Source organism: Diospyros lotus, chromosome 11, assembly GCF_014633365.1.
Source record: "Diospyros lotus cultivar Yz01 chromosome 11, ASM1463336v1, whole genome shotgun sequence".
Classification (NCBI taxonomy): domain Eukaryota; kingdom Viridiplantae; phylum Streptophyta; class Magnoliopsida; order Ericales; family Ebenaceae; genus Diospyros; species Diospyros lotus.
In genome coordinates, this window is record NC_068348.1 from 18,524,193 (window position 1) to 18,665,747 (window position 141,555).

General features: G+C 36.9%; 4 protein-coding genes across 11 annotated transcripts; 2 read left to right on the top strand and 2 right to left on the bottom strand.

Annotated features, from left to right (window-relative positions):
- Positions 1-266: 266 nt before the first annotated feature.
- LOC127812687 (phosphatidylserine decarboxylase proenzyme 1, mitochondrial) lies at positions 267-53,646 on the top strand. Of its 4 annotated transcripts, XM_052353192.1 has the most exons (13): positions 267-492; positions 1,254-1,342; positions 17,257-17,310; positions 17,453-17,518; positions 24,164-24,224; positions 24,432-24,541; positions 24,649-24,902; positions 34,960-35,066; positions 36,013-36,060; positions 37,884-37,951; positions 51,898-51,975; positions 52,922-53,044; positions 53,266-53,646. In XM_052353192.1, exons 1-13 carry the CDS (start codon positions 324-326, stop codon positions 53,413-53,415), a joined length of 1,377 nt encoding a protein of 458 aa, XP_052209152.1. In that variant the 5' UTR covers positions 267-323; the 3' UTR covers positions 53,416-53,646. The 4 variants fall into 4 exon arrangements, with proteins under 4 accessions (XP_052209152.1, XP_052209153.1, XP_052209154.1 ...); XM_052353193.1 differs by lacking the exon at positions 36,013-36,060; XM_052353194.1 differs by lacking the exon at positions 1,254-1,342.
- A 992-nt stretch (positions 53,647-54,638) lies between these two features.
- On the top strand, positions 54,639-62,018 carry LOC127812689 (formyltetrahydrofolate deformylase 1, mitochondrial). Of its 5 annotated transcripts, none has more exons than XR_008025992.1 (9): positions 54,642-55,000; positions 55,096-55,208; positions 56,410-56,560; positions 56,698-56,771; positions 56,857-57,016; positions 57,213-57,311; positions 57,405-57,491; positions 57,668-57,831; positions 58,763-58,911. XR_008025992.1 is itself a non-coding variant. In XM_052353198.1 (9 exons), exons 1-8 carry the CDS (start codon positions 54,851-54,853, stop codon positions 58,907-58,909), a joined length of 981 nt encoding a protein of 326 aa, XP_052209158.1. In that variant the 5' UTR covers positions 54,645-54,850; the 3' UTR covers positions 58,910-58,940; positions 60,762-62,018. The 5 variants fall into 5 exon arrangements, 3 of the variants coding, with proteins under 3 accessions (XP_052209159.1, XP_052209158.1, XP_052209157.1); XM_052353198.1 differs by lacking the exon at positions 57,668-57,831 and adding an exon at positions 60,762-62,018 and having other exon boundaries at positions 54,645-55,000; positions 58,763-58,940; XM_052353197.1 differs by lacking the exon at positions 57,668-57,831 and adding an exon at positions 59,304-59,540 and having other exon boundaries at positions 54,645-55,000; positions 58,763-58,940.
- On the bottom strand, positions 59,795-62,332 carry LOC127812688 (VAN3-binding protein-like). The gene is made up of 6 exons (XM_052353196.1): positions 62,066-62,332; positions 61,483-61,861; positions 60,879-61,067; positions 60,473-60,522; positions 60,322-60,379; positions 59,795-60,201 (listed from the first exon to the last, which is right to left on the bottom strand). The coding sequence occupies exons 1-6, from the start codon at positions 62,330-62,332 to the stop codon at positions 59,933-59,935; spliced, it is 1,212 nt and encodes a 403-aa protein (XP_052209156.1). The 3' UTR covers positions 59,795-59,932.
- A 39,826-nt stretch (positions 62,333-102,158) lies between these two features.
- LOC127813042 (peroxisomal acyl-coenzyme A oxidase 1) lies at positions 102,159-120,927 on the bottom strand. Its single transcript, XM_052353735.1, has 15 exons — positions 120,762-120,927; positions 120,479-120,629; positions 118,468-118,576; positions 118,283-118,344; positions 117,872-118,081; positions 114,080-114,167; positions 113,785-113,947; positions 111,269-111,467; positions 109,131-109,328; positions 106,793-106,924; positions 104,444-104,564; positions 104,071-104,181; positions 103,092-103,161; positions 102,776-102,959; positions 102,159-102,677 (listed from the first exon to the last, which is right to left on the bottom strand). The coding sequence occupies exons 2-15, from the start codon at positions 120,614-120,616 to the stop codon at positions 102,468-102,470; spliced, it is 1,995 nt and encodes a 664-aa protein (XP_052209695.1). The 5' UTR covers positions 120,617-120,629; positions 120,762-120,927; the 3' UTR covers positions 102,159-102,467.
- Between the last annotated feature and the right edge of the window lie 20,628 nt (positions 120,928-141,555).

The window sequence follows — 141,555 nt, forward strand, 5'->3', positions numbered from 1 at the left end:
CGAGACTCACTGTCTTAGGTGAATGATATTTTAGATATTTTAATTACATTATATAATTTAAGATATAAATCATGATGTATCAATAATATTTTTTCTCCCATATTAATAATGTTAACATTTGTAAGATGATAATAATATAGAGAAAATAAGTTTAGATTTATAAAATAGAGGAGATTGCTCATTATTTGAAAATATTAAAAATATATATATTTTTAAAGGTCAAAAGTGTAATTTACGTTTATGATGACAGTAATCTGCTAGTTGATTCAAACAAACTCCGAACCCTAAACCCCAGCGACTTCCCTCTCGAGTGGTAGTGGAAGATGAAATTTAAGGCGTCGCAGAGACTCTCTCTAGTTGTTAATGTCAACCGCACGAGCTGCAATCATCTCCATCAGCGACGTCCTTACTTCAGTTCGTTTCTTCGGAAGCTACAAATCACTCCAGCTCGAGCTTCCTTCAATGGCGGAAGAAGTGGCAGCAACTCTGAAGGTCATCTCAACTAATATGCATTAACTTTCTTTTATTGTTTATTTTCTTTTGGCTATCCAGGAAAATGACTTTCAGGAAAGGGGAAGGAGTTTAACATGCAAATCTATAATTATCATAACCTGGACCAGAGAAATCTGTGCCAAACTGAAAAGGGAAAAAACATTAGTGTTACACGATACAGTGGGAACTGGGAAGGAAAATATTTCTATTCGTTTGATTTTTTGTTTCTTAAATTTATCGCTAGCCAAATAGACTAGCCAATTTTCTTGTACTTTAGTTTTCCTATGCAGTTGCAAATATTTCAGTGAGTTACATAGGAAAATTGTTGAATTTTGGTTAAAACTTGAAATATTGGACTATTTATAGACAACAAGGGTGGTACTGTCCAAATTTGACAGCAAATTTAGCATGAGATTGTCAAGGCCTCAATCCCACTAGGGGTCAGCTCCATGATATAGCTCTCTAATATATTTTGTCTAGGATGCATATTTTATGGTTCGGCGATTTTAATATTGGCTGTTGCGCTATCTAACATGTCCGTCCAGTTTATTTGGGTTTGCATTAGTTGTATCAAGGAGGAATACCTTCAGAATAGAAGTATTGAGGAGATGATTCAATCACCTAGACTGTTGGGAAAAAATTTCCTCTGTCAGAATGCAACATCAGAGGGGGTGGGGGTGGATGAGTCTTCTATAGGTTTGCTTTCTCCATCATGCGCTAAAATAATTACAGTTATCTTGATGTTATCATGTGTATTGCAGGTAATTCATTTTTGGTTCCTGGTGCAACTGTGGCAACTATAGTTATGCTGGGTGTTCTTCATGCCCGTCGTCTTTATAGTGACAGGAAGGTTGGTGTGGACTAAGCAGATAACCAAGACTTGTAGTATATATCATACAGTGTTCAATGGGTATCATGGCTGGATCTGGATGGCACTTTGCTCTTAAACAGAAAAACAAAAATAAGAGTTTTTTCTTTGGTTTGCTAGTTTTCTTTTTTTTTTTTTTTTTGCGAATACTAGTTAAGACATACAACTCACTAACAACAATTACTACACATCAAAGAACTGCTCCTTATTTTTGCTTATCTGAAAAAAAAGGAAAAGAAAAGAAACACATGTTACATTTAATAGATGCACTTAGATTGTGCATATCACTGGGTGCCTTTGTGGGAGATTATGTTCAGAGACAATTGATAATGGTGGTGTCAGGACCCTTACGGTAGTTAGGGGTGTATAGAGTGGTTGTAACAAGAAGAGGGAGGAATAACAAGATGTTAGTTGCTACAGTTAGAAGTTAGTTGATACGGTTAGTAGGTTGTAATGCTATAACAGTAAGGGCCACGGGAATTAGACAGGTTGAAGGTTGTTGTACAATGAATCACCTGTGAAGAGGGCCTATATTGGGGCTTTCCCCCTCAATAATAGCATCGATGAATATTTTGATGAAATTCCAGCTCATCTCTCACCCAATTTCCCTATAATCTTTCTCCCTTTCTCAATTCTCTTCCTCTCGTTCTTTCTTCATTCCTTAAAATCAAACCCTAATTCTCCGCATCAAGGAGAATTCCCTTGTCAGGATTGAGACCTTGACAATTGGTATAAGAGCTTGAGACTTGGACTAGGGTGATTTCGTTCAAGGCAATGGCGGACGACACCCAGTCAAAGCAGATGGAGCTTTAAATCTAGCAAGTTAGCGCAACAATGGTGGATGTCCAAGGAAAGATGGCGGCAGTTGACAAAGTGGTTGAATGGAGAATTGAGCAAGCATTGGATCGCCAGCTTGGTCATGTAACGACGAGCATGAAGGAGGAGTTTTCCGGCCAAATTTGGGAAGTAAAAGATTAGGTCTTCGACCAAATTCGGGGGGTCCAGGATCAAGTTTCTGATCAATTCTAGGAAATGAGGGATCAAATACAGAGCTTCATGCTTTGTGAAATTATCGGCTGGATTTTCGCCAAGAGAGCATTAGGAGCCGATTTTGTCCAGGCCTAGAATGGGACCAAGAACTGCGAAAATAGCGAAATTGGAGGTGGAAACACCGACGGCGGGGGAACTTGGAACCAATTGAGTCAGACGAAATGGATTAGCAACACCAAGTTAATCTACAGAAATCGCGGGTGGGGAGATGGAGACACTGGTGGCAGAGGAAGTCGGCCATGGGAGAGTTGGCCAAAGGTTAGTGGGGCCATTGGTCTCGTATCCGTCCCAATTTTCTATGCCCAAACTGGATGTGACAATGTTTGAGAGATAGAACCTGTGGTAGTGGGTTCGGAGGTGTGAAAAATTGTTCACCCTCTATCAAACACTGGATGAGCAGAAGATAACATCGGCAGCAACCTACCTGAATGACGTTGCCGACTCTTGGTTCCAAGATTGGTATGAGTCACAAGAGGGCAACAACTGGTCGTGATTTGTGGAGGATTTCTGTATAAGATTTGGAGATTGGAACTTGGCGGATGTTGTGGAGGAATTTAACAAGATGAAACAGGTTGGAACAATGTAGCAATACCAAGAAAGATTTGAAGAACTCAAGCCGGTAATGTGCACATTGAATTCGGGATCTAGTGAAGCCTATTTCGTGTCAAGTTTCATAAGTGGGCTAAGTGACGAGTTGAGGCCAGTAGTGAAGATGCAACAACTGAGAATGGTCAAGGAGGCAACAGAAGGAGCTAGGCTGCAAGAACTATTGGTGGAGGCACTAATGAGGAAGCATAAACTTTCCTTTCGGGGTAACCCGATGATTTTTAGTCGGGGAGGGCTCAAGGAAACAATGAAGGTAGGCCTAGTGGGGAAAAACAACATGGTGCTTGTGGCTGGGGGTAATCAGCTGTTGGGAGGCAGACCAAGAACCATGGAGTAGCGAAGGTAGGCTGGTTTATGCTTTAAATGTGGAGAAAGATATTTACCGGGCCATCAATGCCGGAAACAATTGTTGATGCTGGAAAGAGAAGAAGAAATGCTAACGGTTGAGGAAGTGGTAGAGGAGGATGAAGTGTTGGAGGTGGATGAAGTGTTGGAGGTTGAAGAAGGAAATGAGGAGATTTCCCTACATGCGTTGAGGGGTTTGGTGAACAACAAAACAATTAAAGTAGAAGGGAAGGCGCATAATCATAGGTTGATGATTTTGATCTATAGCGGAAGCACTCATAGCTTCCTAGATGAGAAGACAACAAAGAGATTGGGATGCACAGCCACTAACGTACAACCATTGACAGTCACAGTGGCGAATGGGGAAAAGATGGTGAGCAAATTGGCTTGCATAAATTTCTGTTGGGAAATGCAGGGTGAATCATTCTTGGTAGGCTTGAGGTTCTTGAAGTTGGGAGGATGCGATGTGGTATTAGGAGTTAATTGGATGCGGATGATTAGTTATATCAGCTTTGATTTTAATAAGCTGGAGGTGACTATTACCAAGGATGGAAGGGCAGTGACTTTGAGTGGGAGTTTGGTAAGTGGGACAAGCAAACTCATTACGAGAAAGATGTTGGGAAAGCTGTTGAAAACAAGGATCCATCAGGTGGCACACTGTTTTCATTACAAGCCATGGAGGAGGAGAAAGTATCAGTGTAAGAGGGTCAGTTATCAGTGACAGTGAGCAGTCCGAGTCAACCATTATGGCAAGTACATGGATCTGACTCTTTACATAATTTGTTGGAAGAATTTAAGGATCTCTTTGTAGAACCCTCATCCTTACCTCCTGAACGTGCATTTGACCATGCTATACCTCTCAAACCTAATTCTGAACCTGTTAATGTCCGTTCTTATAGACATCGACCCAAACAAAAGATTGAAATTGAAAACCTTGTTAAAGACATGTTGCAGTAGTCCATTATTCAGCCTAACCGCAGCTCATTCGCATCTCCTGTCCTTCTCGTTAAAAAGAAAGATGGTTCGTGGCGTTTTTGTATTGATTACTGCCAATTGAATTCATTCACCATCAAAGACAAATTTCCTATACCTATAAAAGACCTCCTAGATGAACTCAAACATACAACTGTCTTTTCAAAATTAGACTTGCGAGCTGGTTATCACCAAATTCGTATGAAACCCGAAGACATTCACAAAATTGCATTTTGGACACACCATGGGCATTATGAGTTCAATTTTATGCCTTTTGGTTTAACAAATGCCCTTGCCACTTTCCAATCCTTAATGAACTAGATCTTTGAGCCTTGTCTCTGCAAATTTATTCTGGTTTTTTTTGATGACATACTCATTTACAACCTGACATTTGTCCAACATCTTAGCCATCTCAGGACTGCATTTGAGATTCGTAGGTTTAACCAACTTTATGTAAAGAAGTCGAAATGTGCTTTTGCCCAATAGCAAGTGGAATATTTGGGTCACATTATTTCTGCTCAAGGGATGAGTACGGATCCTAACAAGATGGTAGCCATGCAGAATTGGCCCAAACCTACTTTGGTTAAGGCGGTGCGCGGGTTCTTGGGGTTGACGAGTTATTATCGACGCTTTGTGCGCAATTATGGGATCATGAGTAGGCCACCAACGCAGTTGTTAAAAAAAAGATATTTTTTAATGGAATGCACAGGTGAAGTAGGCGTTTTAGCAATCGTAGAAAGCTATGAGTGAGGTGTTGGTTTTGGCCTCACCTGATTTTAGTCAACCCTTCGTATTGGAAACAGATGTGAGCAGGGTGGGGGTTGGAGTTGTTTTGATGCAAGGGGGCAGACCTATAGCCTTCCTAAGTCAGGCTTTGGGGCCAAAACATGCCAGATTAAGTATCTATGACAATGAGTTGCTAGTTGTTTTGATAACACTTGAGAAATGGCAACATTACGTAGAAGGTGGGTCTTTTATCATCCGCACTGACCATGAGAGCTTGAAGTTCCTTTTACAGCAAAAGCTACAGACTTAGCTACAACGGAAGGGTATCAGTAAGTTGATGGGGCTTGATTATACTATCCAATATAGAAGGGGTAAAGAAAATGTAACTGCATATGCACTTTCCCGTTGTTTTGAGGAGGGTTCCATGGTAGCCATAACTACTATTATTCCGGATTGGATGCAAGAGGTGACGGAGAGTTACTTGTTAGCTCAATGGACTAAGTTGTTGCAGGAATAGTTACTGCTTGACCCATATAGTAAGTTAGGGTATTTCATTTCAGGGGGGTTGATGAGATTCCATGGGTGGATTGTGATTGGGGAAGTCCAACATTCTCCAAGCTTTACATGGCTCACTAGTGTGAGGACACTTGGGAATTTGGAGCACCTACCACAAGGTCAAGCAACTGTTCTTTTGGCTTGGCCTTAAGTGGATAGTACATGACTATGTGCTGTCTTGTGATGTGTGTCAAAGATATAAGCATGAATCAATAGCAACCCTAGGATTGTTGCAGCCCCTGGAGCGTCTAGAATAGGCTTGGAGTTGTTTGTCTATGAATTTTGTAGGAGGGCTATTGTGATCGAAAGGTAGAAATTATGTGTTGGTGGTTGTGGACCGCTTTACTAAATTTGCCCATTTTATAGGCCTCTCCCATCCGCTTACGACTCAAGAAGTAGCTTGGATATTTTTGGACCAGATTATCAGTTTGCACGGGGTGCTAAGGACTATTGTTTCGGATATGGACAAGATTTTTTCTAGTCTCATGTGGCAAGAATTGTTTAAGTCCTTGGGAGTTTGCTTACACATGTCCACTGCCTCCCATCCGAAAATGGATGGTTAAACGGAAAGGGTAAATAAATGTCTTGAAAGTTACTTGCGCTGTCTTTGTCTAGCCCATCCTCGTTGGTGGCACCGGTGGCTTTCCTTTTACCACATTGCCCTTAAGATGTCCCCATTTCAGGCTTTATATGGCTACCAACCTTCTTATTTGCCTGCCACTATGTCCTCTTCGTTTGTAGCTTCAGTGGATGACTTCTTGCAATATCAGTAGGAGGTACCACAAATTCTTCGGAGGGAGTTGGTTGCTGCGCAACATAGGATGAAGCAATTTGCAGATCATCGACACAATGAGTGGGAGTTTTTTGTTGGAGATTTGGTTTACTTGAAGCTAAGGCATGCTCACCAGCAGACCCTCACTAATTGTCTAGTTTCCAAGTTGAGCCCTAAGTGATTCTGGCCTTTTCAGATTATAGCCAAGTTCGGATTAGTGGCCTACAAGTTATAGCTCCCACCTAATTCTCATATTCTCCCGGTTTTTCATGTCTCACTGCTTAATAAATCTATTGGGGCGCAACAAGTTTCCTCTACATTGCCCGACTTTGATTTTGACTCTATTCTTCAGTCAGAACCCACTTTCATCCTTGATAAGAGAGTCATCTTCAGACATGGCACCCTTATTACCTAGGTGTTAATGTAGTGGACGCATCTCCACCCTTACCATAACACGTGGGAGTACCTTCTTGACTTGTTGCAACAATTTTTGCAAACTGCCAGGCTGCTTTCACTTTTTTGAGGACAAGAAAGTTCTGGACCGAGGGGTATTGTCAGGACCCTTATGGTAGTTAGGGGCGTATAGAGTGGTTGTAACAAGAAGAGGGGGGAATAACAAGATGTTAGTTGATACGATTAGAAGGTTGTAATGCCATAACAGTAAGGGCCACGGGAGTTAGACGGTTGAAGGTTGTTGTACAATGAATCACCTATGAGGATGGGCTGATAATTGGGGCTTTCCCTTTCAATAAGAGCATCGATAAATATTTTGATGAAATTCTAGCTCATCTCTCACTCAATTTCCCTCTAATCTTTCTTTCTCAATTCTTTCCCTCTCGTTCTTTCTTCCTTCCTTAAAATCAAACCCTAATTCTCCTCATCAAGGAGAATTCCCTTATCAGGATTGAGACCCTAATAGGTGTAAACTCTAAAAGCTTGACATGTAATTGACACATTTGTGGATTAGCTGGCATTCCTCATTTATGATAATCAAACTGATTGTTACAGGCACTTTGTTTGCTACCATAACAACATGCCAAGCCTTAATCCCACAAGGCGAAGTCAATTGCATGAATTCTAGTTTGCCTGTCTGTTCTATATGTGCTCATATCTTTTTATAAGGCCCTTATATCACATATGGAAGCATAGTTTTCAAAGGTGCAAGGTGCATTGAGGTGCAAATTAGTTCTTGGGGCCTTGGCGCAAGGTGCAAGGTGATGTGCAAGTCTCAGGCCCACAAGGTGCATGCTTATTCAAAATGCTTATAAAATACTTATACACTATTCTTTTCAATATGTATAAGGAGGTAGATGCAAACACATAAAATCATAAATAACAACCAACCAACCCTATAATATCAACTAATGGTATTGCCAAAAAAACAATTAGTTTCTTCTAATTACAAAAGCGATTAGAGGACAGAAAAAATTATAGTAGAACATAGTGCAAAAAACAATTATAGGAAAACAATTAGTTTTTTCTAATTTCTTTTGTAATTAGAAGAAAGAAAAAAAAAAAAATTACAGTAGAACACACTACACAAAAAGTTACACAAAAACAATTAGTTTATTTTAAATTGCAAAAGAAATTAGAAGAGAGAAAAAAAATAGTAGATCACACAACGAAAACATTTGTTTCTTAGTAATTAGTTTCTTCTAAATTGCAATATAAATTAGAAGAAAGGAAAAAAATAGAGTAGAACATATAACGAAAAACAATTATAGCATAAAATTTGTTTCTTCTAAATTGGGAAAAAATTACAAGAAAAAAACAAAAATGAAGTAGAACATATACATGAGTAGTTCTCTAGCAAGTGAACATTACTGCCAAAGGATCTTGGTTAGTGGGAGATCCAATAGACCTTTAGCTTACATAACTAGATTTGCCGTTACTAATATACAAGAATACGCAATCAAATCAACAAGAAATTAGATTTATTGACCAATAGACAAGAAATAGAGTTTTAACACACTTATATATGCAAGGAATGGGCCTCAGGCGTGTTGAATCTTGTGACTTGTAGGAGGCTTGCGCCTTGTGTGCCTAGGTAGGGCCTCAAGCATGGTGCAACACCTTAGTGGTGATGAGGTGTGTAGAGCTGCGCCTTTGTGTAGCTTGCGCCTAGATGTGCCTTTGACAACTATGTCTAAGAGTTTCCCACCTAAATTTTCTCTGCCTTTCTCTGATCTCTTTTTTAAAGTTTGTTCTATTCCATCCACTCTCCTCACATTAGCCTCTATTGGTCTTCATTTTATCTTTAATAACGATTACTTTGATCTTATGACATAGTGTAGAAAGCGATTTAAACTAGTTTCACGTCAAAATTGAAGACGAAATTGCTTCCTATGCTGCGTCAGTTGGTATCAAAGCAAGCAAGCTCGCCCAGAAATGAATAAGTTTAGAAATCATAAACCAAACCACATGAGACAACAAGATTTATCTTGGTTTAGATCATTGGATGGAATGATCCTACATCCAGCCTTAAAACCCCTTTAGAGCAGTCTTCCTTTGATTATAATGAATCAGTACAAGCCTTAGACACACGAGTACAATCTTGATCTCACGAGATTACAAAGAACTACCACTTTTTTAGCCTTTCCTCTCATAACGGAATGCACTCATCTAATCATGCGCACAAACGACTAACCCCTGCCCTCTTATTTATAGACATAAGGGCGGACTAATCTATACAATTATCGGGTTAGTTATTACCGATTTTACCCCCCCAATACATTATTACTATTGGAAGATAATCGCCTAAGTAAAACAACTGCTTTACACCTTGATTAACTTCACTGACTCCTAGGGCTTACTCGAGGCAAACTAGATAACACTATTTGAAGTGGAATGTGATGCTAGTGGAGTAGGGATAGGGGCAGTCCTATCCCAAGAGAAGAGGCTTATAGCATATTTCAGCGAGAAGTTGAGTGAAGCACGACGTAAGTGGAGCACATATGACAAGGAATTCTATTCTGTCATTCGAGCTTTGAAAATGTGGGAGCATTATCTGGTTGGAAGAGAATTTGTTCTATACTTGGATCATGAAGCTTTGAAGTACTTGAATAGCTAAAAGAGAATCAACAGTGATATGCACGCCAAGTGGTCTCAGTTTTTGTAGAAATTCCCTTTTAAACTGAAGCACAAGTTGAGAGTGCAGAACAAAGTTGCGGATGCTTTAAGCAGACGAGCAAACTTATTGTTGACAATGAGCACATAAGTTATGGGTTTTGAACAATTGAAGGAGTTGTATGATATAGATGAGGATTTCCAAGTTCTTTGGGGGAAGTGCAATAGCAATGAACCTGCAGATGATTTTCACATCCATGAGGGGTACTTGGTGAAAGGAAATTAGCTTTGCATACCTCGTTCCTCTCTAAGGGAAAAGCTGATTCGAGACTTAATAGAGGAGGTCTAGCTGGTCATCTTGGTCGTGATAAAACCGTTGCTGCGGTTAGTGATCATTTTTATTGGCCACAATTATGGAGGGATGTAACTAGATTTGTGCAAAGGTGCTACATATGCCAAACTGCTAAGGGACAGTTGCAGAATACAGGGTTTACATGCCTTTACCTATTCCTGAAGCTATTTGGGAGGATCTATCGATGGATTTTGTGTTGGGTTTACCGCGAACACAATGAGATATGGACTCTGTTTTGTTGTTGATAGGTTGTCAAAGATGGCTCAATTCATCTCTTGCAAGAACACTGCTGATGCGTATGGTATTGCTAAGTTATTCTTCAAAGAAGTAGTCTGTTTACATGGAGTACCAAAGACCATCACTTTAGATAGAGACACAAAGTTCCTCAGCCATTTCTGGAGAACTTTATGGAAGATGTTCGATTCATCATTAAATTTTAGCAGTACGACCCTATCTCAAATAGATGGACAGACTGAAGCAATGAACAGAACTCTAGGCAACCTCATTCGAAGCATCTGTGGTGACAGGCCCAAACAATGGGATTTAGCACTGGGGCAGGCAGAATTTGCTTACAATAGTGCTATTCACAGTGCTACAGGACAATCGCCATTTTCAATCGTGTATCAGAAGACACTGCAATAGGCTTTGGATCTAATCAAGCTGCCAAAGGATCTAGGAGTCAATTTAGCTGCTCAGAATATGAAGGAGAAGCTGCAACAAGCTAACTCTTAAGTACAAATTGCTGGAATTGTGCTAATCTAGCCTTGATCCTAGAATATTCTAGGATCAGTGTTCTATGTAAATATCATGTAAATATAGAAAGATAATAATGGTAGAATGTTTACAATTATTTCTTTCCTTCTTTGCTAGTAATCCTCTCCTTAAAAGAGGATGTTGTACACAATTATTTTGCATCAATGAAGACGTTTCTGGGTCTGATTTCTAAGTTGGTATCAGAGCCAAATCAAATCACAGCCATACACTATGAAAAAACCCTAGGCTGCTCTGTCAGTCATCTGGAATCACCAAGCTGCCAGCGCCTCTCCGACAGCAACCCTTAGTTGCCACCAACCTCAGATTTGTCGGCCTCTCTCCATCGGCAACTCTCAGTCTCCATCCCCAAACAACACCATTGCCGGCGACTGCGTTCCTAGACGCTGCTGGCTGCTCGCGATTCCTGTGCTGCCGCTCGCGATCCTTGTGCTGCCTTCTCCCAGCGTCGTCTCCTTCCAGCATTGCTATCTCCACCTCCCAGCGCTGCTGTCGCTGCCTCCCAGAGTCGTTGCTGCCTTGTCCCAGTGTTGTCTCCTTCCAGCGCTGCTATCTTCCACCTCCCAGCACTGCTGTCGCTGCCTCCTAGAAGTAGCTGCTACCCTTACACCAACGGCTTCTTCCCTGATCATATCAAGCAGTTTAATCTTTCTTAGCCATGTCCGAAGTTACCTCTGAAATCTCTGTCGTTGCTGTCCCAACAAAAATGCCAGCAACCCAGCCAACCCATTCTATCCAAATCACTACTATCCGCTCAAATGGTGATAACTTTCTTCGTTTGTCTCAATCAGTTTGGATGTATATCCGTGGGCAAGGGAAAATTGGCTATCTTACCAGGGACAAGAAGGAACCTGCAACGGATGACCCATCCCATTCTATTTGGGATGCTGAAAACTCCACGGTAATGACATGGCTAGTCAATTCCATGGATGAAGATGTCAGTTCCAATTATATGTGCTATCCTACTGCAAAGGAATTGTGGAACAATGTCAATCAGATGTACTCTGACCTGGGGAATCAATCTCAGGTTTTTGAATTAACTCTGAAACTGGGAGAGATTCGACAAGGAGATAATTCTGTCATTAAGTACTTTCATTCTTTGAAGCGATTGTGGCAAGATCTTGATCTCTTCAACACATGAGTGGAAATCTATAGATGATTGCAACCACCACAAGAAACTAGTTGAAGATCTATATTTACAAGTTTTTGGCTGGCCTTAATATCGAGTTTGATGAAGTGCGAGGAAGGATCATTGGCCAGTCTCCTCTTCCGCCTATTGGTGACGTACTTGCTGAAGTTAGAAGAGAGGAAAGCCGAAGGAGTGTCATGCTAGGAAAAAAGGCCACTGGTGAGTCACTTGAAAATTCTGCCCTAATTATTGATTCTACTGCCTACAAGGCTGCAAATTACCAGCGTCAAAGCAATGAGCGACCTCAGGTCTGGTGTGACCATTGTAACAAGCCACGCCATACTCGTGAAACTTGTTGGAAAATTCATGGCAAACTTGCTAATTGGAAGAGCAGTAAGCAAGGAGACAAGAGCCACCGTGGGGTCCCTACTGCTAATGTGGTCGATACCAGTCCCTTCAGCAAAGAGCAAATTGATCAACTTTTGTAGCTGTTAAAATCCAATTCCTCATCTGGTATTCTTAGTGTTTCCTTGGCGCACACAGGTAGAAAACCTAACGCCCTTTCTTGTCTTCATTTCTCTCCATGGGTTATAGTATAGATTCCGGAGCCTCTGATCATATGACTAGTTCTTCTCATTTTTTTAATACCTATACTCCTTGCTCTGGAAATGAAAAAATCAGAATTGCCGATGGTAGTTTTTCACCTATTGCCGGTAAAGGACTTATTAAACTGACTGCGAATATTCATCTCACTTCTGTCCTTCATGTTCCTAACTTAGCCTGCAATCTTTTGTCGGTTAGTAAACTATGCAAAGATTCTAATTGTCGTGCTACTTTCTTTGACTCCCATTGTGAATTTCAGGACCAGAGTTTGGGGACGATGATTGGGCATGCTAGGATGATTGACGGTCTTTACTACTTTGATGATATCTTTGTTGGTAATAAAAAAGTTCAGGGCTTTAGTAGTATTAGTTCAGTTCTTATTCCAGATACAATTATGCTATGGCATCTTAGACTAAGCCATCATAGTTTTGCCTATTTGAAACGTTTATTTCCTGAATTGTTTAAAGGAATGGATTATTCACTTTTTCAATGTGACAGTTGTATCTTGGCAAAAAATCATCGTTCTACATATTTACCGAAACCCTACCAAGCATCCAAACCTTTTTATATAATTCATAGTGATGTTTGGGGTCCATCTAAAATTTCTACTCTCTTTGGAAAACGGTGGTATGTTACCTTTATTGATGATCATACACGTCTGTGTTGGGTTTATTTGATGCACAAAAAATCTGAAGTGGAATACTTATTCAAAAATTTTTACACTATGGTTGAAAATCAATTTCAAACCAAAATTAATATTTTACACTATGATAATCGCACTGAATATTTTAATGAGCACTTGGGGGATTTTTTGAAAGCTAAAGGTATTCACCATACATCTACTTGTCGAAATACTCCTCAACAGAATGGCATTGCTGAACGTAAAAATAGGCATTTACTCGAAGTCGCACGTGCCATAATGTTTTCTATGCATATTCCAAAATATTTGTGGGGTGAAGTTGTTTTGACAGCCTCCTATTTGATAAACAAGATGCCCACTAAAGTGTTAAAGTATAAAACCCCTCTAGAGTGCCTAAAAGAAGTTTTTCCCAACACGGTTACATTCGGATCTTCCTATCAAAGTTTTTGGGTGTACTGTGTATGTTCATATCCTTAATCAATTTCGTTCCAAACTTGACCCTAGGGCTATCAAATGTGTTTTTTTGGGTCATGCCTCACATAAAAAAGGCTATAAGTGTTATGATCCTCACATCAAAAAAATCCATATTAGTATGGATGTTTCGTTTTTCGAAAAAAACAACCTTATTTTACCCAAAATTCTCTTCAGGGGGAGACACATGAAGTTGACGATAATTTTTGGGATGTTTCTATCCCACTCCCAAATGCAATTTGCCCTACTCAAGAACCACATGTTTCTAATAATGGTCACTTAGGAGATTTTGGTTCTTTGGTGCCAAGTGAAGGGGTTTCTCATGCAGGGAGAGAAGTACTGCAAATCGATCATCATGATTTGAATTCTGAGCTTCAGGTTTATACTAGGCAGAGATTTCATCAAAGGAACAAAGACGTGAATGTCAACTCTGCACAAACCCAGTTTGAAAACCCGAGCAATGGCACTGTAAGTTCAAGAAATCCTACATCAATGTCTAGTTTGCTTCCTTCAATTGTACCCAATAGTTCCCCAGTTGATTCTTCAAATATTAACAATTGTTCTCCTACTATTCCTGATCTTGATATTCCTATAGCAATTAGGAAAGTTGTCAGAAGTTGCACACAACATCCTATTGCCAAATATCTCTCTTACCATAGACTATCAAAAAATCATAAAGCTTTCACATCTAGGATTTCACACTTGTTTGTTTCAAGGAATATACAGGAAGCGTTGAATGATTCGAATTGGAAATTAGCAGTCACAGAAGAGATGAATGCTCTAAGGCGAAGTGGCACTTGGGAGATAGTCTACCTGCCTAAAGGCAAGAAAATAGTAGGATGTAAGTGGGTATTTACAATAAAGTGTAAGGCTGGTGGGAGTGTTGATAGGTACAAAGCCAGACTAGTGGCTAAAGGCTTCACCCAAACTTATGGGATTGACTATTAGGAGACCTTTGCTTCTGTTGCTAAAATAAACTCTATCAGAGTCTTGTTGTCTCTTGCAGTAAATTTAGATTGGCCTCTACACCAGGTTGATGTTAAAAATGCGTTTCTTAATGGTGACCTTGAAGAGGAAGTCTTCATGAGTTTGCCTCCAGGATTTGAAAAGAAATTTGGGAGCGACAAAGTATGTAGACTAAAGAAATCCCTGTACGGTCTCAAACAGTCACCGAAAGCATGGTTTGAACACTTTGGAAAGGCAATTACCAGTTATGGCTTCCTTCAGAGTCAGACAGATCACACTATATTTTATAAACACTCAAAAGATGGTAAAGTTGCAATTTTAATTGTTTATGTTGATGACAATATTTTAATTGGTGATGATGAGACAGAGTTAGCAGCCGTCAAGAAGAAACTTGTGAAGGAGTTCCAAATTAAAGACTTGGGAATTCTAAAATACTTTCTTGGAATTGAGTTTGCAAGATCCAAAGAAGGTATTTTTGTCAATTAGAGAAAATATGTACTTGATCTTATTGGAGAGACAGGTTTACTCGGTTGCAGGGTGTTGGAGACTCCCATTGAGCCTAATGTGAAACTACAGGCTGCTAAAGCTGAAGAAGTGAAGAACAAGGAACAATATCAAAGACTTGTGGGCAAGTTAATTTATTTGTCTCAAACTCGGCTTGATATTGCTTTTGCAGTTAGTATGGCAAGTTAATTTATGCACTCACCAGGGCCAGAGCATTTCGAGGTGGTCTACAGAATTCTAAGATATCTAAAAGGGACACCTGGCAAAGGGCTAATGTTCAAGAAACATGGTCACCTGCAAGTTGAAATCTACACTGATGCAGATTGGGCATGAAGTATTGATGATAAAAGATTTACTTCAGGCTATTGTTCTTTTGTTGGGGGAAACTTAGTCACCTGACGAAGTAAAAAACAAAATGTGGTGGCTAGAAGTAGTGCAGAAGCAGAGTTTAGAGCTGTTGCCCATGGAATTTGTGAGAGAATGTGGATCAAACGAATACTTGAAGAGCTAAAGTTTTCTCACTCTGTACCTATAAAAGTCTATTGTGACAACAATGCTGCTATTTCTATAGCTCATAATCCAGTATTACATGACCGTACAAAACATATAGAGGTGGACAAACATTTCATTAAGGAGAAGATCAATGCTGGAATAATATGCATGCCATACCTTCTAACAATAGAACAAATTGCTGATGTTCTAATTAAGGGTCTACACAAGAAGCAATTTGATAAACTTATTGGCAAGCTGGCTATGGAAGACATTTACAAACCAGCTTGAGGGGGAGTGCTGGAATTGTGCTGATCTAGCCTTGATCCTAGAATATTCTAGGATCAGTGTTCTATGTAAATAACATGTAAATATAGAAAGATAATAATGGTAGGATGCTTACAATTATTTCTTTCCTTCTTTGCTAGTAATCCTCTCCTTAAAAGAGGATGTTGTACACAATTATTTTGCATCAATGAAGAGATTTCTGGGTCTGATTTCTAAGTCAAACAAGCTGCTGATCGACATTGTAAAGAGGAGTTGTTTTCAGTCGGAGATGATGTGTTGGTGTTTCTGCGAAAGGAGAGATTTCTAGCAGGCACTTAACAGCAAGTTACAGCTGAAGAAATATGGTCCTTACAAGATTTTGAAGAAGATCAATGACAATGCTTGTGTAGTAGATTTGCTAGACTCGATGGGTATATCCAAGACGTTCAACGTTGCAGATCTTTATACCTATCATTCCTCAGACGAATCCTACCCTAATCTTCTTGACAACTCAAGGTCGAGTTTTTTTTCAAGTGGAGGGGACTGACGTGGAACATCCAGTCCATAAGAGTCTGAAAGAAGCCAGATGAGCCTTTCGATTTTCTACTGCAATTAGAATGCCTTTCAGTTTTCCTATTGCAATTAGGATTTCCTGTTTTCGTACTGCAATTAGGATTTCCTACTGCAGTTAGGATTTCAGTTTTAGTTTTCTGCTTCAATTAGAATTTCAGTTTTCTACTTTAGTTAGGATTTGACTTTGTTTTTCTCTTCTTGATTCAGCTAGGAATTCCTTTCCTGGTGAATTAAGGTTTAGGATTAGACTATAAATATTCTTGTTCTAAGTATTAGAAAGCAGCTTTAGAATAATATCAGATTTCTTTTCTTAAATTCGATTTCGTCTTCAGTTTCGACATGAAATTGGTTTAAATTGCTTCCTACACTGCATCATCTTATTACAAATAACCTCATTTTTAATTTTATCTTTCCTGTATGCCTTGTACATCCATTGTAACAACATATTTGTTATACTTATATTTTGCACCTATTAGTGCTTTATTGTCCAACATTTAGTGCCATATTACAAAGTTGGTCTTATAGTTATCTTATAAAATTTGCCTTTTAGTTTTAACGCTATCTGTTTAGCATAATCTTACTATAAAAATCGGGGCACTTCTTAATTTTAACCATCCTGTCTTAGTTCTATGGGTAATTTCTTTTTTTGGATGATTGATCCAATATATTTCATCGATCTTTTATTGGGTTAACTTGATTTTCAAATTTCATCATAACATCACCCACATTTGTATTTTTACTAAATTTACATTTCATATATTTATTTTTCAATTTGCTTAACTTAAATCTCTAGAATTTAAAGTATTCCTCCATATCTGAAGCTTAATATTCAAGCTTTCTTTCATCTCATCCACCAAGGCAGTGTCATGTAAATAGCATACATCAAGCACCCTTGCTTGGATATATCTAGTGAGTGCATCCATTAGTAGGGAACATAAAAAAGGTTTAATGCTGATCCTTGATGTAAGAGACATTGTTCAATATTAATTTTTTTTTATTATCTTCAGTTGTTGAATGTCTTTTTGCTTTCTGGTGTCAGCTTGAAGAGGCAAGGGAGAAAGGCATTGAAATTGAGTTTCAACCCGATTTTAAGGTAATATTTCCATTTTCTAGATTATATTTCCTATATCTGCTGCAGTTTTACTTATTTATAAATAATTTGCTTGGCTACACGTGCATGCACATACACATGGAAATGAGCTAATTTACCTGTTCTTGTGACATTGTCAACTTAGGCTGCATTCTTGAGATTGCTACCACTGCGTGCCATTTCCAGATTTTGGGGTTTCTTGACTGATGTGGTGAGTTCTTTAGTTCTTCAAGAAGCAATTAATAGCTGAGATTTCCTATTTATTTAGGGGTCTTGCTGATATCCTCTTCTGTCATTTACACATAAACTGTGTTCCATGTAACATTATGCTTTAACATAATTTGGTAAACTACTTTAAATTCAGTCCTCTCCTATGACAAGGTAATGATAAATCTTGAAACAGCTATCTTCTCATTCAGAAACTAGAATATCTATTCTTTGTACTGTTGTGGAACTTAATCTGAGAATACAAGTGTTTATAGGATACAACTTTAGGATAAACAATTTTCAAATAGATATGTTCTTATCCTTCTGCATTTCCTAGTAAAAAAAAGGTCAAATCACTTCTCACATGAAGACCTATGTTTAGAATCTTATGAACTCTGAGATTGTGCATATTTTTGTTGGAGGTGAAAGCATGGGGTAGCATCTGGAAATCAATTTAAGTTTATGACGTTCTTTGTTTACAGTTTATATTAATTGATGGGAGAGTACTCTCACATTGAGAAACTCACACTTTGGGATGAGTTGAACATCAAGACAACTCCTCTTGGCCTCCACCCCTCGTTTTTTTTTTCCAACACACACACACACACACACACTATTATGAGTGCTACAAAAGCCAAGCCAGCAAAGCAGCCGATCCATGTGTACTAGAGGCGTCCTAAAACAAAGGACTAGTTTCCTTGAAGGACTTGTTTCCTTATCTGGTTGATTTGTTGTTATTTGGTTATTTCCTAAAACTAAATAAGTTAGTTTCCTATTAGTTGGTTCTCCTTATTTGGGTATTTCCTAAAACTAAATAGGAATAGTTAGTTTCCTATTTAGTTTAGTCTCCTTATTGGGTTTGTTTCCTAAATTTGTTGTGTTAGGGTTATTAAAAATACATGTCAAACTCCGGATCTGGCAAGAGAGTTTCTCCTTTGGAACCAAGGAGAATTAGGGAGAGAATTGAGGAAGGATTGAGAGAGAACGTGAAGGTGAGGCGGGAATAGAATTTCTGTTTGTATTCATAGATGCTTTCTCTTTGAGCAGGATCAGATTTATATACTGATCCTCTTGTGGTAATTGGCGCTTGAATTCAAAATGAACATAACTGCCTACTTCTAGGTTATTACAGTAAGGTCCCTACTAATTATGCAACATACAATTATCCCCCCCTTGTCCTTATACTTGCGGGCACATGACAATTCCCCCCCCCCCCCCCCCATTCAAATATTTCTTGTCCGCAAGAAATCTAGAGTAACCCAACTGCCTTGGGAAGTTGCTTGAGGAAGTTGGGTAGATACTCCCAGGTATTGTTCTCTGGGTGTAGGTTTGAACAACTGACTAGTACCTGTACCTATGTAATCGGAACCCCTTGCTTGTGGATGACCTTTTTGTTCATTGTGGCTATTCGGCCTCTTGGTTGGTTGGCTCAATCATAGGTGGTAAGGTGGAGCTAGTTGGGCTGTTGCTTGTTGACTTCTTGAGGAGGGACACGTGGAAGACAGGATGTATGTGGGAACCCTCAGGAAGCTAGAGTTTGTAGGTTGCTTTTCCTATCCGATCAACAATAGTATAAGGCCCGTAGAACTTAGGGCTGAGTTTGGTCACCTGTGCTTGAGAGAGCCTTCAAGTGGACTTGTTTTAACTTCAAATATACTGTGTCTCTAATTGTGAATTCCCTCTCACTTCTCTTCTTATCTACAAATTGTTTCATCTTATTTTGGGCATTGGCCAACTCCTTCTTTAGGGTAGTCAATACCTGTTTCCTTTGTTGGAAATAAGAGTCCACAGTTGCCACTGATGTCAATCCTCCCAAGGTTGGTAAAAGTGGTGGTTTATAATTGTATAGGGTCTTGAACGGAGTCATCTTCAGGGCATTGTGATGGCATGAATTATGCCACCATTAGGCTAGCGGTAGCCTTTTGTGCCATCCGGTAGGATGCATGAAACATGGGCAACAGAGATATATCTCTCAACATTGGTTAACTCGCTTCGTTTACCTTCTATTTCTGTATGATAGGCAGAGGACGTGGAGTTGAGTGCCCAATGATTGCATTAGATCCTTCCACAACAGACTTGTGAAGACTTTATCTTAGTCTGATACAATCAACTATGGAAGCCCATGTAGTTTTCCCACCTAATCTAGAAACACTCTAGCCACTTCTTGGGCGGTAAAAGGGTGAGCCAAGCTTATGAAATGAGCGTACTTGGTGAATTTGTCTGCTACCACCAAGATAAAATCACGGCCTTCAGACCTCAGCAGCCCCTCCGCAAAATCCATGGTGATGTTAGTCCAAGCTTGTTCTAGTATTGGTAATCGTTGTAGTAGGCCTGGAGGGGGTATAGTTTCATGCTTACATCTTTTACAGATGTCACATGCCATGATGTATTCTTTCACCGTTTTCTTCAACTGTGGCCAATAAAAGAGCTACTTGATCCGTTGGTAGGTATTCTGTATGCCTGAATGGCCCCTGATTGTGGAGCCATGTAGTGAATAAAGTATTTTCTCCCTCGGTATGTTACAGTCTCCGATTATCAATATCCTTTTATACCTAAGTAAGCTGTTTGCGAATGTATACCCTTGTACGCTAGTAGGGTCTATGATTAATTGTTCCATCAACTTCTTAGTCCACTCCCCTTTCTCATAACTAGAAGTAACCTCTTGATACCAATTTGGAACAATGGAGGTGATGGCTACTGATGTTTCCACCTCAAAAACAGTGGGAGAGGATGTCTGCAGCCTTGTTCTCTTGCCCTTTTTTGTACTAGATCACATAGTTGAACCCAATCAATTTTGACATCCCTTTCTTTTGCAAGTGAGTATGCAATTTCTATTGTAACAGGAACTTCAAACCCTCATGGTCTATCTTATTAAATAAATTGCCCCCACTTTTAGATAGTGCCTCCCTTTTTCAACTGCAATAAGAATCGCCAACAACTCCTTGTTGTATACACTAAGGCCAAGGTGTTTGGGGGCCAATACTTGGTTGATGAAGGCCCCTTCCTACCATCCTACATTGGTACTGCACCCACCCCATTGTTGCTTGCATCCGTCTCCAATACAAATGGTTTGTTGAAATTCGACAGAGTTAGGGTGGGCACCTCATTCATAGTCTTATTCAGTAACCCAAATGCCTCCTCTGTCTTATCATTCCAACGAAATCCATCATTCTTTAGTACTTTTGTTAGTGGCTTACTGATTATTCCTTAGTTTCTCATAAATCTTCTGTAATACCTTGTGAGTCCCAAGAATCCCTTAAGGCCCTGATAGTAGTAGGTCTGGGCTAAGATGTTATTGTTGCTACTTTCCTAGGATTTGTGCTTACTCCAACACTAGATATTATGTGTCCCAGGTACTCAACATGTTGAGTACCTATGCGAATGCACACTTTAATTTCTTGATGTACGACTGGTTGAGCCTAAGGACTTGGAATGTGGTTCGTAGATGGTTTAGGTGTTGTGAAAAAGAAGGGCTATAGATCAGGATGTCATTAAAGAATACAAGGATGAACTTGTGTAGGTATGGTTTAAAGATTTGGTTCATTAAAGCTTGAAAGATTGTTGGGGCATTGGTGAGACCGAAGGGCATTACCATGAATTCATAATGCCCTTGATGGGTTCGGAAAGTGGTTTTGTGTATGTCACTAGGGTTCATACGAATTTGATGGTACTTGAATTGTAAGTCTATTTTGGTAAACACTTTGGCTCCTTTTAGTTCATCCAATAGGTCCTCAATGATGGGTATGAGAAACTTGTTTTTGATTGTGAGTGAAGTGAGTTGACAATAATCGACACAAAAACGTCAATTACCATCTTTTTTTTTTTAATAAGAAGTACAAGAGAGGCATAAGGATTGGAGTTGGGCTTGATAATGAACCTTTTTAGTATGTCCCTGATCATTTTTTCTATCTCAGCTTTTTGTTTTGGAGGGTAACGGTAGGATTGTATGTTTATGGGTTTAGTGTTTGGTTTGAGATTAATTGTGTGGTTTAGTGGTCTCTCAGGGGGTAGAGCATTGGGTTCCACAAACAAGTCTTGAAACTCAACTAGATGTGAATCAAGAGAATCAAGTTCTTGTACCTTCCATAGAGTTTGGGGCTAGTCATTAGTGGCTAGCATCAGTTCTCCTCCCAATTCCGGTTCCTCCATTTGTTCCATTGCGTGGATTGAAAATAATTGTGCCACATGCAATAACTTGCCTTGGAAGATCTTTTGCAACTTCTTTCCTGTTATCATCTTACACAACCCTGCTCTGTCTCGGCACTGCCCGTTAATGTCATTCTCTTGCCCTTCTTTTCAAATGTTACCTCCATCTTATTGAAATCAAAGCAAATTGGGCTCACATTTTTCATCCAATCAACTCCCAGAACCATGTCACATCCCCCAAGCTTTAGCAAATGTAGGTCTGCTTCTAACTCCTCCCCCTGCATTTGCCAACATAACCCCACACAACCTGACTTACTAATCACCTTCTAGCCATTAGCCACTGTCATTGAAAGAAAGGTGGTGGGTACCTATAGGTTACATTTCAACTTCATTGCAGTGCCCTCGTTTAGGAAATTGTGGGTACTCCCATTATTTATAAGTATCATCAGTTTGTTATCCCGAGCTCTGCCCTCCACCTTGATGATTTTACTGTTTTTAAGCTCCCTTTGTGCGTGTAGTGATATCTCCACCATCTTTTCTTCTTTAATTTCCACATGATTGGCATCCTCCTCTTCCTTTGACCCTACTTCTTCTTCCCCTTCCAACAGAAGCAACTATCTCCTGCATTGGTGCCTCGGTTAGTACTTATCTCTATTGCGGAAACAGAGGCCAGCTTGCCTCCTCTATTCTCAGAGCCTCCCTGTTGAGAGTTGAGTAGGGGTAACAATTGCCATCCCCTTGTTTCCTAGATTGATCTTATTGCTCTCCTTGCTGACCCCCTTGTTTCCTTGCTGGGGTGAGCCTAAGTGTGTCATTCTTCCCAACCATTTCTGTTTCTTCATGAGAGCCTCCATCGTCAATTCTTGTAACTTAGCATATTTGGCTGCTTGCTTAATAGTCTTAGGTTGGAACATCTTAATCGTTGGGTGAAGTTCTTTGCTCAAGCCACTGATAAAGCTTGAGATGCAGTATCCCTCCATAAGTGTGGGGTTTAAGATTAGCATGAGAGACTTAAGCTCTTCAACTTTCAAATGATACATCAGCACAAACCCCTCCTGCTTATGCTTGTTAAACTCCTCCACAACATGTAACTTATTTCGATCTCTAAAACTTCCGCATAAGTCCTCCACAAACTCCAACCATGAACAACTCTCTTTCACCTTACTCCGCCCTTGAAACCAGACATCCCCGACATCATTAAGATAAGCAACGACTAAGGTGACCTTCTATTGTCTGGGTATGTTGTAGATGCTGAACATACGCTCACAGCACCTAACCCACCATCTTGGGTTTTGGTTGTCAAATAAAGGAATCTCCATCTTTGGCATAGGGAATCTTGTCTAATAAAGAACAACTGGAGCCCCCTTGCCGTCTCTCCATGTTATTCTCTCTTACCACTGGGGGTTCTACCTCAAACTCTGACAATCCCTCGGATTGGTGGTTCACTCCATGCCTTGGAAGTATTGGCTCAAATCTCTCTCGAGGTGGAAATTCAAGAGAGAGCCTTACCAGTATCTGGTTGGTAAACATTACCATAAATTATTGCATTTGATCTTGTACTTGTTGGTCTTGTTCGCGCATTTGGTCTTGCAACTACTAGTGTTGATCATGGCTCTCCTTGTGCCATCTTTCCATTGCCCCTTCTATGCTTCTCTCTGTCACTGAATCCATCGACGTTTCCAGCGTTCCCATCTGAATCAGCATCTTTGTCATTGCCGCTGTAACTTGTTGCAATTGCGATTCCATATGTTTCATTCTCGTTCCATCGGCCATGGCGATCATAAACTGCTGCCCTGAATCGTGCTCTGATACCAATTTGTTAGACTCTAGATCTGACAAGAGAGTTTCTCCTCTTGAACCAAGGAGAATTAGGGAGAGAATTGAGGAAGGATTGAGAGAGAAAGTGAAAGTGAGGCGGGAATAGAATTTTTGTTTGTATTCATAGATGCTTTCTCTTTGAGTGGGATCAGATTTATATACTGATCCTCTACTGTTAATTGGCACCTGAATTCAAAATGAACATAACCACCTACTTCTAGGTTATTACTGTAAGGTCTCTACTAATTATGCAACATACAATTATCTCCCCCTTGCCCTTATACTTGCGGGCACATGGCAATACCATCTAGTTCATTAAAGTTTGGTAAGCAATAATAATTATTTTCCAGCATTTGGTGCAAGAGATCGTGGGGTTCTCTCTAATGAGCCCTAAGTTTCACCATAGGTAGGAAGGGGAGAAGAACTAACAAGGCATCTCCTTCTTGCAAGTAAATAGCTACTGCCCTTGGACTCGATCCCTTAACACACGCACACCCCTCCTCCCATTGTATGATCACTGATGTTTTGATTTTATGGTTCAGCTTGTATTCATTACATCTTTGTGTTTTTTTCTTTTTCCTTTTCCTTTTTTTTGCCTTTAGGAAAATCAATAATTCTTATGGAGTTACCTGCTGAAGATTTTTGTTATGGTGTTAATTGTCACTTGCTGGAAAATATCTTTCAGGATCTTCCAGTCTGGCTCCGTCCGCATGCCTATAGAGCCTGGGCTCGTGCATTTCATTCAAGTAAGTTCTTTTTCAATTTAACGTTGATCCTTGAGCTGGTTGTTGGGATTTATGTATTATACTTGAATTCAAGTTATTTGGAATTTAACATTTATATAGTGGGTGATATAAAGCTAGAAAGAATAAAAATCATTGCTGTTACTATTAAGGCTCTTTCTAAGATATAAAGGAGAAAGTTACTATAGTTGGAATATTTTTGTATTCCAGATTTAGAGGAAGCAGCCAGACCTTTGGGTGAATATGCATCTTTAAGGGAGTTCTTTGTACGCTCCTTGAAAGAAGGTTCGAGACCAATTGACTATGACCCATGTTGTCTGGTAACTGGTAACCAACTTCTTGTCATCTTCTTGGCTCAGTTTCTATCTCACTTAATATGTTGCTGACACTTGGATAATACATTGTAACCATACTGTCCCGACTATAGATCAGTCCTGTGGATGGCACAATTTTAAGAGTTGGAGAGCTGAAAGAAGCAGGTGCCATGATTGAGCAGGTTAAAGGTTTTTCCTACTCTGTATCTTCTCTTCTTGGGGCAAGATCATTGCTTCCTTTCATAACTGAGGTGGATGAGCAACAAAAGAGGGGTGGACAAGAAAAAACTCCAAGAGATGAGAATAAGAAATCATGGTGGAGAGTTGCTCTGGCTTCTCCAAAAGTTCGGCAGCCATCACAAGCATGGTAGTTGGCTTTGTGCATGACAATCTCTATGCATTCATCACTCATATTTCTTTTGAAATTTTTGTGCATAACACTATGGAATGTTGCTTGTTTACAGAAAAAGTTCATATTATTATAAACAAGTTTTTCTATTTACCAAGTTCATATTATTATAGAAGTTCATATCTCTTTTGCAATTTTTTGTGCATAACATACTATATTTATTTTTTGTGATTGTGTTTGTTCTATCTCATAATTTATTACAGAAAACTCTTATCGTTCCTAGTCTGCCTTATTTTGCTTGGAAGTAGTTAACTTTTGTAAGCATGGAGCAGTTAGGATACATTTAACATACAGAGCACAAGTTCCCTCTAAGCAGTGGTTCACTGTTTTTATATATGTTTTCTTTGAAAAAACGAAAGATGGTTGGTTCAATTGAGAAACAAAAGGAGAAAGCTTGGAACTTCAGATTTGTAAAGTCTCACAAGCATAGCAAGTGAAAGTTGAAAACACATTTCAATTTCCAGTTAAAAAGAGATCAGAAAACCTAATATGAACTGGGAAAACATTGAGTAACTTCTTGATTACATTATCATGGATAGTGTAAGTATTTGCTTATCATAAAAGAATATATATATATATATATGTCATTTATGTGGTGCTCAAAATGTTGAAGTTTCTTTATTGGTTATGTCATGGAAATAGAGTTGTAATTGGCGGGAAATTTAGTTAGGCAGTTGTTGCCTATTTCAAATACATGGACTATTTGAATTTTGGGCAGCCATTTGGCACCTTTTCTGAGCCTGGATCAGTATAAATAGTAATTGATCCTGCTGCTTTAGACATTCAGAATTGCATTGATCAATTTCTCCTGCCTAATTCTCTTTCTCTATCTCTATCCTTCCTCTCATCCCCTTGTTTTCTCCCTCCTTCAATTCTCCCTGTTACAAAAGGAGAATTCCCCATTGTCAGATCCAACATTGACAATTTTGGTATTAGAGCACTATCTTGGGCGATGATTTCAACACTCTAAACGATGGCTGATGGCACTCGCATGAAACAAATGGAGGTGCAATTGCAGCGCGTCGCTGCGGGGGTAGCAGACATGCAGGTTAGGATGGGGAATTTGGAGTCGACGTGGAATCGGTGGTAGAAAGAAGAATTGATGGGGCTATGGAGAGGTGGCTCGAGAAGAGCCGTGAACAGAACAATCAGTTGAGGGATTGGATGCAACAGTCCATGCGGATGTTCATGAGCCATAACTAGGTAAGACGCTCCCCTGAATTTCCCCCCAGGGAGAGATTGGATTCAATCTTACCAGGGCAAGGTCTTGCCCACCAGATAGAGGAATCCTCAGAATTCGAGGTCGATCCAATAGTTGTAGGAGAGAATATGATGGAGAGGAGGCAAGGAGTTCATGTTGTTCATAATCATCCTGGCTTCCCAATGCTAAAATTAGAAATTCCCCTACTTGATGGCCTGAACCCAAGGGGGTGGGTGTGTTGGTGTGAGCGAATGCTTAGTGTATATAATATACCTAAACAACAATGGGTTACTCTTGCTGTTGCCTATCTCAACGATGCTAGGGATGCATGGTTCTAGGGATGGACAGGAGCTAAGGAGAATTGCCGTTGGGTTGAATTTGTGGAGGATTTGTGTGAACGATTCGGGGATCGGAATATGATGGATATTGTGGAGGAGTTTAATAAACTAAAGTAGGAGGGGACAGTCCAATTATATCAACTGAGGTTTGAAGAACTCAATTCACTCATGTTGATTTTAAACCTACACCTAACGGAAGGGTACTTTGTCTCTAGCTTCGTAAGCAGTTTAAGCGAAGAGTTGAGACCCACCGTGAAGATTTTACAACCTAAGACTATAAAACAAGCAACCAAATGTGCAAGATTGTAGGAATTGTCAGTAGAGGCTTTGATGAAAAAACATAGATGGTAGATGAAAGGAATGAATTCTGGGGTCACTCAACAAGATAAACAGGGGATTTAACAAAAAGGGTGGAAGGAATACCCAAGGTATGAAGGGGATAAGCAACTCGACCGCTATCATCCCTACCCCAGTAACCAATGGGAGAATCATGGAACAAAGGAGGTAGGCAGGCTTGTGTTTCAGGTGTGGGGACAAGTATGCTCCGGGGCATTAATGTTGGAGACAACTTCTATTAAATGGAAGGAGAAGAAGAGGCAGAGGGAACGGATGAAGGGGTTATTATTTTGGCAGAATCGGAAGGGGATGAGAATGTGGAGATTTCACTCCATGCTCTGAGGGGATTAACCAACAACAAGATCATTGAGGTAGAAGGGAAGGTTTAGGATTGCCGACTTATGGTTCTAATTGACAGTGGAAGCACTCATAACTTCCTAGACGAGAGTGCTGCCAAGAAGTTGAATTGTGAATTAATGGGAACCCAACCACTATTGGTTATAGTAGCACATGGCTACAAGGTGATGTGTAAATCGGAATGTGTAGCGTTCTGCTGGGAGATGTGTTGTAGGTTTGCATCGAGTGTAGCCTAGAAGAAATCAGTGAAGTCAATTTTATTCAAGCGGTAGAATTGGTTAAGTTAGGTTATGTATAACAGTAGCTTATGTATGAGGGGTATAATAGGAAATGTGCAATCTTTTATATTCCTTGTAATATCTGCCCAAAGCCCTCATGTGGTAAATATAACCCTCATGCTGTAAATATAGAATGAATATCCACATCATGATGCCATAAGGGCTCATACATAATCCTATAGCTCGGGCTAATAGTACAAATGTACATCAGCAGAAATAAAAATACAAAAGAATAGATCCGACAATGTGTGTGCGTCTCCACAGAGCATCCTATATCAAATCAGAATCCAAAATGGGTCTGACATCATATCGGAGGATTTGCTAGACCAGTATCAAAGAGGATCCTCTTAAAAGTGGGAAACAATGAGGGTGAGTCTTGGGGACTCGTAAATATAAGGTGTGTTATGCCCACTAGGAGAGCATGCAATAAAATGTGCGAAAGGACATCGTGAATACAATAGCATAGTAATATCATGGATGACAAGTATATGTAAGGTGTACATAGATTGAAAAATCCAAGGCTCAAAGGAGAAAACATAGTTAGCGGTATGGTAAACCTTTCAACCGCCTATAAGTCTGCTCGACTATCCTTCTCCACTAGGCCCTATTTTTATGCAGAAAACATGATACAGGGAAATTAGGTACCTAGGGGCGACCCCCATAAGTTGCTCACCTAACCACCTAAACTCCCCATACCCTTTGATTTTGTATGACGTGTGTGCAGCAAAGTTGAGGACCAACTAGTAGAAACCGGCCTAGCGCCTATATATATATATACATGCAATACATAATATAATACTTGTGTGACACCATAATGCCTCACCTGATAGTAGTGCTGAAACATAATATCCATGTCAGTACCATGATCTTCTCCTACTGTGAACACTAGGGAGTCTACTAGTATGTCCCTCTAAGATGCGAATGATACCCTACTTATGCACATCTTAGAATTTATCTGTCACCATACTTGGTGCCTAAAATGCACCACATTTTTTCAACAATTCGCATAATCCAAGAATAAGCAACATTCAGGGTATTGTATTATAATCACCATGCATGTGTCTCTCCTAGTAGGATGAAAATGTTTCATGCATTCAGAACCATTTGTATATTTTTCAAGAAATCACATGTAAAGATCATTTATAAGTTATGCACAAAGCAGTATATACGTGAAAGAATATAAGTTAAACATAACATAGCCTTTCTACTCGTCTGAAAAGGAGTAACTCAAGTTTGAGCCTGGGGAGGAGGCTAAGCAAAATCCTAAGAATCTGACCCTACAAAGAATAGAATAAGGGGTCACCATTGGATAATCAAAATAGCGGCGTAATGAAAAAGCCCCAAAAGTTCCAACCACTACCTAGCACCCCCAGTGCTAACACTGAACTTGGCGTCATAGAATTCGTCAGGCTTTGCCATCGACTACGTCATCATGCTTGCCATACGTGCTATGTGTAGGTGCACATTAGGGCTTATGTACCTACTCATAGGCTGCAATATAAATATATATATGTGTGTATATATATAACCATGTGGAATTGTATATATATATATCGATATACCTACAGTGTCCCCTACACTGATATACTTCTATATATATATATACATATACTTAGTTTATTTATCATCTTAAATCATCCTTTTGATTATATATATTAATATATATATATATATATATATATAAACTAGATTTCTTTTGTATATTAAATATGCTAAATCTTCGCAAATATTTTTTTATGAGTTTATTGGAGAAATTATTCCAAAACATAGAAATTAATCAATTAAAGGAGTTAAGAAAAACAACAGTGTTAGCCTCATAATAGAATGAATCCATCACGAGTCAAGATTTTAGGTACACTCAAGTCGTCATCATAGGCTAGCCCAGAACACGCCTCGGGGTTAATCTAGCTCGGTCCCACGAGTTAAGCCTAGAGAACTTTCCCTTAGACCCTTGACCAATTAGGTGATTCATGAGTCACTTGCTAATTCAAGAAGGCCTAAAATGACCCCTACTTGACTTAAAACTGATATCCTAAGTTAGGATCAACTAAGCTGGACATGTTTGGGAAACTCGGGACTGTTGGAAAGATGGGTTAAAGTCAACGATTAGGGTCAAATGTGTTAATAGACTTAGGTTCTAGGCTGACCCAAGGGGTGCCGCAACTGGGCTAGACCTAGCCCAAACACATTGGGTTAGCCCACGAACTAGTTGGGCCTCGCCAACTTGGGCCAACTAGCAACCTAGTCACCACCAGCCCAAAACAGCCACCACTAAGCCCAAACCAGCCACCATTTTGCCAAAACAACCACCACTGAACAAAGCTTGCCACCACTAGCAATCGCTGATGATGGCGACCACCTGCTAGCCAGTGATCTCAATGATCAGATCCAATGATTAAAAATGCCAAGCCAAGGGGGTCAATATACACAACATGGACCAGATCTAATGGCCGAATTTCCTTAGATTTGGCCTTTAAGTTTTCAGCCAAGCGGAGTGTGCATTGCCAGTTAGCACTAGCCACTGCGACTGGTGGTTTCCGGTGATCAGAAGCAACCACTCGACACTCTTACCTCCAACGTCCAACATATCTAAAAACCAGTCGAATTTGACGGCCAGATCTTTGTAGATATAGGTTAAACTTTCTAGCTAAAAACCCCAAATGCGTGTACATACATATATATATCTATGGACCTTATCGAAAAAGTTGATAATGAAACTAAAAGACTTACCTTCTTGTACATGGGGGCCATTTTCATAGTGGTCAAATCGAAGATTGGATGGTCGGATTTTAGAATATCCATGAATTTAGAGGCGTTCTTGAGAGAGAGTTGTAAAGAAAATTAGAGAGAGAGAGAGTTCAGAAGTTTGTAATGGCAGGGGAGACTTTTCAACTCCCCCCCCCCCCTCCTTTTTTAATTTATGGTCAACCTGTTTGGCAACGGGACAACCCTCCTTAGTGGGCGGATCCAACCTAGATCCTCTTGTCTCTTCTCTCTTTTATATCTATTTTTTGTTTTTCAAATGGGTTGACCCTCCTTAGTGGGCGGATCCAACCCAAATCCTCCTACCTTTTCTCTCTTTTGTATCTATTTTTTTTGTTTTGGGTTTTTACATGGAAGGTACACCAACTTGATTCACTTGATAAACTTCTAGTTGAATACAAAGACCTATTTGTGGAAGCCAATTCTCTTCCCCTCAACAGACCCCTTGACCACTCTATTACCCTCAAACCCGACATCAGACCAATAGACATAAGGGCTTACCGATACCCTCCCAAACAAAAGGCAAAGATTGAGAAAATGATTATGGACATACTTCAAAAGTCCATTATCAGACCCAACCAAAGCCCTTATGCCTCACCAATACTCTTTGTTAAGAAAAAAGATGGTAGTTGATGTTTCTGTGTAGACTACTGACAACTAAATACCCTTATTGTCAAAAACAAATTCCCTATACCAATCAAAGAAGACTTACTAGATGAATTGAAACATGCCACTGTTTTCACCAAATTGGACCAATGATCGGGCTAACACCAAATTTGCCTGAACCCCAATGACATACCTAAAACAGCCTTCACCACTCACCATGGGCATTATGAATTTTTGGTGATGCCTTTTGGACTCACCAGTACTTCTGCTACATTCCAAGCCCAAATGAACCAAATCTTTGAGCCATACTTGGGAAAATTCATTCTAGTCTTTTTTGATGACATCCTTGTACCCCTCATTCCAACAACACCTAGATCACTTGAGAACCACACTAAAGGTCCTTAGATTCAACTAGTTTATTAAGAAATCGAAGTGTGCCTTTGCACAACAGCAGGTGGAATATCTGGGGCATGTGATGTCTAGTGCAGGAGTGAGGACCGATTTGATGAAAGTGGCTATTATGACAACATGGCCAAGACCAACTAACGCAAAAGCATTGAGGGGGTTCCTAGGATTAATTGGGTACTATTGGAGATTTGTAAGGGATTACGGGGTGATAAGCAAGTCCCTGACGAACCTATTGAATAAGGATGGATTTAATTGGAGTGATAAGGCAGAGGAGGCCTTTGAAAGGCTTAAGAAGGCGATGAGCGAAGTGCCTACCCTTGGTTTACCTAATTTCACTAAGCCATTTTTGTCGGAGACAGATGCAAGCAGCTCAGGAGTGGGGGCAGTGCTCACACAAGAAGGGAGACCCATAACATTCATCAGCTAAGCCCTCCCCTAAACATCAAGTTTTGAGTGTTTATTGACAGGGATTTGTTGGCGGTGTTAATTGCAGTAGACAAGAGACATTATTTGAAAGGGGGTCAATTCATCGTCAAAATTGACCATGAAAGCTTAAAATTTCTGCTACAACAAAGGTTTCATACTCACCTATAGAGGAGGGGGATGACAAAGCTTATAGGGCTGGGTTATGTAATACAATATCAGAAGGGGAAGGAGAACAAGGCTGCGGACACCCTGTTGCGATGTGTAGAAGAAGGAACCATGGGCTCAATTACTTTAGTCATTCCTGAATGGTATTAGGACATCACTGCCAACTATGAGAAGGATGAATGGTTTAAAGAATTTACTGGAACAACTCATTTGGGACCCTAATAGTAGGCCAAGATACACATTAAGGAACGAGATAATCAGGTACTAAGGGAGATTGGTGATTGGGGACAGTGAACAACTAAAGGATAAAATCCTCCAAGCCTTGCATGGATCCCCCTTAGGTGGCCACTCAGGTGTACAAAACACTTACCAGGTGTACAAAACACTTACAAAATCCTCCAACTATTCAATTGGCTAAGGCTAAAGAAATGGGTAGTAGATTATGTCATGAGATGTGATACGTGCAAGAGTTGCAAGCATGAAACAGTGGGCACTATTGGGTTACTGCAACCTTTGGCTACCCCAGAGCAAGCATGGGTCAGTGTGTCAATGGATTTCATTGAGGGATTGCCCATGTCAGAAGGGAGGGATTATGTATTTGTGGTAGTGGACAGACTTACCAAATTTGCCCACTTCATCGATCTCTCACACCCATTCACAGCACAGGAGGTGTCTTGGACTTTTCTGGACCAAGTAGTTAAGCTACATGGGGTTCCCTAATCCATCATGTCAGATCAGGACAAGGCGTTCACCAGCCTATTCTGGAAGGATTTGTTGAGGTGTTTGGGAACGAAATTGCATGTCGTCAGCCTACCACCTAGAGACAGACGGCCAAACAGAGAGAGTCAACCAATGCCTTGAGACCTACTTGAGATGCCTCTGTTTTCTACAACCTAATGGATGGCATAGGTTGTTGTCCTTAGCCTAGTGGTGGTACAACTCTTGCCACCACAGTTCCATCAAGATGACCCCATTTGAGGTCCTCTACAGGTATGAACCACCCTTACTGCCAACCATTCCAGGCCTACTACAATGGCTACGGTGGACTCCCATCTACAATAGAGACAAAATATGCTGAAGTTGCTTTAAAGGGAATTGGCTAACACTAAGAATAGGGCCAAACAATATGTAGATCAAAGGAGTGACGGGGAGTTTGCAGTATGAGACATTTATTTGAAACTGAGGCATGCCCATTTGAGGGCCCTAGCACAAGGTCAAGTCACTAAGCTAAACCCCAAGTACCATGGCCCCTATCCTATTGTGGCAAGGGTGGGAAAAGTTGCATACAATCTGCTATTACTTTAGGACTCTCAGATACATCCGGTGTTCCATGTGTCATTACTTGAAAGATCGACCAGAACAAGCCTAGTGAGTGTAGCCTTGCCCACCTTGCTCACTGAAGCCCATGTAGAGTCGGAACCCTTGGCTATCATAGATAAGAGGGTTATCTACAGGCAAGGAGCCCCATTGACACAAATTCTGGTGCGTGGGTGCAACCTACATCCAGAAAACATGTGGTGTTAGAAAATAATGAGATTCCCATCGATATTCAGATATTTATACACTTGATCGATGTTTCCATATTTCCATTCTATATCTTTCTCCTAGGAGATCCTATTTTGACCGTATCTTTCCAGCTGTATTCTAGGTTGCAAGTATTTCCTAATTTCAGGAGGATCTAATTAGGAAACTGCCTATTATAGAATATTAGTTTTTCCCATTGACCAACTGTATACAATGAGGAGTGATATTGGATTATCGGCTACTTTTGACACGTGAGAATATCTTCCAGACCTCCTCTCACAATTTCCAAAGGTGTCAGGGCGCTCTGAATTTCTTGAGGAATTGGCTGGGAAATAGAGTTGTAATTGGTGGGAATTTAGTTAGGCAGTTCTGGCCTATTTCAAAAACATGTACTGTTTGAATTTTGGGCAGCCAATTGGCGCATTTTCTGAGCCTGGATCAGATAAATTGTAACTGATCCCACTCCATTAGACATCCGGAATTACATTAATCAATTTCTCCCGCCTCTCTCTCTCTCTCTCATTCCCCTGTTCTCTCCCTCCTCCAATTCTCCCTGTTACAAAGGAGAATTCCCCATTGTCAGATCCAACTCTGACAGGTTACTGCCCAACAGTTCTGCAGACTGCCAATTTCTTACTAAAATGGAGGAAATCGTACAAATTCAAGTTTGGAAATCCTTGTCAAATACCTGATATATTTCTGAACTAGAATTCCTGGAGTAGGTACTAATTTTTTTTTTTTTTTTTTACCATGGATATTTATTTTATTTGGTACAAAAATATATGAGGTGGCATTTTTTGATTAATTTTTCTATACAATGAAGGTTCAATATTTTCTTTCTCAAAGCATCTTTCATATATATAGAAATAGGGTCTTGATGGGAGTAATAGAAGACTGTTTGAAGCATTTCTTTTGCTTATTCAATTTCTTGAACCTATCTTAGGATTTATTGCTTCATTGCTTTTTTATCCATGGACCATAGCCACATTAACGATTTTGAAGTAATTCATTGCCAAATCAGAAATACAATTTTTGAAATATTATAATACAATATAATCTTGCCAAAACAGAAATACAATTTTTGAAATATTATAATATAATCTCTTGTCCTATATATCTATTATTATGAAAGTAAGTAGCCCATAAAGGAAAAATATTTGATAAACAAGGAGATATCCCTATGTATAATTTATCTAGGGAAAGTTGATTATTAACCAATTCCTTCTGATTCTTTTCGTGGAAATCACTTTGTTGTTCACAATATACTATAGATTCAAATGCAAATGATGGTGTATTGTTTTTCTCTCTTGTGAAGACCACAGCAGGAAGCTTGCATGTGTCTTTTTTTGAATCTAATTTACATTTTTGAATAGGTATGATTGAGCCTCTAATTCTTGTATGTAAGAGAAATGGCTTTTTGGCCTCCCCCGTGACACTTTATTTGTTTGGTATTGGTTTTTGTTTTATGTGTGTTAAATTGTCACCTGTAACTTTATGTCATATTCATGTAGAATGTTATCTTCAAATGGGACCAATTTTATCTCAGATTGCAAATTGCTCCTGGATAGATTAATCCGAATGCAACTTAATCCATATATCTGATTTTGTTGCAGTCCGTTGAAAGGTCTTTTCTACTGTGTAATTTACTTGAAGCCAGGGGACTATCACCGGATACACTCTCCTGTTGATTGGAATGTTCTTGTTCGCCGGCATTTTTCGGGTACGGATGGATGTCATGGTTTTTGGGTATATATGTGTGTGCGTGTGTGTAAGCATGTTTAGAAAGTGATGCACAGATTTTCCTTAACTTGTATTTCCGTGTCTTGAATACAATTTGGCTTTGTTTGTGCTTGTTCCTTTGTATCTATACATGTTCAAGTGATAGAACGGGAAGATAATTTTCTCCCAAGAAAAGAATGGAATAGGTGAAAATAATACTAGATAAAGAAAAGGGAACACAAACTGTACTAGTATGTCCAACAACAACAACAACAACATATCCAGCTTTTATCCCACTATGTGGGGTCGGCTACATGAATTCTAGACTTCTATGTATTTCTGTCTTTGGTCATATCTTCATTGATGTCCATACACTTCATATCAAATTTTAATGTTTCTCCCAAAGTCTTCTTAGGTCTGCCTCTACCTCTTTTTTTGACTAATTGTTCCATTTCATCTACTCTCTTGGTCTCCTTTTCACATGACCAAACCATCTTTGTCTATTCTCTCTCATCTTCTCCTCTATTGGCACTACTCTTACCTTTTTACGAATAACTTCATTTCTAATTTTATCTTTTCTTGTATGGCCGCACATCCATCTTAACATCCTCATCTCCGCTACGCTCGTCTTTTGCTTATGCTGGTATTTGACTGCCCAACATTCTGAGCTGTACAACAAAACTGGTCTTATAGCTGTTCTATAGAATTTTTCTTTCAGTTTTAATGGGATTTTACCATCACATAACACTCTCAATGCATTTCTCCATTTTAGCCAACCTGCCTTAATTCTATGTGTGACATCCTCGTGAATTTCTCCATCTTTTTGAATCACTGATCCCAAATATTTAAAATGATCTTTTCTTTGTAAGATTTGGTCTTCCAATTTTATTATAACATCCTCCACTCTTGCATTTTTACTAAATTTACATTCCATATATTCTGTTTAGAGATACATGTGGACCTTGAAGTTTGTCAATCTCAACATTCAACAGAAGGTAAAAAGAAAAATTATGTGGTTTTTCTTCCATTGGCCTCATTTTTTTTACACTTGCCACTATCATGTTTCTAAGGAATTTTGATACAAATTGTTTATAATCATTTGAACTGAAGAAAACTCTCCAATCCTTGTCTCCAGCTAATGTCATCAGAAAAGTATATCAATAGATGGAGTAAACCTTTCTTAAATGCAATAGTATTGTTCCATGCCCAGTTGTCCCAGTGAAATCTGTCAAAAGCTTCATGAGACTTTTGCAAGAAGTCCAGAAAATGCCATGACAGGCCACAGGAGGATACAACAAGAACCACCAGCTATCAAGAGTCACTGTGATCAAATGTGGCCTGGGCCAGTTGGCCAGGCTCTAATAGAGATCCAGAACCTATTTGAGTGGCATTACAGATGCCCACCAATTACTTGTGTCATCACTATTGTATGCACTTGGTAACAAATGTAGTTTTATCTGCACTGGTTTCACTACTTGTGGGTTGTTATTGGGCGTTCACGCTATTCAACTTCTGGGTTTTTCTTTTTCCCTTTCTTTCATCCCAAAGCCTTCCCAACTGGTATAGATAGTGTTTGGCTAATAATTAGTATATTTGTTGGTAATATAAAATCAAAAATCCCCCTGCCTCTTGGGGAGCCTTTGACCTGTTGTTTTTGGTGAGTTAGGTTGAGAAGTTTTTATCTATAGTTTGGAGAGTGAAATCACAACTTGACATTGATGTCCAAAATACACAACCAAACACGAATTCAATTCAGTGCCACATTCTAGGAAATTTGGACTCTTCATTTTGGATGTAGTACAATGTTTGATACATTTGGAAATGAATACTAGTTGCACACTTTAGGATATGTGTTGGCTACGGCAAATGGTATGTTTTAGTTGTTTATTCTTACTTTTGATTTTGGACATATTTAGGACATGTGACAAGCAGACATGTCCACGAGGAGATCACATGACATACATGCTTGAGGATTTGAAAGGGCTTTCAATAGAGTTTTTTAGTACTTTTTGGTAGAATCTACAAGTATTATAAATTATTATCAAAAAACATATTTGAGATTAATATTTATATTAATCTTATTATGGATCTAGTAGTATCTTTTTGTCGGATTGATGGTTTTTTAATAGTTTTATATATTTATCACTACATAAATGAGGGTAAATTGATTGTACGTCCCCTAAACTTTGGCCCTTTGGCTCGTGCACTCCTTGAACTTTAAAATTTGCCAAATCAGTTTGAGAACTTTCCAAAATTAGACACGATGCCCTACAAAGGGCTAAAGTTCGTGAGGTGCAGTTGCTAATTGAAGGGTGTCATGGCTAATTTTGGAAAGTTCAAGGATTGATTGGGCAAATTTTAAAATCAGGGGTGTTCCGGCCGAATGACCAAAGTTTAAGGGGTCTTTGGTCAATTTACCCAATAAATGAATGGTATCTCTTCATATTAAATTAGTGGTAGTTTACCAATATTTTTACCAATTTTTGGTTATTATTTTTACGAACACTACTAATAGAAAATACATAAAACATTGTATCCATTTCTTTATTTTTCCCAAATTGTCAGGTCCTGTGTTTGTATTTTTATATGATTTCATACTTGTATCCTTATTGGTACTAGTTAGGTGACTTCCGTGAAGTTGTATATAGCACATATGATGTGCATACTCGTTTCTTAGTGGTGGTTCTTCTGATTGGTTGGCAAAATCTTCTTTAATGGATATCACTAATTGTCTCCCAACTTTATTTCTTGTATCACATTCATTTATTACTTATAATTAATTAAATATTAGTTACTGTTTTCCATATTATTTTTGTAGGTCACCTTTTTCCTATGAATGAACGGGCTACGAGGACGATTAGGAACCTCTATGTTGAGAATGAAAGAGTAAGTTTTGATCTCTCATTTTAATTTGAAATGGAGCCACTAATTCCCCATCTTTCATCATCTTCTGTGTTTATTATTTTTTGACATGGGGATATAGGGAATTTACATTCCAAGAGCAAATTGGCATCTTTGAAGTTTAAATTTTTTTTACCAACTTAATATTATAGACTGATAAGCCTCGAACAAAACTGAAATAATTTCCTGAATTAAGGAACTGTAATTGAATAGCAGATGAACTGCTAGTTATTATATCTCCAGGAAATAAAGTTAAATGGGTTATCAGTTGTCACCAGATTGCCCTCCAAGAATTGCCTAGAAATTGTTGGGAGGGAACACAGTTTAGCAACAGCACAATACGATAATGCCAGAATAAATTAATCTCTCCATATTTATGTGAACCTAATAAGGATTATATTGAAATGGCCACACACAACCAAATATAGGAAAACCTCTTCAATGTGAACTGTAAAAACCATGGGTTTGAAATCCACTTAAAATTTCCCCTATTAATGTCATGAGTTCTTTCCTAGTTATCAATAACTAGAGGCATATATTATCAACATTTGAATACATAAATCATCAAGAGCAACCACTCTAGGTAGCCATATTCAAAAACCAACACGAGAGAGAGGGAGGGAGGGATGGAGCCTCCAATTTAGATTCACTGCCCAAAATTTCCCTCCTTTTTCTTTCTACCGATGTAATACCCAAAAAATTTGAATTTGCACATGCAAATAATAAGATATATATATAAACAATATATGTATATAATATATTTATCGAGAGCACATGCATGCGTGAATAAGGAGTATGCATTTATGGGACAAATATATATATATATATATATAATAAGAAGAATAGTCTTACATGGTGAGAGCTGAAAATGATGGTCAAGAAAGCCTACATGGGACATTACATTTGAGCCATGAGAAAACAGAAAACAGGAAAAAATCAGAAAACTACAAGAATGAAAGTCCCAACTAATGTCATAAAATAGATTCATTTCTTGCCATAATTTAGTCAACATATTATAGTAATCGATGACCGAATGATTACCTTGTCGAGTTGTTCGAATGGCTGACCGGATTTCAAAATATTGAGTTGTGTTCTCTATATTTGAGTAGAGAGCTTGCACTGCCTCCCATACTTCGTTGGTTGTTTTATAGAACAGATAGGTTCTGCCTATCTTTGGCTCCATGGAATTAATGAGCCAAACCATAACAATTGAATTTTCGGCGTCCTAGACTTAATAATTAGCAGGATCTGGCATAAGGGTACCACTACCACCAATTAGGCATCCCACTTTTCCCTTCCCTTTAATAACTAACAAAACTGATTGAGACCATTTTTGAAAATTAGTTCTATTTAGTTTATGTTGTTTAATTTGAAGGGTATGGCTATCTAGAGACATAGGAGCAACTGGAGTTTGTGGGGTTCTAGTGGGTGCAAGACAGGTGATGTAGGACGAGAATCGTCCCACATCGGTTGTTCAGCCTGCGAATAGGCGGCTTATATGTGGGTGTGCCCCTCCCTTTGGTAACTACAGTTTTCAAGGGTGTATGCCCCTGCATCATTTGGTATTAGAGCGAGGTTTGTCTCATGGCACTCCACTCAAACGATTTGGCATGAGGATTCCGTTGGCCGGGGGAGTTTGTTGGTCAATTGGCTTGAGGATTCCGCTGTCGGGTCAATGGCTTTCTAGGTAGGAGTGTCTGATGTAGGACGAGAATTGTCCCACATCGACTGTTCAACTTGCGAACAGGCGCCACCTTATATGTGGGTGTGCTCCTCCCCTGGTAACTGCAATTTTCGGGGGTGTATGCCCCTGTATCAACAAGTAGTGGAGGTTTCATTTGTTGGTGGGTTGCTAGGATAGGGGAAGCTATTGGAGGATCCTTGGCATTATAGGAGACTGGTTGAGAAGCTTAATTTACACAATGCGACATCTCTTTTGTTGTTAGTGTAGTGAGTCAGTTCTTGGACATCCCTTGTGATAGCCACTAGCATGCTTTAGTGTCTATCTTGAGGTACATTAAGAGTGCTGCTGTGTCAAGACCTGGATGTAGGCAGATGTCTAAGATTTTGGATGCAACAGATTATCTTTCAGAAGGAATTGTTAATCTTCTGTTATAAGAACTGATAACTGTAATATTCTCAGTTACAATTAGTAACTGAGAAAACTACTTGTAAGAGTGGCTATATAAGCTACTCGAGAAGCTGTGTTGAGACTATTTAGAAATAACAGATTCAAGTTCTCTCTTTTCTACTTTATCTTTGTTTCTCCCTCATTTCTCTCTCTTTCAATTCTATACTCGAAGAAACCTAGTCAGGTCCAAGTTCTTTACAAAGTGGTATTAGAGCAGTTGATTCTCAGCTACGTAATCTAGGCGATTCGTAGCAGTTGATCCAGAATCAAATTCAGAAGGCGAGCGGAAGAGATGGCAGAAGGCACTCGCATGAAGCAGTTGGAGGCGAAGTTGGATACCATGGAATTAGGGTTGCAATAGATTCAGGAAGAGGTGAGTCATTGGCAAGAGGAGAATGTTGCCATCAGAGAAACTGTGCAAACATTAGGAAAAAGTGTGCAGACATTCGAAAGAGAAGTTAAGGCGAAATCTGCTAACCTTGGCTAAAGGTTGGATGGGCTTTTGAGAATGTTCTCTAAAATGCCTCAAGCCAGCCTGCCGGTGGACTTCCCTCCAAGATCCACTTCAAAGCCAATCTTGACAAGAGCAGGCATAATTCCTCATGCTTCTACCTCAGAGGAAGATGAGGAACAACTTGAATTGGATCAAGTAGTCCAAGTAAGTGGATCTTATCAAAATCACCTGCACACACTGATGCCTAGGCTGGAAATTCCTATTTTTGAAGGTGTTAAACCACGATGGTGGATTAGGAGGTGTGAAAGATTCTTTCAATACTACAATCTGGCTGAAAGCTAGAAAATAAATCTTGCAGCAACAGCTTATCTCAATGATACAGCTGATGCATTGTTTCAAGGTTGGATCAAAATGAGGATTGAGACCAATTGGACGGAATTTGAGGAAGAATTTTGTGATCGATTTGGTCAGAAATCTACGATAGATGTAATTGAGGAGTTTAATAAGCTACAGCAGGAAGGATCTGTGATAGAATACCAGATCCATTTTGAAGAGTTGAGATCCTTAATGATGGATGCACAACTTGCTTTAACTGAGCATTACTTTGTTTCAAGTTTTATTAGTAACCTAAAGGATGAATTGAGGCCAATTGTAAAAATGATGCAGCCTGCCACTGTTAGGCAGGCTGCTGAGAAGGTGAGGTTGCAAGAGTTGACATTGGAGGCAATTCTCAAAAAACACAAGATTCTACCGGAAAATCATGCTTCGACTGGTTAGCAGCTGGAAGGAAATTCTTGGATTGCAACATCAAGACTGAATCAAGGAAATCTGAATCCTAGGGTTTATACTAACCCTAATTCAGTCAATTCTCTTTCTATGGAGCAAAGGAGACAGTTAGGATTGTGGTACAGATGTGGAAAATTCAGTCCAAGACACCAGTGCAAGAGACAATTATTATATATGGAAGGATTGGATGAAGGGATGGTAAAAGAAGAGAAGGATGTTGCAAGGATTGGATGAAGAATTAGTGGCCAGTTACTGTGATTTCTTGGGAACAAGAAATCTTTTAAGGGGGAGGGAACGCCAAGACCTAGATGTAGGCAGATGTCTAAGATCTTGGATGCAGCAGATTATCGTTCAGAAGGAATTGTTAATTTTCTGTTATAAGAACTGATAACTGTAATATTCTCTGAGAAAACTACTTGTAAGAGTGGCTATATAAGCTACTTGAGAAGCTGTGTTGAGACTGTTCAGAAATAATAGATTCAAGTCCTCTCTTTTCTCTACAATTCTCTCCCTACTTTCTCTCTGTTTAGGTTGCTCAAAAACAAAAATGGAAAATGGATACGATACAAAATGGAAATGAGGAAACGTCATTTTTCAAAAAAGTAAGAAACGGAAATGCGTAGATAAAAAATATATAGGGGCCTTTTTGTAAATATAATTTTTAATATAGAAAATTATAAAAAATAGTTATTCGATATAAAAATAAACATAAATTCCATTATGCATTTAAACAAATTTTGGAAACAAATTCTAGAACAAATTAAAAATTTTGAGTTAGAGATGAAAAAAATTTCATCTCTATTCGTGGATGGAAATGAGTTTCCAAATTGAAAACGTGTTTTTAATATTTTTCTTATATTACAAAATGACCACAAAAACTTTATAAAATTGCAACAGCAACCCAGAAACGTGTTAATCCTAAGGTCACTGGATCAGTTTTCTTAGACAAGAATTCAACCACTCTTCACCCGAAAACAAAACCAAACAACAGAAGTAAGATTGAAATTTAAAGAACATAATGTAAAGGAATGAAAATAGAAATGAAACAATCAAACCATAGCAAGAGACAAGCGATATATCTTGGTTCGGATTGCACCAATTGCAACCCTACATCCAATGTCCAAACCCCCACAAAGTAGTCTTTCGTTATTGATTAAACCAATCAGTACAATGGCAACCCTTCTCTTTCTATACCCAAGTACAACAATCCCTCATCCATAAGATTACAAGGCTACCTTTCCAGCCTTTCTCTCAGAATGAAATTTCACTCAATAACAATAGAAATGAGAAGATGATTGATCACTCTCTTCCCTTTCTATCCCACCCGAGTACAATCTTCTTGGAGATTACAAAGAACTTTCTTGGACACAAGTCTTTTCTCACACATTGCACTCGAACATAGAGCATGAGAATGAATTATTATCGCACACGCACCCCATGCCCTCTTATTTATAGAGTAGGCGGATATCCCAATGAAGACATAAACATATTTACAGTTTAACCCACCCCCCAAACTATCACTAATTACATAGTGGAATATAAAATCTTATTTAATTCTTCGTTGGCCCTCAAATGCACTACTTTCATTGATTTTCTTATCCTATACTTGAGACAATTTTTTAACAAAACGTTTCTTAGCGTTTCAGAAACAGAAAGATTAGGTTGCGTTCTTTTTGCTTTTCAATTTTCAATTTTAAGTTTTGAATTCATTTTCAGTTTTCTATTTTGGTAGTCTGTTTTTAGAAAATTAAAACGCGTTCTCTTTGTCATTTTAAAAAACTATTTCTCAAAACAGAAAATTAGAAAACGCGTTTTCTTTGAAATTTTGAAAATAATTTTTAATAATATTTTATTCAATAAATTTGATTATTCAGTAAATTAGAAATATTTAATGTTAATATATGATAAAAAAATATATACATTTTAAAATTAATGAATTTTGTAATATTTTTCCCATTATAATAATAAAATATGAATAAATAAATAAATAAATGTGTTTTGAGTTTAGAGTTTGTTTTGAATAAAAACACTCAAAACAACTTTTTGTTGTTTTGAGTTTTCTTTACAATTTTTTTTTTTGTTTTCAAAAATGCATTTTTAAAAACAATAAAGAGAACGCGTTTTCATTATTTTAGAAAATTGAAAACTAAAAATGACTTGAAAATAGCAAAGAGAACGCAGCCTTAATGTTTTGAAAATGCCGAAACGGTGCCCCTGAGAAGTTTCCATGCATCATAGCTCTCTCATCCTATACTCGAGACAACTTTTTAACAAAATGTTTCTTAGTGTTTCGGAAACAGAAAGATTAACGTTTTGAAAACGCCAAAATAATGTCCCCGAGAAGTTTCCATGCATCATAGCTCTCTCTTTCTCTCTCTGTTTCAATTCTATTGTTGAAGAAACCCTAGTCAGATCCAAGTTCTTAACATCCTGGTAGAGACTTGTTGTTTGAGAACAAAGGACACAAATAGGTTGTTGGATATACTAATCCAGATTGGCTTGGTTGTCTTACAGATAGGTGCTCTACCTTGGGCTATTATGTGTTGGAGGTAATTTAGTGTCTTGGAAGAGTAAAAAGCAAAATGCTGTGGCTAGATTTAGTGCAAAAACGGAGTATTGGGCCTTGGCTTTAGCCACATGTGAGTTGGTCTAGCTTAAGCAACTTCTCAAGGAGTTAAAATTTGAAGATTCAGGGCCTATGTAGCTTATTTGTGATATTTAGACAGCTCTTCATATTGTCTTTAATCTAGTTTTTCATGAGTGATCTAAACATATAGAGATGAACTATTACTTTGTGAGACAAAAGTTGATTTCTCGAGAAATTAGTACCTCATTTGTTGGCTCTAATAACCAGTTTGCTGATCTTCTTATAAAGGTATTACGGGGCTCTCGACTTGACAACATTTGTACCATAGTTGTCAAAGGCACAAGGTTCATTGAGGCGAAAATTAGTGCTTGGGGCCTAGGTATGAGGTGCAAGGCAAACCACAAGCCTCAAGCACATGAGGCGCACATTTATTCAAAATGCTTATAAAATACTTATATACTATTCTTTTCAATGCGTATAAGGGGATATATGCAAACTCAAAAATCATAAATGATTGAACATCACTGCCAAAGGATCCTAGCAAGTGGGAGATCCAACAGACCTCTAGCTTACCCAACTAGGTTTGCCCTTCACTAATTAGAATGTGCAATCAAATAAACAAGAAATAAGATTTAAGATGACAAATGGACAAGAAATAGAAGTTTAATACACTTATATATGCAAGGAGTGTGCCTCATCCTCCTTGAGCCTTGCACCTTGCATGAGGTGGGCACCTTGTACATAGGCAGTGCCTCAAGCATGGCACAACGCCTTAGTGGTGATGAGGTGCGCAAAGCCGTGCCTATGTGTGCATTGTGCCTAGGTGCGCCTTAGGCTCTCCTTTAACATCTATGATTTGTACCAAACTAGGCACATATGATGTGTATGCACCTGCTTGAGGGGAAGTGTTAGCTTTATAGTATTGTATATGCTTAGCCTTGTACATAGTGCTTTCTTAAGTTGTACTTAATAGAGTTGTATATATACCTATCACATGAATAAAATATTTAACATATTGGATAAGAGATGTCTTAAATTTAGTGTTGTTGGAATTTGAGAAGACTCACACTAATCATAATGGTTCTAACAAGTTTGTTAAAATCAAGATTTTAAGTGGGATCGAAAAAGGGTTCATAAGATCGAATCGTAAACTTGGATCGTAAAATCGTAAGATTTTAGAGACAATTAAAAATATCCATTACTCTTATGTAAATATAAGTTTATAATGATATAATTTTATAAAAAATGAATTAATATTGCTTAATAACATGATTATTTCAACCTTATTCCTTATTATGAATGAAATACATGTTACATATTTCAAAATAACTTCATCTATCAATTTCAAAAATACTAAATAATATGAAATTTTTAAATATGAAGTCCATTTATCATCATTCATCCATCCATAATGAAAATTTTGAATATTAGTTCATATAATGTAAATTCTCATAACTCATACGAGTCATAACCTAATATAAATAAAAACAACACATATTAGTAAACTTCTACATTACAAGCAATAATTATAATAAAATCTCAAACAAACATTCAATTCTTTAAGGAAACTAACAATAATTCACTTTCAAATTAAAGAAACCAACAATAATCAAATTAATAAAGGCAGACGAAGAAGAAATAGATGAAGTTGTGGTGGATAGGAATCACCGAATGAGACTAAGAAATTGCAAAAGAAGAAACAAACAAAGCTATATACCCATTTAGGCTAAATCTACAGTGGCACCGAGTAATGGGAGCTATGAATCGATTTGTGTTGCACGGAAACGGCGACACCGAGTAGGCGAGCACAAAAACGTCAATTTGTATTTGTGAATAGACAGTAGCTTAGTTGGCAGTTTGTGTTTGTGAATCGATAATGGCACCGAGCAATTGAAGTTGTGAATCGACAGTGACATTAAGCACCGAGCAACCATGCGACAGGGGGAACAACGGAAGGTTGTGACGAAGGTGTTTCAGAGAGATAAGAGTTCACAAAGGTAGAGGGCATCCCTCGAATCAGAATTAATACTACGCCGGTTAGATAAAGATGGAAAATGTTTCGTCTCTAACCTTTTTGTGCATAAAAGCTAAAATCAGTAAAATCGTTGCCCAACTCCTGATTCTACCTATTTTACCGAGTTAAATCGGGATTCACTCCAATTCTATTACAATTTAGATTTTATATGGGTGTTGAGTTGTTTAGAGCTTCGTGACACATAAAATCGCAAAATCGTATGAGTTGAATCGGGATTTTGACAACCATGGGTTCTGATATGTTGACAAAGGCATTACCAAAACAGAAAATTAAAACTTGTTAAGTTGCGCAGATAATGAATCTCTCCACACAATCATGAGGGAGGGATTTGTTGGGTTGGGTGTCCCTCTTATGTGGAGGGAACGGAAGTCCAAGGGCCATGTGCGTTGAGTCCATATGGATGGTACTTACATAATTTTGCTAGACTTTTGTTGGTTTTATTTTGTGGAAAGCCCTAGATATATAATGATGAGAGGGATATGATTTAGTAGAAAGAGAAAAATTTGGGGGGGGGAGGGGGGTGGAATTTTGGTGAAGGTTTGCCATTGAATACGGTAGAGAGATTTTTGGGTCTTTGACTGCACGGTGCAGCTTTTATCAAGCTAATTTTCAGATGGCAATTTGTTCTCCTATTGACCTGAAATTTTGACAGCAGGTTCACGACTCATAGCTCTTTGATTTAGATGGAGATCTAAATTGGAGGTTCTTAGACTAGGTTCCCGAGAATTTCTTTTCTCGGTTGGTGTTATTTTCTCTCTCTCTTGTTGGTTTCTGAATATGTCTGCCAAGAGTGGTTTCTCTTGATGATTTATGTGTGGAACTGGAATTGATGTGTGCCTCTAGTTATTGATTGTTAGGGAAGAACTTTTGTGTATTGCTATTATTCATTGATAGCGGCAGATTTGAGTGAATTTCAATCTCGTGGTTTTTACTTCACATTGAAGAGGTTTTTCATGTATATTTGTTGGTGTTGTGCTTGATTTGCTGTAGTCATTTCAATTTATATTGCTCCATATTTTTGCTTGGTTTAATTCCTATTAGGTTCCCACAAGTGTTGAGGGATTAATTTATTTTGAACATTATTGTATTGTGTTATTGCTGCATTGTGTTCTCTCCTAAGTCCTAACAAAGTGGTATTATGTCATGCACCTAGGGTTGTCCTAGGGTTTAGAAAGGAATTTGGAATAAACCAGGGGAGAGAGCAAAAATGGAGGGAGAAACAGAACAGAAAGAGAGGGAGAGAACAAAGAGAATTGAGGGAGAACATAGGAGATCGAGAGAGAGAAATGTAGAGAGAGATGACTGAAATCCAGATTATCTTTCCACAATGAGATTCTCTAACTACTCTAGCCTATTTATAGGTTGTTCTATCTTTTAGTTAGTAGTTAATTGAAAGGTACAACATGAATCAGCAGCCTAAGGTACAATACAATACGGTCAATGCATTATACTACAACTACTAGTACGTTTACTACTATACCCTTGGGGTCATGACATATTAGAGCCAGCATGTTGGGATTGTTCACTAAGTGGTCTTTGGTACATGACATTGAACTTTCTCGATTTTAGGTGTTGACAAACATGTAGGTGTGCATCTGGTGGATTGGGCACATAGGGCTAAAAGCACTCCTAAAGGCCGAGCACTTTGTTGACAAGGTTTTTTGTGGGCAACAGGGGTGTTGAGAATTTGTGTGGGGAAGAATGTCATAGACTGACTCTCTCGTGCTTAAGGCTAACTGAATGATGAGGGTGGTCTCTATTGTTCCTATTGGTTTACCAATATATTGGTTGTGATTGTAGGTACACGCCTTCAAGATGCCTTATTCGTAGCGTTTTAGCTTGCCACCTAGGAGAGTTAGGTTTCCCCCTACCCTTTGCTGCTCAAGAGTGGGATTGTGCATGAGGTTCCACTTGACTCGTAACAAATGGTATTAGAGCCAATTCAGTAGCTAGCTTGTGGGCTTTGCACACTAAATGGTCCTGAGTTTGCAGCATCTACCTATCTTGATTTCTGGCGTTGACAAGCATGTGAGTGTTCATCTCTAGTAGATCCAGCACTTGACTCCCCATGCATTCTGCTGGGGGTGGAGTAGGCAAGGTGTTTGCCGCACAACGAGGGCATTGTTGACTTGGGCAAGGGGAGAATGTCACGTATTATAAGTCATGGTGGTTAGGGGCAGCTAAACACTGAGGGTGGTCTCCATTATTCCTGTTGGTTTGCTAACATATTGGTTGTGGGTGTAGGTAATAGACATGCCTCTGGGATGTCTTTTTGTGATGGTTTAGGCTTTTAGCTTGTTGCGTAAGGGAGTCAGGCTAGCGCCTCCCCTTTGTTGCTCGGGGTGGGGCGTAGCACAAGGGTTTTTGCTTGTCCTGTGACAGGACTGCTCTTGTTATAGATGCTCTGCTGTTGTGTCTGCAAAATGTTGGGAAGACAAAAATGGGGAAGCATAAGATGAGTCGAGTTAAAAGAAAATTGAATTGTGAGCTGAATTTTGGTTCCCTGGATGGTCTTTTTGCGAGTTTGGATGTGGCAATGTGATAAAAGGACAAAATCAAATCTTTAGGACAGATTGTGAACTCAAATTGATACTGTCTGAAATTGATTTGTGGTATAAGCTTGTTACATGGACTTGGCTGCAATTCCTTGTCCTAGAGTTAGACTTGCCTAATTTTCATATCCAAGGAGACAAGAATTTGGATAAATCACAAACCTTTAAATACTTTTTAATTTGTTTAATGTTAAATAGCATTCATAAATTAAGAAAAGCATTCATAAAACATACTAACCTTTAGTGCATAGTGTTTTATGCATGATTTCAATAATAACACTTTTACTTCATATTTATTGAGCCTGTATCTATCTAATTATGTTGGATGCATATTTTGTATCTTTCCCAAGGGCCAAAAGTGTATGGCATTGATATTTCACCAATTTAGGAAAATACATGTAAACCATAAGTCATCCTGTGTTTACAGGGTTGAGGCTTGGATTTGTGGAAGAAATTTCCTGAGTGTCTAGCTGGGAGAATTGGCTTTTGAAGGAACTTGATAATTACAAGTGCAGAGGATTAGTTCCTGGACGTTCTAGAATGCCACTATTTGTCATTCCAGGGGCAAAAATGGCTAAAGATAGGGAAAGAATTAGGTTCTATTGGGGCTTGATTGGCTAGGGATTTTATGGAGGCAAAATAAGGACTTCTGTGTGGCCATAACTAGTAATAACCTGTGAATACTAATAAAAAGGAAGGAGGAGGTTTCAATTGTTAGTTTACTTGGAAAATTCTAAAGCCATCTTGCTTCAACCATAATGCTAAAGCTTCTTGCGAATTCAATTCACAAAACCCAAATCCTCAAGGTATTAAATTTCCTTTTTTTTTTTTTTGGGTATGCTGCTAGGCTGCTTTCAATTCCAGTGAGATTAAAGTTCTGAAACTGGAAGTTCAGAAACGATTACTTTAAATCCTCTGCAGACTTGATAATACATGACATATTGACCCTAAATATTATGCAGTAGGAACCATTGACAATAACTACAAACTATCCACACCAAAGTTCACAATAACTAGAAAAATTTGAAAACTTAATTCAACATCATTAGACTTATACTCTTAGCTGACTGTTCTACACGACTAATAAAATTATTCCAGAAATTTATTATGGGTAGTTAAAAAGTCTGAATGTGAAATTTTGGATTTTTGCCTTTTCTTCTTTTCATGCTCAGTGTAATGTGTGTCCTTCACAGACCTGATCAAATTTATGTTCTGAAATATGTGCTCTTTGTATTTCTTAGCTCTGGTTATTTTAAATCTCATTGGCCATTCCCTTGCCTCAGACCCCAAAAATTAAAAATAAAATAGTGATTAGTCATGAGAAGATACTTACGCACAACTCATTGCCAACAGTCTATATAAGCCTTTCTAACTAGGGAGAAGTTAATGATGGTTTTCCATCCATTAACAATCAACGTCAGCAATATGTTTGCAGTCTCAAATATCAAAATGGAAAACTATGAATAAGGTCTAGTTTTGACACATTGTCTTCAGTATGCCTTGTTTGGTAACTTTGGTCGTATAGAGATTAGAAAGTTTTGGAATGAGAAATTAATTCCTGTTTTTAAGGAAAAGGGCAAGGGAGATGTCATGCTCTTGTGCCCTGCTCCCGTGTATATGCTATTGGGATGATTACTCTGGCCTCCCTTGAGGTTTGGTGAAAATACAGAGTGTTGCTGTATTTTTTGAAATTACGAGGACCTCCCCTACTGTAAACAAATAATGTTAATTGACCTGTTTTGCCCCTAATTTCTTTACTCTTCTCTCTCCCCTAAAATAAAATAAACTAAACTATATATTTTCTAAAAACACAAATATAAACTAAAATATATTTACAGAGAATTTATTATTAAATTACAAAAATTATATTTTTATTATATAAATATAAACTAGAAATTTGTAAAAATATAAATATAAACTAGAAATTTGTAAAAATATAAATATAAACTAAATATATATCGATATTCTCTAAAGAAAATATATATGACATTAAATATATAAATTATATTTTCTAATTACAGAATATATTGAAAATATATTTACTAATACATACACAAATATAATAATTTTAGATAATTACATAAATTTAAAAGTGGCGGGCAGCAACCATTGTCAGTTGGCTACCACCATCTGGCAAGGTTCAGTGAAGGCAATGGGGTTAATCGAACTGAACATGAGAAAGAGCGAGGGAGGGGAGAAAGAGATGATTGGAGAATCAGGAGGGGGGAAAATGAAAGGTCATTGAAACATACTAAAAAGAGAGCAAAATATGAGACAAACATTAACAAATCCAGATGAAATGAAAGAGTGTGCGAGAGAATCAAAAGAGGGGAAACGAAAGGTCACCAAAACTTTACCTCGTTGTGACCAATGAGATTAATCTTCTCCTTGAAGATGAGGTCTCAAAATCAAAAGCTGAGCCAGCGCCTGAAGCAGCTCTATTTTAGGGCACAATTCAAGCTTTGGGAGACACCATGGTTGTCTATGAAGATGAGGAAGATAGGAAACCCCCATTGGAACCCTACGATGGCTGGGTTGGATTTGGGCAAGGACTCATAACCAGCTCAGAGAAGAAGAGGGGGGGGGGGGGGGGGATCATTGGCGATGACCATGGTGCTAAGAGAGGGAGGAGAGGAGAGAGAAAGCAGGGAGAGAGAAATGAGGGTACTTTTGGTATTTTGAAAAAAAAAATTAACCGCAGTTAACTAACAGTAGGGGGCAAAGTGTTATATACTTTGAAAAGTTAAGGGAGGTGTTTGTATTTCAAAGAACACAAAGGGTATTGTGTGTAACTTTGCCAAATTTCAAGGGAGGCCAGTGCAATTATTATGTAATTTCATTCTAATTTCTTTTCCATTTTCAGTCATGACATATCATTGATGGTGCGTTTTAGTGGACTCTGCAAACTCCTTTATGGAGTCTAGAAGCAATTTGATCACATAGCATCTTGAAGCTACAACTGCATGGTGATGCTAGTCTGATGTGAACCAGTACGACTCAAGACACTTCTATTATTACATTCATCTTGGTAGCTCTCTTAGATCTTGAACTTTTTGACTTGCTCCTTGATTCTAAATGTTACAATGGTCTTCTAGTTGTAAATGATGTTTTTTTTTTTTTTACCTTTAATAGGATCAAATTTTTTCTTGAGGCAATTTAATATTGATGACCTGCTTCACTGCTATTGAAACAATATGATAATGAATAGAGATGTGTAAATTTTTCTTTTGATATCCCAAATTCATGTTAGTGCTTAGTTTCCTTGTGATTTCATAACTCAATGTTCCTTGGGGACAGCCAGCATTTTGGGCTGTGTTTTGTAGTATGTTTGCTAGATTCCTACAAATAACAAAGGGTCTTACAAATTGCTGTTCTTCTTGCTCCAGGTTGTACTTGAAGGCCGTTGGAAAGAAGGTTTTATGGCGATGGCAGCAATAGGTGCAACAAATGTTGGGTCCATTGAGGTTGAGTGCTTCTTAGCCCTTCTCATTATGTCCTTTATTTTTTATTCACTTTTGTTCCTTGTTCATATATTTGTTGCATGAGGTAACTTTGGGAGATTATCAAGTTCTCATAACCCGAATTACATTTTCAGTGGCATAGTGCACCAGTATATGTAACTGATCTTTTTTGTGGCAAATAGGATTATGGTTATCCATCCGTATGGATCTTATAAGGGTAACTGTTTGGCATATTAGTAAATAATTAGTTGTCAAGAATGATTAACAAATTAGAATCTATAAGTAGTTACCATGTAAAATAATGTTATTAGACTTGGGTTTGTACCCAAGTCTAACCTTTCCTAGGGACCTGCTTCTTTGAATCTATGTTACATGGACTCAGGTACTACTGTTATTCATGCCCAAGCATCTGGCTGATCTAATTCTTAGGTCTAAGAGTCTGAGAAATGAGAATACAACTAACTTTAAACATTTAGACATTTTTCATTTATTAATGTAAAAATCGTGTTCCTAAACTAGGATGTGTTTTCTACATATAGAATGAGAGTTCTATAAATACATTCGTACTTTTTTATTATCCTTTTATTTTAGCTTTTTTGAAGCTGGTTTCCATCTAACCATGCCAGGTGCGTATCTCATAATTGAAGGGTCAAGTGTATGACATAGGCAATTTCGTCAATTTTGAAACGTCCGTGTAACAGACCTAGACGCTAGCTAGTGGACTTTGTTGGCACACGTATCTTATGGGTATCTGCATTTTGACTCAAATAGTTATGAGTTGATAATACTGCATTGCTGAGATGCATTCCCATATGGAGGAGTACATATTGTCTACGCATGTTCCTTACTAGCTCCACTGGAATTTTAGATGATTGTATTCTCCATACTTTGGTCATCCATGTTGACTTGCTATGGTAATTTAACTTGTTTGGGGACCTCCACGCAACAGCTTTTCATTGAACCTGAACTGAGGACAAATCGACCAGGAAAGAAGTTGCTGCACTCAGAACCTCCTGAAGAACGGGTCTATGAACCTGAAGGCAATGGTGTGATGCTTAAGAAAGGCAATGAGGTTAGAGAGCCAATAAAATTTTCTGCTTTAACTGTTTCAAGCTTAGCTTTGGGACTTCATCTTCCTAGTGAAGCAGAAGCAGTAGCGCTTCCTCTATATCGATCTTGCTTCATAAGTAATGGCCAAATCAGTAACAAACAAATAATAGGTATTATTATTTTGTATCTGAGCACCTGTAAGGATGCATTCCCCCATTAATTCTTCTTCTTCTTCTTCTTCAGGTGGCTGCTTTCAACATGGGGTCGACGGTGGTACTTGTATTCCAAGCCCCGGTATCCAATTCTAATACTTCATCAGAATTCAATTTCTGCATCGAACAAGGGGATAGAATCCGAGTTGGAGAAGCAATTGGGAGGTGGCGGCATGATTGATCACTAAAAGCAGCAGCAGCCTGCCAATTTGTGGTGCTTTGGCTTCTTCACTGAAGTGAATGCTCACAGCTACAGCCCCCAAGCCAACTACCATACATCTTTCAGTTATCGGCAAGGACTTGTACTGCCATATGACTTTAACTAATGCCAGCAATTATTTTTGATTGATGAAAAGTTTGCTTTAATTTTGTTGGTTTTAGACTCTTTTTTAACTTTTGAACTTGAACATCCCATCCCATCCCATCTGCTTGTTCTTAGATATGAAATGCCGACCCACAGTCGTAGCAGATGAGAAACCAAGTTAAGTCTTGGAAATCAACCCTAAAGTTAGTTTGGAGTTCAACATCGATATCAGACTCATTAAAATGATATTATTTTTAATAAGTCTTAAATATTAAATTTAAATCATAGGTAGGGATTAAACAACTCACATGAAGTGTTAGTAAAATTGAAATCACATGGGTCTGGGTTGAGTTTACCTTACTAGAATAGTTAAAAAAATTTAAGATAAATTACAGTCAACACTCTTAAAATTTGATGAAAAAATAAAGACATTCTAAACATTTGAAAAATGACAAATAATTTTCCAACCTTTTAAAGGTTTGCTTCATATTCCTCTACATTTATTTTATTGCCCGTAAAGTTTTCAAAATCATAAAAATACTCTCAACTTCATACTTTCTAGTGTCTAATTCTCTTCTCCTTTCCCTTCCTTTTTTAATGACCACTGTGAAAGGTACGAGGGCGGTCAAATAAGCCATTGCTGAAGAATGAGGTTTCAATGAAGCCCCATCATAATGGTGTAGAAGATGACGATAATGAAGGTGGCGAAGAAGATGGAGAATAAGGAATAAAGAAGATGAAGATATCTCTTCCTCTCTCTCTCTCTCTCTCTCTCTCAAATTTTTGTTGATTTGAAAAAAATATAATTTCTATTTTTATATAACAATAGATATTATAACAATCACGTCAAGTCAAGAGTCTTTTTAAGGATTTACTCTAAATTAAAAATAGATATTATCTATTATTACATAAAATTATATTTTTTTTACTCAAAAGTCTAGCAGACTCCCTGCAAAAATGGTATCTAAATTAATAAAAATTATTTTGCGGAATCTTAAGACACAATAACGTAATTTTACATTGAAAATATATATAATTTAAAAAAAATAATATACTGTTCTTTGATAAACTAAATTTCCGCACCATTGACAGGTGGGCATACTTCTCGCTTGCTGTTGCGCCTCGGCTTCTTACCATCCCATCTTATCCGGTTCATCCTCACCGTGAATCAGCGCTTTCCACGTGTTGATACCGGAGAATCTCCGAAACGGCGTCGTAAAGCTCTGGCTGGACGGATCCAGCTCTAACCCTCTCCCTCTCTCCCTCGCCCTCGCCCTCGCCTGCTGGAAACGTAATCCAGAGAGAGAGAAGCATGAGCTTCTTCCGACGAGTGAATGCGAGCGTTCCTCAAGCGTTTGGTTTTGCAAGAAGGCCATTCAATTCGCTGAAAATCGCCGTCGACTCCCTCGATTCCTCCGCCCCCCCTTCTCTCATCCACGGGATTCACCAATTCCATTGTCCAGTACCTTTCTGCTTCAACTCTCTCCAATAATTACGTTTTCTGAGTGGCATTCTTTCGCTCTCCTGCGTTTCTGAGATCTATGTTCTCTTGACTAGGATGTGGTCGGCATTGTCGCGAAGCTATCGGAATGTATCGCTTCGAGAGGGGGAAACATCCTGAACGCCGACATCTTTGTTCCTCAAAATAAGCAAGTCTTCTATTCCAGAAGGTCTTCATTTTCATTCCCTGCCTAACTACATATTTTCAATTGCTTCATTTCTGTCTTTAGGAAGATGGTATCCTTGGAAAATGCATGACATGAGACTCTTGCAGTTAATAAGTTTTTTTTGGAGGATGTTTATAAGCGTTTTCGTTCAAAGTATATGACCGATAATGAATCTAATTTAGTATTATAATAAACCTGGCCATTCTGAATGAAATTGCTCTTATCTTTAAATAAGCGATCCTAATTCACTGTTAGATTTTCCAGCTGATTATTATCTGGCTTTTGAGTTCTAGGATAACTATCTTGTTATTCTTTGGCAGGCATTATGTATTTGATTTTATAGGAGAATGACCACGTATACAAGGGATGGATCACTTAGAATTGAGTACAGGACTTTAGGTTAGTAGTCGTTGTTTCTCATTTTTTCTTGTGGGAATTGATATGATAATGTGTTCAACCAGAAAAGGTAGAAAAGTGTAATTTGGATGTTGGTAGGAAAATTTTAGCTGTTTGTTATTGAAGTTTAGAAGAAATCATGAAAGCTAAAATGTTACATTTAGGCCCTCATGAAAAATAATGTTAACTTTGGATGAAGAAGTGGCAGCAATTCAAATCTTATTATGATCTGTCAAAAGAATAGGCTTTCTAGTGGAAGCATTCAGTCATTCTAGTAGTGGGTGTCTTTTACGTGTGAATTCTGCCTTATCGTTTAGAAGTTCAAACTTGAGTATTTTGTCAGGCACCATCGTCTTTCTTCTAATGCCTAGTTCTTTCGCAAACGCAAGACATGATGTCAACATTTTCCACTGGATATGTAGAAAGTAAGAAAATGCTTCTTCCTTAAGAAAGTCTTATTTAGATAAAACATTTATAGATGTGGTTAAGTTGTATTATCTGATATTCAACTCTCCATTAAGAAAAGAATAACAAATTGGCTTAAACACTAGCAGTGAGAAGTTTCTAGTTCTGCAGCTGATATGACATTGCATTTGATATGTAGAAAGTAAGAAAAGTCACATTGACAATACAAATCCATGCAAAAGAAAAATGTGGCAAAATTTTATGTTGGATGCCCTTCCTAGCACAATCCTTTAGTGAAGGAATGATGAAATAAAGTTCAAACACTATCGTCATATGAAAAAGTTTTATTAGATGGTGGTGCAACAAAAATCTAACTGTAGTATATTCTGCTACAACTTGACAGCGAATTTGTATTTGATCCTGCTAAATGGCCACGGGTAAAGATGGAAGAAGACTTCCTGCAGTTGTCAAAGATGTTCAACGCAATAACATCTGTTGTTCGTGTGCCTGCTTTGGATCCCAAATACAAGATTGCAGTTCTCGCTTCAAAACAGGTGTTGCTTTAGTCTTCTTTAATTGCACTCTGCTTTATAAAATGATGGATAGAAGATTAGAATTTGTAAACTGAAGCATGCAAAACCTTGTAGTACAACATTTTTTGCTCATTGAAGCTGCCATAATATTGGTGCAGGACCATTGTCTGGTTGATTTGTTGCATGAATGGCAGGATGGACTACTTCCGGTGGATATAACTTGCATAATAAGGTGAAGTAGAATAATCTTTTACTAAGTTTTTATATCTAACCCTTTTTTTTTTTTACCTGACTATTTGAGTGCATGTCCTTTACAGCAACCATAATAGAGGTCCAAACACCCATGTGATTCGTTTTCTTGAAAGGCATGGAATCCCTTATCATCATTTACACGCAACTAATGGGAATAAGAGAGAGCTAGAAATCTTGGAACTGGTTCAAAATACTGACTTTCTAGTACTTGCTAGATACATGCAGGTAAATCTAATCTTGGGACATGCAATTTCTATGTTATACCTAATATACTTTATCAAGTAAATACACACTGTTTGCACATGCCTTTGGCAGTTAAATTTCAGAATTGTGACAGTAGAAAATGGGATGCTCCTGGTTTCCATGGATTAAATAATCAGTTTCAATAATGGGTTGAAAACCTTACTCTTTATTTACATAGGTACTATCTGGAGATTTTTTGCATAGTTATGGAAAGGATATAATTAACATTCACCATGGTCTTTTGCCATCATTCAAGGGCGGGAATCCTTCTAAACAGGTTATGTTTTTTGTTTCTTTTATGGACAATGCAATGCTCCTATATTAACCGTCTCCCTGATTCTTCATATGTTTTACTATTTCATATTCCCAGGCCTTTGATGCCGGAGTGAAATTAATTGGTGCAACTAGTCACTTCGTCACAGAAGAACTTGATGCAGGGCCTATTATTGAACAAATGGTGATTTCTCTAATTTACTACTTAAGTGAAATTTATTTCCCTCTAATCTTTTATCATTTTGTTAAGCTAAATAATATCAGTTGAAAAGTTAACGGTGTCTCAAATTATGATGGGAATATCAAATGAAATATTCTCTTCTTTACTACTGTTTAATTTTAATTTTATCCCTTGACTAGGACGTGAAGCAGAAACGGGCCCAGCCTGTGTTCTCCTTAAATGTAGATGTTTGTATAAGAATATGGACAAGTGGCTTACATGCTTAGGGTCTGGGGAGACTCAAGGGAAATGGTTCTCATTGGCCAAAGTTCACAGAAGTGTTTATAATGCTTCTGCTATACGTGTATGATAAAAAGCCTTGCATTTCATTAGTGTGCTTAACTATAATTCTATATTATTTTCCTGATTTCTTAATCATCCAGTATTTATCAAAAGTAAGTCCTTCATGGTTTAGCTCAGAATCCTGTGCGGTTTGGCCAACAAATTTAGGCTCCAAACTTGATGCCACAATTACCCAATTATCTCGTAACTCTGTTTCTTTGTTGTAATTGCCTGGTGACACCAATTTTTGCCACGAGATGTACAACAATCACAAGCCTTAATCCCATTAGGTGGTGTAGATACATGACTTTTAGACCTCCACCCATCTTTGTCCATAGCTATAGTGACCATTATATCTATGTCCTGTCTAAGGATTTTCCACCAAGTTTTATTTGGATTTTGCTATCCTCTTTTCCTGCAAACTTCCTTCCTTTCATCCACTCAACTCACAGATTTTCCCACCAAATGTAGATTTCTAAAATCCTTTATGGTGTATGTATGACTGGGTAATGTTTAATAAATTTCCTATAGTATATATCTAGAACATTATAAGAAAACTGTATCATGTAATCACTGGTCCCAGTATAAGTTAATTGGTTATCGCATTCGTGAAATTCTTGTCGGTGTGTCTTAAGAATTCTTGGGCATCCAAATTCTAGAAACAGTTGGTTATTTTTTTCTTAACTTAAGGTGTGTCCGTGGCTTATTAAATTATTCCCAATTTCTAATCCTGCAATTTGTGTTTATGCATTCCCTTTTTTTTCTCTCTCTTTTTTTTTTTTTAAACCACTCTTTCTCTCTCTCTGCCATATGTATTTGCCCATTCTCTTACGTATCGGGAAATGTATGATCCTTGGTTAATTGTTATTAATAGCAGGTATGAGAAATTAAAAAGTTCTTATTTTGGGTGCTATGGTTTCTGAATAGGGGTGGTGTTATTTTGTTGGATCTAGGTTGAGAGAGTTTCACATAGAGATAATTTGCGAAGCTTCATACAAAAATCACACAACCTTGAGAAACAGTGCCTTACGAAGGCAATAAAATCGTACTGTGAATTGCGGGTGCTGCCTTACGAGGAAAACAAGACTGTTGTATTCTGAGGGCCACTAGCTGAGAAAATGCAGTTGAAAGGTGAAATCTGTATGTATATTTTGGATATTCTTTTGAATTGTTCAATACAAATTCCTTATATTTAGCTGTGCTGCACAACTGCACAGATCACCATTTCGAAATTCCTGTTGTTAATTACTTAATTTCCACCTTGGGACTCCTGAATCATATGTGATTATGGGGAGAAAAATATCAATTCTTGATATGATCGTCAAGAGTTTTAATCCCCAGTTTGGAAGGGTAAGGGTTTAGCGTTTGACAGAATTTTCAGTTTTTTATTTTAATTTTTTTCTATTCATTTTTATTTTCAATTTAAAAAAAAAAACTGATCATGTTTAAACTCTATTTATTTTCACTCTTGTATGCCCACGCATATCATTGTAGGCAACCAGAGGAGACACTAAAGCCTGCACTGCTACTACCTAGGACTCAAATCATCCCGGGGATTCAAAAGCGTGTCGCCGGCTGAGAGACGACTCTTGAAATAGGGTCATTAATGGCCATTCCAAAATGACATTGGGTTACCGACGGTGAGTGGTAAGGGAGGAGGTAAAATGAAAAATGTAAAAATATACATTTTTATTATTATTTTAAAAATAAAAATGAACAATCAAACGTCGTTTTCTATTTTCACTGTCAAAATAGTCAAAAAGGAAAACTAAAAATTAAAAAAAAAAAAAAAAAAGACAATCAAATGAGCATAAACATTTCCATGTGGGTATTCTCCTTAAACTTGATAAAAACATTCATACTTCAAGACTTCCATCCGTTCCCAGAACAGTAAAAATTAGAAAGGTGAATGTTTCCATTCCAGGGAAGTGGTGCTGGAGCTGCTGGATGGAGCAAAAAATGGGAGTGTCGTAAAAGGGGCAGTGTGTAAGTTAAAACAAATTTTTCCCAGGAAATAAACTGATCCACCCTGGCCTCTGGCAATGGGTACTCACTCTATATCCCCATCCGACAATGCACCACGGACTAACAAGACATCTGTACGTAGTATGAACAACCTAAAATTAGATAGCCTTTTGTACGTCTAAATCTAAATGCTTGAAACTGCGCTCGCGCTCAGGCTCAGCTTCCTCCTCCACATAGCTGGTGGTGGTTTGACGAAGCAGATGTTGCAACGCTTCCACCCACTCCTGTTTGTGGATCTTGTTCTTGCACTTGAACTCCACAACTCCCTGTGCTGTTTTGACTCCAAAATACATTTCCACGTTTTCCAACTCAAATTCTTTCCTGGACGTCCACGCAGAAACGTCATCGCATACGCCATAAACAACACCTGGTGACAGTCATGGCATGCATCAGACAACGTCAACGTCGTCGTCTACAGCAGAACCCCATCAAATCAAAATTTTGATTTTTGATTGCAAGGCTTTCTGAAAGGTGAGTGCGTGCTTACCTTTATTCTTCTTGGTAAGGGCTCCTCCTATATGCTTGCTTTTCATCTTTATTATGACCTGCCATGCCCAGTGAATTTTTGTCTCAGAAAACACACAACCCATTTTGTCAGTATTGTGTTGCAATAAAACAGACGATCTGGTTTGTTTTACCTCAGATTTCTTGTTGATATACACGGACACATTCTTCCACCGTAATATTCCTGTGCAAGCAAAATGATACATCTTCTTGAGTAGAGTATGCACCCATCAGAAAACACAGAATTAAATGAAATGTTCGTGGCCAAATATATCTATTAGGTGAAACCCCAAGAATTTAATTGAGGGATCAAATCTCATCTTAAAACTTTTAGGCAAGGCCCCATTTGATTTCGCTGTTAGTTTTCAAATTTTGGGTGTTCGTTTTCCACTTTCAGAAACGCAACATCGTTTGTGTTTGCAGAAATTGGATGGCACCTCGAAGGGAATAATCACGGCGTCATGCACTAAGTATTTTCTATTTTCTGAATGAAATAGATGAATGATGAGCAAAATAAAGCAGTAAAAGAGAGAGAGTGACCTTTTCGTGTGTGGTGCAACAAATCACCAGAACAGGGAGGATGAGGATCCTGCACCTCCATTTCACCATTAAAAGAAGCAGCCCTCTGAGCTTCTGTTGTTGCACCTTTGTCACATGGACTTATGGAGGAGGCATTCTTCTTTCCTTCTCTGGAAAATCTGGCTTTCAGAGCTGCTTCTCCTCGCAAAGCTTATTCAAGAGGAGGAGGAATTTTGACACCATCAGTGGGCGACTGGCCAAAAGAACATGTATAATGCAGTACAGAAGGGTAGCTATATTTACTTGAGCTGCAAAGATCTTGTTGACTGCCTGTCTGTATCTTTGAACTAGTCGTTAAAAGCAGTCAAGAAGAGTGAGTGGGGGGGGGTTATCAGAGTTTAGTTCTGCTTTCTATAAATTAGTTCTGATTCGTATGTGTATTTTAATAATATGAGCCTAAATCAGAGAAACGAATGTCTAATCTAATAAAAATAAATAAACAAAGATTATAAGAAATAAGATAGTGATTATTGAAGAAGATAAAATAATTTCTGATTGAATCAATCAATCAGATCAGATGCAGGAAGATGAAGACGGGAAAGAACTGATCGAATCAGAAGAATACCTGTTGCAGCCGCCGCCGTGAAAGTCACTATCTCACTAGGGCTCCGAATATCAACCGCCGATCTCACAACAACAGCCACACGATCATGATCAACCCCCGCCGATTCAGCCTTCTCGATGCAATGAGATGCGAGGAGCTCCGTCGCCGACGCCATAGCCGCCCCCAATTTCGACCCCGAGCCTTTCGAGTTCTCCGCCGCAGTCACAGCAGCCAACGCCGCCGCTAGTCCCGCGACGGAGAGGGCGGCGTGCATCCGCGCATTTTCCGCTCGCGCTTTGTCTTTCTTCTTCGGCGCGCCATTTTTGAATTCCTTGTTCTGGAACCAGCGGCCGATCGACCTCGTTCTCCGAGAGCTGAACGATCCCGTGATCTTCCCGGACTGCAACAAAGCACGGACAAATCAGAGAAGGTAACAAGCAACCTTCTGAAATTATCTCTTCTTGACATTTCTTATTCTGAATCATAATTGTTGCTAGAAAAACACCAAACAGCAGAGAAATTAAATTCACTTGGTTATAGAAGTCGTATTTCTATCACGACACGAACTAGGTAAATTCGATCAAAATTCAAAGCGACAACTTACGCGTACGGGAGAAGCAACTTTCTCGGGGGTCGTTGCATTTGGATTCTTATCAACAAGGATAGGTCTCTGCTTGAATGCCAGAGCTCTGGTGATCTCGGAAGCGGAGAGACTCCAGGATCTGGACAAGAACTCCATGGGCTCCTTGGGCGTTTGCGGAATCGACGGAATGTTTGACACCATCTTCAGCTCTTCCTCCTCGTCCACATTATCCAGATAACGAAACGAACTATTTTTCCTCCAACCCCCCCATAAATTACCTCCGTCCATTAAAGGAGTTGCTCAAATATCAGCAACCCTTTATTATATACCTCTGTTCTATACCAGCAAGTTACGATTGAAACAATTGTAATATATATATTATGTATGTACAGAGAGAGAGAGAGAGAGAGAGAGAGAGAGAGGTTTTTGCGGACCTGAAAGAGAAACTATGAAGAAGTTTTGAGAGAGGGATTTGGAGCTTTATTATATGAAGAGTGAAAAGAGGGGGGGAGACAATGGCTTAAAAGAGAAGGAAAATCAAAGTCTCGTGCTTTGGGAGCCCCCCCACAAATTCAGGTCGGGAAGCTTCCTTTGTTTAGGCACCGACCAAAGAGACTGATGTGAGATATAATTAATTGGTATATATCGGTAGCCGACTGTGATCGTGTTATATATATATATATATTTATATACATATATATATATATATATATAGAGAGAGAGAGAGAGAGAGAGAGAGAGAGAGGGGAGGGTGGAGCTTGAATCGCGAATGTTGTTTTCTTCCTCTGCCCAGATTCATTTTCAACACAGCAAGACAGAGGAAAACATTATTCCTGGCTGCTCGCATACTGTTCCCTAACACTCGTGCAGCAGTATTTACGCGTTTCATCCGTGCTCGAAGCTTTCCCTTTTTCTCGCACTTATGGTTTTGGATGCGATGCGAGACCAACAATGTTAATCTCAATGTTTCTCCTCTTTCTCGGAAAATGATCCTTTTTCTTTTTGCTTTCCTTCACCTCGTCTTAAAGAGTGAAGGATGCTAATGAGCTGAAGTGGGGCCCTATGGTAAGATAAGATAGGGTCCATTGCACTGTAGCATAATTCAGGCGGCGGTGGGAGAGAGAGTAAAATCGGAATTTTCGTAGGTCGGTAGGTACTTTGGACTTTTGGAGAGAAAGAAGGGCCACGTGCGGTTGGTCTGGAGCTCCGTGACTGAGAGAGCCTCCTGCTCCCCTGTTTTAGTTACCACAGACCACTCCACTTTAGTTTTGAGGGTAAATTTATTATTATTTTATAAGGAATATTAAATAATTTTTTAAGAATTTGATTTAAATTAAAAATTGTATTTAAAAAATATATAAAATTATAGCTGTGTTAAATTCTTCAAATTTAAATTTGTGATTATGTAGCTATTTTGATTAGAGATAAAGTTAGCATTATTAATATAATTAAACTGTCATTGGATGATAGTAAAAAAACATCTGGCATAATAACTATTTTAAAATATATTAGCCAAGTTAATTCCAAATCTGAAAATATAATAGATTATTTGGAACTTGTTAAAATAATTAACTAAATTAATCTCAAATTTAAAAGTATAAAGACTTATTTTGCTCTTTTCAAAATATAGTTGTTAAATTAATCTCGAGACCAAAGTATCATCTATTAATAAAATTATTTTAAAATTAAAAATAATACATCTTATTTAAAAAGAAGACACATTTATTTAAGCTTAAGAGCAATAGTAATTCTTTTTATTTATTTATATATTATAATTTTTCTTATTATTTGTCCATAAGTTAAGTTACGAGACAACAAATAATAGATATATCCTTAAATAAGGTGGATTTGTTTTATTTTGATTTTAAATTTAAAATACTCCTATTAGTTCTAAGTAATGTAAACGACAACTAGGCGCATGCTTTATTAATTAATAAGAGTATTTTAAATTTAAAAATAATGTATTACTATATCTTATTATTATTTTTTGTTAATTCTTTATCAGGTAATCTATTAAAAAATAAATTAAAATAATATTTTTAGAATAAGAATTTGATTATTACACTAATGTCAATTTTAATAAAATTAAGAAAAATGATATGGATGTGGGAGTGGGAGTGCAATCAGGTGATAATCACGTGAGATGTTATCTGTGTCTATAGATGATGGATCCAGTCGAGTCGAGTGTAGCCAGGTTAGCGGCATATATCCTTTGAGGTTTCAAAGGTATATTTTCTAAAGTCAGAGTAAGCAAACTCAAAAGGTGGGTGTTTGGTTTTAGAGATTATAGAGTTTGTCAGTTTAAGAGGGGCGAATTAATTTTTTTTATCTTTAAAAAAAATTAATGTAATAAGTAAAAATTAAAAAAATTATAACATACAAAATAAATAGTGGTTCAGGTATGCGTACTTTATTACCTTAGTTCTTCATTAAGAATTTAATCAAACTAACTTATTTGAATAGTTTTTGAAACAAGCTAAGTGACAAACCTTTGCAACTAGTGACTTTTCAATAGGTTCAACCACAATCAATGTCTTTTACTAAGGTAAGGCTTAACCTTTACAATATCACAAATAGAAATGTGAAAAGTCACTAGAAGAGAAATAATATGCTTTGGTCACTATTTTGACTAATTCATGACATATTATAGCCCATCGTAAATCCATATCGATTTATATCACATCATGCAATGACCCTTTCATTATGCTCTCGTACCACGTCTTATATCACATGCAATCATACCTATGTTATACTTTACAACATAACACACTCTTATGTATATGTTTTTTTTTTTTTTCACATGACATGTATATATATATATATATTTATCATATCATGCATTTTGGCAACATATTATATAGTAATGCACATTTATATTTTTGAGGGTCACAAAGATTGAATCCACATATAATAATTCCATATCATCATACACATAAATCCGTACTATGTCTCACAACAATAGGCCCCCATGTTATGCCTATAATACCCAAGAAATTGAGATTATTTGAGGATAAGTATTTTATTAGAAAAATAAAATTTCGGGGAAGATTGGTATCTAAATAATCTAAAAAATTGACTGAATCGACTGCATGGAGTGGCCTGGAGCCGAGATGCCAAACGAAAATGATATGGCAGTGATGAGTATTTCGAGGCATGATTTGTGGTATCGAAAGAAACCGAATTAAGAACGATTTTCGATACAGCTAAAATACAGACGTGATTTAGATTGTAAAATCGAATTATCGTAGGGGGCTTTCAGGAAGTCAATGGAACCTTGAATGGCTTTATATTCAGTATGGAGGACAACCCTTCAGCGGTTTCAGGAAGAAACGAAAGGGTTTACGGTCAAAACGAAGATTCAGGTCTAAGTGCAGTTTTCTAAAATTGCCAGAGGGAGGTCGAAATGATGTTTTTTCAGAATCTTCGGGAAGGAAATGGAATTCTTAGGACTTGAGGGACTTAATGGCAATTCTTAAAAACCCAGGGGCCTTGTGGAAAGGGCCAAAATGGCATTTCAAGAATTTAAGAGGTGAAAGTGAAATTTTCAAAAGAACATCCATGGCCGACCAACCTTCCAATCGCCGAAATCAGCCATGGGAGACCCGAGGAAGTGGATGGGGGGCCTTGGAGCAAGGCCAAGACAAGCTCCATGGCTGTCACACGACAAAAAATAGATCAGATTTGGCTAACTTTTGGTCGAAAGTGGCTGAAAAATTGGCCACTTTGATCGAGCTTTTAAGAGCTCTTTCGGTGGGATTTGGACTCATTAAGGGAAAAAGAAGACATCAGAGGCCTTGGATTACTCGAGATCGTCCGAAATGGCCTATAAATAAGCGTTCATGGTGGCCAAATTTGGAAGAAATTTATGCTTCAAATCGAGGTCGATTCTGAACGAATTGAGTGATCAAAATAGAAGGCTTTTGTTGCCCATGGCTTGGAGATAAAATCTGGAGAATTTGGGGCATTTTCGTAGAGGTTTGAGGGGTTTTCGTGGTTTCATCGGAAAATCGAGGCGGGTGGCAGGGCCGAGCCTGTAAACGGCTGGTCAGAGCACCTCCGGGTCTTCTTTCGAGCATTGGGATACACCATTTGGATTGACTGGAAGATGGGGAGAAAATGGCATCCGTATCTCCAATCTCCGGTGTGCCGTCACTGGAAAAGAAGGCCGGCGCATGGCCTTCACACGCAAAAGCTACATGCGGTGTGTGGGAGCGTGTGGGAGCTTGGAAAAATGTGAAAAAAATGTCAAAAATTCTAGAAAATTATGTTCTCAAAGGTTGTGTAAAAAGTTTTGATATTTGCCTTCCCGATTTCTGTAACGATCAGCCTTGTTTTGCGTGCAAACGAAGCTTTAAGGTATGTTTTGAAATTTTCTATTGAAGTTCTTAGAATATGATGAATTGTTGTAGAAAAAGATTTGATAAAATAGTCTCGAAGGAATTTATTTGGATTTTTAAAAGAGAAAATGGGAAAAAATGAAGGAAAATATTAAAATGTTGAGGTATTGAGATATTTTGTGAATGAATATGATTTATAGGGTTGTTGTGCTCAGAGGATTAGTGATTTGTGCAACTTTTGAGGTTTAGCACTAAAATCGAGGTTGGACACGAAAATCGAGGCGACGTGCATTTTTCGAGGTATTCTGAACTTCATGCTAAGGTGAGTGGTTTTGTCCCAAAAACCTATATATGACATGTTTGCTTCATTATGCATAATATTTATTGAAGTTATGATCATTTTGTCATATTATATGGAAATACGTGATTTTGCATGGCACGATATTATAGGCATGTTGATACTCGTGCATGGGATTAGGATGTCGCCCTAATAGTGTAGCCGTGATTCTCCAAGGGTAATTGATGAACAACGTTAGGATTATCTTGTCGAAGGTGTCAGGATTTTGCCTAGGGTTTCGTGCCGGGCTGGTGGGTCAGGAAGTTACACTAGGGCATATTATTGTTCATGTTATTGCATCATGCATTCATGTATTATGTTTCTAAACCCTCACTAGAAGATTCATCTTCTAATTGGGTTATGCCCCTGGAACATTCAAACGTTCCAGTTAGGATTTGCAACTATGGCAAGGGGATGATTGAGAAGTGACGGCATGTGATGACGTGGGCTGATGGGTTTGTCAAGTTGTTCCGGTATATGCTTATTTGTGAGGATTCAGGATATGTTTTTAGTCATGGTTAGAAGATTATACTATATTGAAGATCATGTATAATTGTTACGATTTAATGTATTTTTGACGAATTGTCAGATTGTATCTAAGGTGCTCAGTTGTTATCTCTTGATGATAAGTCTCCATGTATTTAAGTATTTGATGATACGATGGTATAGATTCTTATGTTATAATTAAAGCAAATTTGGTTATGTATCATATCAAGTTTCGATTATTGCTTCTGCATTTATGATGACTACCTATCTCAACTTATTGATTCTTATTTTGGTATACTGAGAAGGTAGAATGAGATTATCGGGAAATGTTTATATTGAGTTTATGTTTAAAAAAAAATATATTCCTAAAATTCCTAAGTTATTTAACGCTCGGAATAGCGGGGCGTTATAGTTGGTATCAGAGCTTAACCCTATTTAGAGATTTAGGGAAAAACAACTTGGAGACTTAAGAGGATCCGATACTGTTCATAGAACAAAATCCTTACTTAGAGATTTGGAGATTGTCGGTTGAAGTCTTAGAAGTTATAGAATTAAGTGTGGCGTAGCGGAAGTGCATGTGTAAGAAAGTTCTAGCTAAGAAAAGACTTGGTATTTAAGTGTGTTCGTTTGCGACCCACCTCTCTTTCATGGGAACTTACTTGGTGTACTTTTCACATACAGATACTATTCCAGTATACAGTTACTATTCGTGGTGAGTAGTGGAAACTCGAGGGAAGCTAGTACAAGCATAACGATTAGTCTGATGTGACATGGCCTAGCTAACGAGTTAGGATCGAATGATAAGAAGATCAATTAGGGTCTCGGAAATAAGATGTACGGATCAGGGATCCAACGAATTGGATCTAGCGAGAGACCGAAGGTGCTCAAATGATGACGTATAAGTTGTGTTTGTAATACCCAAGAACTTTGGGTTATTATTTTAAAGGAAAAATAGAAATTCGGGGAAATTAGGTATCTGAAAAGCCCCAAAAAATTTACCGAATCAGCTGAAGGGAGTACCCTAAAGCTTAAATGTCTAAGGAAATAGGAACGCCTCTAACGAGCATCTCGAGGCATGATTTTTAGGACCGAAAGAAATGCAATCAGGAACGATTTTTAGGTACAGCAAAAATGCAGCTGCCATTTAGGCTGCAAAATCGAATTCTCGCAGAAGACCTCCGAAATGACGATGGAAGCTATGGGAAGCTTCGGTTTATCGAGTAGAACAACTCTTCAGAGGTTTCAGGAAGAAACGAGTAGATTTAAAGTCAAAACAGAGAAATGGGCCTAAGTGTAATTTTCAAAGTTACTCAATGAGGGTCAAAACGATATTTTTTTTCCAAAAGTTGCAAAAAGGAAATTGAAAGATTGGAACTTGAGGGACTTGGTGGTATTAATTAAAAGTCCAAAGGTATGAGAAAAAGGGGCCAAAATGGGAAAACCAAAACTGAAGGGGCCAAAGTGCAAAAAAATGAAAATCTGGGCCATGGAATCCGACCAAGCCACGAGGGGTCGCCGAAAGCACCTGGTTTTGCATGGGCGGGGGTCAAAGAGGGCCAAGCTATGATGATGAGCCAACATTGGCCATCGGAGTGGCCAGAATTTCGAAAAATTCGGCCCAGAAAATTGGCCTGAAAAGTCACGCCTTGTAACTTGCTTTTACAGTCGATTATGGATGTTTCTAGGTTCATCCAGGGGAGGGGAAGACGCTTAAGGTGTTGGGTAAGAGGGCCAAGGCCATTTCAAGCTCCGTGTTTGCCTATAAATAGAGCCCTTTGTAGCCGAAAATTTTCAAACTTGGAGCTTCAAATCGAGGGTGAAAACGAACAAATTGGGAGTTTAAATCATAGGGATTTTGTTTCCCATGGCCTAAACGTCATTTCTGGAGAATTTCAAGCATTTTGGTGGTGATTTGAAGGAAAAATCGAAGCTCGCCGGAAACCTAGGCGGCCCGCCTGACCGAGAGTTCGTGGCCTCCATTGGCCGGCTTCCGGACCTCCTTTGGAGCCCATTCAGGTACCCCTAGGATCGATTCTTCATGGGCTTTCTTTTGGTATAAGTTTTGCATTTTTCTGGCATGGCTATGACCGGAGAAGACGACCAGCGCGTGGGCCCCACGCGCGAGTCTCACTTGCCCTAGCACGCGCCAGTGCATGCGGGCGCATGTGGGCTTGGTTTTTCGTGCAATTTTTTTAAATAACTTGGAAAAATATTTTATAATTTCCTATGTAAAAATATTTGGAGAAAAATAGGTATAGGTATTTATTTTGGAATATTAGTGAGGAAAAATAAAGAAAAAGGCAAGGAAATTGAGGAAAAATAGGTTTTATTGATTAATTAAATAAATATCTTGCCTAGGGTGCTTTGGGAAGTGAGGTGAAACATTTGGTGCGAAGTTCAAGATTGACACGCAAATCGAGACAGTTTACACATTTTTCAAGGTATCCCGATAATTGTGAAATGTGAGTGATTTTATCCCTATAACTCATATATGATATGATTTCCTTGCTATGCATAATATTTTCACATGTTATGATCATTTTCGTTCATATATTGTTGCATGGGAAAACGTGATATATGCACGACACGATATTTTTGTCATATTGAAACTCGTGCATGGGGTTGGGATGTTACCCTAAGAGTGTAGCCGAAATTCCCCTAGGACAATTAATGGAACAACGTTAGGCTTATCCTGCAAGAGGTTTGGGATTCTGCCTAGGGTTCCGTGCCGGGCTGGCGGGCCTGGGAAGTTACATTGTGGGTATATGTTTATAATTGTCCATGCATCATTCATTCATATTTATCTAACCCTCACTTAGAAGATTTCATCTTCTGATATTGGATTATGTCCCTGGAATATTCCACGTTCCAGGCGAGCCAAGTAGCCGGAAGGGCAAGGAAGTGATTGAGGCATGATCGTGGTGGAAATTTTGTGGGTCCCATGTGGGACTAGAACTATCTATTTTATTCGGATGTATTGTTTAGATTTTAGTTTCGTCTGTAATGTTATGTTGGGTGAACGATATATATGTACCCACATATGCTATGTTTTCGAAGTTCCTTACAGGTTCTGATCTTGCTTCCGCTATGCTTAAAGTGTATCATTCCCTTACTATATTTGGGAGTGTTATTAAATAAAATTCATATTGAGGATTTATTGCCAATTTATGTTTGATGAAAAAAAATAAAAATCCTAGCATAATTTAATGCCTTGGAAGGCGGGGTGTTACAACGTTAATCGATGAGGCAACAGTGGTGCAATCAATATGAATCGCAAAAATAGAACAAGGAACCCTAGTAGCGTGACAACACTATTGGATGGGTATTCGTAGTGACAGATCTGGATCTAGGGACCCATGTGTAGAGGGTTGAGGGATGACTTGTGGTAAGGTATGTGAGGCTCATCAACTAAAGCATCATAGCTATTGCTTGGGAGACAATCAGATGCTGAAAATCTGTGATAGCCCAGTAGGGTCTGTACTTTGTATGGGGTCCAAGTTCCAATGGTCTAGGATGCGAGGTGTGCCACTAGCTGAGGTTGAAAGAGGCTAGAAGCCTAGGGAATCAAACCAAAATGAAATGAATTGAATATGGACTGAGTGTCATATTTAAAGAAATGCATCGAGGTTCGCGGTCATCTTGGGAGTAGGGTGACATGACGAACAGTACGAGGCTCGAGGAGTAGAATACCTCAGTGTTTAGTATGGCAATGGGATCGTGAGATGGTCGTGTTTGCAATTGCCTCAAAGAAAAAGTTGGGTGGCACAAAGGGAAAGCTACATGACGTGTGAAATGGACAAGAAAGATGCATGCTCGTGAACCGTTGAGGTGCTACCTGTGAGGTGAGGAAATCATCGGCCGAGATGAGAGCCTAGAATGATAGTTCTTAGAGGACTACGACGAGACTGTGCAGTTTTCACCCGGGACGTACCTGTGTGAGGGTCGACGTATGGTGTAGGAGTAAGCCTACTATGTGATCGGGGTGATAATGACAGCTTGTGTGCTGACTGACGGTAAGTGTAGTGCCTAGGAAGAACTAATTTAATGGTCGTGTTTCGATAGTCAACTGGATTTGAAGAACGAAATGCGAGAGTCAGTGAATTCTCGGTAAAAGAGATTTCAAGTAGTGGAGCATGGCTAGTCCAAGATCTTGACGATGAGTTGTGAGATGGAAACCTCGGTACAAGGTAGAGTTCGGGTACCGAAAAGGAAAGAGTTGCTTGGTAGGTCATATCGACCCTAAAGGAATGATGAGAAGACCCAGTCAACAGAGGTTGTGACTATGGTTTAGTGTGCCAGATGGACCTGCGAAATCAAGTAAGGTTGTCGGTGGTCAACCCGACAAGGTGAACTTGAAAGCACCATGATGAATGGTGGATTGGGAGCCATGATTGCAAAGAAATTGAATCCATGGGAGATAATTGGAACTGGATATCGTGATTTGATTATGGATTTTCGAGGATAAATCAGTTTGAAATTCTTGAGGAATTTCTTGAAAGAATTGATTGAGAATCTAGGGATTCGTAATGGAACTTTAGAGTTTTCAGGAAGAAATCCAGTGAGGATTGGAGTACCGTAGGTGATGTAAGTACCTACCTGCTCTAGTTGGCAATATGGTTATGGATTGTCGTCTTGAAGATTGTGCGAATCTTTGATGTGATTGAGAGAATCAAGTTATGGCAGATGTGCCAGGATGACTGGTCATAGTAGGGGAAGCTGCAGACCTAAATTGATTAAGAGATTCGAGATTTTCAAAATTTTGGAGAATAGAACTCTCATATGGCTAGACGGTTAGTCTAGGTAGCCCTGGACAATCATTAAAATGATGTCAGCAAGTTATGAAAATAAAGAGCCTATTGATACGAGGTATAGACACTTGCGGTCAGTGAAAAATCGTAAGAAAAATGAAAAATACTAGGATATATTCTCGTAAGATTTAATCAGATTATTTCTTAAGGATGAAATTGCTAATGATAGCTTGGATGCTCAGCTATGTGTGACTTGATTAAGGATTAATTATCAGGTGATAATTAAGAGTCGATATTTTTACTTTGATTTGATGAATTATTAAACAGCTGCAAAAGTCTGAGATATTTTATGATCAATATACAATCAAGGGTAAGACAATGGAATGAGACGTTAAAAGTACCAAAACATAATATTCATTCCATATGTTCAATACAATTACAGGAGATCAAGCCATACAATTATTCAAAAGAAAAAGACAAACCATAGAACTGATAATGATGCCGATGGTTTCCAAACACGACGGGTCTTAGCTCATCAATGTCGTCTGGGAGTGGCATCTGGCTACTGCTAGTGTTATCAGGGTGAGGTAGAGAAGTAGCATCAGGAAAACTATGGAGTGAGGCATTTTTTGGGATGATAGGAAGTTCGAAACTCCAGTTTGGGTTTGGATCAGGTTGACGAACAGGTTGGGAATGTGCATGATAGGTTGCAGAGAATAAATCTTGCAAATGAGCTCGATAAGCTTGCAAATCACTAACCTATTGTTGAAGAGCAAGAATGCGAGATACACATCCAAAGACGAGATCTTGAAGTTAAGCTAAAGCTTCAATAGTAAGTGAAACGGCTGTCTCTGACCAATCCCTTACCGGAAGTTGGAATAGAAGGAATGAGGCATTGCTAACACCAAAAACTCTATGGATTGTAGAAAAGTCAATAGCTCATTCCTCATGGCTGAAGTAAGGGGTAAAGAAGCACCGTGGGGGGCATTGGGCATGCAAGACTATGTAGGCACCGCATCGAGGTCGGGGTCTTGGTATGATGTGCCTTGGCATGTTGGATCTGGGTTCTAGCTTAGATTTGAACAAATCAAGTATGGGTAAGATCTAATTGGATGGATCAGATCGGGTGCGGGTCAGATCTAATGGGTCGAATCAGGGATGGGTCAAACCTAAATCTGGTCAGGTCGGGCTGGGTCGGATTGACCTAGATTTGGTTTAGATCCGGTAGTAGCAGGCAGTGGCATTGACGGTCGGCAGAAGCGACGATGGTCGCGGTGGCGGCCAGGAAAAGCCAGGTAGTGGTCGGTGGCTGAGCGAGGGAGCAGGCGGAAGGCAGCAGCTGGGGACGCTATGCGCGCAGGAGGCCGAGGCCACGGAGGCAACGATTGGTGATGGAGATCGAGGGGCTGAGGAAGTTGGTTGGAGGTGGACCCAGCGGATGTGGCGTAGGCCTGGGGTGGCCGGGCTGTGTGCGGTTGAGGGGCATTTGTGGAGGAGAAGAGCAGAGGAAGAAGAAACAAAAATAAAAAAAAAGAAAGAAAAAAGAAAAAGAAAGAGAAATGTAGAATTTTTTTTTTTTTGGAAAAACGTGTTTTTATTATTCCGGAGATTTTGGCAAGAAGAAAAAAATTATCCGGGCATGCGAAAGTTGCGTTCGGGGCATCTCGGGTATTTATAATCCCGACCCTATGTTTCGAAATATGGAGTAACATATGGTTCGAAATAAAAATTATGGGAATCAGGTTTCGAAATCGGATGCTAGGATGTTTCGAAATAAGATGTTTTGGCAAACTGTTGTCAGAGGGTTGTGATGGGACACTTCAAAATAGGTTTGCTTATAATTGGACTTGTAAGAAGAGTTTAATGAGAATTTCTCAGATGTAGTGAGAGTTTGTGATAGCTCAAAGGATCGGATTGCGTGTTAGTGTAACATGAACGAATAATTACGCGTGGATTACACTATGGCACAAAAAAGAACTACTTAATGAAAGACTTGGAGCTGGCAACTGGGGTATGTGCTCTTGAGGTTATGAGAGTATTACCAGTATGGTGAGACATTTGGTGTACTCACGAACCATAAGGAGCCTGAAGTATGTGTTCTCATAGAAGGAGCTGAACATGAGGCAGCGATGATAGACGGAGTTCCTTGAGGGCTACGACTACACTACTTCGTATCGCCTGAGGCGTGACAGAGATATGCCTGACGTTTTGAGTAGGAATATGTCTACTGTGACTAGGTGGATAGATGTGAGTGGCAGTTGTTGGAAGCTCTTAGCCTGCCAACTGTGAGTGTAGTGCCGAATGGATCGTCTGTTTTTATCGTTGGCATGACGGTTTAGCTAGATCTAGTGAACATGATACGAAAAGCATGTGTGATTGACAAATGAATTTGTCTATAGATTGATGATCATGGCCAGCCCAAGGGATCTGATTGTTAAGATGCGAGTTGGCATTCTCAAGTGTCAGGTAGGACGTGCATGCCTGAAAGATTGAGAAACGTGTGATTGACTGTAAAACCACAACAGAAAATGTTGTGAAAGACAAGGCATGCTCATAGGCATGGGATGTGTAATGAATACAAACTCAGGGTGTTTGTTAAGGATCCAATCGATATGCGATCGAGGTATTTAGGTAATAAACTGAGTTTTGTCTTAATTACTTGATCGGTCAGATGAAAATTTTGAGGATGAAATTTCTTTAAGGAGGGGTGAATGTAATACCCAAGAAATTGGGATTATTTGAGAATAAGTGTAAGAACCCATATTTTCATGAGGTTACCATGAATTTAAGTAAGTTTAGAATGCCAAAAAATTGGCTTGATAGCAGTTATAAGTATCGAATCGTCTGCAGGGAGTGCCCTGGGGCCGAGATATCTAAGGAAAATGATACGGATTTGACGAGCATTTCGAGACATGATTTATGGTATCGGAAGAAATTGGATCAGGAACGATTTTCGATACAGCTAAAATGCAGCTGCGATTCAAGCTAAAAAATTGAAATGTTATAGGGGACTTTCGGGAAGTCAACGGAACCTTGAGGGGATTTCGGTTTTTCTTAAGGAACAACTCTTCAATGGTTTTAGAAAGAAACAAAAAGGTTTGAGGACAAAACGAAGATTCGGGTCGAAGTGCAGTTTTCTGAAATTGTCGGAGGGAGGTCGAAATGACGTTTCTTCGGACTCTTCAGGGGTCAAATGGATGTTTTAGGACTTGAGGGTCTTAAGTGCAACTATGAAAGTTGAGGGGCTTCGTGAAAATGGGCTAAAGTGAGAAAGCCAAAGTTTGAGGGGCCAAAGTGCAATTTCAGGAAACCTCCAAAATAGCCATGGCCGACCAGCCCATCCCGACACTAAAATTGGCCATTGGGAACCCACGAGCGTTGGTTGGGGATGCCTCTGGGTCAAGTCATGGCCGACAACAGCCACCGTGGTGACCAGATTTAGAGAAAAAATTGACTAGAAAGCTGGCCGAGTTGTCGCACGCCTGCAAGTGGTGATTTCGGTCGGATAAGGCTTGATCAAGGTTGATCCAAGGGAGGTTGATGCTCTAAGGGGCATGGATTGTTCTGCCAAGGGCATTTGGAAGCCCGATTTTGCCTATAAATAGGCGTTCATGGTGGCCGAAAATGAGAGAAGTTGGGGCTTCAAATTGGCAGCATTTTTGAACAAATTGGGAGACCAAAATATAGGGCTTTTGTTGCCCATGCCTTGAAGGTCATTTTTGGAGAGCTAGAGCCATTTTCGTGAAGGTTTGATGGCGTTTTGAAGCTTGCTGGAAAGAGGGAGGCAGACGGCTGGCCGAGGCTTCGAGCCTCTGGTTGGGGCACCTCCAGTGCTTCTTTCAACCCCAAAAGCATGCCATGGTGATCGACTAGATGAGGCAAGCAAGTTGGTGGAGTCAACTAGAAATGCCGGCAAGCCATCGCCGGAGAAGACGATTGGCGTGTGGCCGGCACGCGTGGGTCTTCACGCGCGGCCAGTCGCCCTAGCGCATGGGGGTGCGTGGAGGGCTGGAAAAATTTGGAATTTTTTTTATAAATTCTAGAAAAATGTTTTATGGGGGTTTGTGCAAAAAGATTTTGATTTGGCCTTCCCGATGTCTCAATTTTCGCACCGACGAGCCTTGTTTTACGTGTAAACAAGGGTTTGAGATAAGTCTGATAATTATCTTTTGATGTTCTTAGACTTTAATGAATTATTGTGAAAAAAGATTGGAGAAAATAATCCTGAAGGTATTTATTTGGATTTTTAGAAGGGAAAATGAAAGAAAATGCATAAAAAATGAGGAAATTAATATTTTGAGATATTTAGTGATTAAATATGATTTATAGGATTGTTGTGCTCGAGATAAAGTGATTGGTGCAACTTTTGAGGATTGGCATGAAAATCGAGGTCGGGCACGTAAATTGAGGTGATGCGCATTTTTTCGAGACATTCCAAACTCTATACTAAAGGTAAGTGGTACTTCTCAATTGGATTTAGTTTTATGAAAATGTTTGATTGTAAGTGGTTTGACCCAAAAAACCTAATTTTATGTAAATGATCTTATCATGTTGTCAGGCTTTGATGTGAGTATGTCATGTAGATTGCATTTACATGTTTTGATTTATGAAATATGCATATGAGCATGATGAGATTCGCGGTCATATGTTGCACAAATTTGGGATTAAGGTACTGGCGCCGTTGCTTTGCCAAAGGTGCACCGATACAGCCCGGTCTGGCTGGGAGATTGAAAAAAATGGCGGGTAATCTTAAGGCGCAGTCGACTCAAACATGAAAATTATGATGTTATGTGCATTGCATACATATATAAGCATTAAATATTTTGTTCACTTACTTAGATGATTCATCATCTAACTTGGGCTTTACCTTTGGAATATTCAAACGTTTTAGATAGAGATTGTAGCAGAAACGATGATGAATGAGGAATGAAATGATACTTAGCAAAGTGCATGATGAGTTGTATGATGAGTTGAATGTATGTTATGTACCCCATGTATTTAAGTTATGCTATTTTTAATTTTGAACGTTTTGAGGAATGATGATGTATAGTCTCATTTATAGTTAATGATGATGTATAACCATGTTTATGGTTAATGAGAATGTAAGAATTGATTTATGATTAATGTTAAGATGTTAGGTTCGATTCTAGCTTTCGTATTTAATGTTTATGATGATTCTCTTTCGAGATAAATATATGGAGATTTTGGGGCCCTACAATAAGTATGGGGCCCTACAATACTTATGGGGCCCTACTCGGAAAATGAGGCCCTACAATAAGTATTTTATTAAAAAATTAAAATTTTGGGGGAAGATTTGTATCTAAATAGCCTAAAAAATTGAATGAATCAACTGTAGGGAGTGGCCTGGAGTCGAGATGCCAAAGAAAAATGATATGGCAGTGATGAGTATTTCGAGACATGATTTACGGCATCGAAAGAAACTGAATCAAGAATGATTTTCGGTACAGCTAAAATACAACCGCAATTTAGGCTGCAAAATCGAATTATCGTAGCCCTTCCAGGAAGTCAACGGAACCTTGAAGGGCTTTATATTTAGTATGTAGGACAATCCTTCAACGGTTTTGAGAAGAAACGAAAGGGTTTACGGCCAAAATGAAGATTTTCTAAAATTGCTAGAAGGAGGTCGAAATGATGTTTTTTTAGAATCTTCAGGAAGGAAATGGAAGTCTTAGGACTTGAGGGACTTAATGACAATTCTTCAAAACCCAGGGGCCTTGTGGAAAGGGCCAAAATGGCATTTCAAGAATTTAAGGGGTGAAAGTAAAATTTTCAAAAAAAATATCCATGCCTGACCAACCTTCTAATCGCTGAAATCGGCCATGGGAGACCCGAGAAAGTGGATGGGTGGCCTTAGAGCAAGGCCAAGACAAGCTCCATGGCTATCAAACGGCAAAAAATGGATCAGATTTGGCCAATTTTTCGCCGAAAGTGGTCGAAAGATTGACCACTTTGATCGAGCTTTTAAGAGCTCTTTCGGTGGGATTTGGACTCATTAAGGGCAAAAGGAGACATCAGAGGCCTTGGGTTGCTCGAGATTGTCCGAAATGGCTTATAAATAGGCGTTCATGGTGGCCAAATTTGGAAGAAATTTAGGCTTCAAACCGAGGCTGATTCCGAATGAATTGAGCGACCAAAATAGAGGGCTTTTGTTGCCCATGGCTTGGAGATAAAATCTGGAGAATTTGGGGCATTTTCGTAGAGGTTTGAGGGGTTTTAGTGGCTTCATCGGAAAATCTAGGTGGGTGGCAGGGTCGAGCCTGTAAACTACTGTTCGGAGCACTTTCGGGTCTTTTTTCGAGCATCGGGATACACCATTTGGATCGACTAGAAGAGGCAGAGAAAATGGCATCAGTATCTCCAATCTTCGGTGTGCCATTATCGGAGAAGAATGTCAGCGCTTGGGAGCTTGGAAAAATGTGAAAAAAAATTCCAAAAATTCCAGAAAATTATGTTCTCAAAGTTTTTGTAAAAAGTTTTGATGTTTGCTTTCCTGATTTCTTGATTTCATAAGGACTAGCCTCGTTTTGCGTGAAAACAAAGCTTTGAGGTATGTTTTGGAATTTTCTATTGAAGTTCTTAGAATATGATGAATTGTTGTGGAAAAAGATTTGAGAAAATAATCTCGAAGGAATTTATTTGGATTTTTAGAAGAGAAAATGGGAAAAAATGAAGGAAAATATTAAAATATTGAGATATTTTGTGAATGAATATGATTTATAGGGTTGTGCTCGAGGATTAGTGATTTGTGCAATTTTTTAAGTTTGGCACAAAAATCAAGGCCGAACATGCAAATCGAGGTGATGAGCGTTTTTCGAGGTATTCTAAACTTTGTGCTAAGGTGAGTGGTTTTGTCCCAAAAACCTATATATGACATGTTTACTTCATTACGCATTATATTTATTGAAGTTATGATCATTTTGTCATATTACATGGAAAGACGTGATTTTGCATGGCACGATATTATAAGCATGTTGATACTCGTGCATGGGATTGGGATGTCACCCTGATAGTATAGCAATAATTCTCCAAGGGCAATTGATGGAACAATGTTAGGATTATCTTACCTAAGGTGTCAGGATTCTGCCTAAGGTTCCGTACCGGGCTAGTGGGCTAGGAAAGTTACACTAGGGCATATTATTATTCATGTTATTGCATCATGCATTCATGTATCATGTTTCTAAACCCTCACTAGAAGATTCATCTTCTAATTAATTTATGCCCCTAAAACATTCAAATCTTCCAATTAGGATTTGCAACTATGACAAGGGGATGACTGAGAAGTGACGGCACGTGATGACGTGGCCGATGGGTTCGTCGAGTTGTTCCGGTATATGCTTATTCGTGAGGATTCAGGATATGTTTTTAGTCATGGTTAGAAGATTATACTATATTGAAGATCATGTATAATTGTTACGATTTAAAGTATTTTTGAGGAATCGTTAGATTGTATCTAAGGTGCTCAGTTGTTATTTCTTGATGATAAGTCTGATACAATGGTACAGATTCTTGTGTTATGATTAAAGCAAATTCGGTTATGTACCATGTCAGGTTTCGATTATTGTTTTCGCATTTTTGATGATTACTTGTCTCAACTTATTAATTTTTATTTTGGTATGCTGAAAAGATAGAGCGGGATTGTCGGGAAATATTTATATTGAGTTTATTTTTTTTTAAAAAAAGAAATGTTTCTGAAATTTCTAAGTTATTTAACGCTCGGAAAAGCGGGGCGTTACAATGCCTCACGTTATCTTTACAACACATGTAAGTATTAAAATAGATGCATACGGCCCTTAGGGTTCACTCATTACTAATATGCCCAAACCATATATATACAACCCTTAAGACTCACAATTATCAATATACACAAATCATGAATACGGGCCCTTCTGCATGGCAATGGCAACACACGCCTAGCCCACTCGAACGTCACCGGCATGGTTCGCTAGCAATGTCCTCGCCTAGCGCAGAGGTCGGCGCCTGTGTGGTACATGCCTATCCTGCCAAGCCATTACATGAAGCAGTCCAATAGCAGTACCCCCACACATCGCCCACCAATCATATGAATATCATTTTCCCCCTTAACGCGGTCATAACCGCAACACAAAATAGTAAATGCGCTAAATATTTGTCATGTATACAACTCAATCTGTAAATATGTATAATTTCATTCATGGTCCACATGTTACTCACACCACTATGATTATGATTAGACGTATGCATCCATAATTATGCTCTTAAACATTTTCAACACGTGCCCACATATGATAATTTCCATGCATAATAATTTCCTCTCATCATGTATCAATTCATAAAAATACTATGCTATGCCCCAATGCATAAATGATGTATCAATTTTCATGCATAAATGTACATTCTTGAATAATTATAAATATTTTATCAATTTTCTCCCATAACCATGCTTTTACCCGTCAAAATGTTCAACCATTATTAAGATTAACACATAGACTACACCCTAGCTATTAATGACAATTAGGGGCATGCAAAAGCTGAACTTAAATAATTAGTCAACAACTAGGGAGAAACCAAAAGTACATGCAAGATAGCACCAAGATCTTACATAACACTAGACCCTAATCAAGAAATGCATAAGAAACATAGGGTGAATCGAAACCTTATTAACGCTTTTGAATATAATACATCAAGTATTTAAGAAAATTAACAAGGTTAAACATCATCTCAATCATAGAAAGAATAGTCAACACAAAAATGATTAATTAGACAAAATTTTAGAAAATTTTCAGATTTCGAATGGTAACTTCAAATGCCCCTTTCAGGCTTGTATCTTAGCCAAATGTTATGAATAATATACTCAAATCGAAGCCTTGGATCCCTAGTTTCTGAAACATAAAATGGATTCAGAATTAGAAATAACCACGAGAAGTTATTATCCAAAAACTGAAGCAAGGCATATTACTTAGATAGTAAAATTTTTAGAGTTTTGACAAAGATTAATAAAGTTTTTACGGGCTCAAAACGTAACCAAATCATGCAAGTAATATATCAAAACGAAGTTTAGGATGTCTGAATAGAAAGAGGATCTCAAATTGGATATAACTACAAAAAGTTATACCCAAAAATCGAAGCGTGGTCAGATTACACAAACAATAAGTTTCATATTTTAAACAAAGATTGACAGGGCGATTATAAACTCAAAACTTAACAAAATAATTTATTAAATATATCAAAATGAAACCCATGAAGTCTAGTTTACATAAAAACAAATGGGTTTCAATTTGGATTTGAATATAGAAAGTTATAGGCCAAAAACCAAAGCAATGATAGATTACATGGGAAAAAAAATTCCAAATTCTAGTAGATATTTCACATGGCACTTACAGCCTCAATAGTTGGCCAAATAATCCAAGTAATATATCAAAACGAAGATTAAGAAATATAGTTTATAATTCAATAAATGGATCTTGATTTAGATAGAAACACAACGAGTTATAGCCCAAAACATATAACATACACAATTTGGCCAAAATTTTAATAACTTCAAAATGAAAGGCACGAAAGGAATAAAACTTGCCTTGATTGGTGATTAAATTTGGAGAAGAAACAACCTACTAATTAATGTAATTTCACTCCTTGAAGCTCCAAACTAGAGAAGAAGAAGAAGTAGTAGAAGAAGAAAGGAAGAAGAAGAAGTAGAAGAATAAGAAGAAGATAATTGGTGGAGAGAAAGAAAATGGGACAACGAGGCAAAGAGGGAGGGAAATGATGAGGGATTTGGAGAATGTCTTCCACCTCACTCCCCACTTGGTCATTTCCAAATTCGCTCCTCCCACTTACACACATACACACATTTAAACTATGCCCTCTTATGTCTTTTTACATTTTTTTATTCTTTTCCTTTTTTTTAATCGACTTAACACAAATTATCATATATATACACACACACATAATCTCCCTTTTAAAATTTTGATTTTCCTTTTTTTATTATTTTATTATTATTATTATTATATTATTTTTTTTACCACATAAAATATTACCAACACCTTACTCAAGTAGTAGCACTTTTTTCACACATAAATCAACAACAAAATATTTTAGACCCGATAACAGGTTGTTACATAATCTTCTCCTCAGTTATAGTTAATGGAATACTAGTAGGTGGTATAAAAGATAAAGTGTTATCTATTTTTTTTCATATTGAACACAATTTTAAGACTTCGAAACTAGTCAAAAAAAATTAGGGCCAGTGAGCCTATTAGTTTCTAGAATATAAGTTAACGGATTTAAACCTGCTATTTTGTTTGCAGAAAATAAATATATATTAACTTATATTTTTGTAAAACTCCATTTAATTAAAGACTTTTTATTAAATGGGCACTCTCACTAATTTTTCGAATCATGCACTTCCCAGAAAAAAAACGTGATCCTTATACAAAATCTAATAGCGGGTGGTCGAATACTCTTTCATAAGAATACTCCTCATATTATAGTTTTTTGGAATACTTTTATAATTGAGTAGGCAACACTTGCTACCACATCATATGTGGAGTTTGACCTTTAGCTTCTAACCCATCATAAACCTCACATTTACAATTTTTTGGCCTGATGGACTAGTTAGATCCCACTCATTGTTTGGCAAAGTGCAATGAGTTGAACTTCACCCTCTCTCATATTTTAGTTACTTGGTTAGGTGAGACTCGTCAAACACTGTCCCATCTCATGGTTAATAGGAGAAATCAAACAATCTTTCATGAAATGCACCTTCACATTTTAGTTACTTGGACACACCCAATTAGACTAATAAACCCTTACAATAGTGAAAAACCACGATAAATCAGATTTATCGTTTAAATATAATATTAATTTTATGGAAAGCTTTTTTTTTTTTTTTGGCTTCTTATTCAAGGTCTCACTAGATTGCATCATTCATTCTATCACACAACCATTGCATAATAAAATAAATAATAAATTAACCAAGATGACCATGGGTTTGCTCATAGAATAAACTCGAGCCTCTAGAGTTTAAATTATGCCACACATCAACTCCTTGATAGACTGCTACTTCATCGCTTCTGTTGTGATCAACTTCTTAACGTCGTCTTCATTTACAACTTTTGTAAAATATAGACAAAAAAAGCTACTTGAGACTTATGTCTCAGTACATAGCCTAAAGAATTAATTATTACAAATTTGAATTAAATCAAACGAAGCCTTATAACATTCATTCATTCAAACTAAGCCCATGCTCATCCTGTACATACATCCACTTTCGCTGTTTCAAAACAATTTTGAAAATATTTATCCTGCATATGTTAAATAATAAAGTTCGACATCCAAACAAGCAGATCTAAATCCCTGTATTAATGTCCAATGCGAATTACCGCACAACTATAAAAATGAAGCAATTAGAACATGTTGTTTGGCTGCTGGAATTGGCACGCTGATTAAATGTAATATTTGACACATACATTTGCGTATATGCATAAAATACCAAGTTGAGACTCTGATACCACTAAAGGGAACCACTAGTACTGCGTTATCAGCAAAAATAATTTTTTTACCGTATATCAGATACACGCAATGAAATATAATATACACACCATACATAGATTGAGTATTTAAGCAACACATATATTCAACAATTGAATATATAAATAAATCTCATACATGTTGTTCAATGTAAGGATAGAGTATAGAAATGGTTTTTGCATCGAGACTAAATTCACCTCAAGATGTGGTGGTTTTAGTCAGTCCACACCTAATATGCAGTAAGGTATCATTCTGATCACCTCTTTTCGTGTTAGAAAGAGAGGATATGCATATCACCAGCATTTGCATCTCAAAATTTTACGCATAACAATTGCATGTAAAATATTTATGATAGCAGAAGAATTTTAGAGGAAGAAGAAAGAGAAACAGAATCGTGAGGGAGAGATAGAGAAGGAAGAGGCCCTACCTTTGCCATTAAATAATTGCCCCCTCTTATTTTCATCCTTCCCCTTCCCCAATTGAAATCTCCTTTGAAATTTGCGTAGCCCCCCTTTAATAATTGAGCAATCATGTAATTTACTATGCACTATGCACGGTAGGGGGACCAAGAGTCAACTTTTGACCAATCATTTCCAAAACAATTTTGGGTTCACAATGTCGATACCAAACGCAACACTATATGGTGTGAATTTTTAGATTCACTACCCGCTAGTAATCAGATAATATCAAAACTCTTTTTGGTATCGATCAACCCCTTGACCCATCACCAGAACTTTTTCAAATCCCAATGACATTCTAAGAGTTCCTGAATAGCGCCTAGCAGTGATTCAAGACAATATAGGTAGTAGTGAAGTCTCACTTCAAGTGAACCTATTTAGTTGACAATTACCGTGTGCTATAATCTTTGCATCACCTAACGTCCTGACTGAGCGTGAGCCATGGAGTGACAAACTCACAAACTCAGTAACTATGTGTCAGACCTCATTAATGTGACTAGATGACACCTCATGAAAGACCTTTTGACTTTCAAGCTGCCCTGATCAGGGACTGTCCTATCACATTAATAGTAGATCACATAAGTAGTTCACCTCATCAAATATCGACGAGGGCGACGAATCCTATTCTCAACACCTGTCTCCATAAACCAGCAATTCAGAACCACATAAATGAATGTTTTCACCTTCCAATTGGATGGTTCGGCTCATTAACAAATCTCGCACACTAATACACAAGACAACCATGTTGGTTTAAGTCTAAGAATCAACACACCATCATAACCTGATGACACAACCATTATCCACCAGGCCATGTGGTCAGTCATCAACGTTACATTCGGCTTATCTTTCTCCAACGACTACCCACAGGTCTACTAGCGACATCTCATGTCATATGGCGTGTGACACTATTCTCCCATTAGTATCCCTATATCGAATAAGGTAGTAACCCTTGTGCTAGTCCATACTCGATTAATCAAAGTCCCCATCCAAAGAATCTAAGGACTAGGAATAGTTTAAGATATTTTGTTATCAGAGAATCTTGTCATATAGTATCAACACCTTGAGAATAATATTCTCACACAGAAGATCCAAGAACTCATTCATATAATTGATTGGAGAAAATATGAATGAAGAAAATTTTGTCTTTTATAAATTTATACAAAAATACAATTATTGCATTACAAACAAGCCCTCTAGATATCATCCAAATCTAGAATTAGGGCACACAACACTAACACTCGCAACTTCTATCGATTCTTAATGATTTAACTTTTATGTATAATTGATTCTCAATTAAGGTCAAAAATCGTTTGAAACACTCTAAAACTTTTAACTTATGAGAAATCAAATAAATAAAGCCAAAACGAGTATAGTTATCAATGAAAGTGATGAAATAAACACCTTCATGTCTGGCCCTAACATTCATTGGACCACATATGTCGAAGTGAATTAATTGTAATGGAGTTTCAGCTCTAATCCCTTTGCTAAATGGTTTTCTTGCCATTTTCCTTACCAAACAACTTTTACAAATTAGTATATTCACTTTTGCAACTTAGCCCAATAAACCTTCTTTTGCTAATCTATCCAATTTATGTTGTCCTATATGGCCAAATCTCGCATGTCGTATATTCACTTCTTCATGCGAATTTCTAGAAGCAATGAGGGAAAAACTAGTACTTTGTAATTTGCTACGTGAAATATAATCTACATCAAGTACTATTAAACCATTTTGCAAATTACCACATCCATAATATATTGAATTTAAAAATAATTCAACTATCGTTTCATGGAAATACATTAAAAATCCACAACTAAGAAGAACAAGTATAGAGACTACATTTTATCGAATATCTGGAGCAAACAATACATCATATAGATACAAGGTTTGACCACCATGCATACACAACTTGCAGGTGATAACGCCTTTAACTTCAACCCTTGTATTGTTTCCCACATAGATCCATTTAGTTCCATATGATATTCAACGATATTCCATGAAGGAACTTCTGTGTCTTGCTACATGGTCTGTGACTCCTGAATCAACAGTCCACAAATGATTAGATTTAGTTAAGAGTACAAAACTCAAAACATAAATAACATTTGAAAATGCATTTAGGGCTTGTACTTTTCTTGGTTAATTACAGTCACGTGCAAAGTGCCCCCTATTGCCACAGTTGTAACACTTCTCATTTTCCATGTTCTTTTTTTTTTTTTTTTTGAGGGATTACAAGCTGGTCCCTTACCCTTTCCATGGTGACTCTCAGTTTTCTTAAAACGAGCACCTTTATCTTTCTTTGGGACATAATTCCATTTCTTTCCTTTGCGAGAAAATTTTTACTTAAACTTGAGAGCGCTTTTAGAGCTAGATACCACCATATAGATGTTAGTATTAGGTCTTGAAAGGTCTCAATATGGTCATCCTCCAATTCCAAATGACGTGAAGCATTGACCATTGTCTTTATGTTCACGTTGTGCGTAACATAAATCTTCATATGCTCCCAATTGTGGGGTAGGGATCTAATAATAGCTTGCATTTATTGTTCATCAATGAGATTCACACTAGCATCCTTGAGTTCATTGACCATATTGGTCATCTCTCAAAAATGCTAGCTCATGTTGTGATTTGGGCGCTTTTATATGTATCAAACTTGATAGTTAGTTGTTTTACCTTTGCAACTGAAGTCGTCCCAAATTGCTCTTTAAGAGCATTCCACATTTCATGCGTTAGCTCGTACTTTCTGAATCCATGCATAATGTCATTATCCATGTTACTGTGTAACGTAATACAAGTAGTGGAGTTCTTTTTCTTCCAAGCATTGTAAGCCTCTCTATCCCTCATGTGTTGCGCAGTGGTTCCACCATAGCTTAATCTAGAGCTTCCATTGACTCTTGTTCCTCAATGACATATTGGATTTTCATATTCTAGATTTCATAATTATCCCTATTCAATTTCTCATCTCTTATCAAATCAACAATTATGTTTTTGGAAGAAGTCATTCTCAAGAATAATCTACACAAGATTCATTTCATTAATGTCATACCTCACGCATATTTACTAAATAAAATTAACAATAAATATTCAACTAGGTACGGGGTCAAAAGTTCACTATATTCCTAATTATCGCCCATATTCCAATTGTCCAAATAATAATAATAATAATAATAATAATAATAATAATAATAATAATAATAATAATAATAATAATAATAATAATAATATTATTATTATTATTATTATTATTATTATTATTATTATTATTATTATTATTATTACCTCAAAAATAAATTTTGAGAATTTTTTAATCCCACTTAATAAGGAATCATTATAATATATTTAATCACAAAGATTAAATAATCAACTATAATTCATTTCATAAAATGAAATAATAAACACATAGTTTAGAAATTTACTACAAAAGTAAAATAAACTAGATACATGAATTGAGCAACACATTACTCAATAAATCTAGTCATACGAGGAATTGCATGAATGACATCATTAGGAATGAATCTAGGAGTCCTATGAGCAATATAACTAATAATATCTATTGGTAGGCTACTTGGGTATAGGGCCATTGCAATTTCTCTTCTTCTATATGCATTTAAGAAGAAACACAATACCTAACAAAAATTTGGATAACCAAAATCCAAAACGCTAGCCATTAATTCCTTATCATGTGGCAATAATGTAATAAGGAAATATTGATACTGTGCTTCATCAGTCCATAATCCCCTATAACTAACAAATATAAGTTCTTGCATCATGTCACACACTGATGATGTGCTTAAGTATATTTTTCTCTTCTATCATTCGATAATCATCTAGTTGCCTTTTCATTTCCATAACTTGAGTTCTTTGAGCAGCAGTTTAGATGATTCTTGGGGTTCGCACTAGTGTCATTTTTTTAAAAAATTAATTAAAGAAAAAATGGCAGGGTAAGAATTTATCAAATAAATTCTTTAAACAATTTTGTACAAAAAAAAAAATGTATGTTATGGATACATCCACTTATGGTTAACTAATAACCTCAAAATATGCCACAATACAAAAAAGTACTATTTTAACTAATAACAATATTTATTTTATTATTAACTAATAACAATAAAAATTTCTAAATTAAAAATTATCATAAAAAATAATTCAAAATTTTTTATTTAATAGCTGGGCCAAACAAACTTTAAGGCCAAAAATATTTTTGAATTGAAAAACAACCAAACAAGGCCTTAAATCACAAACCCACTTTTGGAATTTCAAGGCAAGGTGTTTGCATTTCAATTTCAATTTCAATTTCATTTCAATTTTGATTTAATAGGCTGCCAAACATGACCTTAAATTGAAAAAGGTCACTTTCACAAAAATCGAGAAACCATCTGCCATTTCAATTTCAATTTGCTTTCAGCACCCTAGATTTCATTTCAATTGCAATTTACTTTGCATTTCATTTCAGCTTACTCTTTCACTTTTACATTTGGCGACAAATATGGGTAGAGAAAGTAAAAGCTACTTTTAGACAATCAAGAACACTTTTCATTTCAAGTTCAAACGTAGAAGGTTTACTCATAAACGATAGAAAACTCAAAACAAAGAAACCCTTTTTTCTGTGCAAGTTTAATTTCTTGCTCACTACACTACTGCCACCACTAGCCACCAACAACACATCTGATCATCTTTGTCGTTATCTCTGCCATTTGCAGCCACAAAGCCATGTGGATAAGACAAAAAGAGACAAGTTGTTGGTAGTCGTTGCAGTCACCGGAGAAGTGGCGTGTCACAGAGAAGATAGACGCGACGACGATCATCCTCATGAAGAAGATGTCCGATGTCGACTTTCTCCCTCCTTGGAAATGGCCATCATTGACTTTCTCTTTGTCGAATCTCTAGTATTTCTTCTCTCCAATTTTGTATGTACATACATATAGCCAAAAATTTTGTACAAAAATACACAATTTTGTGTATATATTAATACATCTATTTAGTGTATATACACAAAAAAATCACTGTGAATATGTATGTATTATGTATATGCTTCATTTAACACAAACATGTTCACTGGTTTCTTGACTAGAAAACAGCCATACAAGCTTTGATACCAATGTTAGAAATAATGAAATGTGTGATTCATATAATAAACTGAACTTACTTGGTTTATAAAGCAGAAGTAGGATCAATTGATTGAGTTACTGGTATGAAACAAAATCATAATGGAAATCATTTGTTTCCACAGCCTAAAAGCTTCACACGCGCATAGAGAATTCTTTGAATAGTTTTGAGAGTTTCTATAGACCCGTTCTTTTTTTCAACTTTTACATTATCTTCTACAGTTTATACAACCAATATATATATTAGCATGCACAAGAGTTCATTCTAAACTACCCACTTCCACCATGAGAGGAAATGGCGTTCAATTGCAATCGACAGTTGTTCCCTTTGCAACTGCACACAGTGTTGCAGATCCGATTATAGATTTGGATTCGGGTTTGAATCTAGACTTGGAGCTGGATTTAGAACCCATTATGGGCGGATCGACCTAGATACACAACTCGGATTTACTACATTCCAACTCTATTACAAAGAACTCTAACAAGAAAAGGTTTCCATGGATTATGATGTAAGTGTTTGGTAGACGACCCAACATGGAAATCTGTTGCCATTGACCATTGTGACATTCAACCATGTCCCATCTTCTATTTTTAACTCAAATCTTGAAGCTTACGGCCGATTAAGGAAGTTGTGTGAACTTCTGGTGTCCAGTAGTACCATTAGTAGTCGTCCCTCAATCTTAGCTGGTACCCAAATGATTTGAGGCATTATTGTGCTGGTAATGACGTGGAGTGATCAACCACTTATTATAATTCCAGTTCTTTATCTTCCTCTTCCTCCACATATTCGTTATCATACTTGCAATCAATGAGAAATAATATTTTTGCAACGGTGACTCAGAGTGTAAACTTCTTACAATTATATCAGAGGTTACACTGTCGGCGATCTTGAATTTCTTTGGCGGTGAGTCGTTTGATCGATGGTGTTAAAGATTTTTGGGTCTGGGTTGGAAATTATGTGGTTTTTGGGAAATTTTGGGAAAGTGAAATGAAATTGGAATGCTTTCCTTCAAGGGTGATTGGAACCTTCCTCTGGATTTGATTCTTTGTTTCATAAAGACATGCAAGACCAGTGGCTTGTGGTAGAGTTTGTGGGTTTACCATCAAAACATCAGCTCGAATCAATTCCTTGAGCCTACTGATGAAGCAACTAATCTATTGCTGCTCGATTAAATTTCCAGCTCAAGCTAGTAGTTGGTCAAATTAAAGATGATAATCCTTCATAGAGCTAGTATGAGATAACTTCGTAAGTTCTCCATATAAATCCTCCAAAATGGTGGGACCATAGAGATTGTTGATGGCTTGTTAAAATCTTCCCAAGTCTTACAATTGTTAAAATTGTTGATGGAACAAAAGCAACGCCTTGCTGATGTGCTCGCTGTCAATCTTCAACCCATCTCTTCTGAAAATATGGTTGGGTATATTTTGATAGGCCTCGAAGACAAATACTCGACCTTTTATACTTCAATTCTCACTCGTAATGATCCTGTTTTAGTTGAAAATTTATTAGGTATGCTACTACAAGAAGAGGAGCACTTGGGGTGGTCTCGGAATACTCTACCATAGGTTAACATGGCCAACACTAATCATGGAAATTCATTGTCAAATACAGCACATAATAGCAATGCAAATATTGCACAACAACACCATTCAAACGGTAACTATAAAGGTAGACGTGGGCGTGGTTATTGAGGTCGTGGCCAAGGAGCCCAACAACAACAACAACAACAGTGTTATGTTAACCTGAATATGGGTTCTCCGGGTTGACAGCAAGGTAACACGAGGCATCGAATTCAATGGAAAATATGTACTAAGTTTGGCCACTCTTCTATTCAATGCTATAATAGGTTTGACCATGCCTATGTTGAGGAGAATGCACCACAAATTTCAGCAATGTTAGCCAAACCCGATTCTCATGCCAACCCATCATGGTATTTTGACTCTGGTGCTTCTAATCATCTAACAACGGATCTCAACAATCTCTTTGTCCATAGTGAGTACACTGACCTTGAGAAAGTTATTGTTGGTGATGATATGAAAATACCCATCACACATGTTGGATCATCAACTTTACCAACTTATAATACACCATTTTTTTTATCCAATATGTTATGTTCCCCACATATCAAAAAATTTCATGAGCGTTTCACAATTAACAAAAGATAATGACATTTCCATTGAGTTCTTCGTTAACTCGTGTGTTGTGAAAAATTCTCAGGGTCTTCCACTTCTATGGGGACATCTTGAAAATGGCCTTTACAAAGTTCCATCAGTCACCACTCCTCCATCTCCAAGTGTATTTCTAGGCATCAAAACTGATCTTCATGGATGGCATGCTCGGTTAGGCCATCATAATGAGCACATTACTAGGAAACTCATCTCTAGTTTTTCATTACCTGTTTCGTCTAATAAGTTTTCCAAAGTGTGGCTCTTGTCAACTTGGCAAAGCACACCGTAGTCTTTTACCTTTTCGCATGAACGATCTAGTGTTCCCCCGTTCCTTCTCTTAATGGCAATTATTATTATGTTCGATTTCTTGATGATCACTCTAAGCATATCTGGATTTATTTTATGCAACATAAATCCCAAGTTTTTGACATTTTTCAATCCTTTCATGCATGATTCAAACTCAATTTCAATTATCAATTAAATTTTTCCAAATTGACTGGGGTGGTGAATATCGTAATGTGTCTCAATTTCTTCAAAAACTTGGCATAGGTCATCAGTTGTCTTGCCCTCATACATAAGAGAAAAACGGGGCTATGGAATGATGAAATCGGGATATAATCGATAAAGGTTTATCTATACTTGTGGATGCAAATTTACCGTTTACCATTTGGGAGCATGTTTTCCATATTGTGGCTCATCTCATAAATTATACTATTACACCCATCCTCAATCACTCTTCATTGCACCAAGTTCTTTTTAATACACCATCTAATTACTCTTTCCTAAAGACATTCGATTGTTTATGTTATCCCTATACCCGAACATATAGTTCCACTAAACTAACATTCCGATCCACTCCTTGCATTTTTATTGGCTACACCTCCAAACACAAGGGTTACTTGTGTCTACAACTGTCCTCATCTCGTGTTTACATTGCCCGTCATGTAATATTCAATGATTCCCAATTCCCTTATAGCTTTCTTACTCAACCACTATCGTTTATCCCCACGGCTTCACTACCCTCTGCCTTTCTCGATCTTCTCAATCAAGCAATTACGCTTATACCTTCGGACTCTACTGCTCCACCGCTTCTTTCTGCTGATGATCAATCTCCTACGCTTTCTAACACTCCTCAGCACTTAACCACACAACCTCCTCTAGTTTCATATCTAACAGTACCCAACCTTGATCAGTCCACTTATTCACCTAACAATTCTCAGCCCTCTCAGCCCACTGACTAACTCAGATACCACCCCATCCTCTCAGCCCATTGATCCTCAGCCCCATCCTATTTTCTAGCTACATCACAATCAATCCATCTGATGGTCACTCATGCCCGCACGGGTCATCTCAAGCCTCGAGTCCTTCATGCCACTACCACAACGTCTCTTACTGTTCCTCAAATTGTTTCCCAAGATCTCTTCAACGTAATCAAACTTGGAGCCTTGTCCCTAAACCTCCAAACACTAACATAGTAGGTAACAAGTGGTTGTTTCATGTTAAGTATCATGCAGATGGCTCGGTACAAGGCTTGTCTGGTCGCCCAAGGCTTCAGTCAATAGCTTGACATTGATGTTTTTCAAACATTTAGTCTGTTATTAAGCCAACCACTGTTCGACTCTTATTATCTCTTACTATCACTAATGGTTGGACTTTGCGTTAAATGGATGTCAATAATTCCTTCCTGAATGGTGAGCTTAAAGAAATAGTTTTCATAAAGCAACCACCTAGGTATGTGGACTCCTCCCATCCTAATTATGTATGTAAGCTTCATAAGGCTCTTTATGGTCTCAAGCAGGTACCCAGAGCTTGGTTTGACAAGCTCAAAGATACTTTCCTTCAGCTCGGCTTCTTGTCATGTCACACTGACTCCTCTTTATTTGTCCATCTACATGGTGTTTCATCTACTTATGTACTTGTTTATGTTGATGACATTATTGTGACTGTGAATGATCCTGCCTTTATTGATAAGTTTGTACGCACTCTTGACCGTCTCTTCTCCATTAAGGATATCAGATTTCCTTCTTATTTTCTAGGGCTTGAAGTTTCTCGTACTTCTACTAGTTTGCATCTCTGTCAGCACAAGTACATTCAAGATCTTTTGGAGAAATTCAAAATGCATAATGTTAAACTTGTTCCTTTTCCTATTGAGACTGCATCTCAACATCGGGACCAAGGTGAACCCATGTCTAATCCGACATTATTTCGTAGTGATGTTGGTGCACTACAATATGCTACCATTACTCAGCCCGATATATCTTTTGCAATAAATCAGGTTTGTCAGTTCCTGCATCGCCCCATGCTTCATCATTGGAAAGTAGTGAAGAGGATATTTCGTTATCTCCGTGGTACTATGTCACATGGCTTGTTGGTTTATCGAGCACTTAGTTCTTACTGTCTTCTCTAATGTTGATTGGGCTGGTAATCCCAATAATCATTGCTCCACTCATGGATATACCGTATTTTATGGTGGTAACCTCATCAGTTGGTTATCCCAGAAACAATATGTTGTTGCCCATTCTAGCACCGAGGTAGAGTATCGTGGTCTCGCTTTTGTCGCAACCAAGCTTGTTTTGATACAGCAAATGCTTCAGGAACTTGGCATTTTTCTTTCTTTTGCCCCGATGCTATTTTGTGACAACATTTGTGCAGGATATATGATCTAAAATCCAGTCTTTCATCAATGCTCCTAACACATCCAGGTGTATATCTTCAATTGATCAAACCATTGATATCTTCATCAAGGCTCTTAGCTTGGGTCCCTTCAAGCTGTTATAGTCCAAACTTACTGTGTGTCCCACCCAGTAGCATTTGCGGGAGATGTTAGGATAATAAAATTTAGTCATATAATTTGAAATATTTTGAAAGAGTCCATGCTATCTGATATGTGTCTTTTATACACTTATGTTGGCCTATAAACTTAGCATTTATTCATTTAATGGGCATGATTTCTACTTAATTTGGTTCTATATGTGGTTATGTAGGTGATAAACTCATTTGAAGGCACTTGGAGAAAAATGATGATGTTAGCGCATATTTGGAGCTAAACTTAGGATTGAAGGCATGGAACGTATAATTGAGGTTGATGTCAATAAAGCCACAAAGAGTCGAACGTAAAGTTGAAGAGTTGAGAAGTCAAGGAGAAGCGGCTCACAGTCTTATCGTAGCACACATACTGTGGTAGGGTCGTGGTTGAAAAAATTATCTGTGGCTCACGATCTTATCGTTGCATGCATACCGTGGTAGGGCTGTTGTTAGAGGAGTATTCTGCAACTCACGGTCCTGCCGCATAATACATTCTGCGGTAGGACCATATTAAGGCTTAAAGCTTCGCGAAAATGCCGTTTTGAGATCGTTTCCTTCCAAATCAAATGGAAATGGACTCCTTCAAGGGGCACGACTTTGAAAACCCAAAAAGGACTATTTAAGGACTGATTCTTGGAGGATTAAAAGATTTTTTTTTTTTTTTTCCAGAGACGAAGTGAAGCTTGATGGAGGAAGAAGAAGATTTTTGGGGAACTTAAGTTTTGGTTTTATTTTTCTATTCTTTCTTCTATCCTACATCATGACTTTCATTTTTATGGTTCCTCCATTGATTGAAAGCATGTTGGGCTAGGTGTTTTATAGTTAGGGTGAAAGATGAAACCTCGTTTGTTGTTGGTTTAATTCAAAGTTATTTGATTTTTGTTATTTGGGTTGATTGTTTATCATACTATTATTCTATTTTGATGCTTGACCACTATTAAAGCGTGTTTGTGATTTATATTATTTTCGAGAGATTCAATATGAGTTAGCACATAGTAATAAACAACATAAGGTCCGATAATAGGAAGAGATACCGTTATGCCTTGTGAAATCGTATGAAATGATCAATAAGGATGGATGCTTGCTTATATATTCGCAGGTTGATTAGTGATAATTAATCTCATATATAGACATAAAATCGAATGACCAATGAGAAAGGATTTTGGTTGTCATAGGATCATTGATTTTCAACCCAACGCAAGAGTTAGCAAATCCAAGTAATGAAAGATTAAATCATATAAAGAACGATGGTGGATTCATGAACCCTAACGACTTCGATTTCTGAGTTTCAAAACTAAAAGAGTTGTTTTTGTGTTTTTCCAATTAGTGTTTTAGTTCTAGTTATTTAAATGCCAACTGTTAATAACATTATTAACTGTGTGTGTTTTGTTGAAATTGAAAGTGGTTAAAGTAGGAATCATTAGTTAATCCTCATGGGAACGATACTCTATTCATCACTGTATTACTTGTCACGATTTGTCCACTCGCGGGATAAAATAGGCGGACAAGTTTTTGGCATCATTTCTAGGGATTGGCTCTTTTGATTATTATTTTAGCTAAGATTAGCTTTAACATCTGTGTTGTTTCCTATAATTCCTTATGCTAAACTATTTCAATTTTTGTTGTGCTAGGATTGAGATAGTGCATGCGCCGTTTAGAACGTCTCGATCTTGTTGAGTTTGATCCGAAGATTGAATGAACCTTTCATCAAAGACGTCATGAACAAAGGGCAATGAGGGAATAACAACAAAACACTATGGGTGGTAACGTAAATCAACTTGTTCGAGTGGAGCATGCAATGGAAGTCAATGAGAGAGATATTTTAATAGGGGATTTCATGATGCCTTTAGTCGTTAAGAACCGGTCCAACATAATTTATCCTCCATATGGTCATGATAACTTCTAACTGAGACCGGATGTGATCAACTTGTTCTCCAACAACATACCCTTCTATGGGAGAAGTGATGAAAATCTGCATTATCATCTCTCTCGCTTTATGGAGTATTGTGGAAATTTCAAGTATCAAGGTATCAATGAAGAAGCACTTCAGATGCGACGTTTTCCTCACTTTGAAAGACAAAGCTCGAAAGTGGTTGGATTCATTACTAGCTGACAGCATTACTACATGGGTGGATTTGGTTAAGAAGTTTATGTTAAAATATTTTTCACCGACTAAGATTAGCAAGCTCAAAATTTCAACCTTCCAATAAGCCGAATCAGAAAATTTTCATGAGGCATGGGAATGGTTCAAAGAGTTGCTGAGGAAGTGTCCAAGCCATGGTTTTTCATTATCAGACCAAAATCATTATTTTTATGCTGGGTTAACTCCTTATAATCGTTTAGCGGTGGACTCTATAGCAGGTGGTTCCATTCGAAATAAATCAGCTGGGGAACTTCATGATCTTTTCGAAATAATGAGTAAGCAGTTCGTAATGTGGCTAGACAAAAGTTAACATAAAAGAGCAGTTGGAGTGCATGAAGTGGATGTGAGTACTTTGATGCTATCTAAGATTGATGCTTTGTTAAAACAGATAGAAAGGATTCAAATACTCTTCATCTGTTGTATCTTCATGTTTGTGTAATGTGTGGGGTGAATCATCAATCTTCTGAATGCCCATTGGTCATCAAGGATCCTTCCTTTATAGAGCAGGCTGCCTATACACAATTTTCAATGCCAATAAAATTTCTAGTGGCAGCACAACAATTCATTCTCTCAAACATACAATCTCGACTGGAGAAACCATCCTAACTTCTCGTATGACAACAATCAAAATGTACAGAATCCACCAAAATAGGGAAGACCACAAGAAGAAAAAGGAGGATGGGAAAAAGCGATCTTAAAGCTTCAAGAATGGACCGATGCAGTCATTAAGAATATAGAAAATCAAATTAGGCAGCTAGCATAACTTCTCACTAAAAGGCAACCAGACACATGGCCAAGTAATATAGAAGTTAACTTAAAGGAGTAAGCAAATGCAATAACAACAAGGAGTGGGGTGCAATTACCAAAAATTCATGTTAAAAGACCTGGTGTGACAAAAGAAAATGACACAACGAAAGAGACAAAAGATACACTTGATGAGCTTAAAGTGGCTGCTGAGTAAAAGAAGGTAATCCCACCACTAGTTAAGTCGTATGTTCCCCTAATTCTATTTCCTCAGAGATTGCGAAAACACAAGATGGACAAGCAATTTGAGAAGTTTTTATAGGTATTTAAGAAGCTCCATATAAATATACATTTTGCTGATACTCTAGCTCAAATACCTAGCTATTCAAAATTTATGAAAGAAATCTTGTCAAATAAGAGGAAACTCTAGGAGCATGAAAATGTTATGCTAACGGAGAAAAGTAGTGCCATATTACAAAACAAACTACCACCAAAGCTCAAAGATCCAGGGAGTTTGACCATTTCTTGTACCATTGGTAGTTTATATTTTGAACGTTCTCTATGTGACTTGGGTGTGAGTATCAATTTGATGCCTCACTCTATTTTTCAAAAGCTCAAGTTAGGAAAAGTAGCCTACAAGAATATCATTACAGCTTGCCAATTGGTTCGTGAAACATCCACGTGGGGTTGTTGAAGACATTTTGGTGAAAGTGGACAAGTTTATCTTCCCAAATGATTTCATCATTTTGGATATGGGAGAGGATAGGGATGTTCCCCTAATTTTGGGTTAGCCTTTCTTGGCTACTGGGCCAGCATTAATTAATGTGTAGAAAGGACAACTCATGCTAAGGTTAAATGAGGAGCAAATTACATTTAATGTGTTCAAAGTACACCAATTTCCTAGTCCGTCATATTCTTGTTTCTAGATTGAGATTGTGGATAGAGAGGCAGCAAATACTTTCACATTGGACCACCCGTCGGATCCTTGGGAAGCATGCATTATGCATTCATAAGATGAAGTTTCAACTTTAGCTGCTATTGAAAAATGCGCTAGGTACTTGCAGGGGTTAGAATTGATCAGAATAGGGAAGCATCACGTGTAGCTAGGCACAGTCCTCCATAACCGCTACCTTCCATTCAACAAGCTCTTAAACTTAAGTTGAAGGAATTGCCACCTCATCTATGGTATGCTTATCTTGGTGAATCTTCTACCCTTCCAGTTATCATTGCAAATTATATTAGTAAGGACGAGGAAGATAAATTACTTCAGGTGCTTCGGGAGTACAAATCGGCTATTGGATGGACTATAGTAGATATCAAAGGTATTAGCCCTTCCCTTTGCATGCACAAGATTATCATGGAAGAGTCGGTAGTGCAACATTAACGCCGACTAAACCCTCATCTTCAAGAAGTGGTCAAAGCTAAGGTATTGAAATTGCTTGATGCTGGGATTATTTATTCCATATCAGATAGTGCATGGGTTAGTCTTGTTTAGGTTGTACCAAAAAAATGGAGGTATCATAGTGGAAAAGAATGAACACATCAAGCTCATTCTAGTTCGACCAACTACAAAATGGCGAGTTTCATAGATTATCGTAAGTTGAATGACGCAACCCGGAAAGATCATTTTTCTCTACCATTTATTGATCAAATGGTGGAGCGATTAGCAGGCCATTCTCATTATTGTTTCTTGGATGGCTATTCAGGTTACAATCAGATTCCAATAGCCCCAGAAAATCAGGAGAAAACGACATTCACTTGTCCGTGTGGCATGTTTGCTTATCGACGGATGCCTTTTGGCTTGTGCAATGCCCCTGCCAGATTTCAATGTTGTATGATAACAATTTTCTCAGATATGGTGGAGTGATTCATTGAAGTATTCATGGATAACTTCTCAGTTTTTGGTTCGTCATATGATGAATGTCTAAAAAACTTGGCTCTTGTTTTGAAGTGATGCGAAGAAACAAATTTGGTGCTGAATTGGGAGAAGTATCACTTCATAGTCCAAGAAGGAATTGTGTTAGAACACTGAATTTTCGCAAGGGGTATTGAGGTTGACAAAGAAAAGATTCAAGTGATTGAGAGGTTCACTTTGCCAACATCAGTCAAGGGTATCCGAAGTTTCTTGGGACATGTTGGGTTTTACAGACGGTTCATCAAAGATTTTTCCAAGATTACAAAACCTTATGCAGTTTGTTAGAGAAAGATGCAAAGTTTGACTTTTCTGAAGAGTGTCTCAAGTCATTTAACACTTTTAAGGAGAAGTTAACCTCAGCATCGGTGATTGTGGCAATAGATTGGGTTTACCATTTGTGCTTATGTGATGCTAGTGACTATGCAGTTAGGGCAACTTTGGGACAACAAAGGGACAAGATCTTCCATGTGATTTACTATGCGAGTCGAACTCTCAATGATGCTCAAATGAACTACGCTACTACAGAAAAAGAACTCCTAACAGTGGTATTTGCATTTGAAAAATTCTGATCATACCTCATTGGATCAAAAGTGGTTGTCTATATGGATTATGCAGCCTTGAAGTATCTATTTTCAAAAAATGATGCAAAACCGAGGCTAATTCGATGGATACTACTTTTCCAAGAGTTTGATTTGGAAATTCGAGATAAGAAGGGTTGTGAGAATGTGATATCTAACCACCTCTCTAGAGTGGAGCAGCTTAATCAGTCCGAAACAGAGGACATTAATTAAAAATTTTTAGATGAACAACTTTTCAAGGTGGAACGAGCAACCAGAGAAACATAGGCCCCTTGGTATGCAAATTATGTGAATTATCTTACCAGTAATATTTTAGAGCTCAAGTATTATTTTTGGGAGGATCCTATTCTTTACCGAAGAGGCATTGATCAAGTAACTTGAAGGTGTGTTTCAGAAGACAAAATGGAACTGATCTTGAAGCAGTGTCATGCTTCACCATATGGTGGACACTTCGAAACAACGAAGACTGTGGCTAGGATATTACAATCTGGGTTTTATTGGCCAACATTATTTAAAGACGCTCATACCATGGTGAAAAAGTGTGATCGATGCCAAGGGATGGGGAACATATCCAAGAAGCAAGAGATACCCATACATGGCATTCTTGAGGTTGAGTTGTTTGATGTTTGGGGCATTGACTTCATGGGGCGGTTTCTGCCCTCGTTTCCCAATTTGTACATCTTAGTGGTAATGGATTATGTCTCCAAGTGGGTCGAAGAAGTAGCATTACCGACTAATGATGGCAGGGCAGTGTTGAGCTTTCTTAAGAAGAATATCTTTACTAATTTTGGAAATTCCTAGGGCCATTATCAATGATGGGGGAAAACATTTTTGCAACATATATTTTAACTATTTTTTGGCAAAATATGGAGTGAGGCATAAGATTGCCACTCCATATCACCCCCAAACAAGCGGTTAGGTGGAAATCTCTAACCGAGAATTGAAGAAGATCCTTGAGCTCACTGTGAGTGCATCCCGAAAAGATTGGTCCAAGAAGCTGGATGATGCACTATGGGCTTATCGCACAACTTTCAAGACTCCAATTGATATGTCACCGTATCGCCTTGTGTTTGGAAAAACATGCCATCTACCTGTTGAGTTGGAGCATTGGGCCTACTGGGCAATCAAAAAGTTGAATTTTGATCTTAAGAAGGCTGGTGAGAAATGGCTACTATAGTTAAACAAAATGGATGAATTTAGGCTGGAAGCATACGAGAATGCCAAGCTTTATAAAGAAAAGACCAAAAAATGGCATGATCAACATATACAAAGAAAGAAATTTGAGGTGGGTAGAAGGTTTTATTGTTTAATTAACACCTCAAGTTCTTCCCAGGTAAACTACATTCCAGATGGACAGGAATTAACGCCTCAAGTTCTTCCTGAGTAAACTTTCCAAATGGTCGGGGTTGTTCACTGTTATCAATGTCCATCCACATGGCATTGTTTAACAGGTATGTGAAAAGTAGAGTTGTGAACTCAAGTTAGATACTGAGTGTGTTTGAACTATCATATATATGGTATTTATATAAATAAAGACATACACTCCATAGAAAAAGCAAAATAATATCATAGCACACGTTTCATACCATGTGTGCAAAGGTCGACCAAAATAAGGTAACAAAATATATGGATCTCTTCTTTTAGTTGTGTGAGAGTCTCGAGGTCACAAGAATCTCATAAAATGCCATTTGACCTTTAATTGTTTCTTAAAGTTATGATTTGAAACAGCTATCTTGGAATGTTACCAAAGACCATGTATGATCTAGTCAGATGTAGCATATCTAGAAAAAAACTATATTGGAATGTTACCAAAGACCATGTATGATCTGGTTAAATGTAGTATATCTAGAAAAACGATTGAATTAAGATAAAAATATTTCAAGAAGAAATAAAGATCTATTTGAGTGTCACATTTGAATGTATTCACAGATTGACCAATTATAATCATTCATTGAATTATAATGGTGAATATAAATTTTTATTGAACAAGTGATGAATCAAATTGAAATCTAGACGTGACTTGATAGTTTTGGGGTATAGCATATAGACTCTACTTGAATAATGGAGTTGTTATATATACCTAACAGTTATATAACAACCACCTCTCGAAGAAAAGAATATGTTGATCACATAGCCTATCTGTCTATATGGAACTTATAAAGAAATAAGAATATATAGGTATGTGAACTCATTATATGAGTGTAAGATGTAGTAAATCTAGGTTATGTACTTAGTCGATCCATCCATAACAGATTCTAGATTCAGACTCGAATCCAGATCTAGATCCACAATCGAATTTGCAACCACTATGTGCAGTTGTAGATGGAACAACTATCAATTACAGTTAAATCTTGTTTCATCCATTTATGGTAGAAGTGGGTGCAGATGGAACAACTATCAATTACAGTTAAATCTTGTTTCATCCATTCATGGCAGTGGATACATTATAGTATATATATATATATATATATATATATATTGCTAATATATACAAAAAAATATGATGATGCAAAAAACAAATACAGAAATTGCTGCAAGAAATAAGTGAAAACTCTCAAAACATTAAAAAAATATTTGCGTGCATGTGAGGCATTTAGGCTGCGAAAATAAATAATTTTTATTATAATTTTATTTAATACTAATAACTCAATCAATCGGTCCTACTTCGGCTATGTAAACCAGATAAATCCAATTTATTGTATGAATCATTTGGTTTCATTATTTCTAACATGTTATGTTGTACTCTTAAACTAAATAATACGGTACGGTTGGTCAGCTAAATCTAGTCCCATTTTCGGGTTATGTCCAAACATAAAGCACATGAAAGCCATCATTCACAAGGAAGGATGTGCATAAACTGAACTGATCTATCTATCTATCCATCCATCAACCAACATAAAAATAAAAATATCCCATTCTTCTGCCTTTGGCTGGGCTTATTTAAATTATATGTTCCCAAGATAATTACTTTTTTTGCTGACAGTATTACCCCTCTCTCTAATAAAATTTCATCTGTTACGATCACACACAGCATACGGATTGAGGACCCGAAATTCACTACAAGTAGAAGTTCCCCTTCAGAGTCTGGCTGCGCGGAGCTGTTGCTTCATCAGTGGCCGGATGTATTCGTGGTAGCCATCAGGCACGACCGAATCATTTAGAGGATCCTTCCACGCTGCCTCGTAAAGTTTTGGATATACATTTCCATCGTAGCAACCCAGAATTGAGCCCAGGAAGTGGTCGGTGTGGTTAAACGCGTCAACCAGAGCAATTGCATTTGGGCGAACCTGTCGACAAACATGAGTTTGGGGCCAGTAAGAAAAATTCTCACTCTTTTTCCTTAAAAGAGGAAAAAATATACTTTTTGTGAATAACTCGGACAAACCTGGGAATACAAAGATCTAAGTTGATCATTTGCAAGGGAAGCCTGCTTGGAGGTGATGCAGCTCGTGGAGAGAAAATCGCCTTGATGCTTGTGGAGGAGGAAGAGGGCATAAATGCTGCAAAGGACCTCCAACTGTTGTTTAATCCCCTTTCCAGGAATGTCCTGTTGCACTTTGTCAATGAACCTGAACGAGAAGAAAGTTTCTTATTTCCAAGCGGAAAACAAAGGCTAGATAAAACAACCAGATAACAATTTTCCCTCGGGCATTCATATCTATTGATGGAAGTTCATTGGGAGGAGAGTAAAAGGCGCTCACTTGGAAACTACAATTAATTGGCAATGAGCAACTGCTGCCTCCACTAAATCAGCTGAGAGTTCTGCAAAGCCTGAATACACATATTATAAATATATATATGAATTAGGAAATGTCAAAGCATTTTAATTGCCGCAATCCACCACTATTTTAGGGAGACATTTTCACTTGGAATTCAAGGAGAACCTATCCTTTTAAAATTTTACCTGTCCAAGAAGAGGGAACACCCAAAAGTTACCATGCAGGTTATGTAATTCTTCATCATATGAGCACCCTGTTTAAAATACTAGATAACGTTGACCCAAAGTGTAAGACCCAGCTACGACAGGATAGGTGAAGTTCTGTTTCAGTAAAACTGGCAGGTTTCCACAGTGACAAAGGGAGCATTTACCTGTCCCACACTGGGGTGGTGAGGAAGATCCTGAGAAGCTTACAAAACCTGTCTTCACTATCTAGTACGAGGCGTTTTAAAGCAGACAGTATCTTACTGGGTCGAGGTACTGAGGCATTACAGATGGTATCATGGAATCATAAGTGACCAACCATGCCGGCATGGTCCATGCACGCATGGATGCCCTTAAGGTGGGTGTATTGTCAGACCCAACTGCAAGACAGGAGTTGAAGTCCCTTTTCTGTGAAACAAGTGGGACACTAAAAGGCTTCCAAGGTAGAAAAGGAGACACACATTCACTGGACACACATTGGATGGTGAGGAAGATCCTGAGAAGCTTATAAAGATTTGATTTCTCTCTCTCAGCTTGTGTTTTGATATTATACTAAATTGGAGGAACCAGGTTTCTTTATACAAAGAGGATAACTAATGAGAGAAACATCTAACTATTGGCTAAAAACTGATTAAACAAACAGCTTAACTTATTCCATCACTCCTGGAAAATATTCCTTAATTCAATGAAAATTGACACAGCAAAAGAAGAAAACAGGAGAGAGCACGAGATATTTAAATTTATCAAATAAGAAATACCTTCTTCTGGACTTGAAAACTTGCTTAAATGCTGAGCACAGGCAATGGACATTCTAGCAGCCCTGGCCTCAAATACCTCCAATATTGCACTGGGCTTTAACCAATCCTCGGCTACATGTTATCAAGGAAACACAGATTACCAAGTGAAAATATGCAACTGCAGATACAGGATTAATCTCTGGGAAGAATGATCCATCAAATGTGGCGTTGAAAGTTTGAAATGGTTGCAGTTCTATAACTTCTTCAGGTAACAATTAATGGTTATTAGTATATCCATTCTTAGCATACACATTTCCACTGTATTTCCAAAGCTCATACACAGAAAGCTTGAAGAAGGCTTGAACAATCAGCATGATGGAAAAAGAACTAGTACCTCTTTGAACATTGCAACGGCATTGCATTAGATGCTCAATTTGCCGCATATAAGCTGTTGCACCTGCTGGTTGTTTTCCAGATCCCAGCTGAGAAACAGTCTTCATGAGAAACCTTGCAACCTATACAGAAAAGCAACATGAGATGGAGAAGCCAGCATTGGCATAAGTTGGAGCTGCTTGAAGAGAAACCTGCAGTCCCCCAGTATGTAATGAAATAACCAGCTGTGGTCTGACAATACATTTGATACCCAAGTGTTCCAACTGGTGATGCTTAGAAGATGCGTGCAAAACAATGGTTAAGTGGTGTATTCTCATTTGAATATGGTTATTTCTAACCCACGCCCACTTCATTAGTGACAACCACATCAATGACCATAATATGTACATGTAGAACTGCGACTCTACAATGAAATGAGTTCCATATGAAACTAGACTTGTTGAAGATTTGAATCATAAGATTTCACCACGCCATTAAAATGGCATGGTAGATCAAGTCAACAAGGGAATTTGGGTTATAATAACACCTAGCTTAGTAACACAGCAAATGGATGGTAGCTATAGTGCCAACTACATAGGAGCAGGAATCAATGCAAAGAAGGGGCATCCCTAGTACACGAAGCTCCCTGTTTTGTGTGTGTCCGGGGAGAGTCGTTCTTGTGCGCATCTTTGCCCTTGGTTTGCAAAGAGGCTGTTTCCATAATTCTATCTATAAAGGAGCAACCTAGCCAATGCTACAAGGCATTATGATGTATTCATTGAAAGAAAAAAGTCCATTCTTTTAAATAATAAACATTAGCATGGACTCATGAGAATTTCCAAGACATTATGATTTTTCTACATATAATGGAGATATAACATATATCAGCCAGAGTGCAACTTCAAACAATCATCCTGCATTTTCACCTTTTCTTAGTAACTTGTGACATCTCTCTCAAGAAAAAGAAAGGGTTAATAGCCTGATTTATTCTGAACTTTTAACCAATTTTCAATTTAATCTTATTTTGAGAATTGTTTCAATTTATGCCTTATACTTTAAGATTGGTTGTAATTGTATCCTAATTTACTCTAACATGTGCCCCTGTTAACATGGCAAGATGACCTGACATGCTGATGTGTCAAATTGCCAACTCATCAATGAAACGAAGCCGTTTTAAACCCACAATCAGGTTGACTTGACTTTTTTTTTTTTTTTAATCGACGCAAGATGGTGACCACAACACAAATCAGAATGTTCAGAGTCGACATTATATGGATGTTGAAGCAGAACAACGGAATCTAGAAACGGGATTGGCAGATCTTGGTGATGACAATTCTGGGCAGATGCAACATTAGCATTCCCATATGATTATTGCTCAAGACTCAGCGTTGGTAAGTATTGACAATCCTATGTTTGAGGATGGGGCTTCCAGGAAGCTAAATCAAAATACCCAGTATTCGGCCAGTTCATTGGATCAAGCTCAGTTCACCGAACCGACGACTGAGAAGTTGAGTCCAGCACAAACTGGAATTTTAATTGATAATTTTGGGAGGCCTTTGAAGCCTATGGAGATGGAGGTTCATGAGATTCATCAGCCCACAGTTCAAGTGGAAATTGGAAATCATAATTGGGCAAACAAATCAATTGTTAACCGAGGCATTAACAGTACAGGTGGTAATGGAACGATCTTGGAGGCAGTGGATTGGCAAGCAGTTGATTCGGAAAATCAGTGGTCGCCGTGCAGCAGCAGCTTCTTCTGTCGCTTCGCTTCTGTTGAGAAGGAGAAACCCTAAATCTCGATTGTGGGTTTAAAACGGCGCTGTTTCATCGATGAGTCAACAATTTGACATATCAGCGTGCCAGCTCATCTCGCCACGTCAACAAAGGTACATACCAGAGCAAATTGGAATACAATTGCAACCAATCTTAAAGTATTAGGCATCAATTGAAACAATTCTCAAAACATGATTAAATTGAAATTGGCAAAAAGTTCAGGATAAATCAGGCTATTAACCAAAAAGAAATGAAAATGGGGAATCAAAATTCCAAATCCCAAACAAAGGTCAAGAATGAGAATTGGCGAGATTTAGATTATATAATCTAAGGTCAAAACGAATACAAGAGATAAGTATGATTATTCTGGAAGTTTTCTCCTCATAGAAATACAATAAACCCTTACCTACTAATCCATTTCTCAATTGGGGAATGCTAGCATTTCAAATACAGGAATGCAAATTTTGTTGACATCCAAATAAGACTACTATGCAGCATGTTAAGTTGACTCGGCATTCTCTTGGAATATCCACATGAGAGAAAAATAAATAAATAAAAAGGCATTAAGGATGAAAAATTAACTCATAATAGCATGTACCTGTAGAAGCAGCACAATGTTGTCTCCTTCATATGTACAGGCAGGGACATAAACGGCAAATAATTCAGGAAGTCCACTGCTACAAAGGTAGCCGTGGCCACCACACAACTTCCGGCACTCTTCAATACCATCCTGCAACAGATAATAGTGCTAATCTATTAAGAATCATCCAGCTAATGGAATGATGCAAATGTAACATGAAGTTTTCATATAAAAGCATGTTTTATTATAGTATTGTGGGCTACAACACGACATCTGCAAGAAATCAACATATTGGCATTGATACTTCTTCATTTGTAATGTATATTCTCGTACACAAATATGATAAATGAAATAAACAAGTTGATTCTTAGTAGATGGAAATGATGATATGTGATTGGAAATTGTTGTGTTTGACCATGTGATTAGAAATTCTTAATATGTATTTGGATATTGTTTTGTTTGAACTTGCAAAAGCAGCTAGTAAGCAGGCATTTTAATAACTGTTAGACAAGTTGATAGAGGACAAGCAATATCAAGCTGAGGACAGAATCTGCAGATCTGCGGCAGAAGCTGAAGTAGTTACTAGAATAGGAAACAGCCAAACATGGTAGAAAGGGATGCATCATGCTCATGCTCTCCCCCAATAAGGAAAGCCTCTTTACACATCCACACCACCTAAAATGAGTCAGCAGCAGTGTAAACACCCGCTGAGTTTGAATGTGAGAAAATTTATCCCAAACATTTGAAGTGTTACTTATTTGCAATCAAGTTTTGCAAGCACCATAGGGAAGTGAATTTTCCATAAAATCCAAATCTAATCAGCAACCACTATGTATTTTGTGCTTAAAATTCCCCCAGTTTGACACAGAAAGAAAAACCTACCATCACTTGGAGACTCAACTAATCAACCCCATCGAAAGAGAGACATATACTAAATTCCCAATCCCCCCCCCCCCCCCCCCAAACAAAAAAAATAAATAAAAAAAAAATAAACAACCAAATAAAAGGGGAAACATATTAAACATCAGCGTTTTTGTGTTTTAAGCCATGCCTTCCAGCTCTTCATAACTTCTGCTGTTTCCCACCCACAATATCTCAACCACTGGTCAATTGCCCTACTAAACACCAGAAACCTACTTCTAGAATAGTGAGGAGCAAACATTGAAAGATCAACAACCTCCCTTGTCCGGCTTATAATTAACATCAAATTCAGGACAAGTTGATCATCCTAATCTTTAATCTCATGTATTAATTAGGGAGCTAGCTACATTCAGATTCACCAGTATAGTTTAAAATCATCCCTACTCACTTCCTATAAGAAGCATATAGTGACTCATGAACTAGGAAGCATGGGCACATCTCACAATGTGTTGTGTTCAGCTCTGAGAAGTCAAGCATTGATGTCATTAGCATGTATTGACACAAGTAAAATTCTAGCATAAAGAGGACATTGCCATATATTGGTTCCCTTCAATTTACTAGGAGGTGTAAGACAGGAGATAGATCTAAATGACAGTTAAGCTTATCTAATTGAGTCCTCTCCCATGCAAGGACATTGTCTCTTCCAATCTCCCAAATATCTCTAACATCTGTCTATTATTGTGTGCCAAATTGCTTTGGCTCTTAAGGAAGTTCCAAGAAATCAATCCATGTGGAATGATAAATGAGACCTAACTTTGCATCCCAAAGTAAAAAGCTGCTGCCTAAAGATACAGTATGCCTCAAACCTGACCTATTATTCATTACCCAAACAAGAAAATGCACTTTATTTAACCTGGCTACAAATACATCTCTCATGTAAATAGTCAATTAAAAGAGCATAAGGGTTAGTCAAAGTTTTCAATTCCAACAAACACTGAAATAAACTTTGAACAAATTCAGGAAAAAAGAAAAAAAGAAATAACCTTGAATAAATAATCTCAATGGTCCAATAACCATGGCAGCAGAACTTCCTCTCCAGGAGTAACTATGTAGCAATGTTATAAATCCAAGTCTTCATATAATCCTAATTCTGCACCCCCCCACCCCTCTCCTTTTTTGAAAGTAAGCAACCATATGGACAACTACCACCATCGAGGTGGCAAATCCTGTCCAAGGAATTCTATCTTATATTGGTGAATCAAAAGTACAGCTACTAGAATGTTGAAGCTTAAAGTACATGTATTTCCATTTAAGAACTAGCTCTGGATAGTATCCAGAGATCTCAGCAAGGAGCTAATAAAAGATGAAAAATTACCATTTCCATATTAAAATTATAACACGAGTTTTTTGATTATGAATTGCTCACAATCACATGAACTTCTAAAAAATCATTTGGCCACAAGTTTGATGATAAGAATCAGTTTTAATTACTTACAGCTGTAGCAGTAGTAGTCAGAGACTTCAACCCAGCAGTGCAAGCATGAGCCTCAGGCAATGTTGAGAAATCATTTGCCTGCAATCTTTGGGTCACATCCATGTACAACCATTTCAACCACTCCCCAACAAATCTGAAAGCATAAGCCGAAGCCAGCAAAGGAAATAGCCTACTTTGCTGGGTTTTGTAATCAATGACCTAGAGAACCACCCACCAGTCAGAAAAAGCATTCGTGAGTTTTTAGAGCAGATGCAAGAATCAACTATTAATTTCTAAAATTTGCCAATGAAAAAGAAAATGCATTAGCTTTGTTCTCAAGAAGCTACAATGAAGCATGAGCAACAAAAGAACATATTAAAATAGCTCCTATTTAATGTGTGTATAAAGTTAAATATTTAGTATACATCAAAGCCAGTTCCTTTAATAAATCAATTATTCCAAGATAGCAGAAGTGATCCCTCCCATAAAGTAATTGTAAATGCTTAGGTACTTGTATCCAGGTCCACACATTAGGAAATTAAATTAATCTAATGCCTAAATAAAGTCCCAGACAACGAGCCTTAATAGCAATAGTAAGTGTTGGACGATGAGATAGGATGCTCGAGTTTTAAAGGGAGATAGGATTGTTGGAGATAAGATAAGTCTTCAAGATTGGAAGGGCGAGGCAGCCTAGAAGATAAGATAAGCTACCAAATTTAAAGGGATGATGCAGCTGGAAGAAGAAGATAATTCTGAATTTTAAATATCAGTTGCTGTTATTTATCTTCTAAAGTTTAAATTCAAATTTATTCCTGTTTTCTAAGAGATAGCAGAGATATTTTTCCTTGTATAAATACCCCCTACTCAGATTCAATAAAACTCAAGTAAGCTTTCCAAGATTTTTAGCTTACTTCAGTAAGTGTTGAGAGTAGAAATAATAGTATAAATGATAAAATTAGCTCTCTATCTAATAGCTTAACCTTTTAGATTAGATGGTGGTTAACAATTCAACAATAAGGTTGCTCTTCTGTGACTGGAACAGGAAGGTTATGAGTTTGAGTTATGGAAATAACCTCCTTGCAAAAAAGTAAGGAAAAGATGAAACATTGCATATGAATACAACCCCCGCAAAGCAGGAGGCCTTGTGTACTAGGGGCAACCAATTTAAATAAAGCCCCAACATGAGAGTGAAAAGACTACCAATATCCTATTCGTCTATGATTTAAGTAATTAGTGAATGGGATATTATCTTTAGAATTTGGAGTCTTTCAGAATTTTCAGTACTCACACAGTCAAACTACTGTTGCTTTCATGGAATAGCTGTATGGGCAAGATAAGAGCTGCGTGGTTTACAGGAACCAAGGTCCTAAATTGTGTTGCAAGTATAGTTGTCCCCATGGATGGTTGACTTGAAAGTATGATCCACGCCTTTTTGATGACCAAGGAGGCTTGTTTTTGTACACAAGTATAACATATCTATCAGTTTAACTATAATTTAGAATATGGATAACAAATTTCATTAAGTATGCCCATGTGTTTTTAATTACAGGCATCAAAAGTATGTTATTTGATAAGTCCAAGAATCCCATTTAATGATTTCCCTATAAGGAATACCATCCAGACAATAAACAAGGCAAATGATTACAAAATTGATTCAGGTTGTGATAATAAAGATAATTTGGGGCAGTTTTGAAATTATGGTTTTTCAAGAGCAAAATACAAAAGAGGATTCACGTAGCGGATTCCGAGTGGTTAGGAAACTGCTTAATTGAATTGAATTGATCACTGATTCTTATCCAACTACTCAAATAAAATATGGTCTAACTTAATACAGATGCTGAATTCCTAGATGTTCTGAGATGGGTAATTAGGAATCCCCATTCTTCTTAATGAAAATTAGAATCAACACCCATCCTCAGAATCATTTTTCCTTTTTAAACTTCATATAAACAATTGACATCAGACTGATTATTGTTCACAAAATTAGCAAGGGATAAATTAAAATTTTCTCAGTAGAGATTCCAATCAAAGATAACACTCAATCTAATTCTAAAGTACGTTTGTTCTGTGGAGGCAGAAAAGGTCAAGTCAAGTTACTTTATTTTTCAAGTAATATCAAATTTCTTATATGGCTTTCATATGCAAAAATTTTTCAATACCTGGGTCTCGGGTCCACCATCCTGTGATCCAAACTGTCTACGAACAGCACTATATCTAGTGGCAATGCAAACTGCCCGGGACAAAGCACAGGAAGCATCTGCTACTATTGTTTGCCGGACATATACCATAGTACCATAAACTAGCTGCCGGGGAACATTGGACTGCACATATTTCCCTTCCCGTGTAACCTGTGAAACCCTGAGGCATTTAAAATAAGCTTCAAAAACCTGTCCTCTATATTCAAAATGCATCTATGTAACAAGTAAAACTGATTAAGGTATCTATGCTGTGTACAAGTAAAGTATGTAATAACATGGCATTGTATGTCGTCAAAAGATAAGGATGAATATACTGATGTCCACCTTTGTGCATGGACCGAGCATAATTCCATATAGCTGCCATATTTAAAATGCATCTATCTATAGAAGTAAAACTGATTAAGGTATCTATGCCCTGTACAAGTAAGCTATGTAATAACATGGTATTGTATGCCGTCAAAAGATAAGGATGAATATACTGATGTCCACCTTTGTGCATGGACCGAGCATAATTTCATATAGCTGCCATTATTAACAAGCTTCATCATGTTAAATTCTTTGAAATACACGAGTGTCATGTACCTAGGGTTTAGAATGGAATTTGGGAGAAATCGTGGAACATGGAACAGCAAGATAGGGAGAATTAGAGCAGTAAGAGAGAACAGACAGAATTAAGAGGTAACAGAGGTGATCAAGAGAGAGAACAGAGAATTGAGAGGGAAGAATAGAGAAATCAGAGAGGAAATTGATGAGAGGGAAAGTCTGAAATTCAAATATCATTCAACAACATACATTCTCCTATAATACCAAAACAAATAACAAAACAGAAATACAACCAAAACAGAAATACATATAATACAGCCAAAACAGCTACAGGATAAGAGTACAACCAAAACAGAAATACATATAATACCTATTACTAATCTATCCTTGGGGTCATGACAATGATGTGGATCATGAAAAACAAGATTACTTGTATGCATATATGTTTCATTTACTTCTTTTCCTCTCTTCATCCAAATTTGGATCTCTTTTACAAACTCCAAACAAATAGAGTGGAGAAGCATCACTCCTGGCTACTCCCTTTCCCTTATCAAAAGGTTGTGCAAAGACAGCTTCTAATTCATTACTTAACTGAAAACCATTCCAGCGGAACTTCCAAGCAGTAGGAAGCCTGTATTTCTCAATTTATTCACCAGTAACTATGGCACACTTAAGTAAAATGATGAAATAAGACATTTTAGAATAAACTACTCAATATGCTGTTTAACTTATGGAAGAAAGAGAGAGATCTTGTTTCAAAAATTGATCACAATGTCATACATTCTCTAATAAATACATCAATCATACCAAATTCAAAAAGGATTCAATGGCGTTAGCCGCGTTACTATCCAAACTAGAAAGAGAACCATAGTACCATCACCATGTCTACACATGCCATTCTCACCATAGCTACACTTAATATCTCATCAAATCTTGATATTTGCAAGCAATACACTTCAGAATGGAAATATTTTGTTTCCTTAGAGAAATCCATTTAGTTCACGTTCTTTGTGAGAATCACTTTTAATTGAGGGTAATTTTTTCTAATATATATATATATATATATATATATTCTGCCTCTATTTCTGCTTTTGCTTCACATTAGAAGCTTCAAATTTCTACTTCACAAAAAAAAAAAAAAAAAAAAAAAGTCATACAAAAGTACTTTTTTTCTCATGGTCAAACACAACAAAAATATGCAAAAGTGCTTTTATCTATACGAAAGTACTTTTTGGTTTATCCACCACATGGATAACAATCTATTAGTCCTATCCCTTCACTTCATGTTTACAAATTAATTACAGGCTATCCACCAACACACCCTCCTATAGATTATCTTGAATGCAATTTCTTATCTTTGTCTATGTCATATAGATTTGAGTATGGCTGGCGTCAAGCATGTGTCTTAAGTGTTAGATTCATAAAAATCTAATGTCCAAGAATATGCTGCAAAAGTTTTTATTTTTAAAATACTACTTTAATTTATTTAACTATAATGTCTACAAATTTAACCAGTCCTTTTATGCATAGTTTCATAGTGAACTCTCCCATTTAACATATTTATTACGTTCAGACACATATCCAATATTTTATCCAAATAAAGGTCCAGTATCTATAACAGGTAAATTGCTAACTTTGAGAAGTACATGTAACATGGATAGCTGTTCCTTGGACTCTTCACTTCATTGACCTTTGCAACATGATCTAATGTAAGGAGGAGAAAAGATACAAGATGTTTTCAAGTATAATATCCGATACAAGTGGATGAAAGTGATATTTTAGAATAACTAAATTAACAAGCTTGTGGCTTATTCAATAAAAATATGAGATCATGATTGCTTTAGATTAAATAGTTTAGACTTCAAACCTCAGTGACCTAGAATTAGGATGTGAAGTAAATTCAATAGAGGCCCAACATGCAGAAAAGTACACACCTCATCAACATTTGGTCTCTTGGGATACGGACATGGTCGAATCTTAAGACCCCATTGTCCATGGTGTTGTATGCTCCATTTCCAAATTTCATTCCAATATCCCCAACAGTTACACCTGGGAGAGGGGAATGATTTTCCAAGTTCCGAAGTTGGACAATAAAACCTGAAAGGAAAACAAAAATTTGAACAGCATGTGGTTAACAGTTCTTTATCAAATGTATCAAATGTATAATGGTTTGTAAAATTTAAGTAGACAAGTTTGCTCTCTATGATAGTAACAAGAGGAAACAGTTACCATGCACTCCATGGTCCTGACCGTCTGTTATAAGACGAGCATAAACAACAGCATGCGTAGACACCTTACCCAGTCCACCAGGCCACCACTGTTAAAAAGTAAAGAAAGATAAGAACCTGCTTTACAAGGCTTATCTGAAAGAGATGTGGAAAAGCCACTTATTTTCACAATGTCATATACTACAAAAGAATACTATCAGTTCCATATGGAATCTGATGAGCAGTTCTGACGCAGCGTGTAGCGCGAGTGTGAAGAAAACACACCAAAATAAACACTTGAAAGAGCAAACTTCAATGGCCGAAGCTTGGCTTTCAAGAAGACGCAAAAACAATACTGTTTTGCTAAGAAAACCCAAATAGGTTGCTGAAATTTGATTGATTAAAACTTGATTACAAACTCTAGATTCTAGGCATATTTATAGTATTTGGCTAATCCAAATCCATCTAATATTTGGAAAACAAAATCCAATTAGAATTCTAATAGAAATAAATCCTAAATAAAATTTAACTAGAATCCTAATAAAAATAAAACTCTAATCAAACATGAAGTAGAATCCTAAATCAAGTAGAAACATGAAATAGAATCCTAAATCAAGTAGAAATATAAAGTAGAATCCTAAATCAAGTAAAATTCTAAAACTTAAGAAGTATTAAAATAACATTATGACACTACTATTTTGGTGATACTATTCCGGTTTAGTTGGGTCGGCCTTGGGCCGAGTCTTGATTGGTGACCGCATCATTCACCTTCACTTGAGAAAAATTCGACCTCGAATTTTGATCCTGTTTGGACAAATCCACATCCGATAAGTACGAAGAGATATTAGCCACTTTGAATGTTTAGAAATACCCATATGATTAGGCAAATCCAAAACATAAGCATTGTCATTGGTCTTCTTTGGAATCTTGTAAGGACCATACTTCTTTGGCTTGAACTTGTTATGCTTTCCTGTTGGAATTCGTTCCTTCTTCAAAAAGATCATAACTTCATCTCCAATCTCAAATACCTTGTGCTTCCTATGCTTGTCAGCTGTTGCCTTATATTTCTTATTTGTGCAACTTTTGCTTGACATCTTCCTAAACTGCTTGAACTTTTCTGCTAAGAGAACATGAGCAAAGACATTCCTCCCCTTCTTAGCCATATCAGCATTGGCATGGGTCCAATCATCACCATGTTTGTTGCCTTCTGCCTCCATTGCATTATTACTGTTAGATTGAGGATGTTGAACCTTCCATCTTGAGCGCTTCTCTAATTTGGTAGATCTTATTGCCTTCGATTCAACCATGCCAGAGCTTGAATGAACTGTAGAAGGATTTGCTACCATGACCTCTATCTCCTTTACAGTCGCAAGTCGATCAGAAGAAACACCACCATCCTTGGGTTGCGAAGCAATGCTTGAGCCATCGGGACTGGAAAATACCCCAGTATGAGTCAATAACCTTGGAGTTTTTGTCATGTTAGCAACATAAATAAGACCTGAGTTTGCAAACGTTGAGGTTGCTGGCACAACATAATCTTCGAAATCAAGCTCCACTTTATAAGCTTTGGTTTGATTCTTTTCCACTATGGGTAACAAAGTATAACGCACACCTTCTTTCTCAAGCTGATATGTGTTCTTCCTACCCGAGTGCGTAGCATCCACATCAAATTGCCAAGGCCTCCCAAATAAAATATGGCAAGCATCCATATCAACAATATCACAATAGACTTCGTCGGAGTACTTACCAATAGAGAAAGGCACTCTGCAACGTTCATCCACATATATGCCACAAACTTCTTTGATCCATCCAATCATGTAAGGGCTTGGATGTTTTTCAGGAGTTAACTGCATCTTTGCCACCACATCTCTTCCTATGATGTTCTCTTGACTTCCACTATCAATAATCAACTCAAAGATTTTTCTTTTCACCGTACACCTCGTGCGAAAAAGCTTATGCCGTTGAGTAGTATCTTCATTCTTTTGAGATAGCATTAATTTCCTCACTACACAGGTATATTGCTCATGTCCATAATCTTCTTTGTCATCCTCCCCATCAGGCCCGCAATATACTTCTTCTTCAGCAACATCTTCCTCTTCCTTTTCTACAATGTTAACTCGAATGTTTCCCCCTGTTGTAGCCTTATTAGGGTTGACTGTATGGGGTGGATTGGAGGGTTGCGCCCCTTGAACCGACTTGCCTTTATCAAAAGCTGGTTGTTTATTTTCATTCCCACTATACCGACAATAGTTGTCATTACGAGATCTCTCACTCAACATTAACTCAGCCTTTAAAGCTAAGTTCCTTGCTTCTTGCACACTCAGAACCATCTGAACCCCAATTTTATCACGAATAGCAAGCTTCAATCCATTCAAGTAACGAGCTGCTTGTTGATTGTCACTTTCTGACAATTGGTTTCTCTCCGCCAATCGCAGAAACTCAGAGGTATATTCATTCACACTCTTCATTCCCTGTGCACATCTTTGATAAGCTTCAAACATATATTGTTCATAGTCAGGGGGCAAAAACCTACCTCTTAACAGTTGCTTCATTCGTCTCCATGTCTGAACTGGCTGTCGGCCTTCCCTCAATCTCGTTTCTCTTAATCGCTCCCACCAAACAGATGCACCGCCCTTCAACCTGTAAGCCACTAACTTTACTTGTCGTTCATCTGGGATCTCCATGTATTCGAAAAAACGGTCAACCTCAGTAATCCAATCCAGGAACCCCTCAATATCAAGATCTCCACTAAAGGTGGGAATATCAACTTTTAGTTTATACTCATCGTTGCTCCAGTGGTTGTGCTGATGCGCATTCCTCCTAACCCCTCTACCACCAGGGTTAGCTATTGCTCGACCAAAATCATCCTCTTCATCGCTATCTTCAATCATTGGTCTTCTAGGATTAACAAGGACATGATTAATAGGTGGTCTTCCCGCTCCGGCTTGATTCACCCCATTATTCAGGTTCCTGTCATCATCAACTCGTAGTAAGGTGCCCAATTGGTTGCTATGTTGCTCCAATCGCTGCTGGATAGTACGAGTTACTTCCCGCTGTTCTTCAATTGCTCTCCAAACTGCGAACAACCCCTGATCACCGTCACGAGGCTGGTTGCTACCGTTACCTTCAAGATTGGCCATCTGATTGGTTGATTAACCTCTCTGATACCACCTAACGCAGCGTGTAGCGCGAGTGTGAAGAAAACACACCAAAATAAACACTTGAAAGAGCAAACTTCAATGACCGAAGCTTGGCTTTCAAGAAGACGCAAAAACAATACTGTTTTGCTAAGAAAACCCAAATAGGTTGCTGAAATTTGATTGATTAAAACTTGATTACAAACTCTAGATTCTAGGCATATTTATAGTATTTGGCTAATCCAAATCCATCTAATATTTGGAAAACAAAATCCAATTAGAATTCTAATAGAAATAAATCCTAAATAAAATTTAACTAGAATCCTAATAAAAATAAAACTCTAATCAAACATGAAGTAGAATCCTAAATCAAGTAGAAACATGAAATAGAATCCTAAATCAAGTAGAAATATAAAGTAGAATCCTAAATCAAGTAGAATTCTAAAACTTAAGAAGTATTAAAATAACATTATGACACTACTATTTTGGTGATACTATTCCGGTTTAGTTGGGTCGGCCTTGGGCCGAGTCTTGATTGGTGACCGCATCAAGTTCCATACCATTAGCATCCAGCAATCAAGTGAAGACAAAAAAAAAAGGACAAACAAATGCAAAGACAGGAACAACAGAAAGAAAACAAAACAAAAGGTGAAGACTCTTGTAAACTATATACTCACTTTGCTTGAAGTCAAAGTAGGACTATGAATGATAAACTCATTGGTTTGGGGATCAAACGTTGCAGTGGTTTCAAGACCTTGTACATTAGAGCCATGACCAAGTTCAGTTTGTGCATAGCAGCCAATAATTTGCATCTTGTAAGCTAATGGCAACCATTTCTTCTGCTGCTCCTCAGTGCCTTGCCCTTTTATAGCAGGTACAAACATTCCCTACACAGGAGTGGTGAAACACGTATTTGGAAGTACTAAGAAGAACTTGCAATTTGAAGTTGTAAATAAAAAATTTAGCAGGCAGATCTGATTGCACTTAAATCCCTCTATTTATCCCTACAAGATTGACTGCAATTACACTTAAGAAACTGGCACATAAGTAATGAAAGCGAAACAAGAAATGGGGATGGAACAACATACCCAATGAAGATCAGTGAATGCAGGTTCATCCACATAAAACCTTAACGCTGATGCCTCTTCTTCTGCACACAATCAAACTTGCATTAGTAAGATTACAAGACAAAGACAAAATTGAAGAGTCCCTAAACTCAAGTCAGCCAAGAAAATTTAAGATAACAGTAGGTGAAACTAAAATGAAGATATACCAGAAAGATGGAGCTCAACAATTCTTTTCCATGCATATACTGCTTTTCTAAGAGTGTTTTTGAACAATGTCTTTCTGTCGAGCATTGCTCTGTTATCCTTCCGAAAAGCCTAAATCCCGAAACAAAATGCAAGACTAAAGTTAAATACTTCAAACCATTCAAATTGCAAAAAAATTAAACAGATGACCACTGCATAAATTAGTTGCACATGGTTGTGCAAGGACAGAAACCCACAACAAGATAGTAAGCATATGTTGATCCACCTGTCTACCGATGTTGCATGGCTCTTCTATTACCCCTAACTTACTATTGTAGCATGAGATATGTGTTGATCTCATTAATCTCATTAGATTGATTCTTCCTATCTCATTAAATTGATTGCTAAGCTAGGATAAGAAGTTTCCTAATATTGTGTATGTGTATCCTATAGTATTCTTTCCTATGCAGTAACTTTCTGTAAATGGTAGGTTTCTATAGTAGTGGATCCTCTTCCTCTCTATAAGAGGACCAACCCTTGTACTCTATGATTTAATCAATTGATTATTCAGTTTTCTTCTACACTTACCTAAGTCCATTGAATATAAGATAAGGAACAGGGTATGAGATGTGTCATGTCGTAACACAAATGCCCTCACTCAAAATTAGTAGTTGGATTAACTTTGTAGACTCACTGGATCAAGTAACACCCAGAAACACTTCTGGTATGCTGTTGATATAGGATTGGATTTGGATCTCAACAAACTTCCCTCCTAGACAGGAAGCAAATCTCACTTTGCCATAATTGAGCCATAGTCAGCCTCAAATATATCATCATACCCACATGATAATAGTCTTAGATCAACTCTAATCCCACTTCAAACACACGGACCCTCAACTAAAATTAATATTATAGACTCTGGGACCAAATAAGATATCTGAAACTCCCCCATTTTATTACAGATACAGGATAGAATCTTGTGTGCCACGATACTTGGATCCTCTTTTAATAATATTTGACAAAAAAGGCAATATTTGATGCCAAAGGAAATCTTCAAATTTCTAACATATATAAGAGGCATAGAAGTCTCATTTTTCCTAGTTCTGTCTAATTTGAAATGTATTTCTAGACAAAGATATCATATACTTTTACACATTATGCAATAGACATTTAACCATTCACAATGTATCCAAATAATCTCGTCCAACTTCTACATATTTATCCCATATCCTAAAATTAAGAGTTTAAGAAGATTTAAAACATGATATATTGGATCCTCATTCTTGGAACCATGTAAGATAGATGTCCACCTACCTACCTCCCCCTCTCAACCTGTGCATCATTTTGTATCTTCTATAAAATACCATAAAAATGACATTTTTTTTCCCCTTTTTTCTTCATCCTATTTTTTTAGAATAATTAAAAAAATGTTGGACACATATGAGGTCTAAAACTCTAGGGTCTAGGAGTTGGACACAAGGAGCTGGGGCAGAACCTACTTCTCAGCCAACCGCATGAAAAGTCCTTACATGAAAAAAATTAGGCACAACTAAATGTCGAGATGAAAATTGTGTTGTTCAACAATTGAAACCCTCATGTAAAATAAATTTAAAAAAAAAAAAAAAAGCACAATCAAGGATTTGAAAGTTTCAAAACTAAACCCCATTCAAAAGTCAAGAAATCTCTAGGTATAACCAACCAAATTAATATGTTTTCCCCGATGCCTTGCTAAAATTCAGGATCGGGTTAATGGAAAACTTGTGCAGCGAATGTTGATTGCTACTAAATGGCCATTAAATGTATACGCACCAAGCTACCATCTAATGCAAGAAAAATGTGCAATTAACCATCAAAATCATTAACAAACTAAACTTCAAAAATCAGAAATTCGAGTGATGGAAGAGAAGTAGAATTATCTCGCTGTCAAGACATCGAAACGCAAGAAGTCCAACAAACGGGAAAAGAAAATCGAATTAACGGAAGCTTATGAAATAAAAAATCAAAAAAGAATTGGGGAGAGAGACAGAGAATCACAGGATCGGCAGCGACGAGCTTGGAAATACGATCGGTGACTTCAAAAGTTCTGCGAGAACCAGCCCAGACGATCTTCATGGAATCAACATCGAACTGAGCCTTCTTTCGCTCGTGAGCCAAGTGATCCGCGCCCTCCATTGCTTCTTAGAATCTTCAAAATCAACACAAACAAAAACCCTAATTCACACGAATACGTTCATGTGCAAAACGTAGAATATGAGAAGAAGAAGAAGAAGCAAAAAGCAGGTAGATCAATTGGAAGCATCTATGCGGCGGTAACAACCAGGTCGGGATGCAGAGAGAGAGAGAGATATGATAAGGACGGGGTGGAGTGATGCAGAGTGCTTGGACAGGGCGTTGGCTTCGGGTAGCTGGCCACCTATGACAATTCACCCCACAGCCCCGCCGTAGGATACTATTGTTGAAAGCGATGTAATTGGGCAACGGACGTCCGCTGCCATGTCGGGGCGCGTGCATTTGAGATCATATGCCTCCCAAAGTAACGCCACTACAATGCACACGGGTAAAATTAATAAATAGTCAACGATCTTTAAAGTTGTAATTATTTATTTATTTAATTTTAAATTATAATCATTTATTCACTTAATTTTATTTATCATTAATCATCTATTACTCGTTATAACTTTATTAAATATTATAAACAGAAAATACTAACGAAATATGACGTGGCTAACAGAATCTGACGTGGCAAAAGTAAATTTAACAAACACTCATTGAAATTTACAAATATAACTAATTACTCACTGAATTTTGCTCAGCTCAACGTTAACCACCTATCACCCCGTTATATCACCGTTTGATCTTAAAACATATTAAAAACTTTTTATATGTATTTAAGATCACTTACTTTTCAAACCAAAAGTCAAAAACTAAACTAATAATTTAAATTTAAAAAATTATTGAAGCAAATCAAAAGTAAAAAAAAAAAAATCTATTTAATTTTTTTTACCTCCATTACAAATAACGAAATTCACAAAAAAAAAAGTATTCAATAATGAGACCAAGAGCCAAAAATTAATTTCAAAAATCGTATTTCTTCTATATAAAAAAATGCATATGATATCATTTTCTATATAAAAAAATGCATATGATATCATTTTCTTACAAATACGATTTTTGTAATTAGTTTTTGGCTCTTGGTCTCATTATTAAATACTTTTTTTTGTGAATTTTGTTGTTCGTAATGAAGATAAAAAAATTTAAATTGATTTTTTGCTTACTTTTGATTTGCATCAATAATTTTTTTAATTTAAATTATTAATTTAATTTTTGACTTTTGGTTTGAAAAATAAGTGATCTTAAAAGCATATAAAAAGTTTTTAATATGTTTTAAGATCAAACGGTCATGTAACCGGTGTTTTTCAAGATCAAACGGGGTGATAGATGGTTAAGGTTGAGCAAAATTCAGTGAGTGATTAGTTACATTTTTAAAATTCAGTGAGTGTTTGTTAAATTTACTTTTGCCACGTCAAATTCTGTTAGTATTTTTCGTTTATAATATTTAACAGAATTATAACGAGTGATGGATGGTTAACGATAAGTAAAGTTGAGTGAGTAAATGGTTACAATTTAAAATTGAGTAAGCAAATAATTACAACTTTAAAGTTCAATGACTATTTATTAATTTTACCCCAATGCACACCCTATGCACGGTGATTTAAGGACACAAATAGGGTTTGGTGTATGCACCCAAGGATTCGGTCTTTCTTACCCATCTTTATTGTGATTTATTTTTCTTCTTTCCAGTTTATATAGTTTGTTTTTAAAATAAATAAATAAAATACGTTTAGCAACCCTTAAAATTTGGAATAAATACAAATAATATTTTTTATTTTTTGAGAAAAAACTTATCAATACCATTATTACACAAACGTTTTCACCATTTTCCTTCTACCATTTACTTAGTGTCACTAAAATTTTAAATACCCAAAGTAAACTTCTTCGCTTTCCCTTCTCTCTTTGAATGGCAATGGCTAGCTAGCTAAACCCATTAGATTTTGTTAGAGATAATTGTGCCTACATAAACTTGTCTATAGGTTATGATTATCTTATATTTATATGTTGAGTTTCATATTTTGAATGCTTTGATGATAACTATTTTATGTCAAATTAAACTTGAATGTAAATAAATGTTTTATATTAATGATGCTTTGAAAATATACTCAAGGAATCTTGTTATATTATAATAGGTTTATTGATAAGATATATGTTAAGATTACCTTGGTCAAGGAATCTTGATAGAATTATCTTTTAGTATGATTCATCTATTAATGATTCTCATATGTGTATAGCCATATGCCTCGTTGATATATCGTTTAATATGCCTCTCTTTGGAGTCTTCCTAAAGATAAATCATGAGTGTTTTAAAGAGGTCATGATATGCTAAGGAATATATGTGGCAACATTATTAATATATTTTATATTTCATATTTGATTTGTAGAAATTAAGTTGTTTTATCCTTCATGCTAAAGTTATGCTAATGATCTTACTATTTTTGTTTGTAGTTAATCTTGCTCTTGTTATATCAATAGGTTGCTCTAGGATCTCAAGATATATCTTAGGTATCCTAATGCATTATTGTCATAGATAAATGTCATATCCGTATAACACTTGAAGTAAACTTAAGGTTGAAAAATAACTTAAATGCTCAAAATATGAAGATGTATTTTCTCAAATCTAGGAGCAATGTGTTTTATTTGATTTCAATTATCTTTAGTAAATGTATATATGCTTAGGCAAGTGATTCTAAGTTCTAATTCATAAAGCCTAAATTATCTATTTGATATTGAATATCATATTCTTAAGGATCTCAATATTTTGAATTTTAATGGAAGAACATTTAAGATTTTATTAATTGAATGTTTGTTGCTTTGATTCAAGTATTTTGAGGATTGTTGATTTCAAGCAGCATTTGGTTAAGCTGCTAAAAATCCATCTTCTCAGTCTTACAGTCGAGTATTGGTTAATCACTCGAATGAGATGAAGATATAATTAAGTGGTATTATTTTAAAACATCTAGATATAGTTAGTATATTTTTTAAAAGAATTTAAATGTTACATGTGTTCCAAGCAATACTTCCTAGTATTGCTCAAGTTTAAGTTCAATGCATTTGAGTAATAAAATTCTAAAATTTATATCTTTCAAAAATTACTCAAAATATGCATTAGTAGTATTTGTGTATGATAGCTTAGAGTTTATAGTATAAAAGTCATATATGGTTTGTTAAGCTCATATGTGCTCTTGTTTTGGTTATCATAAGTAAAACATCACGATGCTCAAGCTAGTGCATCTTTGTGTTAAATGGTGTGCTTTGTAGTATTCAACATATTTGCAATGTTCTATATGCTTTTGTTAAGTAAATGTAAGTTGACTTATGTGTGTTTCATGTGTATATATTTGATATATGAATGAATAGTTATTTGAGTAATGGTATTTCTATAAAATATGTTATATTATGTGGTAAGTAGAATGATTCTTATTTGAATCTAGAAAAAGAAAATTCTCAGTTGAGTAACATATATTGTTCTCAACTTGTTGTCAAAGCCATATGCTTTAAAATAATATATCTTATCTTCTAAGGCTTTATATGTAATCAAGTGAATGTGATTAAAAAGTTAGTTTTATCCAACTTTCACAAAACAACACTTGTGTTTCATTTTCTTGAGCTTAATGTTTTAGTTAGATGTCATTTTGATGATGATATTCAAAACAATATATGATGATTGAATGATAGTCTAGTAAAAGAGATAGAATAAATCAAGTATTTTCTAAAAGTTTTGGTTATATAAAAGGTAATCGAGTGATTAAAATTATAATCAAGTGTTATACCTCATTAACTGACTAAGAGTTAAGAAAAATTGAGTGAAATCTTGTATTAGTCGAGTATCTATCTTCATTAGTCGAGTGATTTTTACTTGAACAATGATTATAAGGTTTTATTCTTTTTTAATCGAGTAAAAGTGATGTATAATCGACTATTTGTGAGTGATAGTCAAGTTTTTCATTCATGTCTATGTTCAATCGAGCAGCTGATGAGTTCAATCGAGTAGCTATTGAGGTTACTCGAGTAGAGAAAATGCTTACTTGAGTGAAGACCAAAGTTAGTCGAGTAAAGGCCAAACTTACTCAATTGAATGTATGTTGAAGCTGATTTTTATAGTCATTAAACTAGCCATTGCAAAGTGCATTTAATGCATTGTTTTAATTGTTAAGACTTCAAAAAGTCTCTAAATTTTTCCTAAATCATTTAGTATGATATTTAAATATTCTAATGATTATTTCGAGAATAGAGAAAACTATTTCTTGCATATATTACTCTCATTTCAACAACTATAAAAGGAGAAGAAGATGAAGATCAAGGTTGTTGTTCTTGAATACTTCCTACTACTTCCTCAAGCCAAATAGATACTTCAAGTTCTCATCTCCAATAAAAAAAAAAAAAGAGAAAAAGTGTTCATCTTCTAAATCTTTCAATCTCTCTTTTATTTGTAAGAAGCTATTTTTATTGTTTGCTCTCAATCTTATAAAAACTTTTCAAAGTGTTTCAAATTGTAATATTTGTTTTATCTTTTTGTGGTTTCGCCTGAACCCTAAAAGACAAGAGGTTATGCTTGATCCTTTGAAAAGACAGTGGTTTTGGTTGAACCTTTAAAAACTGATGTAAAGTTGTATATATGATTACTACCGAGTTAGTGAAAAACAGAGGTTACAGCTGCACCAACTAAAAACTAAGGTTATAACTGAGCCTGCAAAAGCGATAGTGGATTGTTAAAATCATTGGTGAGGAGTCAAGAGAGTGGACTAAGCTGGTTGAGCCAACCCACTATAAAATTCTTGTGTGCTGCATTTTTCATTTCTCTGTTTTATTTCAGCACTATCATTTTTCTTTTAGCAAGATTTGTTTTTCAGCAAAATTTGAGATCAATTTTATTACTTCAGCAAAAGCTTTCTAAAACTTAAAAAGGATAAGTTTTCTTATATTGAATCTATTTTACATTTATCAGTTTTTGTTAAGATTATATTTGAAGCATTAGTTTGAAAAAGTCCAAACTGTTTTATTTAAAGACTCTTTAAAATTAGGAAAAGTTTTTGAGAAACCAAATTTAGCCCCCTCTTGGGTGTCTACTATTTCTTTTATTATATGATATAAATAGATAATAGATAAATCATTTAGTCATCCATCTTATCTAGAATAATTAAGAAATGCATGTTATCTCATTCTATCAAGGAAATGATTTGTCTTCTCATTTATTGAGAGTAATTAAGAAATGTGATTTATCTCATTCTATCAAAAATAAAGTTTATCTCCTCATTAATTTGAGATTAGGGTCATAAATGAGTCGAACCACTCATGAGCGACTAGGTGGTTGGCTAGTTTTATAAACAAACTGAGTTTAAGCAAGGCAAAGCTTGGCTCACAAACAAGTTCGGGAACAAAAATATTTTTTTATTATTATTTTAATTTTTTTTTTTGAATAATGGCAAATTTTTTTGTCTTTATTCAAAATATTATTTTTAAATTGAAGATGATTCAAAAACAAATTTAAAGATGAAACTTTTTCATCTTTAAGCAAAAATTATATCTTAGAGATGGATGTAAAGACAGAAAAAATCTATATCTTAGCTTGGTTTAGGTTTAATCCCGAATCTCTTACTTTCTTCTCTATTTGTGAATTTATGAAGTATATTTTAACCATAATTCGAATCCCACCTGCCTCCACCGTCAACTTCCCTTTCCATTGACTCCGTTGTGGCCTTAGGCATTCATCTCCCTCACCGTCAATGCTTCATTCTTGCCATTCTTATCGTTGACGCATCCCTTCCACTATTCTCGTCTCTTCTACTATCCATCTCTCTCACTGTTGACACCTTTTTCTAACCATTCTTGTCATAGACACCATCATTCTCATCCATTTTCGCCACCATTACCATCCATCTCCCCTTATCGTCAACTTCTTATTCTCACCATTATCACCAGCTTTGCCACCTTCATCGCTACCTTCACCATTCATCTACGTTGCTGCTTTTTTTATTTCTTGTAAATAGGTAGTAGTTCATCTACTAATCCTCTATCTAGAAGCTCATTTATTATGTTAAACAAGCTGGCTCGAGCTCAAGCTCATTTAACATAATAAATGAGTCGTTAGTGAGCTAAGCTTGAGCTTAATGAATTCTTATCGAACTTGAATTTTTCCTAACAAATTGAGCTTGAGCAAAGAAAAGCTTAGTTTAACTCGACTTAATTACAACTCTATTTGAGATAAGTAAGAAGGTCAATTATCTATACGACCAATTATCTATAAATAGGTACGTTCTCACACAAGTTTAGATACAATTGAAAAGACAAGTTTCTTTCTCTCCAAAAGGAAGGCTTTGTAGGGTTTACACCATGTATGTTAGTGGTTGTTTCGATAATTGTTAGTGTTGTGTGCCCTAATGCTAGATTTGGATGACGTCTAGCAGGCTTGTAACTTAACACATTTATTGTGTCTTTGTATATCTTAATAAAAGATGAGTTTTCTTCGTTCATAAGCTCTCTAGTTTACTACATGAATGAGTCCCTCAATATTCTGTTTGAGAATCTTAATCTTAAGGTGTTGAGACTATGTGACAGAATTCTCTGATAACAGAATGTCTTAAACTATTCATAGTCCTTAGATTCTTTGGATGGGAACTCCGATTAGTTGAGTATGGAATAGTACAGGGGTTATTATCTCATTCAGTATGAGTTATTGATGGGAGGACAGTGTGTCACACTTCATATGATATAGGGATGTCGCTAGTAAAGTTGTGAGTGGTTGTTGGGGAATAACCAATCGAATGTGACGCTAATGACTAACCGCATGGCATGGTGAATAATGGTCAGGTCGTCAAATTATGATGGTGTGTTGATCCTTGGACTTGAACTAGCACGATTGTTCTGTGTATTGGTGTGGGATTTGCGAATGAGATGAACCATCAAATTGGGAAGTGGGAACGTTCATCTATATGGTTTCGTATTATTGGTATATGGAGACAAATGTTAGGGATAAGATCCGTTTCCCTCGTCTGCATTTGATGAGGTGAATGTCCTATGTGATCTATTGTTAAAATGACAGGACAGTCCCTGGCTATGGCAGACTGATTATCAGGAAAAGAGTTTTATAAGGTGTCATCTAGTTACATTGATGATGTTAGACACATAGTTATTGAGTTTGTGAGTTTATCACTCCATGACTCTCACTCAGTTGAGACATTAAGTGATGAAAGGATTATAACACATAATAATCGTCAACTGTAATAAGTTCACTTGAAGTGAGACTTTACTACCATCTATATTGTCCTGAGTAGTTACTAGGCGTTTCTTAGGAACCCTCAGATCGTCATCAGAATATTGAGAGATTCTAGTGATGGATCAAGGTGTTAACGGGTACCAAAAGGGGTTTTGGTGCTATCTGATTGCTAGTGGGTAGTGAACCTAGAAAGTCACACACCCTGTAGCATCATGTTTGGTATCGACATCATGTGCTTGGAGCGTCTCAGGGATTAGCTGGTTAAAAGTTGACTAGGAGGTCGGAAGAGTCGACTCTTACCCAAGAAAGTTGACTCTCGGCGCCACTTAGCTAGCCAAATTGAGCACCACATGGTTTAAAATTGGAGTGGGCTAGGGGCTTGGCGATAGCTGATTTTGGACAGATTAAAATTGAAGAAGCAGTATTTACTGCTTCACGTTGCTTCTTTTGCTTCCTCTGAAAATTCTGTTACTGCTGTGAATTTAATATGCACAAGAGTTACACACAAAAGATTAAGACGCAAGTATGCAGAGGCGAACCCAGGGGGTGGGAGCCCACCCAATTTTTTTAAGAAATGGATTTTGTGATTTAAAAAATAATAATTTTTTTCTCAAGCCCCCAGCAGCCCAAACCCAAGCAAAGCCAAGCCCAACTCCCTTCCTCCCCCTCCCTTTTCTTAGCTTGAAAGCCTAGGGGTGAAATGGCTTTTGTTCATCTTTAAGCATGCATATGCTATGGTTATTCCTTATCTTGCATTTAAATATGTTGTGTGGTATTATGTTCATGTTAAAATAATGTTTTTAAAATTGTTATTGAGCTTTCATTGCTCATATTAGCTTATTGAATGTGTAAAGTAATAAAATTTGTACTTCTAGGGAGAAGGCTAAGCTTGTTGAATGATCATTTGTGCTATATTGATGAAAACAAAAGAAAAATAATGTCTTTCTTGAAGCTAAGGAGTGTTTGGCCATATTTCTTCAAGGTGGTTTGTGTTTTGTGATTGTGAGATGTGAAAAATTGTATGTAATCAAATGCATTTTTGCAAACAAGTTGTGTGAACTCTGTTGAGTTTTATGTTATGAATGTTTTGATGATGACTGCATTTATGCCAAAACTTTAATGTCCTCTTATATTATATTTCCTTAGGTTTATTAATATGTTTTGTATTCTTATTTAAAATATTGGTTAAAAATATGTTAACTCTATCTTGATAAGATATATAGAGGTTGCCTTAGTCAATGAACATTGGTAGGATTATCTTATAATATGTCTTATTTATTAATATTCTTATATGTGTTAAAATGATTTTAGCCATTTACTTTATTGATATATCTTCTTATATGTCTCTCATTGGGGTCATTCTAAGGATAATGCATGAGCAGATTGCGACTTTAAGTAGTTTTATAAGACATTTGTATCGCATATTTTTGATGTATTGCATATTTTTGGTATTTTTTTAATTTTTACTTTCTTTTTTCAAGCTAATGAATTATGTTAAATATGCATTTAATGCTCTTACACTCCCTTTTTTTTTGTTTTTTTCTTATTGGTGAAGCTCATGGTTAGAAAAAAAAAAATTTAAAGCCCCCCTAGGTAAGAAATCCTAGGTCCGCCTGTAGATACACGTGATACAAGAAGCTAGGTGTCTAGCAAGGGAAGAGGTGACCAAAACGGTACCAGATAACATACTAGATGTGGACAGATTAGGACCACCATAGTTTAAGATGGATACGATCTCAGTATAAAAAGTGGTTATGTACTCCATCCCTACATCGAACTATAGGTATGTGTGTATTTATATTCATGTGATGAATATACGTGTTACTTAAATACCCAAACTGCGTATGATTTGTGTATGTTTAATTCCACTGCGTGTGTCTTATACATGTAAAATTTTTAATTTTACCCATTTCGCCATATGGGTTTTTCTTCAGTAATAACCATACACAATGAGTACTGAAGATTTATTGTTTTGTAACACTTAGAAACTCATAGTACAAGCCTAATCTTAAAATTATTAAGGTATATAAATAGTTTTTTTTTTTTTTTTTTTTTGCAGTGCATGTATGATATTGTTTACATAGGTATTAGAGCTACTTTTCTTGCATCTCATTGTTGGAGGCGTTTTATGATTATTTTTTTATAATTATTTTTTCAACAATATTTTTCTGTAGGGGTGTTTTGTATGAATATCATTTTTCTTATTTTTCATAAAATCCTCATCTATGGTCTTCAATAAATATATATTTTTTCTTCTTCTTTGAACAACTTTTGCAACCTTTCATCTTTCAAGGTGCACTTGGTTGGGTTTGCCATAAATAGATGCCAAAAACAATAATTGCAGGGCGCAACTTGCAGATTTGGTGACAACAATCTTGTGCTCCTTTGTCTTCTACATTGCAAGTGGTTGTTTCGACAAAAAAAAAGAAAAGAAAAACAAGTCTTGGTGGTCATGACTTGCATATCCGAAAAAGGCAGCAGCGAGCAACGATGATAGAAAGAGAGGCAACAACAACTCACTGCTGGTGAGCGCTACCCTTTAGTTCAAGCCCTCGATGGCGATTAGTCTAGGTACTTATTGTATATGCTACAAAATTTTCAAATAAAATTATTCAACTTAGAAAGACATATTATGGTGGATGTATCACTTTAGATTTTAATCTTGAGAATAATTATACATTAAATTGTTTAAATTAGGCCTTCATACTATCTATAATTGCACATTAAATAAATAATATTAAATTATTTAGTAGTGTAAAAATCATTTTAGGATATATGCCAATTTTGATCCTATGGCTTATAATGAATTTTGTTTTTCTAATTTATGTTAATTGCTACAATTACTTGTGTATGTGCTTTAATCTTAAAATAGTTGTTATGCCACTCTCATTTATAGTTATGACCTCAAAAAATATCATTGTTAATCTTAACAAAGGAGGGAAATTGGATAAAAACAATTATAATATATATGACATTGAAAAATCCAACACTTAATTAGAAGAACAGGGTGTTATGGAAATCTTCAACATATTAGACATAACTTTCATCTTACCAAGCTTAGTGTAGGTTTTGAACAACCTGATTCCTCGGCCAAACACAGATCAAGCGCGATAAACAGTAAAACCAAAAGCTTTAAACCAGAAAACCATACATGCAAGACACAGCGATATACGTGTTCGGATTAATAGATTCTACTCACGACAGAGGCTCCGCCTCTAGTCAATCCACTAGACCTCAAGTTTACAAAAGATTACAAGATCATAAACCGAAAAGAAAAATACTATTGCAATACAACTGAAAAACAAAAACAAAAACAACAAGATCAAGATAGATCTGTTCTATACTGATCTCACGATCAAGACTAAGTATTTGTTCTATCAGTCAATAACCTCTCACTCCTCAGGCAATTAAAACACATAGAGATTAAGCAATAAACTGTTCTTACCGTCAAATCTTACCATGAAAGCAACCAAACAACCGATTGAAACAGAGATTAGGACGAAGGATTCACGAAAAGTGTCTCGCTTCAAGAATCACCGACTTAGGGTTTTTTTAGAGAGAGAGCACAAGACAAAATATCAGAATGTTCTGGATTTTAGGGCGTTTGGAAGCCCTTATATATCAGCACCAAACGGACCAGAAATGGGCTCGGGCCATCAATGGAAACACCATGAAAAGATATGGGCTCAGCCCATAATAAAACTCAACAGTGCACAACAATTAATAACATGCATTATATTAATAGCATGTAATAGCAAATATAATGAGACATATGATTATATTAAAACAAATATAATATGCATTTCAAAATCATGAAACAGCATGCCAACATTCTGATAAAATATTTAAACACATTTTGAATCACATAAAATCAACACTTAGTATAAGAATGATTGTTACAAACGTTTTACAATGTTAAGCAACATGTATAATGATTCGATTGGAGAGTTTGAAGAATATAAAACAATAAAAGACATGTGCATTGCTTTAAAAATATGGTGGTACTAGTGTTACAAGGTTGCAAGATTTGACACTCAAATTTGACACATACAAGATACTTGCAGGTGTGACCATGTTTAGCATTTAAGAACGATGTCAATTATGATTTGTGATCTAAAAGTTGCTAGAAACAACCTCACTGATGATCTGCAAGTCCTAGCTATCTTTTGATCTTTTCTTGACTCTTGGGATCAAATGAAGCTCATGTTAATTCATGATAAGAACATGAAAATGTTTGAAGATGCATCTCAATGCCTTGAGCCTGAAGTTGAGCACTTAGAAGCAAAAGCCAATCATCCTTTTCTCATAGAGTTAATATTGCAAGAGGCATTTGGGCCTAAGCGAAAATAATTTGGGAAGAAAAGCCCTCAAAGAAAAGGTAAAAGACTGGGTCCAAGAATGACAAGACCACTAAATGCCATAGGTGGAAGGGTGGTAGAGGTTAAAGGAAACCAAGGAACACTTGCTACAATTGTGGCAAGCTGAGACATTTCACTCGTTACTGCACTAAGAGGTTGTTTAGCTTATTATTTTTTTCAGCACCTTTTAAGCTGCTAAGCTTTTAAGTTGTGTAAAGGTTAAAAGCTGGTAGCATTTAACTTGATAATATATTTGGATAAATGTGTTTTTAAACTATCAGTTAATAGTTATGTATTTGGTTTAAAAAAGCTAATAAGTTATCAGAACTTGACAAAAAGACGAAAATGAATATGTTATTGAATAGTGTAAATAAAATTAATAAAAATACTAATTTTTAATAAAAATGTTAGATATATTAATTCAATATACATTTATATATATATTTATCTATATATAATATATGTTATATGTATAATGAACGTAATCATAATGGGGATAATGGTGACAGCGAGAGGAGGTGGCGATTGTAACATCCCTGTATTTTGAAAAAATTAAGAATAATTTATTCCTATATCTGAAATGATTTAATTATTTGAGATTTATGGATTGAGAAACTTAATGAAAGAAATTAATATTTTTGTGCTTGTGAATAGAGAGATGGTTGGAAGTTTCTAGAATTTTTAAGAAAAATCAAAGTACAATTTTGTAGTTTGAGATTCGGTTTAATATAAAATTAATTGATGCATGTACATCAATAGGGGATCATATATATTATGTTTGAGGAGTTAAGGCAAAAAGGAAGTGGGGATGATGATTGAGTTGGTAATCAACTAAAGAAAGTTGGGGACTTGAAATTGGAAGGCAATAGTAAGAAAGCATAGCAGGCTATTGATCGGTTGCGAACGATCGCCCGTTTCCTTTGGTCTGTCGACTATTTTTTGATGGGCTTAATTTTCTAAGCCTTTTGCTATTTTAAAGCAATGAGGGATTAAATGTGTTATGTTTGAAAAGTTAAATAAATGAAATTTGTTGTGTATTGAAAAGTAAAAATAAATGAGGTATTAAAATGTAGAAAAGTCAAGCTAAGGATTTTAAGTTGGCATTTTGAATAGTCAAAATTAAATTGAGAAATAGAAATTGGAAGATAGGTGTAACGCCCTAGCCTCTTTAGGGCGTTGTATTATAAGCTAGGATTTTTTTTTCTTTTCTTTTTTTAATCAAGCTAAAATCATCAACACATTTGTATAATAATAACATTCTCAAAATTAGTACTAAGGAAATAAAATTCATAATCACAAGCGAAAACAAGATCGAAACCTTAAAAACCATAGCATACACGGGTTCATACATATCGTTTGCCCATCACATCATTACAATGACCATTAAAACCATATAACATAAATGACTGGTACTTAGCCCTGTATAGGGCCCACAAAAACTTTTATCACGATCATGCTTTAACCACACATTTGTCCTTTCGGTTGCTCGTTTTGCCTGGAATGTGGAATATTACAGGGACATATATCCAACATTAGAAGATGAATCTTCTAAGTGAGGGTTAAAATGACAGTTACATGAATGCATGATGTAGTAATGTGAATAAATGTATGCCCTAGTGTAACTTCCCTGGCCCACCAGCCCGGCACGAGACACTAGGCAGAATCGTAACCTACTTTCAGGATAATCCTAACGTTGTTCCATCAATTGCCCTTGGAGAATTACGGCTACATTATCAAGGTGATATCCCAATCCCATGCACGAATATCAATATGCCAATAATATTGTGCCATATGAAAATTACGACTTTCCATGCAATAACATATGGACAAATATGACAAAATGATCAATACTTTCATAAGTATCAAGCATAATATAAGCAATCATATCATATACAACCTTATGGGGAGAACCACTCACTTTAACTTAAGATTCAAATCACCTCGAAAAGCGTGTACTACCTCAATTTGCGTGCTAAGCCTCGAAAGTCGCACAATCACTCAATTTGAGCCACAAAACACCATATTCATCATATAAATATTAAACCATATTTTTCCCCAATTTATTTCTATTTTTCTCCAATTTTTCTTCACTAATATTCCAAAATAAATACCTACTTGAATATTTTCTCAAATATTTTTCCACAATAATTCCTAAAATAAAATTAAAAAATATTAAAAAATATTACGAAATTACTTGATAGGCCACGTGCCCGCACTCGCTAAGGTGAGTGGCTGCGTGTGATGACTAGCGCGTGAGCTTCACGCGCAGGTCATCTTCTCTAGCACTAGTACACCGGCAATGTTGGATTTTGATGTCATTTTGCTCTACTCCTTCAGTCAATCCTACAGGTACCCTTTATGACTTGAAATGATGACTGGAGGTACCCCAACCAGGGGTTTAAAGTTTTGGTCGAACCTACCGCTTCACTTTCCGGTGAGGCTTCGAAACCTTACCAAATCTACATGAAAACCCTCTAAATTTTTCAGAAATGATCCTCACCACCTCAAGAAAGAAATCCCCTTATCCATTCCTCTCGATTTTCCCTCTAATGTGCTCGATTTCGAGCTTCAATTTTGAAAAAAATCGGCCACTTTGATCTCCTTTTTATACTCAAAATCAAGCCTTTAAACAACGAATCTCACTTCATCCAAGGTCACTAATGTCATTTATTGCCCTATATCAGTCCAAAACCACCAAAAATGACCCTCCAATTCTCGATTACAGTGGCCAAACTTTTGGCCACTTTCAACCGAAAATTAGCCATTTTTTACGATGATAAGGTCGATTGTCAGCCAATAATCTTGTCTAGGCCTTGCTCTGAGGCCCCCCATCTACTCTCTTGGGTCTCCCATGGCCAAATTTGGAGATGGGATGGGTTGGTCGGCCATGGTTGTTTGGTGGTTTTTCTGAAATTTACACTTTCACCCCTTTCAACTTTTGAAATACATTTTGACCCTTTCTACAAGCCCCCTGAGTTTTCCAAAACTTTTGTTGAGACCCTCACATTCTAAACTTCTCATTTTACCCTCAAAATTTTAGAAATAATGTCGTTTTGACCTCCCTCGAGAATTTTCAAAAATTATACTTTGGCCTAGAATTACGCTTTGATTGTGAAACCTCATTGTTTCATCCCGAGATTACTTAAGGGTTGTTCCTTATGTAATATTTGACTTCTTTAAAGGTTCTGTTGTCTTTTCGAAAGCCTCTTACGACTATTCAATTTTTTAGCCTGATCCGAAACTATACCAAAAATTATTTCTTTTCTGATTTATTTTAATATCATCAATCATATCTCAAGGTGTTTGTTAAGGTCATACCTGTTTCCTTAGGTATCTAAATTCCTGGGTATTCCCTTTGACTGATTCAGTCATTTTCTCGGGCTATTCTGATACCGATTCCTTTGAAACTTCATATTTCTTTTCTTGTTCTTATTTTAAAAGTAACCCATAAGTTTTGGGTATTACAATAGGGCTACCAAGTAAAGATATATATATATATGTGTGTGTGTGTGTGTGATATATGATTTATTTAATTAGTATATATATTATTATAAGAAATAATTAATTAATTATTTAATCATCAAAAGGACTATTTAGTAAGAGATATTGGGAAATTAGAGGCATTTTCGTAAAGGCTGCTATGATACACACACACACACATATATATATATATTTATAATAGGGTGTATATATGTATATATTATACAACAAGAGAAAATGAGTTATATTATGTATTAAGAAGGTTGATATTATATTATATTATATATTAAGAAAAAAAATGTAATAACCCGTTATTGGGTCTATGCCATTATTGATATTTATTTCAATTTGGTGTATAAATATATAATGGTATTATTTTAAATTAAATAAAATGGATTAAGGGTTTCATGAAGTTAGATTTGGCCCAATGTGAGAAAGCCCATGACAAATGGTAGTTAGAATTTAAATGAAACCACTTTTAATGGATTGAGTCAATTATGTATAAATTAAGTCCATAGTTGATTTTAAACGAAGTGGGTTGAAACAAGTGAAAAATAGATCTTTTGAGCCTTAAGTGCTGGGTCAAGTTGAAAATAAACTTTTTAGGTTTTATGAGATGTTGGGCCTAATTAAATGAGTTGGATTTAAATTATATGTGAAGGATAAATGGGTTTGGACTTGAGCCAATTTAAAAAAGGATGATTTAAATTTAAAAGAAAAATTAAATGAGTGACAAATGTCTAAAATGGGCATGAAATGATTGAGGCTTCTGTGTTTGTGTAAAGGGCAAAATGGTCATTTTGTTAAAAGAGTTGACTTTCCTTCCCTCCTTCATCTCCTTGCCTAAGAACCTCTTATCCGTCTTCTTCTTCATTTTCTCTCAAAGAGTTTCTTCTTCATTTCTTAATTTGAAGCATCAAGGGTTGGATCTTGGATCTTGAAGAAAAAACCATTCTCTTTGATCTTCCATCAACATCAAGTCAAGTTCTCCTTGCATCTCTCTTATTATGCAAGATTTTCTCTCTTTATTTTTATGTACAAGTTTCTTGTTTAATTCCCTTCATTTTGAGTAGATCTTGTTTCTCCATGGCAAAAAAAACACCATTTTTGTTTAAAAATGAGTCTTTCTTTTTATTTTCAAATATTTTGTAAAAATTCTTCAAAATTAATGGGTCTTGTTGGATCTTCATTTACCCCAAAATCATTCAAAGAATGATATCTTTTTTGTTAGATTAGAGCAAAACAATTATTTGTTGGGTTGTTTTGCATTATGTTCGTATGTCTGTTTTCAGCTTGTGATAGGTTGCACATACTCTATTATTTTGGGTATAACTTTAAGTAAAAATATCCGATTTGAGATCTGTTTGTTTCATTGTAAACTAGACTCAATGATCTTCGATTTTATATAAGGATTGAATTTTTTGGCTTCGATTTGAGCCCCTAGTGTCCTTGTTAATTTCTGCTAAAAAATTCATAACTTACTGCTCCATGTAATTCGACATTGCTTTGGTTTTTGCAGTATAACTTTCTGTGGTTATATCCGATTTATAATATGTTTGTTTCTATATAAACTAAACATTATAAGATTCATTTTAGTATATGATTTGAAATTTTTGGTCATGATTTGTACCTATAGTAGCCTTGTTGAATTCTGCCCAGAATGTTATAATTTTACTGTAGCAATTTTGTCTTGCTTCGATTTTTGGGCAATAACTCCTTGTGATTATTTATGATTCCAAATTTGATTATTGTTTAAGAAACTAGAGATTTGAGGCTTCAATTTGATAAAAGATTTGAATCATTTGGACAATTCTTGAGTTTGTAAGAGCCCTTTGAAGTGCATACTTGAATAAAAAAAAAAAATTTTCAAGGGTTGACTTTCACTACTTCAAGGGTTGACTTTCCATATTTCAAGAGTTGACTCTCTCGCTTTTTTAGAAGTCAACTTTCATTGTCTAGAATTGTATTTTTAATCCAAAATTATGAAAAAATAATTTATAAATGATTTATAATGGGATATGGGTTGTAATTTGCATGTTAATTACAACATTCATTTATTGATTGCCTAATCTAAAAATAAAGGTGAAATTGAGAAATGTGTCAATGGATATGAAATGGGCAAAACTTGCATGATGTTATGCATTTGTATTGAGATGCCTATGTGTGGCTATATATTTACGCACCTATTATTTGGCAGTGCGGCAGTTAGTTATGTCCATTGGTGATGAAAGGATATCCTATGAGCGCTTGACGCGGGTAAGGTGGCCATCAACCTGGTAGGTGAGGCTCAAATTGTTATTACTTGTTGATGTATTTCCATGATGTATATATTCATGTATGGATATGGTGGCCGTGGGAGCCATGAGGACTATGTGAAAAATTCCTTACTATTGATGCATGTGCATGAGCATGAAAATGAATACATGGTATATATAATAATCACGACATGGGAAAGGATTGTAAATGGAAAACTTATGAGTTGTGTATACTGATATCTTTTCATAGAGTCGTTGTTTACTCTATCTTGGTTATCCATGCCTTTGATTCCATATCTTCATGCTTTATATATATACTTGTTGAGCCTTGTGGCTCAACTTGTTGTACTATCATGTCATTATAGGTAAAGGTAAAGCAGTGGTTGAGGGCGAGTCCAATGGAGCTAGAGCCTAGAGTTAGAGGTGTACAAAATATCCCAAATTAGACGATCCATGTTAGTGTTGTGATGAGGGCATATTGTAAGGAAATTTTATGTTGTAAATTTCGTTAGTGCCCTTGTATTTCACTAGTGTAGGCCATGGTGCCAAGATGTTATAAACCTTTATGTTGGCTTCCGTTGAATCTATCTAAGGATAGTAATATGGTGTTGTATGTTATTATTTTATATCATCCTTGTGATGACCTCTTTTCTGATATCCTATGCTAGCAGGACTATTCGGGAGTGGACCACTACAAAAAAATGAAATCCCTGAACGTGGGACTTATGGGTAACGGACTTAAGCCTTCATTTCATTTTAGTTTTAGATTCAATTTCATGTCCATGGCTTCACCTTTTCCTCCCATTTTAGTGTGCGTGAAATGCATTAGGAGCTCTCTCTCTCTCTCTCTTTCTCTCTTGTTTAATTTCAAAAAACATGCAAGTCATGCATCTCCCTCAACGTCTATGTGTTTTCTTCTCTTCTCCTCTCCTTTTCATCTTCTTCTATTATCTTCCAAGAATGTTCTACCAATTTATCATGTATATATATATATATTATATCTATTATATGTAAAATGGGTAAAGAGAGGAAGTAAGGGTAGCAGCATGAGCAACAGTGCGTCCCCTCCCTTGCATCCGTTTCTCCCTCTCTTCTTGGAGTAGCAATAAGGTGTGCGGCTTCATTTTTTATTTCCATAGCTTTGCACAAGCAAGAGTTAAGAAGATCTAAGGTAAGTTCTTTTCCTTTTTGTTTCGTATCTAAGTTCTCATTCTTTTCCCCTTCAAATGCAAATTCTTAACCCATTTCTTATTCCAGAAATTTACGCCTTGCATCTCGTATATTTGAAACCCTTATTTTCGGATTTCAGAATGTTTGTGCTTAGAGCTATTAATTTTCGACCAGATTATGCATATTATACATTTTGGGATATAACTTTCTATTGTTAAATCCATTTTGAAATTCATTTGCTTCTCTGTAAACAAAGACATCATAGGATTCATTTGAACATATTACTTGAGTTATTTGGCTAAGTTTTGAGCCTGAAATGGTCTTGTGAAATACTTGTCTGAATCTAGAACTTCTTTGTTTTTGTGTAATTTGACCTTACTGTATACCTTAGCCTATAACTTTTTGTGCTTATATTAGAATAGAGATCCGTTTATAGTTCTATAAACTAGACTTTCTAAGCTTCATTTTGGTATATTATTTGCATTATTTGGCTTCAGTTTGAGTCTGTAACGGCCCTGTTAATCTTTACCAAAAAATCTAGACATTTTACTATTGTGAGTTTTGTCTTGCTTCGATTTTTGTAGAATAACTTTTTATGGTTATTTTCAATTAAGAATCCGTTTGTTGTTCCAAAAACTAAGGTTCCTGAACTTCAATTTCAACATATCATTTGTGGTACTTGACCAAATATTGAGCTTGAATCAGGCTCGTAAAAATCTATCAAAAATCTACAATTTATCCCTTTTTGTGTTGGCTATTCTTCCTATTGTTGAGAGATGATTCTCACCTATTTTACCATGTATAATCTTTTTGATCTCATCATTTTTCTTGAATAATTGAATGAATCTTTTGAAAGCCAAATGGGGTCTTGTATCACCCTATATTTCTTCGGGAATGATGTTGTATCTACCTTTGGGATTAAGAATCTATGAGTATTGGGCTTTGGTTGTCAACCGATCGTGCCATGGTTGTTGACCGTCGGATGTACGGGCGCTAGCTATCGACCGTTATGACAAGGCTGTTGACCGTTCTTGAGTCTTAGGCCCTAGTTGTTGACCATTGAGGTGTTCTACCAATCGTTTTCGTTTGCTTTATGCTTCAAAATCTTGCCAATTCTTGAGTATTCATCTCTTGGTTCCTCATTAAGGTTAAATATTCTTGAGGGTAGAAGTGTACTCATGGGTATGATCCTGAGTGTGTGTGAACATATGCATGGAGAATATATTAAGACTATGTTTTTATGATTATATGTGCTATGGCAAAGAATGAATGTTAAGGCCTTAGGTTGGACTATAAATGGGCCTTAAGGACTATATGATGCAGATATTCAGGGTTTGTATTTATTGTGTGGTTGATCGTGTCTTGAATCTCCAATCATAAGTATAAAAATGAAAATGGCATATGAATATGGATAAGCATTTGCATAATCATAGTGGTGTGAGTAGCATGTGATCACGCATGAAATTATACATATTTATAGATTAAGTTTGTATACATGATAAATAGTTAGTACATTTATTATTTTACGCTGTGGCTATGACCGCATTGAAGGAAAAAAGGATATCCATATTATTGGTGGGCGATGTGTGGGGGTACTACTACTAGACTACTTCAGGTAATGGCCTAGCAGGATAGGTGTGCACTACACGAGTGTTGACCTCTGCGTTAGGCGGGAACATTACTAACGGACCATGTTGGTGATGTCCGGGTGGGCTAGGCGTGTGTTTTCAAACAGAGGGGCCGATATTCATGATTTGTGTATATTGATAATTGTGAGCCTTAAGGGTTGTTTATATATGGTTTGAGCATATTGGTAATGAGTGAGCCCTAAGGGTCGTATGCATATATTTTAGCACGTACATGTGTTGCAAAGATGACATGAGGTATAGCATGGGGGCATATTGTTGTGAGGTATAATATGGATTTACGTGTATGATGTACATGGTTGTGTGATGTTGTAAAGTATAACATGAGCATATAGTGTTGTGCATTATGGCATGGTCACTTCTTATGTAATGGGTAATGTAATTTTATCTTGCTTTAATTTCCTATTGCCCCTTATTTATTTCATTTATACTTGTTGAGCCTTGTGGCTCACCTTACTTTAACATCGAGATCTCTGTACACGTCTAAATTCAACTTCGAGCCCCACTAAACTCCCCTTCTACCATGGTTTTGCCCTTATTTGGAATGACAAAAACAAGCAAGTGAGTCACAAGGCTCAACAAGCATATATATATATAACAAGAGGAATAAAGATAAGATAGATCTATAAACACATACATAATACAAAAATCAATGGAATAAAGATAAGATAGATCTATAAATGCATGCATAATACAAAAATCAATGGAATACTACTACCCAACATTTAAAGACAAAGCTTTTGATCATGCCTTCTTAATCAATAATACCTCAATAATTGATATTTCTTTGCTTAACAACAGGGGCCCACATTTAAATCATAGAGTAAACATTCGCACAATTTTACATAATGGACATAATACCCTTTTTCCATAC

Bases quoted from the DNA above. Each gene is read 5' to 3' on its own strand.
- LOC127812687 (XM_052353192.1), top strand. From the start codon at position 324: ATGAAATTTAAGGCGTCGCAGAGACTCTCTCTAGTTGTTAATGTCAAC. The intron at 24,225-24,431 runs GTAAGTTCTTTT...TTTGTATTCCAG, and splicing joins GGCTCGTGCATTTCATTCAA to ATTTAGAGGAAGCAGCCAGA. The intron at 24,542-24,648 runs GTAACTGGTAAC...TCCCGACTATAG, and splicing joins ACTATGACCCATGTTGTCTG to ATCAGTCCTGTGGATGGCAC.
- LOC127812689 (XM_052353198.1), top strand. From the start codon at position 54,851: ATGAGCTTCTTCCGACGAGTGAATGCGAGCGTTCCTCAAGCGTTTGGT. The intron at 57,312-57,404 runs GTTATGTTTTTT...TCATATTCCCAG, and splicing joins GCGGGAATCCTTCTAAACAG to GCCTTTGATGCCGGAGTGAA. The intron at 57,492-58,762 runs GTGATTTCTCTA...TGTTGGATCTAG, and splicing joins GGCCTATTATTGAACAAATG to GTTGAGAGAGTTTCACATAG.
- LOC127812688 (XM_052353196.1), bottom strand. From the start codon at position 62,332: ATGGACGGAGGTAATTTATGGGGGGGTTGGAGGAAAAATAGTTCGTTT. The intron at 61,862-62,065 runs GTAAGTTGTCGC...GCTTTGTTGCAG, and splicing joins AAGTTGCTTCTCCCGTACGC to TCCGGGAAGATCACGGGATC. The intron at 60,380-60,472 runs GTAAAACAAACC...TGGGCATGGCAG, and splicing joins ATATCAACAAGAAATCTGAG to GTCATAATAAAGATGAAAAG.
- LOC127813042 (XM_052353735.1), bottom strand. From the start codon at position 120,616: ATGGAGGGCGCGGATCACTTGGCTCACGAGCGAAAGAAGGCTCAGTTC. The intron at 118,082-118,282 runs GTATGTTGTTCC...ACTCCTGTGTAG, and splicing joins CATTCACTGATCTTCATTGG to GGAATGTTTGTACCTGCTAT. The intron at 109,329-111,268 runs GTATTGAAAAAT...GTGGTTCTCTAG, and splicing joins ATGGTGGACCCGAGACCCAG to GTCATTGATTACAAAACCCA.